The 141,478-nt window shown below is 55.1% G+C and overlaps 2 protein-coding genes across 7 annotated transcripts in view; both read right to left on the bottom strand.

The window, feature by feature from the left end:
- Positions 1–25,294: 25,294 nt before the first annotated feature.
- MGAT5B (alpha-1,6-mannosylglycoprotein 6-beta-N-acetylglucosaminyltransferase B) lies at positions 25,295–89,120 on the bottom strand. Its single transcript, XM_045569535.1, has 18 exons — positions 88,481–89,120; positions 84,619–84,731; positions 75,725–75,872; positions 64,281–64,396; positions 63,618–63,691; positions 62,576–62,746; positions 61,662–61,826; positions 60,903–61,072; positions 44,588–44,719; positions 43,147–43,280; positions 38,844–38,974; positions 38,384–38,389; positions 34,386–34,541; positions 33,199–33,345; positions 32,904–33,020; positions 27,971–28,045; positions 26,396–26,634; positions 25,295–25,872 (listed from the first exon to the last, which is right to left on the bottom strand). The coding sequence occupies exons 1-18, from the start codon at positions 88,546–88,548 to the stop codon at positions 25,674–25,676; spliced, it is 2,361 nt and encodes a 786-aa protein (XP_045425491.1). The 5' UTR covers positions 88,549–89,120; the 3' UTR covers positions 25,295–25,673.
- Positions 89,121–134,510: 45,390 nt separating this feature from the next.
- The window catches only part of MFSD11 (major facilitator superfamily domain containing 11), a 32,073-nt gene continuing 25,105 nt past the window's right edge, over positions 134,511–141,478 (bottom strand). For all 6 annotated transcript variants that reach the window (XM_045525765.1, XM_045525766.1, XM_045525763.1 and 3 more), the window contains 3 exons: positions 138,850–139,024; positions 137,785–137,920; positions 134,511–137,250 (listed from right to left, as the gene is read on the bottom strand). In XM_045525765.1, coding sequence (XP_045381721.1) covers positions 137,086–137,250; positions 137,785–137,920; positions 138,850–139,024 — 476 coding nt within the window. In that variant the 3' untranslated portion in view covers positions 134,511–137,085. The remainder of the gene's footprint in view (positions 137,251–137,784; positions 137,921–138,849; positions 139,025–141,478) is intronic.

Here is a 141,478-nt window from a genome sequence, read left to right as displayed (position 1 = left end):
TTTGCCCAAGTCCCTCTCCAGCCCCAGAGAACAAGCTGGGAGTTTCCCGGTGAAGGAAAGAGCTCCCCAAGGCAAGGGCAGGGAGCGGGTGGGGCTGAGCGGCCTCCAGGGCTCCTGCACACCATGTGCCACCTTCCCGGTCACACAAAGCTTAGTGTTGGTTTGCGTTCTGTCTGAGGACCAGGCGAAGCAAGAAGCTGTGAAGGAAAAGCAGGGGGAGCAGGGCTGGGCTCAGGAAGACGTCTCACCTGGGACTGCCACCAGGAGCTGGGAAGAGGAGCCAGGGAGAGTGGGAGACACCTTCCCACGAGATGCCCAAGGAGAGAAGAGCAAGGGGAGTAGGTATCACTCCCCTCGTCTGCAAAACCTTCCGTGGGAGCCCCCGTTCCTGGTGTGGTATGAAGCCAACAGCTGTCCCTCCCCCAGGAAGCTGAGGCCAACAGAGACCAAGGGAGCACCCGGGCCTTGGAGAGAAGGGAGGGGCAGAGGCAGGGCCACCTCCCTCACCGCAATCCCAGCTTGTCCTCGCTTTCTTCTTTGGCACTCTCCCAGGCAGAACAGACCCATGCACTCGATTAACCCTCCATGCCAGAGAAATTGATTTTCAGCTAGAAAAATATAAATAACAGCGGCCCCGGAGCGAGTGCCCGGGCAGCCTGCACAGCACCAGCGGCACACGGTCTCTCTTAATCTGCAAAACAGTCCCACGGGCTAGGACAGGTGCTACTGTCAACAGAAACACCAAATTCTGACAAAATATTTAAAAAGGTTTATTCTGAGCCAATGTGAGTGGCTGTGACCTGGGAACATAGTTTCAGAAGGTCCTGAGAAAATGTGTCCCAAAGCTGAGTTACAGTTTAGTTTTATACATTTACAGGGACAGGAATTATAGGGATAATCATAAATCAATATGCACGGAAGGTGTACATTGGTTTGGCCCAAAAGGACGAGACATCTCCAAGCCGGGGCTTACAAGTCACAGGTGGGTTTTAGGGATTCTTCACTTGGCAGTTGGTTGAAAGAGTTAAGCTTTGTCCACAGACTTGGAGTCACTAGAAAGGAAAGCTTGCGTTAAGATAACAGAGTCTGTCATGTGATGCTATACCAGATCAGGTTGGAAATAAACCACATTATGCCAGGCTGATAATTTTTAAAAAACCTGTTTAATGAGATTTTATGGTTTGTAAGGCATGATGACTCACTAGGCCTCTTAGAAAAGAATTTGGGCAAGAGGAAAAAAAAGGTCAGAGTTCAGTCCTTACCACTATACCCATTTCACAGGTGGGGGAACTGAGGCTCAGAGAAGTGAATTATCTGCCCATGTTACACAGCCAAGAAGGGGCTGAGCGAGCATTGAGACCCTTGTCTTTGGTTTCAAAGCTGGTGTTTTCCACTCTGTCGTGTTGCGTGGTGCTGGGTCCATTGTGCCTGGACATTTCTTTTTAAACATGGAATCTGGCAAGATGTTTTTGTTACCGAAAACTCGGCCACTTGTCCACGAGGCTGAATCAGAAGAATGAGGACAAGCAGTTTGGGAAGGAAGGAAAGAGAATTTACTTTGCAAAGGAGGAAAAATGGTAGACCTTGTCATCTCAAAATCCCAAATTTCCTGAACATAGGCAGAAATGCAGAGCTTTTAAAGGGAGGGTTCTCAGCTTCGGGCAATCACCGTGGTTAACTATTGTAATCTTCCCGTCTCTGCCAAAGACAAGCCTGTGGACTCTGCCGCCCGCCCAGCACGGGAGCAGCGGCAGTTTCTTCACTTCTGCAACGGAGGCTGTCAGGGTGGCTTTTAGATTTATGTGGCACCTTTGGGTAAATCTGAAAAAGGCTCCCTCTGGGGGAAGTTGCAGCCTTGTGTGTGAGCTCCCAGCTGGCCGAACGGAGCCCAGGCTGGACTTCAGTACCACCCGTCATTTTGCTCTTGTGCAGTGCAAACCTGCACAACTGTACCTGGCAGTCTTGGGAGTTGCAGAGGGTCTTGGACATAGTGGAAAACACAGACTTTGAAATCAAAGATGAGGAACTGCATCCTTGCTTGGTCCTACATGCAAGATGTCTCATGCAGAAAGGTGCTCAATAGTGGTGATGAGAACAAGGAATGACGGCTTGGGCAGAAGCAGCTCTGATGGCCAGAGCTTGGGATCCACACTTCCCAGTCCATGCAGCGCCTGTCCCCGGTCACGGGGGAGAGGGACAAGAACAGGCCCGGCAGAAGGCGGGAGCTTCCCATGATGGGGTCCCTTCCCAGCCAGAGCCGAGCTGCCAGACTGATGCATTGTGGGTGGCCAGCCCCGTGCACCTGCCTCCAGCCTCGCCTGCTCTCTGACCCAGAGACAGGACTGCAACCCCAGATGGCAAAAAGGCCTCTGCCTCCCGCTGCATGGCCGGGTCCCAGGCCTTGGGCTCAGCCTTCCTGTGGGACAGGGATGCCTGGCCGTGCTCCATGCAGAGCCCACAAAACTTGAATCAAATTAGATCCAGATTCAGGAAGGGCCCGGTCACAGGGTGTGGTCGCAGAATAACAGTCCCCACAGATCCCCACGTCTTAGTCCCTGGAGCGTGTGAATAGATTACTTGACACAGCAAAGGGGACTTTATGGATGGGATTAAGTCGAGGACCTTGAGGTGTGGAGAGCACCTGGGCTATTCAGGTGGCCCGACCTAATCACTGGCCCCTAAAATGGGAAAGAAGGAGGCAGAAAACTGGCACTGCTCCGCGTATGGTCAAACATCCTCCATGTGCCTCAAGGTGCTGTGTCCCTGAGGACGATGGAAGGTTTGCATGAGGGACTTGAGTCCAGGCCTCGCCTATGCATCTTTCCCCACAGCTGGTTGATTTGTATCCTTTGTTGTAATAAAACGAAAAACCTAAATTTAGCACTTTCCTGAGAACTGTGAGCCATTCTAGTGAATTATTGGACAACTGAGGGTAGCGGGAGTCTCCGAATTTGTAGCCAGCTGATCTTAAGTGAGGGTGACCTGGGGACTGCTACACTTGCAGCTGGTGTCTGGAGTGAGGGCCATCTTGTGCCCCTACTCTGTGACCTCCTTCCCAACTCCCTGCCCTGGGGGAGGAGTGTCTCCAGAGGAGGACCAGAGTGGGGCCCAGGGCACGGGTCCCTCTTCCCTGGGTCTAAAGTTGTCCTGAGTGTTGAGGGGTGGCTGTATTTGGGAGCAGCCCACTCCGGGACAGTGCAGGGGAGGAATTGGTAGGCACAATGTGGTCCAGGTGGCAGGTGAGAGTCTGAGAAAGGACAGACGGACAGAGGAGACGGACACTAGGGGAGCCCAAGGCTCTGCTAAACTTTCACACGGCGCAACCTGGGGTCACTGGGCAAAGGTTTGTGCACAAAGTAGGCAGCTGTTCCCTTGAGAGAGTTTAGGGATCTCAAAGCTGTTTGCACCCTTTTCCCTGCAGAAGCGCACAGTGGGCCAAGGTCTCTCCAGCTCCCCTGTGGTGCTGCCTGTGGCCCTAGAGCATTCAGCAGGACCCCGGCTTACAGGGGCTTCCTGGTGACCTCCCTCGTGCCTGGCTCACAGACGCTCTTCCCAGCCCTCAGCACAGAGAAAAATTGCAAATCAGATTGCCAAGGAAGGATGGAGAGGACAGGGCTGATTTGCATTATAATGATTTTTTGTTGTTGCTACACCTAAATTTCTCCTTTTACATAGCAAGTGCCCCTGGGGCATTGGAAATAGAATTCAGCTAACACAGCCACCGTCACTCCCAGGTTTTAGGGCCCCCTGTGCTGCGCTGGGCAAAGCCACTCTGGACTCTGACAATCACATTTTGGGGGGCAGAGGAGGAAGACGTTTGTCCCTTACCCATCAGACAGTGACCCAGAGGCAGCGTCTCTGAGAAGACAGTCGTCATTCTTCCCAGGCTTTCTAAAACCCCTGCAATTTCAGCTAGTATGTTATTATAAATATTTTTGCAGGATTTTCTATTTCTGCTCATGAAATTTTATTCTTTTCAATAAAGGAGAGTTGTTCAATGCATAACAGAACGTGACTTAATGTTGCTGGCTGTTTGGTGACGCTCCAGAGCCCAAGTCGCGGGGGTGGGGGGTGTAGTTATTAGGCGGAATCACGTGCCTGCCGAGGAGCCCCAGGCCGGGATGAGCTGAGTGAGGCGGGCCACGTGTGCAGACACGGCTCTTGTCACGCTTTCTATCTAAACGTGTTCTCACGTTGGAGGAGGCGACCCAGGGTTTTGGTTCAGAAAATATAGGGATTTCTTTTTTGTTTGTTTTGTTTCTCTTTTTCCCCCTTCCTTCCCCAAGATGGACTTGTCATCATTTCTCTTCATAGCTGCGATCAAATCGTCCCTCCACCCTCGAGGATTCCAGCTGCTATTGCCCCGCAATGTGCCCTTGAGGGCCTGGACACTGTCCCTCAGCTACCTGGTCACTGCAGGGCCCTGCTGTCCCCCCACCCCTCTGCAAGGAGGGCTGTGGGCCTCTGTCCCTGCCTCCTAGGAAAGTCTTGGCTGTTTGCAACAGCCCACCTGGGGTTTCTTTAACAAGAACTGCTCAAGAAAAACCCTCTGACCCCGTCTGAACCTGGGGCCCCAGACGGAACCTCACAGCCCAGCTCCTGACGCTCAGAGGCAGCTCCTCCCCGTTCCAGAATCCTCTCCGAATGGGGCTCCCGCCTAGCAAAGGACGCTCCAGATAAGACGGTGAAGCAGGGAGGGGTGTTCCACCCCAGCAGGGCTCAGGGAGCTCTCCAGCCTTCTGTCCCATCCCTGCAGGGCGGGAGCGTGTGAGGGATGAACCTCCCCGTGCAGAAAGGGTGACTGTCCACCGGGACGACATCAGATGGAGGGGCACGAAGTCTCAGGGCCCAGAGGAGGGTCACTCGCGCTGCAAGGTTGGAGGGTGTAACCCCTCCCTGGGCTCCCATGTGTGCACATGCGTGTGCTTGTGTGTGTGTGTGTATGTGTGTGTGCTATGGGCCAAATGTTTGTGTCCCTCCACGGTTTCCCATGTCGAAACCCTCCCTGGTCCCCCCTGCAATAGTATCAGGAGATGGGGCTTTGGGAGGTGATTAGGTCACCAGGCACAGCCCTCATGTGGGATTAGTGCCTTTATAAGAAGAGTCAGGAGAAAGAGTGATTCCTCTCTCTCTCTGTCTCTGTCTCTCCCTCTATCTGTCCGGTGAGGGAAGGCAAGAAGGTGGCCATCTGCCAACCAGGAAGAGAGCCCTCCCCAGAACCCGGCAGGATGGACCCTGCCCTCGCGCTTCCCAGCCTCCAGAACTGCGAGAAATGTAGATGTCCGTGGCTTAAGCCGCCCTGTCTCTGCTCCTTTGTTATGGCAGCACCAGCTGACCACGTGTGCGTGATGCTGGGATATAACAAGAAATACATAATTGGTCTTCGACCCCCGTTCCTGGCACAGAGCTTCTAGATCTCCTGGAATCCCCTGGCCCAGGAGAGACTGGGGAGGGCTAAAGCTGTTTCCATGGCAATGGCATCAGGACCCGATGTTGAAGGAGCTGGTTAGGAGGGGGCTGTCCCCTGCCTCCCAGCGAGGGTAGTGTCGGACCTGGGTGGGCGTGGAGTGGGTGTGGGTGGGGGAGGTGGAAAACGTCCAGCCACCCGTGGACCTGGATTTTTACCCCGAAATCATCACCTTCTTCACTTCTCTAAACCTGAATTTCCACATCTCTAAAACAAGGGTAAAAAAGCTGTTTGGGGTGTCACTGGGACGGCAGCTGTAAGGCACCCAGCTGGCCCCTGTGCAGAGCGGGCTCAGTCCATGTGAACCGTCTGGCACCCAGAACCCTGCGGGGCCGCAGGGAGGGGGCACATGAGCAGGCTGGGGCTGCCACCACGCAGGGTCAGGGGAGCTCAGGACAGTTTCCTGCTGCTCTCCCTGAATTCCCGCCCCCAGTCTGCCAGCTGGCAGCACCCGCACCCCCTACTCCAGAGCCTTTCTGCACCCAGTCGCAATCCAGCAGCCAAGCTCCACGGAGGTACTTTGTATTCTTCCTACTCCCTTCTCGAATCTGCCCAGGGCTCCGTTCTCTTAGGGGCCGGCGCTCAGCTGGAGAAAATGCAGATGGGGGTGATCAAGGCACCTGGCTCCCTGCCAGGTGGTCCCTAAACGGCCTCTTGCCTTTCCTGGGGATGCCATGCTTTAACGCACACGTCCCCAGATGGCTCTGAGAAGTGACTCCAAAGGCAGAGATCCAGCTCTGGGACAGCCCCGGAGCAGACCTCGGCGCAGGTGGGGCCGGACCCTGGGGCGAGCCGGCCAGGTAACTGCTACAAATGTAGGATTAGCCTAACGGGGCTGCCCTCTAATCCCTCCCAGGTGGCATAATTACCCACAGAAGTGTCAGTACTGGAGAGGCCGGGAGAACCCGCTGTGTCCTGGGTTCACACATTTGGCTGTGGGGCCACGCAGGCGGTGGGAGTGGTGGGGCACGTCACGGGGCACGAGGGAGCCTGGGGCACACTGGAGAGCAGGTGACCCTGCTTGGGGGCAGCCGTGGCATGGTCTGCTTCGCTCACAATTCCTCTCCCCGCACCCTGGCCACGGCCTCCCGTGAGAGGCGCGAACTTCCCACCCAGAGGCGCCAGCCTGCTCAGCCGCTGGGATGTGAGCAGAGGTGCTAGAGGCTCGCGGTCAGCGCCCTGTACCCGTTTGGTCACGAGGAGACGCACCTGCCCCAGGCAGCACTGCCCCTCCGCCCAGCAGGCCCCTCCCCTTCTGTCCACCTGAATGAGGGGGACAAAGTGTGGCTCAGGGCACCCAGCTGTGCAGTCTGACCCAAGCCCCTCAGTCCTAGCTGGGCCACCTTAGGCAAGTTACTCAACCTCTCTGAGCCCTGCTGTCCTCTGTAAAATGTTATCAGAGTTCGTCATATATTCTGAATACAAATTCCTTAACAGATATGTACTTCAAAAATATTTTTTCCTAGTGTATATCACAACTTTTCACTTTCTAAACAGAAGTTTTCTACACAGAAGGTTTCTTTTTTATTTTTATGAAGTCCAATTTAAAAATCGAAGTTCAATATTTTTTTTTAGGGTTCATGTTTATTATGTCTTATCTAAGAAATCTTTGCCTAACCTAAGGACACAAAGATTTTCTCCTGTGTTTTCTTCTAGAAACATCGTTTTTCTAGTGTTTTCTTCTAGAAAACATATAGTTTTAGGTTTTCCCTATAGGCCTATGATCCATCTTGAGTTAATTTTTGGATATGGCATAAGATATGGGCCTAGGCTTTTTTTTTACTTTGCATATTTATATCAAATTGTCCAAACATTTGTTGATATAAAGACTTTTAATTTCTTTTTCTTTTGCTACTACGCTACTCACAGGGTCTTGCCGATGGTCAGGAGACCATTCAGTCATTAATCCATTCAACACCTGTTTATGGACACAGCATACCAGACTGGGCGCCGACGACGTGACAGTGGGTAAGACCAGGCTCCCAGCTCGGAGGAGGTGACGGTCTAAAGGAGGGGACGAGCCATGGTATGGGGAGGCTCAGCCCAGGGGGCCGTCACTGACCCTGCCCGCTGCTCTGCAAGCTCATTCGTGCCCCCGAGGGAGCAGACTGGGCACAACCAGAGGCCACTCGGACCCACCCTGGCCAGCTCTTCCTCTGCCCTGCGGATTCATTTACACACCGAGTGCGGGAAGCAGACTCGGAGATGGAGACTGGCATGCAAGAGGCTCACAGGGCGCGCTCCTGGGCCAGCAGCTGTGGCAGGGAAAGGAAGGAAGCAGAAAGAGAACCTGAGCTGCAGTGCAGTCTCGACAGAGGCCTCAGTCGTCCCTGTCAGAGTTCTGAAAATCAGCTGCCCCATCGGGATGAGAAGGCCGGGCCTTTGTACCCTGCATCGGTCAGTCAGTCGAGTCTGAGCAGAGCCAATAGTAGCAGCCAAGGGCTAATAAAGTCCCGGATTCTGTGGAATTTTAGGGAAAAGCCCGGGAGAACCACCGGCCTCTTCACAACTGGATTCTCCTCCTTGAGTTGAAGGTCACACAGTTGATAGACTCCAGGCAACTGGCAGGACCTACTCTCATCCTAACAAAGCTGACACCACGAATGTTTTCTCTTTTCTTTGCTTTCTTTCTGTGCCTTTGCTCTAGGTGACACGGCTGGCAAGGCCTGTGGGGGGGACACTGCTTTTCTTAATCTAAATTTAGTAAATGGATAACATCTGTTTCAGGCTGATAAATTATCCTGAAAACTCTCCCTCTCAACAACACCAAAAACTTCTGATAAAATATTTTACTTAATTATTTTTTTGAGATGGGGTCTCACTCTGTCACCCCGGCTAGAGTGCCGTGGCATCATCCTAGCTCACAGCAACCTCAAACTCCTGGGCTCAAGCGATCCTCCTGCCTCAGCCTCCCAAGCAGCTGGGACTACAGGTGTGAGCCACCATGCCCGGCTAATTTTTCTATTTTTAGTAGAAATGGGGTCTTGCTCTTGCTCAGGCTGGTCTCAAACTCCTGGCTTCAAGCAATCCTCCTGTCTCAGCCTCCCAGAGTGCTAGGATTACAGGCATGAGCCACCATGCCTGGCTGAAAAAATGACTTAAACTCTGCGTATACATAAGTGAACACACAAGAAAGTGAGGGAAGCCCTCAGGGGCCCAAATGAAGGAAGAGCACAAGTCCAGAGCAGGCGCTAGCACCTGTGACCTGGCATTGGGTTTCAGTGGCCGTGTGGGAGCCAAGAGATAGGCCCTTGGTCCAAGTAAGTTGAGGAATTGGAATGGAGACCCCTAAATAGAATGGGGACTCCCAAAGGGACAGACTCTGTGTAAGCCTGCAGATGTGTGGATGGATAGAAGGATGGACACGGATGGATGGACCCTAAAAAGGGAGAACTCAGAGTTGCCTTGATTCATAATTCCAGGCAGCTGCTCCCACATTTGCAGCTCAAATTCATGCTCCCCACTTGGTCCAGGGAATCCCCAGATGAGAAAGGAATTTAACAAAGTCCTGGGTTAAACTATACCCAGGGATGCAATTAGAAACAAGTCAGACTGTGGGAAAATCTACTGGGAAAACAAAACAAACACTCCCCCCTACCCCAAACCAAAGTCTGTTTTTTCAACAAATATATTGCAAAGATGAAAAGGAGAATGGAGAGGGAGTATGTGATTAAAAGAGACTTAAAGTACTCACAGGAGTTCCTCCTTATTTGTAGTTTTGTTTTCAGTTACCCACAGTACAATACTATGAAATATTTTAAAGAGACAGAGAGAGACCACATTCACATAACTTTTATTACATTGTTATAGTTGTTTTATTTTTTTATTGTTATTGTTGTTCATCTGTTATTGTGCCTAATTTTTAAATTTACCTTTATCATAGGTATGTGTGTATAGGAGAAACATCTTTCCCATGAACCATTTCTGCTTCCTCCGGGCCAGCGCTCGCTGTCTTCCCGGCTCTCCTTAGTGCTCACGGTCTGGTCCTCCAGTGCCCGGGGTGCGTCACTGCTCGCTCCTGTGCAGGAGAGAAGGACGGGGTGACAGGTGGGTGTTCCCTCTGTCGTACAGTAGATGGGGGGTGGCCCTCCTGGGGAGGCCTGGCCTCCGTGCGGGGCGGGCAGGGCTTTCTCTGGGACATCAGTATCCTCACAGGTTCCGCAGCCACAGCTCAGAGGCCTTAGCGTCCCCCGACAGTTGTCACTAACTCTTCAGCAAGGAGTCTTCTAGGGTGTGGTTGGGCGACATGCAGAGGGGTAGAGGGGGGAGCCACTACATGTGCAGGTGTTTCGTAAACACACTGTCAGTGACTCCCCTGTCCTCAGCAACCCCGTTTTGCTTTACAATGTCTGTCGCCCTGAGCTCCAAGTCTCTGGGGGTTCTGTCTGTGGCTGGCTGCCTGCCCCCCTGCAGCTGCGTCCTGGCCTGTCGAGCGCTTCCCCCCCACCGTCTCCTGGGACTGGGGAGCCCCTCCCTCCCCGGTCTGTCTTGTCTGTCTGCATTTCGGTGGGGCTTGAAAGCTACTCTCAGGCACAGCCTTCGAAAGAGAAACTTTGCCCAAGATTGAAATGACGCTTGGCAGGAAATAGAGCCTCTCGCAGCACAAATAAAAGTGGACATTTATGGATGCCTGTGACCCGCCAGGCCCGCATTTCACGTGCTGCCTTATTCATTTCTTGTTATTATCCCCATTTTACAGTTTAAAACTAAGAGGTATGAAAATTAAGTACCTTGCTCCAAATCCCATAGCTAACAAAAAGTGGAGGCAGATTTCTAACCGCCTTACCTGCGACATGAAGGTGCAGATGCTCCCTCCTTCGCAGCTTCCCTGCGGCCCCACAGAACCCCGGTCCGAGGGGCAGCCGCCCCAGCCCTCGGAAATCAGCCAGGCCCGCGCCACGCAGCAGGGACCACGTTCCCACGGGTCCAGGCCCCCCAGCTGCGCGAATCCCCACCCACGCTTGTTATGCAAAAACTGCAAACACCAGGCTTCCTCCCTGAGCCTTGCTGGGCCCCCAGAGGGGAGGCCCTGGGAGCCATCTGACCCAGCCTGGGGCATCCGCAGGGCCATGTCCTGCCCCTTCATGCTATGAATGGGGCTTATTTAGAGCCTCCCCTGGGACCACCTCCTGCTCTGACCGCTGTAGCAGGAGGGAGATGAGACCTCCTCCAAGGGTAGGTGAGTGCCTGGCTTGGCCCTGGGGTACCTGAGCCTGAGACATCACTGTTCCCCACCAGTCACTCACCTGAGCTGCAGGTGACAACACCTGGTAAGTGTCTGGAGCAACAGCCACTGTGTACGGAAGGCCTACCTGCGACCGTCAAATACATCAGCTCTCGTTCTCCAACAGCCCTCAGCTGGAGCCTGTCATCCCCATCCTTCTGATGAGGAAACTGAGGCTCAGGGGTCAAGGACCTTGTCCAGGACCACCCCGCGGGTCAGTGGCAGAGCCAGCCTTTAGCCTGGGTCTAAAAGTTGCTCTTGGCAGCGTGCCCCACAGACGCGATGGGACACCCAGCTGTGCCACAGCCTGGCATGGCCCCATGGGACAGCTGCCAGGACCTACAGCCTGGGCTCCGGCTCAAGAAGCCCCTGACCTGGGAGCTCCCAAGGCCACCAGGTGACCCTGGGCACCAACCCCTACCCCAATACCCATTGTCTGGGGAAAACTGCCACCGAGTTGTTGGCCAAGATTCTGGATAATCCTCCCTCCGGGCACCTGTCCCCAGGGGCTGTCTGAGCCAGTGCGGCTGCCCCAGCCAAGAAGGCGGCCTCTGCAGCGGCCAGCAGGGCTTCGCTCAGCGTCTAATCACATTTGCAGCTGACTCAGAGCAGCAGGCTGGCAAATGCAGCTGCTGAGAAGGTGGGAAAAAAAAACCCTGGAGTCCACAGAGGGGGAGAGTGTGGATGGGCAGGACTGCAAAGGAACAGGATGTGAGGTCTGCCTTTAAGGGGGAAATGTCACAAAAATTGGAGGTCAGAGAGAAAACTTCTGCAAACGTCTCCTCCCCTTTCCCAGTCAGTGCCAGAGACCAAGGAAGCTGGAGGAGGTCTTGGTTCAGAGTGGGCACCGGAGGGGCCGGAGGGGGCTGGAGGTTTCCAGTGTGGAGCGGGCGGCTCAAAGTGAGAGCTCCCGCTACCCGCCAGGCCCTCATTATGCAGAGCTCTGGCAAGCCCAGGACAGAGGTCTCAGAGCCTCCCCTTTCCACCAGCCTTGCTTCTGGGAATTTCCACCCCCACCGCCGGCCCAAGGGGTGGATCCTGCCCTCAGGGCACCCTCACCAACCAACCCCCCTTCCCAGCCAGAAAGACAGGGCGGGGCAGGTGAGGGGAGGGTCCCTGGGCACAGCTCCTCATGCATAAAACAGGAAGGACCTTTTCCACTGCAGCTAATCAAAACCTCCAGGCTGCAAGATTGCAAATGAAAGGCGCGTCAAGTCATTTCCCTTGCAAATGAGGCTGCCATGTGGGCGCTCTTTCCTCTTTAATAACTCATCAACACAGCAGGCGACCCGGAGCTGCTCGGCGCTCCCGGCCCCGGCAGCTGTTGGGCACATTTCAATTAGGCTGGCGAGTCCCTGGTAAACAGCTGAGGCCGGCTGCGGCCACCCGGGATCCCTGACCACCCCCGTGGGAGACCAGGCTCCCACCCCGCGGCAATTAGTAGGATTTCACGGCCGGTGCCCGAATCCCAAAGCTCAGGAGGCCTGCGGGTCCGCCGCCCCCAGCACCAGCAGCCTCTCAGGAGCCCAGGGACCAAGCGTCAGGGTGTAAGTGGGACTGGGGAGGCCTGGTGGGGTGCGGGTGGTGTTTGGGGAGTCCCACCAGGTCTTGGGGACACTGCCACGGGGCCTCAGTGGCGCCACATCCGCAGCAGAGCTCAGCCCCAGGGAAACCAAGAGGTGAAGAAAAACAAGTTACCCTCTGGGTGCCTCAAAGAGTATCCGTAAAATAGGATAAGAAAGTTGTCTACCGTGTAGGGCCTTAGGAGATGAGCTGGGTATAGCCTTTGCCGCAGTATCTGTCACTTGGGAAGTGCTCCGCGGATGTCCGCCGCGATCTATGTTAATATTCTATCAGCGCTTTCCCCAGCGCTGACGTGATGACCCGTGTCCGGCCGTCCTGGGGTGGAAGTGGCCACTCACTAACAGGAAGCGCTTCCCTGTTCTCCAGCGTAAATACTGGACCTGTTTTGTGGGGTCAGTGTGGGGACTGACTGAGATAACAGAGCCCAAGGACTTGTAGTAGAGGCACCTTAAACTGCAGCCAGATTCCCGCACCCAAATCCTGGCTCCACCCCACCGGGCTGTGTGACCTCGGGCAAACTACTTAACTTCTCTGTGCCTCATGTTCTTCATCTGCAGCACGAGGGACCATAATAGCTCCCCCCATTAGGACTGTGAGACAATGCTAAAGGATCATTTTTTTAAAAGTAAAATAATGACACAATCAGATACAACATGGACACGTGTCAAAGATGTTATTTAATTCATTAATTCAGGAGAGAGCCGCCAAGATGTTACAACCAGTTCCAAGGAGGCAGTCAGGAATGACTAAGTGAATTTACAGATAGATGCGGGACTGGCCACGCGGCAGTAATCAATTGCATTCCATCCGCAGCTTCATCCCTGGTGCTCAGTGCTCTGCTTGGGTGTGGGGTCCCCTTTGCCAGGGCTCCCCAGGCCAGAGCTCTTGGGATCCACACGGCATCGTGGCCATCCCTCTTGAGGGCCTGTCCCCTCATAAGGACCCGTCCCCTCATAAGGAGCCTCCTAAGACAGAACACAAGTTTCCACTCCCTCGGAATCATCTCGGAATCATCAAAGCTCCCAACCTCTTCCTTACTGGGAGGCTTCTCTCCCCATCTCCGCACCCCTGTTTGAGGACTCAAAGCCCTCCACCCCCCTAGCCCTTGGGGGTGGACAAAAGACAAAGAGAGCTCTCTGAATTCTGACTCTGTTACAGTGAGGACTAATCACACATCCCACACCGGCACATTATCCTGCCCCAAATGGCCACCAGGACCTGCGAATGCTTCCTCTGTTCAAAGAGGGGCTTCTAAGTCCACCCAGGAGGGAGAGCCCCCAGGACCCTGCCAGGAGTCAGGTTACCCCCTCAGCCCCAGCCCCAACCCCCAGATGAGTGAGCAAACCCCAAGTCCTGGCTCGTGCAGGGGGTCCCCGCCCTTGGAAAGCTCATGGGCCTGCAGGGTTGGGAGAGGTGGGGGCTTTGGCACCGGCTCACCCCATTCTCCCCTCCCCAGGGCTCCCCCACTGCCACTGTTACAGAGGCTCCTTGGAGATGCCTCTTACATTTTCATTAATTTCTATTGAATAATTAAAACCAGGAAATTAATACTTTCATCCTAAACCCGAATTGCAGTGTGTGTGTTTTTCATAATTATAGTTCCACCGGAGCATTAAACATTTGAGTGAGCCCTCCCTCTCCAGGGGCGTGGGGGCCAAAGCTGCGTTTGGGGGCGTAAACACAGTGCTTGGCTCAGGATGTGCACTTGGTAATTACTTTCTGATGCATGGACGGACGGATGGGTGTGGGTGGATGGATAGATGGATGGATGGACGGATGAGTGGGTGGAAACAAAGACCCTGTTGGGACCCAGTAACTGACACCCCAAAATGTGGTGATTTAACGTGAAGCGGCCTCAGGGTCTCTCAATCCTCCGTCTCCCCAAGCACAGGAGGTCCTCTGAAGTCCCCTTATCTGCCTAGACGGGACCTTCCAGCAGGGAAAGTGGCAGCCCCCCCTGCATTCTCATTAGCTGAACTCGTGTGGCAGGAGGAAAGACTGAAGTCTGTCAACGCTCCCGGACAGACTCGTCACCCTGCTCTGCAGGCCCAGCAGATTTTGTCGCAGCTCATTTCATGTTCTCCAAGCGCATTGAGTTCCCCTAACAGTCATTGCGATCCCTTTGAAAACCACATTTTCCCATCTCCCCTCTCCCTGTGAGGGGGGTACAAGCATCTGCACCCCACTGAGTTATTGGGTATCACTCCTGCCATCCCCCATGCTTCGGACACTAAAATAAACTTTGTTCCCGTAATTATGAAATAAAAAGTAGAAAAAAAATATTTTTTTATTTTTATGTGCCTTTTCTCTCATTAATCTGCCTTTTCTCAGCTGATTTGCAGTGAACCCTCAGAGGGTGAAGGGGAAACTTTCCCTAAAGGCTGAGCCAGCTGTTTGGAAGCTTCTGGAATGAGCGAAGACCTCACTACTTTCTGGGCTATAACCAACTTTATTTCTTTTATCAAAATGAAATAGAACTTGCAGGATGCCAAGAGGTCAAGAACCCGGCCAAAAAGGCTTTGTTTCTCCCCTCCCTCCCACCAGTGCCGGGCTACCGCCCCTGCAGACGACACCTGCCCTGCTGCAGCATTGTCCAAAAAGCAAGATTCTTCAAATGTCAGGTGGGTCCTGGGCCCTGGGCCGGGCTCCCTGGTGGGGAGAAGCAGAGAGGACCGGTCTGCAGCCCTCAGCCCTCACCCCACACCCAGGGACAGCCAGGTGATTGTCCTCACGGGCGTGGGCACCCTTCTAACCCATCACTGCTCCTCTCCCTCCTGGCAGGAATTGGGAGTCTACTGTGTCACGCTAATGCAGCTTTCATTAGCCTTCTTTGGGACACAAAGGGGTGTCACTCTGATTCTAAAGAAAGTTCTAGAACAAGCAAGTGGGATTTCCCAGCAAGGGGCTTGGCACAGGGCACCTGCAGCTGGTCTGCATGCCCGGCGTGATCACAGCCCACCTCTGGGAGGGGCCCTCGCACCCTGCTGTGTCCCCCCCTTTCCCCAGGAGAAGGGGAAGGACCTCAGTGTTACCCAGAGTCGACGGTGACCCACAGCCTCAGTGGAGGTCTCGACAGGAAGAGGGTCGGGCTGACCCAGCCGGGGGGATGACAAAAGGACCTGGTGGGGGGATGGGACACCGAATGGGAGGCAGTTCCCGGTGACGTTGCCCCCAGGCCCGCCGTGGGGGCCCCTGAGAGGTGGGGGATGACAGGAAGGGCTTCTCCAGGCTCCACCTGCCTTGTTCAAGCCAGGGCGCCCAGGCCCCTTAGGGCAGCGTCCCCACCTGGCCAACCATAGGTGTCCCGGCGGGTCAGGGTTCTGTTACCGAATTCCTCACCACCGTCTAAACTCCTCTCCATTGTGGGTTCCTCCCCCTAAACACTGAGCTCTTTGAGGATGAGGATGGATGCATCCACCAGCTCAGGGCTGGAGTCCAGCACTCTCTGCAGAGAGAAGGGAGTGTGATCCCCACTGGCCCCTCCCTGTCTCTGCTCCTCCCACGCTGGCCTCTTTCCTCCACTTTGCACCTGCCTCAGGGCTTTGCACAGGCTGTTCCCTCTGCCTGGTATGCTGTTCCCTTGGGCTCCCTCCCTTACTTCCTCCAGCCTCCTGCCCAAATGTCACTCCTCAAGAGGTCGCCCTGTGAGCCAGGAACCACCTTCCCACCTTCCACACTCCCTGTCACTGCTGTAATTGTCTCTGTAGCATGTATCACGTATTGGTTCATTGTCTGACTTCTGCCAACTTCACTGTAAGCCCCATGAGAGCAGGCACCTTCTGTGCACAGCTGTGTCCCCGCAATAGTGCCTGGTACTTAGTAGTTTCTCAATAAACACTTGAATTGAATGAGAGAATCACCGCCCCTGGTCAGGGGAGAGCACAGGGCATGGGGTCTAAGAGGGGAAACCCGCCCCCTTTGGACTCGGCTGGCACAGGGGCCAAGTGGGCTGAGGCTGGCACCAGCGGCTTCACCCTGCGCCTTGGTGGAGGGCGGTCACCTGCTTCTAGGCACCCGATCCCCTCCCTGCCGGTGGCCACAGCTGCAGCAGCCCTCTCAGACGTGAGGCCACACTGACCGGTGGGACCCACCCTCGGCTCCTTCCCATGCTCTCGGCTGTACCCTCACCCCCAGGACGAGGCCCCAGTCCCACCGCCTCAGGCCCCGTCTGCAAAGTTGGGATCAGAAAGAGACATGAGGGAGCCTGGGCCAGGCAACAGAGCCAGTTTTCCATTTCAAATCAAAGTTTAAAAGATGCCGCTTTTAATTATGTTTGAGTGCAAGCTACCCTGAGGCCTTTGTGGTAAACGGCTCTCCGTAAACACAGTTTATTCATTAATTATTATTAATTATTTTCTTAAGCAGTGGTAAGGGGGAGGCAAGGCCCGGCTCAGCCCGTGAGTTACACGTGGGCTGTCAAACCCTCGACACACCGGGCTGAGGAGCTGCCTGTGCCGGCTCCGGTCATGCTCGCCCGGGCGGGGCTGGGGAGAGGGAACATTCTGGGCAGAGCAGGGGCTTCCAGACTGCGGAGGGGCAGGAGGTAAGGCTGCCCTGGGCAAGGACACCCCCCACCAGGGTGACACTTCACCTTCAGCAAGCTCCTTCACTGGGGAGTGAAGACTTTTGTCTTCGGCAAAGGTGAACCAGGAAGGGAATCAGCGTTTACTGAGCACCCGTGGAGGCAGCTTTCACGTGTGGGGTGTGGTGCACGGGAAACCTGCTCTCCAGACAGCCCATAACCCACCATCGCATCTTTAATGGTTGTATTAATGCAACATTCCAGTGTATGAGCATGCAAGTACCTTCACTTATCAATCCCTTAATACTGGGTATTTGTTTGGGCTGTTTCCCAACGTTCATTATTCTAAACTGCGACAAACAGACTTTTGCATAAATATTTACTCGCATCCTCATTTACTTACCTAGGCTACACTTCTAAAGGGGAAACTACCTGATTATCTGTGTGTGTGCACATGTGTGTGCATGTATGCATGTGTGTGCATGTGTGTGTGTGTGTGTGTTCTATTGGTTCTGCTACCCTGGAGAACCCTAATACAGAGGTAGCTGTGGTGTCAGAATAATGACCCTCCCTCCTCCCCCCCCCAGATATCCGCGTTCTAATGCCTGGAACTTGTGAACACACCTTGTTACACGGTGTGAGTTATTTTTGTGTTAACTTGGCTCGGCTGCGGTGCCAAGATGTGTGGCCAAACATTATTCTGGAAGTCTCTGTTGAGGGTGTTTTGTTTGAGATTAGTATTTAAACAGGTGGACTTTGAGTAGAGCAGCACCCTCCCCAGCATGGACGGACCGTCTCCAATCAGCTGAAGGCCCGGATAGAACAAAAGACTGACGTCCTCTGAGGAAGAGAAAATTCTGCCAGCTGCCGGCCTTGGAACCTGAACTGCAGCCTCAGCTCCTCCTGCGTCTCCAGACTGCGGCCCACTCTGCAGATTTTGGACTTGCAAGTCTCCATAACTGCACGAGCCAATCCCTTAAAATAAGTCTCTTTCTACGTAAATACACATCCTATATATATAAATCTCTGTTTCTCGGGGAAAACCCTGCCTGCCTAGTACACACGGCAAGGGGTAATTAAGGTTGCAGGTGCAATTAAATTTGCCAATCAGTCAACCTTCAAAGAGGGAGATTACCCTGGATTAGGCAGGTGGGCACAAGCATCCTCCAAAGCGGAGGAGGGAGGCAGGGGAGTCAGGGTCAGAGTTATGGACGCGAGGAAGACTCAACTGGCCGTTGCTGGCTTTGAAGAAGGAGGAAGGGCCGAGAGCCACGGGAATATGGGCGGCCTCTAGAAACTACTATAGAAAAGGCAAGAGAACAGAACCTCCCCTAGAGCCCCCGAGGAACACAGCCCAGTGAGACCCACTCCAGACTTCGGACCTCCAGGGCTGTAAGATAATAAATTTGTGTTATTTTATGCCCTTAAGTCTGTAGTCATTTGTCACAGCAGCAACAGGAAACTAATGCAATACAGTAGTGTTGCCCTCGCCTAACTAGATGATGGGTCAAAATCAGAGAAGCGAGCGGCGTGGGCCACAGCTGGAGATGAGTGTCAAGAACAGGGTTTGAACCTGAATCTGATTCCACGCCCGAGATCTCTGCTGCACCTGGGAGAGAAGCCACTCTTTGACTGGAAGCACCTGGGAAGGTTAAGGACTTGGTCCTGCTTCAGGCTAGGAAACTGGAAAGCTTTCCTTTACAAGACACCAGGAAGTAAAAATAAACCACCACAAACAACATTTGGCCTAGGGCAGACTGAGCTTTCAGGAAGAAGGGGAATCGGCAGGGGCCCTCAATCAAGGGGCCTGGACTTTGACACCCCCCATGGGGACAGGAGGTGTGGCCTTGGGATGGAGGCATGAGACCCCTGTAGAAGCCCCTTGGGCCTACGTGCAGCCTCTGAGGAAGGGCGGAGCAGAAACCCCTCCCCCGGAGGTGGAAAGGCCGGGCTTCCTCTGTGGAACAGGTGAAATGGGAGGCGCTATGGGCTGGGAGGTTTCCAGAATCAACGCAAACCAAGCGCCATCCGGTTCCAGACGCCTGGTAAGTCTCCAGCCCGCCCGGGCTCTACACGCTGGTGCCAGGACACAGCCATTAGACGGGGGACTCTGTGGCCTCTGGCCTCGTGCCTTACCAGGCCCTGGGCTGACTTGTTGAATGAATGGGTGATGGGGAGGGGGCCCCAATCCAGCTTGAGGCAAGGCTGAGAAATTCAGTCTCTGCCCACCCTCCACCCACCCTCCGAGGACCCCAGGAGGGAACGGCACAGGTGGGGGTCTGAGGGAACAAGGGGGTCCGGGGCAAGGGGCACAGGGCATCCAAGGGCGTCTCGTGGGGGCCTGGGGAGCCCTGGCACAGCGTGGCCCCAGCCCGGACTGCTCCCAGAGCTCCCGAAACCAGATGCCGGACCCTGCCCAGCTCCACGGGACCCTCTGCTGGAGAAGACCACCCCGCCAAGGGTCTCAGAGGCAGAGGCACTGGCAGGTGGGCAGCCGGGGCCGCCGCAGGAGCTGAGAGTTGAGAGGGGAGGGGAAGATGTTCTGTGTGCTGCTGGCCCAGCATCAGTGTGAGTCGGTTGCACTGTTTTTCCCGAACCCGGTCTCTGGAGCCCAATATTCAAATATATGCAGAAGTCAGGGCTGGACTATTTTGGGCAGACTCAGAGGGAGGTGATTTAAGGCTGCCAACGCCTGGATTCTGCTCCCAGGTGCCCCGAGGCTCTGTGTCGTGGGTGCTGGTTATTTGGGGTGGGGGCCTCATTCTTTTCCTTTGGGGCTTTTAATGAGCAGCTCCTCGCTTTTCTGAGAAAAGATAAACCGGCTGCTTGGGGAGCCCAGGGCCTGGCCGGGGGCCGTTCCAGTCCTGCTCTGAGGCTGCCCGACGAGGCCTCTGTCACTGTCTTTAAGGGGAGCAGGACTCTGACCCTTCTCTGTTGGTCTCCCGGGGCCGCCGTAATACATTAACCACAAACTGCGACTTGGCTTAAAACAACAGAAATTTATTTTCTCACTGTTCTGGAGGCCACGAGTCCAGGGTCAAGGTGTCGGCAAGGGCCGAGCTCTCTCTGGCTCTCGGGGCAGGATCCTTCTCTGTCTCCTCCAGTCCCCGTGGCGTGGCGTGGCGTGTCTCGATTTGTAGCCGCGTCGCTCCAATCTCTGCCTCCGTCTTCACGTGATGTCTTCCCTGCGTGTCTGTGTCCCCTCCTCTTCTAGTAAGGACACCAGTCCTTGGATTTAGGGCCCACCCTACCGGTACGACCTCATCTCGAGTTGATCACGTCTGCAAAGACCCTCCCTCCACGTGGGGCCACATGCACAGGCTCCAGGGGTTAGGACTTCAGTGTATCTTTGCGGGGAGGCACAATTCAACCCCCAGCACCTTCTAGCTTGTTCTGCCCAAGGACAGCCCCCCGCAGCTGTGGCTGGGAGAAGGTCTGGGGTTTCCAGTCTCGGGCAGCGACAGGCTGGGGGCCGTGGGCCCCTCGAGCCTCCCTTTTCTCTCCTGCCAGGAAGTGGCAACAGCTCCTTGTGCCGGGTGGTTGGCTGAGTCTCTCGCATCAACCAGGTCACCCCAGACGTCGCACCCAGAGCCTCCCCTCCCTTACCTCCTGTAATCCCCACCCCCGTGTCCTTGGATTATTTTCCGTGTTTTACAGCGGAGGAAACTGAAGTGCAGAGGGGGGGGGCCCTGCAGTGCAGGTTGGGGTGCAGGGCGCAGCGTGACAGGGCTGTCACTCCCGTCTTCACTTCCCAGCTGAGCTTGTCAGGAGTGGGGGTGGCGGGGGCGGCAGCAGCACAGCCTCTCCCCAGCACAGTCCTGAAAAGAGCCTCCTCCCCTTTAAGGAAATATGTTGATTCCCTTTTAGAGACTTCTAGAGAAGGCAGGACAATACATTGCAGGAACTATGACCCCCAGCAGGTTCTGGCTGCTCGGCCTCAGCCCAGCCCAGCCACTGGCCCTGGCTAACAGGGCAGAGGCTCCCACAGGCTGCAGAGACCTGAGGAGAAGCTCCCTGGCTGCCCTCCAGCTTCCCTGGCTGTAAGGAATGGAGCTTGTTAGTCTCCCATGCATGCTCTCTCTCCTGCCCTTGAACTTGAGATTCTGTTTTGAAGCCAGCTGAAGCCTGTTTGCATTCCTTGCCCCAGACTCAGGCTGAACCTACAGCCTTTTCACCTGCCAGGCTCAGTCCTGAGCCCTGGGCTGCAGGGAGCGGCTGCCTCTGGCCTGGGGGCTGGGTGAGGGCTGAGGCTTTAAATGAGCCCCCTGCTGGGAGGGCCCAGCCAGGAGGGGAGTGGAGGGGAGCTGGCCAGGCACTTGCTAAGTGCAGAGGTTCCCAGCAGATACCATTAGAAACTCTGACACCTGGGTCCTGCCTGGAGATTTCGGTTTGATTGGTCTGGGTGCAGCCCAGGTGTCCCCAGATGATTCCACAGGCGGCTGAGGGGCTTCCTCAGACCTGTCTCCACACCTGTAAGCCTTGTAGCGGCGAGATGGTGATGCTGCCCTGGGCTTGTGATTTCCTCCACTGCTCAGGGGTGGCCGGGGCTGAGGAAGGGGTGGCCAGCTTTGGTTTAGGGAGGAAGGGTTGGCGTCTCTCTGGTCTTGCGTCCGGGCTGCAAGTTCTGTCCAGTCTTCAAATCCTCTCCGCCCGCTGCCAGCCAGCCCCTCCGGCTCCACCTCCGCCCCGTTGGAAGGTTAAGATAGGGTTTAAAAGTGGACTGATATACACAGACCTCTTAAGACTCAACAATAAGAAAACAAACAACCCAACTAAAAAATGGGCAAAAGACCTGAACAGACACCTCACCAAAGAAACTACACAGACAGCAAACATATGAAAAGATGCCCCACATCATATGTCGCCAGGGAAATTCAAATGAGAACACTGAGGGAGACCACTACACACCAATTAGAATGACCAAACTCTGAAACACAGACAACACCCAATGCTGGCCAGGATGTGGAAATGCAGGATCCCTCACTGAGTGACGGCGGGAACGCGAGACGGGACAGCCACTTCAGAAGGCAGCTCGGCAGTCACAAAACTAAACAGTCACACTCTCACCATATGATTCAGCAATCGTGCTCCTTGGTATTTGCCCAAATGAGTTGGAAATGTGTGTCCACACAAAAACTTGTATATGAGTGTTTATAGCAGCTTTATTCATAATCGCCCAAACTTGGAAGCAACCAGGAATTCCTTCAGCAGGGAATGGATTAAAAACAAACTGTGGTACATCCAGACAATGGAGTATTATTCAGTGCTAAAAAGAAATGAGCTATCCAGGCCAGGCGCGGTGGCTCATGCCTGTGATCCTAGCACTCTGGGAGACTGAGGCAGGAGGATCACCTGAGCTCAGGAGTTCGAGACCAGCGTGACCAAGAGCAAGACCCCATCCCTACAAAAAATAGAGAAATTAGCTGGGCATGGTGGCACACACCTGTAGTCCCAGCTACTCGGGAGGCTGAGGCAGGAGGATCACCTGAGCCCAGGAATTGGAGGCTGCAGTGAGCTATGATGATGCCACTGCACTCCAGCCTGGGAGAGAGAGACCCTGTCTCAAAAAAAAAGAAAAAAAGAAATGAGCTGTCCAGCCATGAAAAGATGTAGAAGAAACGTAGATGCATCTTCCTAAGAGAAAGACACCAATCTGAAAAGGCTACGTGCTGTGCACCTCCATCTATGTGACATTCTGGAAAAGGTACAACTACAGAGAGACCGATGAGATCTGAGGTTGTCGGGGATTAGGGTAGGGGGCACAGGAGAGCACAGAGGATTTGTAGGGCTGTGACTCTGTATGGTGCTGTGACGGTGGCTGCGTCATTGAACACCTGTCAACGCACACAGACTGTACAATGCCAAGAACGAACCCTAATGTAAGCCGTGCACGTTGGGTGACAATGGGGTATCAGTGTGGGGTCAGATTGTAAAGAGTCTGACGGTGGGGAGGCTGTGCGCGTGGGCCAGGGGCATATGGAAAATCTCTGTCCTTCCACTCAGTGTTGCTGTGAACCTAAAACTGCTCAAGAGAATAGTTCATTTTCTTAAAGTAGGCTCAGTTCCTAAAAGGCGGCCTTGGCCAGGTTTCTGAGCCTCGCCCCTCCTGCTGGACGTGACCACGGAGAATACTTGGCTGTGTGTTCTTCTCTCAGCTTCCTCAGGCAGGCGGCACAACAGAAGGGGCAGAAGCAGAAAGGGGCTGAGACCTGGGCTCTTCCTGCACCTGCCTGGGTCCTAGGGACAAGACCCCTGGTCTCTCTGGGCCTCCATCCACAAACTGGGGGACAGGAGCCCTTCTGACTGCCCATATTAAAACTATGTGGCACCTGGTTATTTACACGCTTGAGTTTGAAACACCTCCTGGAACCCACGTGGTCTAGACCCGCGGTACACACGGGGCAGGCCCTGGCCAGCAGCAGCGGCAGCTCCTGCAGCTGATTAAAGACTCAAATTCTGAGGCCCCACCCCAGACTTCCTGAACCCAGGGCTGGGCCCAGCAAGCACAGAAGCAGGGGTTCCGAGGTGTGCCAGAATTTGAGAAACACCGGCCCGGCACAGGGCTTGTTAAACTCAGCACTGCTGACACTTTGGGCCGGATCATTCCGCGTGGTTGGGGCTGTCCTGTGCATTGCAGGATGTTGACTGGACTCTGCCCGCCGGATGCCTGTGGCCCTCCACGCCTGCCCCAAGTCCTGACAATCAAAAATGTCCTTGGACGGTGCCAGTTGTTCTCTGGGGAGCAAGACCACCCACAGTCGAGAACCCCTGGGCAGCAGGAAGCCCTGACCATGGAGCGCGTCACACATAGGATCATCCAGAGCCAGAGCCCAGACTGTGCCCAGGTACCAAGCTGGACTGTCACTCCATCAGGGCAATGGCTCCTCACAGAAACGTTGAAATGACCCCCATTTTGGAGCAAATCCCACCTCCCTGCTTACAAGCTGTGTGACCTTGGCAAGTTACTTAAACTCTGTGCCTTCCCTGCTGTGAAATGGAAATATATTAATAATAATGGTACTTCCTTGACAGGAGCATGAATGACAAACTCCGGGCCCAGGGCCAGAGGCACAGTACGGGTTGTGAACATCAGCTCAGCTAGCTTGTCGTCTGCTCAGGCCCTTATCAAAACGCACTTGTGTTCTCCGACCTCACAGCTGCAGCTGCTGGAGGCCAGCGAGGCCGGAGGTGAGCGTAACCCAGCAGGACTCCGCTTGTCAGGGTCCCTGCAGTCAGAGCACGGGGCAGCCGGGAGAGGCCCGCGGTCTTGGCACCAGCAGGGACGCCAGCTCTGCAGCCCCCGCACCACCCTGTGTGCCCTGAGCAACTCAGAACAGGCTCTGGGGGCTCCAGATCCTGCCCCCGAATCTGTGTCCCAGGAAAACACAAGAAGCAGCACAGTTCCTCTTCTGTATCTCACATCCCAATAAAATATTTATTATTTCAAGAAATAAATCTTTAAAAAAAGAGAGAAAAGTGTCTCTATTGCTTTCCCCACAGGTCAGTCCTTGGGAACTACCGAGTTTCTCGCAGTTTCTGGCAGCCTCGGGGCCAGTCTGGCCTGGAGGGGGCTCGTCATGGGGAGTGGCCAGCCTCGAGCCCCTCCCCGGGACCTGGCCACCTCCCCTACTCTCAGTGTCCTGGGGCTGCCTCCCTGGCGGGGCTGGGGTTGGTGGGTGGTGTTGCCCGGGGAGGGAGTGGGATTATAAAACTGGGGGTGGCAGTGTTCGGAAGCCTGACCCAAGAGTCAGGCCCGGCTCTGGGCACGGGGTGGACAGGAAGGGGCGTCCTGGGGCTGGGGCAGGCATGCCACACAGAGAGCGACAGTTGGATCTGGAGGTGGTTTGAGACCAGAGGAGGCTGGTCATGGGTGCTGCACTGATGGGGTGGTGGGGACCTGGGGAATGGTGGCCTGGACAGCCGGGAGTGGGGTTGGGCGTGCCGTGGCTGAAGCTCTGTCCCAAACCCTTACCTGCAAACGATGCTGGGGTGCATGAAGGACCCCCTTGCACAGGGGTCCCAGAGCCTGTTCTCAGAGGCTGGGTGGAAACCTGCCCCTTGGAAACAAATCCAGGGTCTGGAATCGCAGGTCATGCCAGGATGGGTTTGGGGAGAAGCCCAAGTGAATAGAGTTGGAACAAGCAGGAGAGGGAAACAATTCAACCAGGGTTGGGGTGGTCTCCCCACCCTAACTGTGGTCCCCAAGTGCAGAGCGAGGGTGGGGGGAATAGGGAAATCAGGAGGGAGAGGGAACAGGGAGGGTGGGGCTGAGAGGAGACACAGGCAGGGGCCCTAGGCCTTGCCTCCCCCCAGGCCCGGCCCCCTGTCCACACCCCAGCAAGCCAGAGGGACAAGGCCAGCCCTGTGCACGGCTTCCCTCACAGGTCCCCACCCAGAGCAAGTGAGGCCCAGGCCTGCTCCCCAGGGGTGTCTTTCCTTGGACCCTTCATGGAAATGGGGCAGCAGCCCCTCTCCCTCCCTCCCTCCCTCTCTCTCTCTGCAAGCCAGGGGGCCCTGTCCTGGGCCCCTTCTCCATCTGGTCCAGATCTGGCCTTACACAAAGCGGGGGGCCTCTGACCACCTGCTCCTGGGCCAAGGGGACCCTCTGACCAGCCCACCATCTGCTTGGCCATCCTGCTGCCATGAGTCCCCAGGATGGGACCAAGGAGCCTGCCTGGGGGTCCCAGGGCCTCAGCCGTGCTGCCTGCCTGCTGCTCCCGTGCACGGCTCTCCTCTGCCCGCTCCTGGCCAAGGGAGGACGCTCCCACCTGGGGAGTCGCGGGAGGGCAAGTGGCCGAAACACGGCATCTGCTGGTGCTTTCTCCTGTGGCCGGGGAGGCTCAGCGTGGACGCCCGGCAAGGTGGCAGGGACGGCCTCACAGACAGCCCTGGCACAAGGCCACCTGGCCCTTGCGGAAGTCGCGGCAGGGGCAGAGCCGGTGGTACTTGGTGCTAGAGCCGGCGCAGCTGAAGAGCAGAGGCTCCTTCTGCAGGTAGCACTCCTGGCCGGGCTGCGCGAAGGCCGGGTACAGGTGGTTCATCTCCGACTCGGTGCTGTCGCAGGGCACCTGCAGCCTGGCGGGCACCACACGGTGTCGTCGCTTGGGCCAGTGCGCCCAGGCAGGATGCAGTGGGGGCTGCCCCCAGCCTGCTCCCCGCTGCTGGGCCAATCCCTACCCCGGACCAGGGAAGGAGATGGGTTACAGCTCCTAATCCCACCTGCGGTCCAGGGACCCTTGGTGAGGAGGAGAGGGGCCTGGCCTGGAGGGGCTGGGGTCCTAGGCGGCCTCAGCAGGAGGAACCCCTGGGTGGCCTTTGTGGTCAGGGCCTAGAGCTTGCCCGAGCAGCCAGGCGGGGGCTGAGGGAGAGGAGGGGAGGAGAGGGCAGAGGTGGAAGGAGTGTCCCCTGGTGGTTTCGGGCTTTGCCAAGAGTGTGGCAGCCGTGCCCTAACACCAACCTGGAGGGTCCCTCTGGATCCTTCCTGACTCACCGGGAAGCAGTAATCCCCCCAGCGCTGGCAGGGCTGTGGGCCAGGGCCCCGGGAGTGAGGGCTGGAGGCGAGCCGGGCTGGGGGGCGGCGGGCAGGGCTGGCACTCACTTGCGGAAGGCGTCCCGGCCGTTGAGGAAGGGGAAGAAGGCCGGCTCACAGACGAGCCCGTGGGCCAGGCAGGCGTCGGTGCAGGCCCTCCCGGGGGCAGCCAGCCAGGCCCGCAGGGAGTGCGCCGGGGGCCAGGCCCCAGGGGCCACGCTGGCGTTCTGGGCCCACTGGAGGTGGGTGGCGTTGGGGGCCAAGACGAAAGGGCTCTGCGGGGCGGGGCCTGGAGCTGCGCAGAAGTCCTGTCGGGAGAGCAGTGTTAGGGAGGGGACACGGGCGCAGAAGCCCTTGGGCGACACCACGGACAGGGCCCTGAGTCGCAGTGAGAGCCTCCACTGTTGGGCGCCTACTGCATACCAGGTAGCCTTACACGCCTTACCCGTCTAGTGCAGTGTGCACTCGTGTGGCCCTAGGTGCTCTGCAGGGGAGGAGTGGGGGCTGCGGCCAAGGAACCTGCCCAGGACCCGGAGGCCGGGCGGCGGAGGCGGGATTTGGATTCGGGCCGTCTGCAGGCTGTGCCCCTGCGCTGCCTGGCCGCTCGGGTCGGGCTCCAGCTGTCCAGTGGGGCCCACAGCCCCGCCCGTGGTGGGACAGGGCCCCAGGCCCGCAGTGCAGCTCTCCCTGCGGCGTCAGCTCCAGGCACCACGGGGCCCAGCAAACACTTTTCTGCGAGCCTCCTGAAGGAAGTCCCCACAGGCCACAGAGTCCTGGGTACTGGCCCTGGCCTGGGCCCTGGCCCCTCACGCTACGGCCCGACGTGCCCTCCCGCCTGGGAGCCTCAGCATTCCTGTCCGTAAAGCAACAGGGCAGAACCAGCCTCTCTCGGCCCCTAACATCCCTGGGGCCAGGCGCGAGGTACGAAGGGAGGTCACGTACCATCTGTGGAAATATCCAGTAGCTGCAAGACAGCCTGCCCCAGCCCCGCAGCCCAGGGGCGCCCTTGCGGGCCTCCCGCTGCAGACCTGGAGCCTGAGAGGCGCGCTCTGCCTGGGCCGCCCGAGACCCTCCTGGCAGCTCAGACCCGCTGGGCTCGCAGGGGGTCCCGGACTCTTGGGTCAGGATGTCTGGCAGGGCTCCCCCTGCCCACCCACCCACCCACAGCTTCCAGGCACTCTGAGGCCCCCCGCAACCCAGGGGAAAGGAGTGCAACTTCTGGGACACCTGCCTGCCCGGGCACTCACTCGGGGGTCGGGGTGGCCGGGCTTTGGCAGCAGCGGCTGCCCCCTGGTTGCTCAGGACAGAGATCTTAACCCCCCACCCCAGTCTCACCAACCCATCTGGGGGGAGGGGTAAGGGGGCTTCTGCACTTCCCATGTGCCCAATCAAACCACCAAACTTTTAAATAGCTTTTCTATAAGAACAAAAGTCTTTGTGTTTCCCTGTTTGTGCTATCGGCTTGGGGGCTCTGCAGCTGGGCCCGGGGCTGCTTCCCGCTGACACCCAGACCCGGCCCCCACCCCGCGCGCCAGCCCCAGCCCCGAGGCGCTGTAAGGAAGGATCCCGGAAGGCCCATGGAGGGGCAGGGGTGGGGGAGCGGGAAGGTCTGGGTTTGGGGTGCGGTTCCTGAAGGCTGAGTACCTGGTGCTGGATGTAGGCGTGGATTCGCTCCAGCATCCCCTCACAGGTGTACTCGTAGGGGAGGTAGGGGTCTACCTGCGGGAGAGACAGGGAGACACTGAGGAAGCCGGCCGCCCACCCACCCGGCCTTCCACGCAGCCCAGGGGCCCTGTTCCAGTGGCCCCCAGGGACTCTGGCTCAGGACCCCGAGGCCCAGCCTCACCTCCCCTGCCCCTCCTCCCCACCCACTGCACTGAGCACAGGGCTCAGCACCCCAGCCCCTCCCCGGCTCTGACACTGGCTCTTCCTGTGCCCCCGCCCTTAGGCATCTCCCACCCCAGGGAGCGGGGAGCCCCCCCCCAGTCACAGGACCACTTTCCTTGGTGGCTCCTGGCACCCCAGACTTCCCGCCACCCCCACATAAGATTAACACCTGTGTTATCATTTCCCATTTGTTCCTGGTCTCTCTCATGAGCGTATGGACCCCTGGAAGGTGGAGACTACAGCTTGTTCACTACTGAATCCCCGGTGCCGGGCACGGTGCCTGGCATACAGTAGGCACTCAGAAAATAGTCGTGGAATTTCCCCAGCTCTGCCTGTGCCCTGCCCAAGACATGGAATGTTCACGCAAAAGAACACAGGGGCATCTCCCAGTCGGATGGAATGAGACGACATCTGTAAAGTGCCCTGCCCGGGCCGGGCACGCAGGAGCTGGTGAGATACACACGTGCCCTCTGACCGGCCAGCAGTGTGGCAGCGACCTACCCTGGGGTCCGAGAAGCAAGGGGAACACAGAGACAGGTGACCCCTCACCTCCTCCCCTTCCTGTTCCATGAGCCCTCAGGCCCAGTACGAGCCACCGTGGAGGAAACCCCTGACCCACATGGGCAGGGGCTGAGGTCAGGACACAGGAATGCCCCACCCCAGCCGCAGAGAAAGGTCTGTGTTAGCTTTCGACCTGCCCCCCCCAACACCCCTGGTGGCACCTCCCCTGGCCCAGCCCACCTAGTGATGCCATTTTCCTGCCAGCCGCTCCAGAAACGCACGTCTGGCCCAGGTGGTGAACTCGGACAGCCTTGCTCAAGCCTGCAACCACCGCAGTCTTCCTCATCAGGATGGGGAGGGTCAGGACGTCCAGTCGGGCCACACTGGGTCCTGCTGCCTGTGGACCCCACCCCTCGGGAGTCCTGTCCCTGGCCAGCTGAACCGATTCTGGGGATCTGACCTTGTCCCAGGGCTGACTTCACCTGGCTCCATCTGGAGCAGTCCCGGAGTCCCAGAGAGTCCCGGGGCCCTGCGTGCAGCCACCCACCCACATCGCACCCTCTGGCGCAGCCTTCAGAGCCCCCTGCTCCGCACAGGCCGGCCCCAACCTGCTCTCCTCCCGAGCCCACGGCCCGAGAGGGCCCTGGCAGCCAACTGCTGCCCCAGCCGCGTCCCCAGAGACACAGGACAGAGTCCGGGAGCCTCTGAGCCCCCTCACACCTCTGGGGGTCTCGTGGGGACAAGGCATGAGACCAAGGCTATAAATAAAGCCCCCAGAGAAGAGATTTTTCCCCTAAATATCACTGCCCTACTCCATGACAGCAAGTCTCCGAGCGATTCCCCGGCACATTTGAAGCCTTGTCACAAGGCAATTCAAGGCCCCACGCAGGGGACAAGTCCGAGCCAGCTGCTCAGCCTGCCATGCGTCCCCTGCGGGGAGCCAGCCTGCCTGGCTGGGCGTCACCCCATTAGGTCTAATTACAGGTGTGCACTGTAATCAGTCTCGACAGAATGACAGGTGCGGGCGCTGCCAGCCTGCAGGGATGACAGTGGGGAAGGCATGGGGGGGCAGGCGTCGGCATCACCTTGAACGGCCTTGCCGTGGACAGAGAGGTGTCACGGGCAAACCCCAGGGGGCCCAGAGATGGCAGGAAGGGCACCTGCCCCTGATCCTCCCCAGCTGTTGTCAGGTTGGGGGCAGCTGGGCTGGGGGTCCTAAGCCTCTCTCTTCCCACCTCCCGCTCCTGTAAAAGGCCACGTGACTTGCAGAACAAGCCACTGTCCCTGATGGTGGCCCTCATTTGCTCTCAGCCTCCGCTAGCTGTCCCTAAATCTGTCTTTTAAAATACGATTCTTAGAATTACCCAGAGTATTTGTTTAAAATGCAGATTTCCAGGCAAAACCCAGTCCTATTAAATCAGAAGATGGAGGATGGGCCCAGGAATCTGCATTTAAGCACCTCCCAGTGGATTCTTTGGCACACAGATGTTTGAGCTAAAAGGTGAAGGATGTTTGAGCTAAAAGGTGAATGGAGAGGGGTGGGCCCACAGAATGGAGGGGCCTGAAGGCAGAGAGGCTCAGGCTCAGCTTGTGGGATTTGCAACACCTTCCATGATCCTTTTGTTATTGTTATTTTCTCATTAACAAAATCAAACATGTTCATGTAAAAATAAAAAACAAAAGGGAAAACAATGAAAAGGAAGTTTCCTCCCATCCCAGACACTCAGCCCCTTCCGCGGGGCTGCCACGGTTATTAATTTCTTGTGTTTCCAACCAGGAGTAGCCAAGACTGTCTGAGCACCTTCACCTGCCCGGCCTCCCCTATACCCCACCCCCGTGTCAAGGGACACGTTATCCACAGGGTGGGGTCTCGCTCATTTGGCTTCACACTGTGCCAGGGCCCCTGGGGATGGGGACAAGCCTTTGGGTCCCCAGCCCTGCGCCAGCCCCTGAGCATGAGGAGCCCTGGAGGGGTGGCGGCTTTGCAAGGGGAAGGGGAGAAATGAAAGCAGAGGGAGGGGGGTTGAGAAATGGGGAGAAGGAGCCAGAGGAGAGCAGTGGGGGGGGGGGGTCCCAGGGCCCTGTCCCTCTGTCCCTACCCCTGTGCCTTGCTGGGGGCAGCGTGGCTGGGGCTAGTCAGTTTCCAGCAGTGAAACTGACCAGAGTTAACCTCACTGGCTTGTCTTCCCTTTGCGCCCAGGCCCCTCCCAGAGGCCTCTTTCCTGGCACAGGTGTTACACTTCTAGCTCCATTTTAGCCTATAAACTGGTAACAATCAAATGCCTGGCCTATGACCTGGGCCAAGGGGCCAAGTTCCTAGTTACCTTTGCTTCCCAAGGCCCTGCCAGAAACCCCCAGCCCAGGACGGGACCACACTGGGCTGAGGGCCCTTCCCCCCCTCTCCATCCAAGCCCACATCTAGGCCAGTGCTTGGCTTGGGGCCAGCGTTAATTACAAGGTCAAGGTCAAACAGCCCCTCACTGTAGCAGGGATCATCACCTGTGACTCTCCACCTCAGGGCTGCCTCTGGCCCGCTCAGTCCGTACAAGGGGCAGGCCAGCAGTGCTAGGAGCTGGTGTCCCCTGGCACAGGCCTCAGCCACGCTGGGTGGGCAGGGCAGCTCTGGGACAGGACCTACCCTATTCCCAGGGGCCCCGGTGATCTCCACCTGCTTGATGACATGCCCAGCTCCTTCCTGGGGTCACTTCCCAAATAAACTACTTGTGCTAAAACCCTGGTCTTGGGGTCACCTCCTGGAGGAACCCACTCTCAGACAGTCCATGACCTTGAGGAACTTACAGAAAGGAGGTTTGCTCAAGCTCACGCTTGAGGGGACAGTGGAGGTGCCCTCACTGCCAGAGCTGCATCTGGGGTCCCGCCACTGTGCAGACACCCCGCTGTGTCTGTCACAACTAAAGATGAGAGCGGTGACCCAGTGATATTCTTCTTGGCACTTTCACTGGAGAAAAACTCACCCAGACAGAGGAGGGCAGGACGAGGCTGTTTCTATCAGTAAAGGAACGGAGGGAGGGACCTTCTGGGGCCATTTGCCAGAGGGGCAGCCTAGGGCGCGGGGTCGTGATACATGGAACGCAGGCAGGTAGCTTTTAAAACGCAGCCCTGCCTCAGGCTCGGGACAGCCAGGCAGGACTCTGGGCCCAGAGCCAAGCCCTTAAGACCCCGTGGAGGGATCTACCCATGCCAGCCTCTGCCCGAGAGCTCCCCTGGGGCAGCAGCCTGCGTCCTATCTGCCTGGGCCTGGCTCTCGTGCAGAAGGAACCTGGCTCTCATGTCACTCACTGCTGCAACCAAGGGTCTGCCACAGACCCACAAGTTCACCCTAAGCAGCACGCCCTCTCAGGCACACTCTGGACCGTGGTGTTGGGCAGGGAAGGGGAGGGGTATTTTTTGCTCAATGGTGTCTGATCTACAGCAAGAAGTAGGTCTGGGAGGATCATGGTGAGCGGAGTGCGATTCGCCGGGTCTCACCCCTGCCCAGAATGCAGGAACCAGCTTTACACAAGGTGCTATCAAAGCCAGAGGTGCCCACCAGGGACATGAGCTTTTCAGGCACAAGCTCCTCCTCCCTCTCACCCAGCCCACACGTGTGCACCTACACACACCAACACTCACCCTCGCCAAAGACTCGAAATGTTCTACTGCCTTGCCACTCAAGGTGTGGCCCCAGGACCAGCACCGCTGGCACCACCCTGACCTCTAGAAATGCAAGAGCTTAGCCCCACCCAGACTGGCTACATCAGAACGTGCATTTTAAGAAGATCCGACGCGATCTGGATACACACTCTAGTGTGACATGTGCTGTGAAAGGCTGCAGCCCCACACCTGAAACACAGTTCAAAGAACCTCCACATACTCACCCTGAAAATATCTACTTAGTGCCTGGCCCTCAACGGTATTCAATAAATGATTCCCAATCGAGGGCTACCATGTAAGGTTGTACAGGTTGCTCACTGCACAAAGGTATTCCCCACATGTACACACCTGAGCTTATGAGTCGGGGCTCCTGTTCCACTCTTCAATCCACATGCTCTGGCTCAGAGCTGAGTCTTACCAGGGAAGGGGTGGATGCCTTTGCCAACTCAGGCCTGCAAGTCTGAATTCACCCAGAGGGCACCGTTTTCTAATTATAATGAAGACCCACTGAACGGACGGACCCGAATGATCTCACCTGAGTTCTCATGATGGCCTTGATGGCTGCTTCAAACTCCTCTGAGTTGTTGTAGTCAACAGTCCACACGTGGGGCTTGCCAATGAAGTTCTCCGCATAGGGATGCTGGGAGAACACCTGGCCGGGGCACAGAGACAGCTGTTCCCTGTGCCTGAGGCTGGGCTGGGCCGGGCCGAAGGCAGCTGCCCCGCCCACATCCCACCTCTGCCTTTGCCCCGTCCTCAGCCTCCCTCCTCCAGGAGCTGCAGGGGCTCTGTCCTGGACCCTCCCGATCCGGTGGCATTCTCCCACTCACCTCTCTGGAGGTGGGCTTGCCCCGGAAGAACTCGTGGTTGAGGGAACTGTGGGGCGGGCTGAAGCGGGACTGCAGGAAGACGCAGCCATTGGCGATGGCCTCCAGGGGCGCGGGGCCCTCGTAGGGGAAGCCGAACCCTATGAAGAGCTGAAGAAGGGGGCACAGTGGTCAGGGGAGGCGGGGCCGCCACTGCCCAGGAATCCCAGGACACCAGGGACAAGGTTAGGGGCTGGGAATTCACAGGAGGCCGCTGGGCCAGTAAAGACAGCCTAGACCCTTTTGTGCCCTGGGCAAGCGCCTCTCCTCTCTGGGCCTCGGTTTCCACATTTGTGAAATACGGGACCGACTGGATGTTATCCATGGTCCCTTCCTGCTCTGGCAGGCTACGGTTCTGGGGTGGGAAAGGGAAGAGCAATGGTTTCAAGCCTAGAAGGCTACAGACCCACACCTGCAACAACCCCAAAGAACTTCCCTCACTTATCCTAAAAACATTTACGCAGCCCATAACTTGTGCTGGCAGCACTCACAGGGCTGGCCCCGAGAAGGCGGATAATAAATGATTCTCAATCTAGGGCTGCTATGTGAGGTTGTGCATGTTGTTCACTGTACAAAGGCATTCCCCACCCCCAACACAAACACACACACACACATCCAAGAGGTCTGAGGAAAGAAGTTATGAGGAAACCAGGAGCAGGCTTGGAAGCTGGCTGGAGACCCTCCCAGCCTTCGCTGATACTGCAGGACCCAGCAGTGGGTTATGCCCACTGTGCCAGTGGCTGCTCAGAGATACAGCTCAGGGACGCCCAGAAGCAGTCGGTCAGGACTGCCCAACACAACTCCAGCCAGGACCCTGCCCTCAGCCTCAGTGGCTCTGAGAGCTAGGCCTGGCCCCATCAGACTGGACTGCTACTGAAAGGGGCCAGGTGGGCAGCCCACCCCCTGCCCCATCACTGAGCCATGGCTCTGCCAGCCCTGCCAGGTCCCTCTCACTGCAGGGCCTCCTCTGCCTGGTGGGCACCCCCATCTCTGCCCCTGGGTGCTGGCCGGCCCCCGGGAGGACCAACATGGGACTCAGGGCAGCAGAGCATGCTGGGGTATGCCCACGCGTGGAAAGACCCACAAGCGGTGGAAGCAGCCTGGCATCCGTGGGCAGGAGGGGGAGAGCATGGAGCGGGGAAGGGGCTCACTTTGGCCTTGCGCAGCAGCTGCTGGAACTCGGGCTGCGGCAGGAGGCCGTGGTTCTTCACGAAGGCCGGGACCTCGGGGGGCCGCTGACTCTCGTAGTACACGGTGCCGTGGACCTCCATGTACTTGCTCAGGATGCCCAGGAACTTCTCCTTCCCCTGCAAGAAGGGGAGGGAGATGGGAGCCGCACCCGTCATGGAAGACAGAGTCAGCAAAGGACATGCCCTTGGCCCTGAGGTCAGAAGATGTGGGGTGGGTCTCAGGTTGGCCATTAACTAGCTGTGGGACCTGGGGCTAGGCTCTGCTCCTCTCTGACCCTCCATCTCTTCATCTGTGAGTTGTGAGTTGTGGAGATTGGACTAGAACAGAGGCTTCAGGATTACTTTCAGCCACAGAACTGTTTTCTTTCCAAAGAAACCCTACGGGACCAACATTTAAATGGACCCAGGTGGAGCCACTTGGCCTCCCCTGAACCGCTAATGACCTCTGAGTACCTCTGAGGAGTTGTGGAGCTCTCTGGAGCCTAGATCATCCACCCATCCCTCCCCCATCCCTCCATCCACCTCCCTCCCTCATTCCTCCATCCACCCATCCACATATCCCTCTATCCCTCCACACATCTCCCCGTCCACCCATCCACCCATCCATCCATCCCGTCCATCCATCCCTCTTTCCATCCCAAGAAGAGGAACCCTATGGAAACTCATATTTTGGCTGGAACTCAGAGGAATTAAACCCTGGAAAAGAGGGTGGAACAGAACTAGACCAGCTATTGCAGGACTTGAATTCACTTTAAATCATCTCAGCCGCTATATTGATTATGGTAACCCAGGATTGCCAGAGCCCCCAGCTATAAGCTAAGAGTAAATGTAAATGCTTTCATGAAGAAAACAGTGTCATCCTTGACCTCAAATTATTTCTATAATTTTTCATATTCATTTTCCAGAACTCAAAAAGAAAAAAGTAACCAACGAAATCCTAGTCAAAATCCCAGCAGGTTTTTTTTTTTGTTGTTGTTGTTGTTGTAGAAACTGACAAGCTAATTCTAAAGTGCATTTGGAAATGCAAAGGATCTAGAATAGACAAAACAACCGGAAAAAGAACAAAGTTAGCAGATTTATATCACCTGATTTCAAGACTTACTATAACGCTGCAGTAATCAAGACAGCACAGTATTGGCGTCAAGATAGACAAATAGATCAATGGGACAGAACAGAGTCCAGAAATAGACACACACGTGTGGTCAATTGATTCTTGACGGAGGTGCACAAACATTGCAGTGGAGGACCAACAGTCCTTACAACAAATGGTCATGAAAGATTGGATATCCATACGCAAAAAAAGAAAGAACTTCAATCTATACTTCATATTCTATGAAAAGTTAATTCGAAATGGATCATAGACTGAAATGTAAAACCTAAAACCATAAAACTTACACAAGAAAACATAACAGAAAAATCTTTGTGAACTTGGGTTAGACAAAGGTTGCTTAGACACAGCACCAAAAGCACAATCCGTAAAAGAGAACACTGGACTTGATTAAAATTAAGAACTTTTACTCTTTGAAAGACACTGTTAAGAGAAGACAAGCCACAGACTGTGAGAAAATATTTGCCAAGCATGTATTTGATAAAAGGCTTGTATCCAGATTATATAAAGAACTCTAACAACTCACAGTAAGAAAATAACCCAGTTTTTTACATGGACAAAATTTTTTGAAAACACATTTCACCAAAAAAGATATCTGGAAGACAAGCACACAAAAATACCTAAAATACCTTCAACATCCTCCGTGATTAGGATACGAGAATTGGAACTCCAGTGAGATACCATTCCCCGCCTGCTACGGAGGCTAGAATGCAAAAGACTGACCACACCCAGCATGGATGAGTTGGTAAAGGACCGTGAACTCTCACACATTGCTGGTCCAACTGTAAAACGCAGTAATCCCTTTTCTTAAAAAAGTTAAACGCATTTCCACAACATGACCCGGCTGTTCTACTCCTGCGCATTCACCAAGGGAAATGAAAGCACACGCCCGCACAAAACTTTCTACATGAACCTAGAAAAGCTCATCAAGGCTCCCTGAGTCGCGGTTTATCTGTGGGTTGCCACCTGGGGTTGGGAAGCTACGCCTTGGCTCACCCACAAGATGCTCCGAGGGCCTGGAATGTTCCCTCCAGTGGTGAGGACAGGTTTGCCCTGGACCTTAACCAGCTGCCTCTCCCTCCCTGCTGTGTTCCCTCTGTCCCCCACCCCACACCCTGGGACAACACTCTAATAAAACAGCATGGAAGTCCTAGCCTCAGGCCGCACTTCCTGGGGAAGCTGGAATGAGACAGGCCTGCTGAGCACAAAAATGACCGAACACCTCGCCCGGCTCTGCTCCTGCTCCCCATAAAGATGATGAATGACCCCCCCTTCTCCCTCCTCTGCCTCTCTGCCACCTGGTCCCCTGAACTCCGGGTGGCCCTTGTCCCAGGATGCTGCTCTTGTTTTTGTCTCCGTCCGGCCACCTCTGACTGCCTTCAGTTACAAACACCAGAGCAAAGTTGTCTTTTTCTGGAAGCAGCTTCTTTGAGGTCTGTTGCTGAACAGAGTTGCTCCGGGCTACCACAGAAGTTCCCAGGCCAGAGATAAAACCTTTCTCTTCCCAGACTTCCTACCCTCTCATTCTCTCGGGGCCGTTTCTTAACAGGGTTTTCTGGTAAAAGCAGACACCCTGTTCCATTATCCTCCAACCCTATCCCCTTCCCCACGCCCGGGGCACAGGGCTTCCTGGGCCTCCCGGGCAGCTGTGGCGATGGGCATCGGTGAGCACCACCTCCCAGCACCCCTGCACCCTGCGGTGAGCTCCGATATCTCAGTAGAGGTCTTGGACCTTTGTTCCTGCCACCAAGGCTGCTCTCTGCCACTCTCCAAGGCGCGTGACCCTGGGGAGCTACGCAGAGTCGGGCCTGGGCGTCCGGCTCTGGACCTGCACGGACGGAGGCTGGAATGCCAGCTCTGACTCACTCGCTGTGGGCTTGCCCACGCACCCAGCCTTGGCGTCCTCGTTTGTGGGTGTGATCGCGTGTGGTGTGACGATTACAAGGGGAAAGGCGTGTGTGCACTTAGCACAGTGCCTGGCACATAGCAGCGCGGACTGTGAGGTGTCCCCCAGTCTCCTCTCCTCTTCTCAGTCACAGGACCCAGAAGCGAGCTGGGCACAGCTGAGCTGCGCTGCCTGGAATAGCCACGTCCCAGCGCCCTCATATGACTGAGACAGAGCCGGCAACAGCCTGGGAGAGAAAATGGCCCCAGATGCTGTGCCCAGCTCTGTCCCCCTTCTCCTTGCTGGCTGGAATGCAGATGTAATGACTTAAATGACGGTGGCCGTCTGGAACACTGTGGCCAGACGCGGGTAGGAACTAACGTGGCAGGTCAGCAGGGCAGGACAACCCTGCGAGCTCCGCACCAGCCCCGGAGGGGCCACCTCCGGAATTTGCAAGCAGGAAGAAAAACACACTTCCACCTTGTTGGAGTCACGATTATTTTGAGTTTGCCTACGACAGCTGGACCTAATGCTAGCCAGGACAGCTGTAAGATTCATGAGATTCGATGACCACGCGCCAGGCTTGCCACAGGGTACAGACACCACCCAGTACACGCTTCCCACCACCAGCATGTTTACTAGGACCTTGACCTCGTGCCACCTGCCTCATGCCAACGACCCGTCCTGCTCTGGTCCCGCTCAGCCCTGGGAGCTGCCCTGTGGCCAAGTGGGACCTCAACCAACAGGGTCCTGCCTGCCCCTCACAGAGGAACCCAGGGAAGACTGTGCCTTGGACCCAGCTGTCCCCACCACCCTCCTCCTCCCCACCTTGGTTCATTCACAGGAGCCACAAACCCCAGAGAGCCCGAAGTAGGGGGAACATGGCCAGGGGAGCCCCCCGGGTGGTTGCTGGGGAGGGGCGGGGAGGGGGAGGTCCAGGGAGCCCATGGCAAACACGTTCCATACCTGGAGCTGCCTCGTGGCCAAGGAGAGCGCAGGGAACAGAGGAGAGAGAGCAGGTTAGTGACCGGTTAGCAGGCAACACCCCACGCAGGCAGCTCTCAGGGCCCCCAGCCCCGAAGATGGGCTTCTAATCGCTAAGCCCTGCCTGCCCCCCTCTGTCCCTCACCCCCCAGAAGCCCCAGTCCTGGCTAAGCCCCTCTTGCTAGGCTGGCATTGTTTACTGATTGATCCTTGCCAGGGTGGAGGGTTTATTCAGAGTCCTCCCTTAAGTCATCACTTGAGTTGACTGCAGATCTGGGGCGAGAGGGGACAAGCCATCAGCCCCCAGGCTGGGTGTCTCCAAATGGCAGTTAGGGAACTTTTTCCGGAACCATTAGTGGGAGACATTTCCCACCACCCATTGCTGGGGGCTGCCGAGGGAGCCGCACCCCGGAAGGGCCAGGGCGTGGGCGGCCACACTCACCTTCCAGATACTGGCCTCCTTGCCGTACACCACGGCCATGTTGCTGGCCTTGCCGCCTTTGATGAGCTGCTTCTCCGTCTCGTTGAGCTCCTCGGACACGAAGCCCATGAAGGAGTTGTCCGGCGTGTGAGCTGCAGCCCGACATGCGGAAGGGGAGGGGGTTACCGAACAGCTAGGGACACACCCCGGGTCCCCCTGAACTGGCCCATCCAAGGGGCCCCCGTGTGGGGGTGGGAGATAGGGGTCTGGTGGGGAGAAAGTGTCCTTTCCCAGAGACCATCACAAAGCTCGGAGCAGAAGGAAACCCAAGAGGGCATCTCGTCCCCCAGCTTGTTTTCAGATAAGGAGGCTGAGGCCCAGGGCCCCGGTGGCCCAGTCAGGACTCTGCCCCCTCATGGCCCCTGGGCCCCAAGCTTCGGCTGTACCTGCCGCTCTGCTCTTCTCCCCCTCCATATGCACCTGTCACAGAGCCCGTCATCGGGGGAGGGATGTTTTCCATCTTCCCCACCCTGCACCCTGGCCTGGGCCACCGTCCCCTCTCGCCTGGAGACGGCTGCCCCTGTCCCCGTGGCTCTCTTGGGCTAGTCCTGTCTCCCGAGCGCTCCTTCCAAATCTAGGTCCTGTCAGGTCCCTCCCCTGCACAAAACCCGCAGGCTGAGTCCCTACCACCATCTCCAGGCCCTGCCCAACTTTCCGCCCACCGACCTCTGCCCACGGCCCACCCAGACCCCTGCTTCCACGCAGGTCTCTCCCGACCCGGTCACTTGCTGTCCCCTTGCCTGCTTTATGTTTCGTCGCAGCACTCACTGACCAGATGTTAAATTATATATTTATTTGTTCATTTACAATTGTCAGGACACAAGCCCCCTGAGGGCAGCAGCTCTCTTCACTTCTGTGTCCCCTGCACCTGACACAGAGCCTGGGCCGGTCAAACGAGACATCTTCCCTTCCGCACCTCTGAGCTTTCGCCCCTGCTGTTCCCTCCGCACCTCTGAGCTTTCGCCCCTGCCGTTCCCTCCGCCTGGGCTGCCCTCCTGCCTTTTCTTGGTGAGAAAATCCTATTCAGCCTTCCCGGCCCCACTCACACATCACCTCCTCCGAGAAGCCCTCCCTAGGCCCACGTGCCTCCCTCTGTGGCCCCATCTGCAGTGGTTGGGTCTCTGTCAGAGCACAGACCACACTGGACTCCTCACCCCCAGAGCCCCACACGCCAGGGCGGGGAATGCGTTTAATCCCGTGCTCCAATTCGGGGGGCCATGCTGGGAGCACCGTGACCGATTAGCTCTGTGTGCCAGGGAGGGTGGCAGGTAGCGTAAGAGCCGTCCTTCTGCAGAGCACACGATCCCCCCCTTCTGTGCGCTGGGATCTTGAATAAAACGTTTATTGAATCCAATTATATTTAATCTGCCTTCCCGGTGGAAGAGGCTACGGTGAGAGAGGAGATTGGTGGCAGCCGCATTATCCTTGATTTCCTGGAACAGTCTGATTCCAAATACCCTGTTTCTTCATTTCAGATGCACATTTTCTACATTTTTAACATTTCCAAAATTGGGATGTGTGTTTTAATCAAATGTATAGTTGTTTTGGTTTTTTTTGGTTTTTTTTTTTGAGACAGAGTCTCTCTCGTTGCCCCAGGTAGAGTGCCATGGTGTCATCATAGCTCACAGCAACCTCAAACTCCTGGGCTCAAGCGATCCTTCTGCCTCAGCCTCCCAAGTAACTGGGACTACAGGTGCAAACCACCATGCCCGGCTAATTTTTCTATTTTTAGTAGAGACGGGGTTTCGCTTTTGCTCAGGCTGGTCTCGAACTCCTGAGCTCAAGCGACCTCCCAGAGTGCTAGGTTTACAGGCATGAGCCACCCCACCAAGACAAATATACAGATTTAACGTGGTATTTCTACCCACCTCTCATGGCCCACAAAACGTTATGATCCGTATCTGGTGCATCTTAGGAGAGATGATGGTTTCCTGTCCAAGTGGCCCTGAAAGCTCACGGATTCTTGTGTCTGAAAATCTGACCACCGTATGAATGGGCCTTTACAGGTTGCGGAAAAAAACGATCTCTCCCCTAGAGCTTTGGGGGCCTAACGAGGGGCCAGGAAGGCCTGGAGTTCTTCCTGCAGTGGTCGGGGTCAGGACAGCGCTCCTGTCTCAGGAGGCTCTGTCCAAGCTGGCCCTGTTTGCCGACAGCACCCGTCCCCTCTCCCCGACTCTGGCTCCTGCTGGGGCTGTCACCTGGCCTCTCCCCCTGCCTGCCTGTCCCAGTCTCTGAAGCTAAAGAATCCTTCACTCAACTGCCCTTCATTCTACTCCTCTCCCCTGCCCCCCACCAGAAGGGACAGATTTAGAATACAATTAGCTAAGCCAGTGGGAGGGAGACAGGGAAGTAATGCAACCAATTAAAATAACAGAGGCCATTAAGCAAAGAGCTCCTGGGGGCAGAGCCAGGGTAAGGCCAAGAGCAGCCAGCCCCCCGTTAGCTCACTGGGGAATCGGCCAGATGGGAAACACTCCCTCCTGGGCTCTGTGCATCACAGAACTGCCAGGCGCCCTCCTCCTTTCTGTCCACCCTGTCTGCGATTTCTCCAATCGATTAACATTTTCTGAGGCCCTAGGTTGGCTCCAGAAGGAGTAAGATAAATCAGTTAGCGGCCCCTTTTTGAGTAGTTCATAATCTATCAGGGGAAAGGAATGTATAAGCAAATAACTCTTCAATATATGCTTTTACAGAGTCAGGCATAAATTATAAAAGTAAAAGCAAAGAGGCCAGACCTTCTGCCTAGAATAGGAGATGAGGAAATCAGTGAAAGTGATGGTAAAAAGAGGAGACATTTGACTTGGGGGTTTTGGAGGATGAGTAGGAGTTTGCCAGGTCCAGTGGGCTCCACTCCGGGATAAGTCCCCATTTTCTCAGTGCAGACTATGGCAGAAGCCTCTTCGGCTACCCTCCTGCACTGGCACCCCCGGCCATCCTCGCTCTGCCAGGACAATGCACCTCAATAAGGATTCATCTCCGTGACGTTCAAGAATGTCAAGAACCGACAGTAGGTCTCAAATGTGAACTCAGGCATCTGAGTTCCCCTCCAGAAATCTGCTCCCTGTGTCACTCTAATTGCTCTTCACCTGAGAGGACAATGAGAAATCTCATATCACCTTGAAAGGGCCCTTGCGGAAGGAGCCTGGGCCCCACAGAGCTGTGTGACCTCAGGTGGGCCGCTCTACCTCTCTGGGCCTCCGTTTTCTCATCTGGACCACGTGGGCTCCAGGCACTTTCCCACCTTCCTAACCTTCTGGAATTTAATCAAGCCATTAGTTATTTATTCAAAAATCACATTTGCTCCTAATACAGCCCAGACTCTAGAGAATAAAGAAAAAAGGAAGCTCTGAGCACCCAGAAGGGCTGCTGCGAGTTTGATGGGCTAAATAAAGATCACACACTTCACTTATCCTAAGTCCCTCGGGACTTTGCTCAGAACCCATTTTGCTCTTAAGTTAGACACAGCCCTAACAAGGGTGCTTCTCCGGCTTTCTGGCCCAGAGCCCTCAGAGAGCGCCTGTGAGGTGCTGCGGGAGGCACATGTACTGACAGTAATTAAAAGTGACAGCCGAGAGCCGCCCCACAAGGAGGAAAAGAAGGGGGCCCGGCTCCGCACACCTCTGCTGTCTCGCAGGGGCGCGGGATCGAGACCCCACCCTGAGTTGTCCAGGATAGGCTAAATTATTTCCAGTGTGCTGCATTCAGGAGGGTTGGTCGGTGTGTGTATGGGTTTTAGAGTCTCATTCTAAAAAACTAAAGCTCAGCTCTGGTCACGTCCCCTGCCCCAAGCCCTCCGCCCGCGGATCCCCACTGAGGGCTCGGTGCACTTGCACCTCGCTGCCCGCTGTCCCCAGTGGTGGAGCCTGACGCGGCTCTAGTGTTTCCAGAGTCTCCGGCTCTGTCCAGCCGTCTTCCCTACACCTGTTCCCTCCACGGGAAAGGCCTGCCCACCTGCCCCCCGCCACCCACGGACGTGCTCCAGCCCCTCGGGGAGGCCCCTGAATCCCTTCGTTCCACAGCCGCGCGCTCAGCTGCGTTCCTGGAAGGTGAAGGCCACGTCTTCTGGCATTGGGTAGGTCACCCCGCCCAGGACACCCCTCTGTGCTTCCTGCTCCCCAAAGCCCACACACTTGCTGAAAGGAGAAGGCGACTGAGTGGGTCCCAGTCCGCCCACCGGCACAGGAAGGAAGGAGAGGGAGGGACGTGACCCTGCCTCCTCTGAGCACCCCAAGGCTCCCTTCCCCCCGCCCTGCCGGGCACTCACGGAACATGGTCATGAACTGCTTGGGGTTGAGGTTCCAGTAGCCCCAGTTGGTCCGGTAGCCGTGCAGCGTGGCGTACTCCTCGTGGTTGTACGCGGGTTCTGTCCCGAAGGTGTCGATGACCCGGATTCGGCACCTGTCCCCCAGGACCAGGAACCAGGGTCAGCAACCTCCCTGTGTGTCCCTGGGTGGAGGCTGTAACCGTGCAGTGGCCGGGGCGGACGCTGCTTCCTGACCACAGGCAAGGGCCTTCTCTGCCTCAGCTTCCCCCCTGCCCAGTGGGAATGACAACAGCCCGCTTGTTTCAGGGCTACAGGGGGCTCTTGGCCCGTGGTCCATGGCCAGTGCTCAGGGACCGTGGGCCATTACCACCACCTGGAGGAGCCTAGGGAGGGGGGCGCTGCTTGGAGTGGGGGGTCCCTCCCCGCTGTCCCCAGGGTCACCTATACTCCTGGGTGGGGAGTCCACAGCTCCTCTGCTCAGGAGCTGACACCCCTGACGTGCCTGGCCTGTCGGGACGGGTGCAGGAAGGCCACTGCCTGCAGGGCTGTCTCTGGGGAGGCCGTGGCTCCTCTGCAAGGCAGGGGCAGACTTCCCAGCTGGGCAGGGGCCTCGCGGTCAAAGCCTAGAGGGGCCTTGTCCCTCTAGGATCAGCCAACCACGGGCCGGGGCAGCTCTGAGGCCACTCTGAATGGGCCGCAGCCCCGGAACCTGCCCCTCCGCCCAGCCCACCCGCAGGAAGGGGCAGGAAAGTGCTAAGACTCAGGCTCCTCCACAAGAGCTCCCTCACCCTGGCATCCCTCCTGGTGACCCAGAACTGTCTGCAGAGTGCTGAAGTCAGCACTGTTCCCCCCACCCCGCCCCCCACAAGGTGCTGGGGGAGGGAGGAGAGAGCGCCCAGTGCATAGAGAACGCGCATTAATAATAAAAGCAATAACACTGCCTGTCACTTTTTTCCCTAATAAAATCACACGGGATAGTCAATGGGACCAGAGCTCGCGTAATAAATAGCAGGGCGCTCGGTGCTAAATTAAACCCTGCGCCCGCTGGCTGCAGAGAGACAGGGAGCGATGGCCATGGCCTTCCTCCAGACCAAGGGGGGGTGGGTGGGGGAGGGAGGGGAATGCAGAGCCAGGCCCCCAGGTCCCCACGGCAGAGGTCACACCCTGCTCCTGCAATTCTTCTGCCCCCTCCACCTAGGCTACCTCTGACCCCTGCCCCCAGCCTCAGTGCAGCACAAGGGCAATGGAGCGACTCTTGGCGGTTTATTAATTATCATCAGAGCTGGCCGAGATGGAAGTGGCGGGGGGAGAGGAAGGGCAGAAGGCAGAACACAGGACAGTGCGTCCTCCCGCCCTGGGCCCAGCTGGCAGCCAGGACATGGGGCTGGGCGTGTGGCTGGGGGGCAGGGGCCACGTCACCACCCTCCTGCCGCGCTCTCACCGGTACTTCTTGAAGGAGAGCCCCATGTGCTGCTTCATCTGCTGCAGGCCATGGTAGTCCGTGTAGATGAGGTCAAAGGGCAGGGGCATGGTGAGCGGGCAGCTCCCCCGGCCTGGCGGCACCCCTAAGTTACTGAGAGAAGAGCCCTTCAGAGTCTGAGCCCAGAGAAACCACCATCCCAGCCAGCTACCCCAGTTCCCAGGATGAATGGGTCGGGGGGATGGGGCATCTGTGAAAGTGCAGTGAGCTCAGCACAGACTCTCGGGAAGGACCTGAGCAGGATGGTCCTGTACAGTCGTGCAGGTTTTTCACTGCACAAGAGAGTCCAGCAAGGGCCAAGAGGGACTAGAGCGGCCCGGGCTAGCTTGCCAAGCCCTGCACCTGGCCTGGGCTGCCTGTCAGGAGGAAGGGGCACCTTTTGTAACGGCCACAAATGTGCTTGCTGCAGAGCTGTGTCTGACCAGAGAGGGAGGCTTTATCTAACCTTCACAAATGCCATAAATGCGGGTGGCGGTCCTGTCTGTTTGTTTGTTTGGAGCTGAAGGGTCCCAAACCTCCTGGCCCAGAAGAGTATAATCCCACTCTGCCGAAAGGGGTCCTGCTACCCAGGGCTGACCCAGGCAGCGAGCTCCTGTAGACTCTGGTGACCTGCTCTGGCCACCGCACAGGCTTGGGAGTCCCTGGGACGGGGGAGGGGGGGATGGGCAGTGCCCTGCCACTGGCTGCGGGTCATTTCCACGCAGGTTTTCATCCAGGACAGGGTGGCCTCTGGTGACCTGGAAGACGCAGCTCGGCCAGAGTGGGGGTGCTGCCCCTCTGCTTCTTGCCGGAGCCTTTGGGGCATCTCGTCTCACTGGGGCCTGACAGGTATGGCCACAGCCTCGTAGCTTCCTCTAGAATCACATCTGCTCAGTGGCCTCTGGAGAAGGGCTCAAAGCCCCAGGTCCCAGCAACCACAGCTGCCTTTGCCCCGCGTCCCCTACGTCTGCAGGAACCAGCACCTCCTGCCAGCACCCTGCTTGGCCCGACAGCACAGCCTCTGTCCCTCCCTGCAGAGGGCGGAGGCACTGGGTCACTCATTCAGTAAGTCTGTACTGAGCCCCTGGCAGGTGGGGAGGGGGCACCTGCCCCAGGGCTGGCTCCTCCCACCTTCCTGTCCCCACCACTGCATCAGAGGAGGAAACGGGGGACTCAAAACTGACGCAGATCGGGGTCCGGCGCCTACTCCCCAAACACACCCCCCACCTACCCCCATCCTCACGTTCATTCTGTTTAACAAATGTTTCTTGAGCACCTGCTGGATGCCTGGCCCTGTGCCCTGCACTGGGGACACGGAGACACACTCACCGCCAGCAAGTCTCCCTTCCAGGGGCTGGCGGCGGGCAGGATGCATCCTGAGGGGTGTGACCCGCTGAGCGGGGGCACAGAGGGGCGAGGAGCAGGGCGCCCAGCAGAGAAAGCAGCAAGCCCAGCTTCATCTTCCTCTCTCAACAGCCCTCGGTGGGCAGAATGTGTCACCTATGGGGCTGCCATGCCCACCTGTGCTGCTGACCCAGAGGGGGAGGCACCGCGCCATCGGGCCCCCACCTCCCCGGGGTTTGTGGTTCAGATGCCAGGGCCAGAAGGGGTCCAAGAGACCTCCCAGCGAGCCCCTCCAGGGACCCACATGAGGAGCAAACTCAGCCCACAGAGGTGACAACTTTGACGAGGGCACCAGCTCATTAATGGCAGAGGGCCACGATTGATCTGTTCTCTGGGTTACGTCTCAGGCTCCTTGAAACCCCTCAAGCCAGGGGAAAAGGTCCCACCTTGAGGGCTCCAGCTCGCTTGGCCCACTCAGAAGCTGAGGAGGGGCCTGTGCACACTGTCCCCTCAGCGCACCGTCCAAAGTGACGCCTTTCCCACCATGCTTATGGTCACCTGCCGACAGGGCTGCGATGCCAAGAGGGCGGGGAGCCTCAGGACAGGGACGGAGCTGTCAGGGGCCGCCTGTGCCCTGCAGAGAAGGGTAGCGAGAGCAGGGGGGCTTTCTCCGTGCCAGCCCCCGGCGGCCAGTGTCCCCAGCCTCACTGACCTGTCCCCGCTATGCCAGAGCCTGTGTTGCTGAGCGTGGAGAGGGGAATGCTAAAATCCAATAACCGTTTCCTCCTCATTTCTTGTTTGTAAACTTAAAAATGGCCACGGGCTCCCCCCGCCCTCCACCCTTCCCACACGCCAAGCAGACAGGGCGCAGGGAGCTCCCGGCCAGGGCTTCCGCGGCGCCTCCGGCTCTTCTGCCGGACACTCGGAAAGCAACGGGCAGCGAGCACAGACCCCGGTCTGCAGCCGCGGCGCAAGGCGGCTCCGCCAGCCTGGAGCTACTTCATGAAATATTTGGTGGTATTTTTAAGAGTCGAGCACATTCTGCATTGTACTCCGCAGACACCGCGTGTGGTTCTCTCAGAAGCCCGGGCTCTCGCACCGCCAGTGCCCCCCGCCCCCCAGTGAAGCTGATGCCCCAGGAAGAAGCTCACTGTTGCCCTGGGGCTCCAGACAGCCCCTCTTCCTCACGTCCCCCCACTCGAGTGAGAGCCACAAACAAAAGGACAAAAAGCGGATTCCTCTATCCCTCCTTGCAGAGACAAGGGAGGGGGAGGCTGCTCCTCCCACATGGAATCGGGATCTGGTGAAATTAAGACAATTCTGAAAATCTAACTATAGGTGGGTCTCGGAGCTGCTCCCTGCACCGGTAACATGATTGCCTTTCCTGCATGTCCCTGGTCGGTTTCCAGGCAATGTGTCATCCGCGGTCCCAGGCGCTTCCTTCTGTTGCCCCATCACTGACCACACCCCTGACCCTGGCTGCAGATGCCAGGGCCACCAAGAGGGCAGACGGGTCAGAGCAAGCTGCCTTTCATCTTGGCCACTACCCTACCAGGTCAGACCCATTCTCGTCCTGTTCCCATCTTTACAGATTAGGAAACAGAGAAGCTTAGTAACTTACCCAGGATCACACAGCCAAGAAGGAGCAGAGCTGGGATCAGAATCTTTCTACAATGTCAACTTAGTCGCATCTTCCCGGGTTCTGTTCCTACTGGACCAGGACGTCAAGGACGCATCCTGGCCTAACTGCTGCTGGGGCACCAGCTGCTGCCCCCTGCACCACAGCCTGTGCCCCCGGGGTCTACAGCAGCCTCTCCTGGCCCCCTGGGTGCGTGGAGTGAAAAGGGAGGGGCCGAGGACTCTGCACTGACGGCTGAGCCCACCCTGTGCGGGGCCCACCCGGGCAGCCGGGCCCCGCTGCGATGAAACAACCCTAAACCTGAGCTTGGGGGGCGCCTTGCTGAGCAGTGGCTTCCCACACGCACACCCTGCTTGGCATGAAGTCAAAGTCTTGACGAAACCAGAAGAAAAGGGAAGAACATTAACGGAGGGGGAATAACGAAGCCACAGCATGATGGCAGCTGTCACCAGCATCCGGCTACAGTGAGACTTGACACCGCCTGTGCCCACCACACGGAGGCCAAGTGCAACAGAAGTCATCCTCACCAAACCCTCCTCGGTCCCACCACGCTTTCCACGAGATGGCGCCCTGCTGTGACGGGACCTGTTCCCGGGCCCAGAAGACTCCCTCACCCCCAGATCCCTGAGCAAACATCGCATCCTCCAGGAAGCCTTACCTGAGACGCCCCTGCGCTCCCTCCACACCTGGGACACACCTGGTGACTGTCCCGAGTCACCTCCTCCCAACCGGGGCCCCTTGAGGCCAATGTCAGGTCATCTTTAAAATTTCAGGGCCGGGGACAGAATCTGGCCCAATAAACGTCCGTCGTGTTCATGAAGGAATAAACACACCAACAGATCAGGCGAACCCCTTGCAAAGGATTGGTTTAAATGTTTAACGTTTGGTCAAGAAAAGTGTATCTGGAGAGAGAACGTGGGTGGGTGCAAGGAGCCCAGGGGTGAGGGTGTCATCGTGGTCCCTCAGGCTCCTGGTGCTTAGGTCACTGGCCTGCCCATCTGGGCTTGGGCGCAAGTGGCCCTCACATGACTGGAAAGGACACTGCAGTGGGAAGGAGGCAAGGGAGACAAACAGGCTCGAGACAGCAACATCCGCTTTCCAAGAGGAGTTAACGAGAAGCCCAGGGTCTCCCACCCCAGAAAACAAGGACTTTCAATTTGAGGGCAGGACTTCACCGGAGACAAGCGTCTGCAGCCGCCCGCTGCTCTTGTCCGAAGGAATCTGAGCTTCTCCCCGGGGAGAGCAGAGGGGGTCAGCCACAGCGAGACTGGGCTGCAGTTTTATCACTTGTAATTCAAGTTTACTTTATGGGCAATTTTACACCGAGTGGTTGGTTGGAGCAGTGACATGAATTGGAAACGCCGTCTCCCAGCGACCTTCAGCCAAAGGTGGCCAGGGAGGCTCGGCTGTACAATTCCACCTTTCCTGCTGACTCCTCAAAAGGCTCCTGCCCAGACGTTCTGTACTTCCAATGCCAAGTTCTCATTTCTCCCGGATCCTTGGCTCAGGACTGCTCAGCATCCCCCACGGATGGGGGAAGGGCAGGGCGGCTGGATCTCAGCAGCAGGAGGTCTCTGAAATGCCTCCACCGAGCCCCCCCTCCACCCACTGCCCCGTGCACAGTGCCCGGGAAGGGAATCGCCAAACTGGGTGGCCAGAATACATTTCTGCGTGTCCTCAGGCCGTGGGAGCCCAAACACCAGGATGAGACGAGTCGGGGCGGGTGATCCAGGGAAATGAGGCATTTCCACAGGTCCCCTGGCTATAGTCTGCCCAAATTCACCCACCCAGAAAAGCCACCCTCTAGGGGAGGGAGGGAGCAGAAGGGAGTTACTGTTCAAAGGGGACAGGTTTTCGATTTGCAAGAAGAGTTCTGGAGGTGGATGCTGGTGGTGGTGACACAACAATGTGAACGCACTTTGCCACCGAACTGTACTCTTCAAAATGGCTAAGATGGCAAATTTTATGTGCATCTAACTACAATTTAAAACAATAGCCAACCCATCCACAGTCCTGGCTCCCCTGCCCAGCACTCTGCCCCCCGAAAGGCGATGAGGTCTGTCTTCTCCAGCCGCGCCCCCCACACTCGCCTGGCACTTCCACAAACCACCTCGGGGCTCAGCAAATATCTGGGAGAGGATTGACTCAGTCACTCTGTGCTAAAAGATCAAAGAGTAGGATGGGTACATGGGATGAGGGAGGAGGAGAAAAAAAAATCCTACGCTCAACAGAAAAAACCTGCAGCAAGGAGTCAAAATGCTGAATTCTGGTGCGAGGAAAACATCCCCGGCAGGAGCTCCGCACGGGTTTGCTGGGTAGCCTTGCACAAGGCAGGGACACGTTCTGGTGTCACCTCTGCACGTGTGACATGTGCTCAGACCAGTCCACACAGTCTCTTCTCAGCTAAAAATTCTCCGGTGTTATTTCTCTGTGTGCCTTTGGCCTGTGGCTAGAAATAATCCCTCCAGGTAGTGCTCAAAGTCTGGGACAAACTATTCTCTCTCCTTCTCTGTGTGGGAAGGACCTAATTAGAAAGAATCCTTACAAAGTGCTCACAGATCTTTGGCGGCAGGTGCCGAGTGCACACGGGGTCTCCAGCTTCACTGGACACCACCTGTAAGGGGACACGTGGCAGGGGCAGCCTGGGTCTGTCTCCCCAGGGGCCTCAGGGCCCTCTGAACCCACCCAGCACCCACCCCCTGAGCGTCTCGGGCAGTGACCCGCTCTCTCCGGTGGCCCATGACCGGAGCAGACCCCTGTCTCCTCCCTGGAACACCGGGGGGCAGAAAGAAGAGACCCCGAGATTTAACTGGGCACCTAACGAGCCACTTTGGGAAGCAGAGGTCAGGATCGCTAATGAGGGAGGAATTACACTCCCGCAGCGTCTCCTCCTTGCCCGGGATGGGCCGACCTTCCTGTGCCCGACTGAAGCAGCCTCGCGATGCCCTCGTGACGGGCCCACCCTCTGCTTCCACCTCCTCAACAGGCAGGTGTCCTCGAATGTCCCAGCACATACCCTGGTGCCCTGGGAGGTCTAGGACCACAGCCGAGGAGGCCACCAGGTCCCCTCGGAGCCAGCGGCTCAGAGGAAAGGGGAGTCTAAAGGCAGATGGGAGCTCACGCCAGCAGCTCCTTAGCCAAAGCCACCGTGAAGCATGGGGTGGGGTCCAAAGGGGAAACTGAGGGAGCAGCACATCCCCCATACGAGGCGGCCCACACTGGGACTGTCATCCAAAGCCGACACTGTCTTCCCCAGTGATCTTTCCTAGGAAGAGTAGGGCCGCGGCTCCCAGGGGCCGGTGGAAACCGCAGACTCAGTCCGGCTGCAGCTGCAGGAAGAGGTGCAGGGATGGGAACTGGGCCCCGCTGCTCCCAGGCTGCTCCCCGGCTGCTCTCTTGCGATGGTCTCGGTTTATGTAACGAACGCCTGGAAATGCTGGGCCCCGATCGAGGCTTTTGATGGACAAGGTGGTTCCATGACTCCTGGTGGCCAGGCCAGCCGAGCGCCCACCCATGTGCCCCGCATGGGGCAGGCCTGGGCATCGCGGTTTTCTTTGTTCCTCAGGTGATTCTCTGCACCACAGTCTCTTGCCATCCTACCCAGTTCCACAAACCTTTGTTGAGATCCCACCTGTGCAGGGGGCTTGGGGTAAGACTCTGCTTTCAAGCCCATTAAAATAAGCCCTGGGGCGGGGGCGGTTTGGGCTGGAAGCAAAGACACAGCCTGCACCCTGGAGAGAGGGAAGAGGGGCCGGCTCCCAGGAGAGGCATCTCTCCCCCAAGGCCAGAGTCGCTCTGTGATTCCAGGGACAGCTAGAAGCAGTGCAGCGGGTATTTGTACCATCCTATGCTCCTGCCGGCTCCACCGGGAATAAAAATGCCCAGACCAGCTCTGCAGCCTGTCCCGAGAGCCACAGCATCGGGGTTTGACCCTCCCTGGGGGGTCACTTTCCAGAGTTCCTGATTGTTCCAAAAGCTCGTCCACTGCCCACCTCCCTCCTCGCCAGCCGACATTTTACAAGGGCGTCTCTTGGTCTGTACTTGGTGGAGGGAGAGCCCATGGCCCTGGGATTCGCAGAGGCCCTGATGCCTCCTCCCCGGGGACAAACCCACCTCCCTCGGGAGCATCCGGAAGCCAGCCCTTCTCCTCGGTTCCTGTCCGACTCTCCCCAAGTCCTCCCCACCCCACTTGGGTTGCGCGTGCAGCAGGCCAGAGCTGGGAAAGGCGACGTGGCCGCCGTTTAAGTCATGAGTACTGGCCAACGTTAAGACTTGGTCAGGGGCCTTGATCTGCAAGAACAGACACACGGTGGCTCCAGAGCGGCGTGGAGTGGGAGGTGGGGGCGGCCTTTGCAAGGGCTCGTGTCTCCTGGACCCCGAGGAAGGGAAGGGCAGGGACTGAGGCAGCCCCAGACCCCAGCAGCCGAGGTCTAAGAATTCCCACAGTGTTTGGCTACGATGATTGTGACCCTGCCACGCTCCCCACACCTGCTCCTTCTCTGTCTTCTTCCACCGCCCAACTCCAAATTCCTGGGGAAAGGTTCTGGTGGTCAGCCAGCTTGGGTCAGGTGTCTCAGCTAGGAGGGGTGGCTCATGTGTTCACTCCCTGCTCAGCCAGGGTCCCCAAGCAGGGAGAGCGTGCAGGGCCGGCCAAGGGGCACATTCCCCGCAGCACTATGGCCTCAGGGGCCTCTAACCAGAGGTGCACGTTGGGCAGGAGATTAGCTGTCTCCTCGGCACTGAAGGAAGGGGAAGGAACTAGGAGAGGGCAGCGGGGTGGGAGATTTGCAGTACAAATCAGTCATCTGCCTCTCGGAGTGGTCGGGGAGAAGAGCCAATACTGACCGAAGCCCGCCAAGTGCCAAGATGCTGTTCTTCCTTCCCTTTTCCTAATCTGTGTGCTTATTATTATGAAATATTTCAAGCAGCCAGAAAATTATAGAAAATAATATAATGATCTAATGGATACTACACTTCTACTTCCCAGCCTTGTCAAGTCTTAACATTTTACCATATTTGGTTCAAATCAATTTTGTTTTAAGGGACACACATTGCCAATCAGAGTGAAGCCCGAGGGGCGTGTTCCAGTCTTATCCACGCTCCTCATCCCCCCCCCACCGCCACTGCCTCCACCTTACTTCCTGCGTCCCCAACACACCCTGCTCTCTTCCCCGTCTCTCCTGTGAAGGGCAGAGGGGCTGTCCCTCCCCCTGGGGCCATCTCCTCGGGCCACTGTCCACGATGCTCTCTCCCTCATGCATCCTCAGCATTGTCTGGCCCCTTAGCACCAGCATTCAAACATGCTTGAAACCTTCCCATCGTAACAAACGAACAAGCACACCTTGCACTGTGGGCTGAACTGCGTCTCCCCAAAAGATGCTGCAGGCCCAACCACAGCACCTGTGAGCACGCGCTTATTTGGAAGCAGGGTCTTTGCACATATCATCAAGTCACGATGAGGTCATTAGGGTGGGCCCTAACCCAGACCACTGGCGTCCTCATGCAAAGAGGGGATTTGGAAACAGACACGCACAGAGGGAAGAGGATGTGAAGACAGAGAGAGAACATTGTGTACAAGGCCAGGGACGGCTGCGGCTACCGGAAGAGAGCGGGGAGCCCTGGAACAGGCTCTCCCTCGCAGCCTCGGAAGGAGGAGGATACATGTGTGTTGTTTAAGCCGCCCAGTTTATGGTCCTGTGAGAGACTCACACACCTGCTTGCGAGTCCACCACGCCCGGTCCCGCCCTTTTCCCGCTGCCCAACTCCTTGAAGCAGCACCAACACGCACAGCCACGGTTTCTCACAGCCCACAAATCCCCCGGAGTGGCTCTTTCCAGTGTCAACAGTGACTTCTATGTGGCCCAATTCTTGAGTCATTTCTCAGTTCCTTTCTTACTTAACTTTGTAATGGGCATTTGACATCACTGCACACACCATCCTTCTAGAAGCATCTTCCCACCTGCACCCATGACTCCATACCTTCCGGTTTTCCTCTCGGACACACGTTCGCCAGCACCTCTTCCTCCCCGGGGCCTGTGCGTGTTGGCGTTTCCCAGGCCTTTGCTGTCAGAGCCGTCTTCCCACCACTTGGCGATTTCCCCCACAATTGCTCCTGCTGCCGAGATGCGGCCTCCACCTCACACCTCTCCTGCACCCCCCCACCAGGTGCCTCTCACTCAGCGTGTGTGAACCCAAGTGCAAGGTCTCCCCTGCGTGCCCCCAAACCCTGTGCCCTTCTCTTCTTCCCCCTCTGAGAACGGCTGCGTCCTCCACCCAGCAGCCCTTTGAGCTGCCTAGTTCACCCTCATTCTGATTGGTCCCACCTGGTTTCAAGCAGCTGGGCCCAGTTTGCATTGGTTCAGATCAGTTTGAGCCAGTCATAGCCAGATCTGAACAGGTTGAAACCCTGAGACCTGCCTCAGCTGGCCTGGCTGGGCTGGAGGAACTGAGGGCATTCAAGTGCGCCCACAACTCTCCCGGCCTGGAAAACCCGTGAGCACACCTTCCACTAGGCACTGCACTGTGTCCCCCCAAAAGATGTTGCCGTCCTACCCCCAGTACCTGTGCGTGCGACCTTATATTTAGAAATAGGGTCTTTGCAGGTGACATCAAGTTAAGATGAGGTCATGAAGGTGGCTCCTAACCCAGTGTGACTTCATCATTCTCAGGGGACCCTCCCTAGTCTTTCCCTTGAACACACGTCCCCGGTGGGGACCGATTCCAGGCTGGCCGCCTGCTTGACAGCTGAGAGTTCCCCCCGCTCCTCATTTAAACATGCTCCTCTCAGGCTTTCATCATTTGCCAGTTAAGACAACTAATTTTCCACTAAACCCAATTTCACTCATGGATGGAGGAAGAGCTCGGCCATTTTTCCTCATGCCATGTACTATTAATGGTGCTTGAAATTATGCAGATAAAATTGATGAGCACGGTGATTCTGGGCCGGCAGGAGGGAGAGGCCTCACTTCAAGACGCCCACCGTGGAGCCGGACACGCAGGGATGTCCCGGGGTGCATCGGACGGACGGGGGCTCCCGTGTGGCATCTCCTCCCTCCGCACACAGGGGCCGTGGGTGGGGACTGTCCGATCCGCCTCGCCGCAGTCTTATCACAGAGCACATTGTCCCCGCACGCCACCCCCCGCACCCTGGAACATCTTGTAGCAGCAAAGCCAGATGTGGAGCCTGTGCACTGCCCCAAACATCACTCCAGCGAGCCGGTTAATTAAAACACCCAAACACGAGGTGCCGAGAAAAGCCGGCTCATCCGTCCAGCCTTGTTGCTTAGTCAGTGGCCGAGACATCTGCCGGGAACATCTGTGAAAGAACTGCAACAAATGCACACGCCGCGCCTGTGTCCCCGCCGCCTCCCACGCAGGCCATTTCGCCAGCCCAGGGAGACATTTCTGTCGCAGCAGCCACGCCGAGACTCTCAGAATTCAGATTACCCTCACATCCTGTTGACCTGTTTTCAAATTAACCTGGTGCTGCTCCCAGGGAACGAACGGCCACCCAGGCTGAGAGCCGAGGTCCTGGAAGCTCCTGCCTCTTCCTGCAGGCGACACCCACCCCCGATGTGTATTCAATGGTGTCTCTGCCCAGGACCCCTTTCCAGGCTGAAATGGGTACCATCTTGTTATGGGTTTACATTGTGTCACCCCCAAAATTCATATGTTGAAGTCCTAACCCCCAATTCCTCAGAATACCACCTTATTTTGGGACGGGGTCTTTACAGAGGTAATCAAGTTAAGGCGAGGTCACTAAGGTGGGCCCTAATCCAGTGTGACTGGCATCCTTGCAAGAAGGGGAAATTTGCACACGGAAACACACACAGGGAGCAGGCCACGCAAAGATGACGGCAGAGATGATGGCGGGGGTGCGTCTACAAGACGAGGAATGCCGAAGATCGCCAGCAAACCAGGAGAGAGGCCTAGAATAGCCTCCCTCACAGCCTCAGGAGGAACCAATCCTGCCAACACCCTCATCTCAGACATCCGGCCTCCAGAACGGTGGGACAGCGAATCCCTGCTGTTTGAGCCGCAGAGCGTGGTCCGTCGTTAGAGCAGCGCTAGGACCAGGACACGCACGCGCATCTCAGGCTGCAAAGCCGCATTTATGCAGCACCAGGGCGGCCCCGGCAGGGAACGTGCTGAGGAGCTCACAGCTCTGCCTCCACCTGGGCCTCACTTCCGCCACCCCCCAACTATGCTGACCAGTGTCCCCACTCTATAAAGGAAGGAGGAAGAAAAGTACATCCAAGAAAGGGTGTGGCACAAAGTGTGATCCAGGCCAGCGGGCTCCCACCTGATGCCCGGGCAGGACGCCAGAGGACCCGTCATCTGGGCCACCTCCAGCGGGTGCCTCCTGGGCCCGACCCCTCCGCGCGGCCCCACTCGTGTAACCAAGGCTGGCTGGGTGCTCTCAGGAGCGCAAACCTTGCAGGGCCCTGAGCCCCCACCCCCAGCCCTAATGCCACCCTCAGGACTGCCCTGGGGACACTGAGAACAGGTATTTTGAAGAAGCCACAAAGATGGGTTCACACATTCCGCAAAGCTCCAGCCCCACACCACCCAGACTGTGTATTAGGGGGGCTTGGAAAGCCACAGCCTCAAGCATGTCCCCTTCTCAGCCTTGATGCTCACTAGAACCACTTGGGGAGCTTCAAGCACTTGTTCCGTGGGCCCCCACCCCAGACCGGTTAAATCAGCACTGCCAAGAGCAGGGCCCAAGTGCTGGTGCATTTCCAAGGTTCTTCAGGTATTCCTGGGCACCAGGGTTAGTACCTCCACCCTGCACCTGTCCCACCCACCGCCGGTGCTGTTAATTTTATAGATGTAACTGGGGAATTCTAGGGAAGGTGGTTTTGTTTTTATTTTTACTTTTAGTTGTTTTTACATTGTATCTGGTAAGGATATGCCCTGAGGCAGCTGAGCTGTTCACACCATTCTGCCCCATCTGAGCAAGATTGTTCATTCACACATACACCCCTCAGGGGACCAAGGGCCAGAGCATCTGACCACAGCCCTGGGCCTGCCCATTTAACAAGCTGCAAATCAGAGACACAGGGACATCCCTGGAACACCTGATTCTGGAAATTTCAGATCTGCAGGAGCCTGGCAGGAAGCGAAGCCTTGGTAGAAAGACATTGATTCTCTGTAGGGTGTGTGGGGCACATGTGTATGCAAGAGGGTGTGCCTGAGGGCATGCATGTGTGTGTATGTATAGGTGCACTGTGTCTACATGTGCAGCAGCACGCATTTGCACCTGCCCATGGGGTGCATGTGCATATTCATGCATGCATGTGAATGGGTGTGCACTGTGTGCATGTGTGCATGCGTGTGGGTCTGTGCATGTGTGTGTGTGTATATGCATGTACACATATGAGTGCATGTGAATAGTGAAGGAGATGGCAGCAAAGGAGCATTTTCCAATCTTGGCACTTTTCACCAGGGTCTCACCTTTAGGGCCTCCCAAGTGCAGCGACCCCATCATCACTGCCCTGCGAGGGGCAATGGCAGCTGTGCTGCCCACAGGCCCAGGGGAGTGGCCAGAGGAGAAGGCTGTGCTCTGGCCCAGTAAGAACTCAGGATGAGGTTGAGAGGAGAAACCTAGCCTGGGCTGAGAGCAAAAAAATTGAGTTAAATGCCCACCTCCCAAGGAGCCTTGTCAAATCTCTGCTCCCTTCTGAGGAAGGACGATTCTCTTAAGTGCTGTGCTGGGCTGTCATGAATGCATGGGAGAAGCCTGCCCATTCCTTGAGGGTGCATAGGAGAAGGACGTCCCCACCTCCCTGGCCCCAGATCTTGCACCATCAGAAGGGAGGAACCAAGCTGAGTGCTGTTGGATAAACGTGACTTCACCTAACCTTGCAGTGGAGCGAGGCATCCGTGATCCTGACAGAAGTTCCATACTCACAAGGGACGTCGTATGTGGAGGAGCCCAGGATTAGGGGAAGAAAGCTCCCTCCCCCAGAATCCTTCCCACTGCATCTTGGGGTCTCTGAGGACCCACGAGTCAAGAGCCACCAGACCCTCGCTTGGCGCTCTGTCTGAGACAGATCTGGCCCATGGTTAGCCACAGCCATGGCTGTGCCACCCACAGCTCAGGACCTCTTCAGCTTCCTCGGCCAGATCCCTTTTTCCCTCCTTCCCCCTCATCTCTGCCCCATCTGACTTTCCTGTAGGAAGCTTCCAGGCCAGGGAAATATTGCCTCTTTTCATTATCTGCAAATGTTAGCTGTCTCTGCAGCGTTCTGCTCCACAGACAATATGGATGCATCTTCTGAGCTCTCTGTTCAGACAGCAAGGTGCGCAGCAGTGGGCGCTGGTGGGTGGCAGGTGGGCACACTTCACCCCTGAAGTGGCCTACACAATGCAAACAGCTGGATCTGACAGCCAAATGTCACCAGGGCGAGAACCAGAGTGAGGGGCGTGCCGTTTCCCTCTCCCAGCTTTGGGAGTGTGTCGTGGGTTCAGCACCAGCTCTTGGGGACAGCTCCCAGCCGGGCGGGAGCCCCGCTACTTCAAGGTGGGCACCTCCTCCGCTAGAAGACGCTCCCCACATGGACTGGACTTCCCAAAGTTGCCACAAGCATGCAGCCTCTTCATCAGCCCCTGTCACCAACCTGCCCCTGTTCTATATCCTCACATGTGCTGTTCCCCTCTAGAGACACGTTTTTATCTACACGGGAGACAAGTGCATTAACCTAAAAGAATGATTCCCGCAGTGTGAATTTCAGGTCTTGAGGACGAAAACTCTGAAATCACTAGGTAGTTTAGTGGCCTCCTAAGCCACACAACCCAGACACGGCCTCCTCCTTCCCTATTCAGTACAACTGGTCTGGGTCCCTCCCTCTGACCAGGTCACAGAGCAGACTCCGAGTTGCAGGAAAGAACTGCAGAGGCGGAGCAGCTGCCCGGCCCCAGGGACCTGGGACTGTCGATGGCCCGGTCCCCATCAGCATCCTCCTCTCTCTGACACTCCCGTGTTACAGAGCGCCAGCGCTGGTGGCCAGGAGGAAAATTCCGATCAGAAATAGAGACTAGAACAAACCGACCGGCAAGGTAGCGGGCGGGCTATGGGGGGGACTCACATATCCGCTTGAAAATCACCTGGGAGTTAAGTTCATGGGCTGACGAAGAAAAGTTTATGCACAAGCAAGCAACTCGGAGGCCTTTCTCAGTTATGCCCCGAGGAACAATCTCATCAAAGGTGGGCGCGGGGAGAGAGGTTGGGGAATCGGTGCAAACATCCCCTTAGACAGAAGGAGTAAGGTCCTCCTAACGTTCCGTGGCAGAGTAGGACGACTGCAGCTAACAACAGTGTATTGTACATTTCAACACAGCTGGAAGAGAGGACTCGAAATGTTCCCAACACATAGATACGATAAATACTCGAAGTGATGGATGCCCCAAACACCCTGACTTGATCACTACCTATTCTATGCAAGCCGTGAAACATCACATGTACCCAATATATATGTACAAATATTATGTATCAATAAAAACTTTTTAAAAAGCCAATGAAAAGGACGAATAGAAATTCCACCAAGCACAAAATTGCTATTAATAATCACAAAGAAAAAGACTGATAACGTTGATTACATTAAAATTAAGAACTCTGTTTCTCAAAAAAAAAAAACATAAAGACATTTAAAAGACAAGTCACAAATTAGGAATTAGGAGATTTTTTAAAATTCATGTAACTCACACAGGATTTATACCCATAATACATAAAGAACCCTTGCAACTCAGCGTGGAGATGACTCAGCAGAAAGATGGCAAAGGACATGAATGGACGTCTCACCAAGACGACAGAACAGCACGACACCCCAGGATGCTCAGCCTGGTTAGTTGTCAGGAAATGCGAGTTAAAACCATAACAAGATATCCTAACGCCATGTCACACCCTCAGTCAGGACTTCTGATAACCGGCAGTGCAGGTGAGAATGTGGCCCCAGGGGACCCCACACAGTAGCGGGACTGTGAACAGGTGCAGTCATTCTGGAAAGCAATTTGGCATTATCTTGTAAAGCTGAATTTTCACACACCCTATGACCCAACAACGGTGCACCTAATTCTACACCCAGAGAAACGTAGGCAGGTAACCAGGTGACACGTACAAGAATGGCCACCATAGCATTGTTCAAGATCCTTTTTAAAAACAGGAAAAAATATCCACAGACGGGAAAACTGATAAAGAATTATGGCATTCACACACTGGAATATTATATAGCGATGAAAGTGAACAAGCTATAGCCATGTGAACAACATAGATGAGTCTTTGAAACACAGTGAGTTTGAAAAACGCAAGTCCGGAGACTACGAAATGGTACATACCATTCCTCCAACGCTCAAAACTAAAACTAAACCAAACCATATATTGTTTATGGATAAACAATTAACTTTTTAAAAAGGCAAAGGACTTGTATACACAAAATTCAAGTTACAAGTTTCCTCTGGGGGGGGCAGGCTGGGTTGGGGGGTGCACAGCCTGGGCGGCCCCAGGTCCCTGATGACGTTCTGGATGGTAAGTGGGAGGTCGCAAGCACAGGGGAGCGCTTTATTCTTGTGCTTCAGAGCACAGTTTACACATATTTTTATGAATCAAATATCACATAATAAATATTAATGCGTAAAGGAAGAAAAGTCTTATGTATTTCTACATTCCACAGATAGAGGTTAAAAATAAACCAAATCATACACTCACACACACAGACACACACACGCACACGCACACACACACTCCTACCCCCTCGACATCAGCCTTAGCCCCACCTCCCCCCACGCACCCAGGGGAGCCTCTAACCGCCACTCTTCCACCTCCAGCAGCATCAGGGGGACCCCAGAAGCCCAGCACTGGGGAAGGGGAGGGCATCACCGACTCTCCCACCACCCTCCAGGTCTTCAGACCCCAGAATAGACCCAGGAAGGAGCCAGTTCCAGAGAAGAAGCCAAGTCCCCCAGGACAGCAGGCAGAGGAATCCCACGTGGCTCAATTCCACAAGCCAAAATGGGTCGGCCCCGGAGCAAAGACACAAGGGTTACATCAGCCCAGAGATGGCGACGGGCCCCTGTCTGAACAGCTCTGTGCAAACGCGCTTCCCTGGTGCATCCCAGGCCTGAACAGGCATCAGCGCAGAGGCAGGAGGCAGACTGGGCAGGTGGAGGGGGAATGAGGGATGGCAACATCCCACAGAACACCAGGAAGCCTCCCAGGGTGGGACCTGCAGGTGGAGCAGGAGCTCAGGGGGACGGGTTCCCCTTCACCCCTTCCCTGCCTCCAGCCTGGGGCGAGTGGCTTTCCCCAGCACTCACCTCTGCAGCTCCTTCAGGGAGACGGTGACCCGCAGACTGTGGCCCAGGACGTAGAGCACGGCCAGGATGTCCGCCCACTGCACCATCTCCCCCAGGGGCCCGCCCTTCAGCACCCGCGGGCTGAACACGTCCCCAGACTCCTCTGTCAGGAAGCCGATGTGGACCAGGATCTGGGGCGGCAGGACACAGAGGGTCAGCGTGGAGGGGCAGCCGCTCAGTCCCACCCCGGGCACCAGCCAGGGGACAGCCAGCACACACACTGTCTCCAGGCTGGGCCTGGGCAGGTGCTTTCTGGCACCAGAGTGGCCATGCCGAGCACCGGGGACACAGATGAGAAAGACAGTGGCGTGCCTGCCCTCTCGGAGCCATGTTCAGATGGGAGAGGGAGGCAACACTACACAGACAGACATATTTTCGTGAAATGACAGGGGCTCTGAAAGAAATAAAAGGACAACGTGAGAGAGTCGTGTAAACATGTATCGGGCGGAGGGATGAAGGGAGGGCTGAGCCAACAAACCTCCCAGCCAGGCTTCATTGTTCCCAACCCGCCAGGCAAACGCCGTGGCTTTTCTGCCTGACAAGCACCGGGTGTCCACGGAAGGCACGAGCCCTCAGGGGCTTGTCACTCTCCCCAGCCTTGAGAAGGGCCGGGGCCACCCCAGCACCTATCTAGACTCTGCCACCCCGACCCCTCTCTCCCCGAGCACGTCACCCAAGGCCCCTGAGCTCAGCTCCCTGAGTGAGCACAGGACCACGTACCTGCTTCTGGTCCCGCCGGATGTCCCCCAGCTTCCGCGCCAGGCGCTGGGCAGCCAGTGCCCACTGGGCTGTGAGCCGCTTGGTCCGCTTCTTCATGAAGATCAGGGACTCCTTCCCGCTGCCCATCAGCTCCAGGAGGTGGGACAGGTTGCTCCGGAAGACTGCCTGGAGGGGTCGGGACCTCAGCTCTCCCAGCCCCAAGACCCGCGCCCATGCCACCACCGCCCCCGCTGGCCTGGGTTCAGGGGCTGGCACCCTCCCGTGAGGCCAGGCCTGCTCCAGCTCCTCCCACATGCCAGCCCCCAAAGTCCAGGAGCCCCACTGTCACCCTGCAACACCCCCCATGCAACAGCCAGCTCCAACCCCGTGCCCGAGCCCTTCCAGGGAGGTGGCCAGCTGTGGCAGTCCCCAGGGAGCCCAGCCACTACAGGGAGGCAGCGAGGGCAGTGGGCAGAGCCCGGGCTCCAAAGGCCGGGGTGGGGCCGAGCCGGCGTCACAGCAACTGTTTGACTCGAACCCGCCAACTCAGCCCTCTGACCTCAGCTTCCTCCTCTGGGAAGGACGGTCTCAGGTGCATGGGGGGGGGGGGTAGATTTAAGTACAAATCAAGTGTCTGGTGCACAGAAAGCCCTCGGTAGTGACAGCAATTGTTACTGTTATTCTAGTCCATTAAGGGGCCCCGCAAGGAGGCCTGGCTTGGCAGCATCCACAGAGGGCAGGAGGGCACTACCAGGCAGGCTTCCTGTCTGTCCAACAGGACGGGCTGGGACCTGCCCGGCCACCTGGCAGAGCTGGTGGGTCTCATTCCACCCAGGGCAGAGGCTTCCTGCCCTGTCCCTGAGGACATCCAGCCTGGGAGCCCAGCTGGGGGCGCCCACCAGCCCCTCACTGGCTCCCCCACCTCCCAAGCCTACCTGGACTCTGGGGAGGGGCTTGGGGGCTGCCCGGGCAGCCGTCTGGTTCCTCCAGGGCAGCGGGGGGCAGAACCACTCGACCTCACTGAGGTAGATGAGGAAGGAGCACTCGGTGCCGTCCACCCCAAAGAAGGCGTAGCAGGGGTCGGAGGTCCAGCGGGCACGCATCCACTGCGGAGAGGCCAGGCCTGGGCGGGGAGCCAGCGCCAGCCCCGCCCACACCCCGGCAGGCTCCCTCTGCACACATGTCCCCAGGGCCCTGGGGTCCCCCAGGACGCGGCCCATGTGGCACCCTAATGATGCAGCAGCAAAGGCCAGAGCAGAGCAGAGCAGCTGAGCCAGGACCCAGCCCCTGCCCTGGCCCCCAAGGACCCCAGAGAAGGAGAGGCCAGACCACCGTCCCAGGCCCGGAAGGAGGAGGACCCCGGAGACAGGGCCAGGTCGAGTTTCTGGGGCACAGAGCCGGGAGGTGCAGCAGTGTGGGCCTGTCTACCTCTTCCTTCCCCGTTTCCTCCTCCCTAAGCAGGGTTCGGCTAGAGGTCAAGGTCAGGGGGCAAAGGCGGGGGCCAGGGCAGGACCCACCCAGGAGGGGTCTGCAGTGCCAATGTCCCCACCTTAGGGAGCTCAGGACCAGTGACTAGGAGCTAGCGCTTTGGCTGCGACTGGCTCCCGCAGGACAGACTTCATGCAGCCAGAAGGGCCCTGAGGTGGCCGAGGAGGGCTCTGTCCAGCTGCTGGCTGGGCTGGGAGGAGTGAGGACAGAGGGCTGGTGGTGGCATGGTATATTTAATAGTTTGTCTGCTGTAAAAAGGCACTGCAGGCCCCGAGAGAGGCTCACCCCGCCCGGGAGTCTGGGCTAATGGGCCGGGTGGACAGGCTGACCAGAGAAGCCATTTCCCTGGGGCTGGCCTCTGCCGCTGGCGCCTGGGACAGGGTCAGTGCTGGGCAGAGAGGCCCCCATAGCGATGTTCCAGCTGGGAGCAGAGTCCTAGAGCGCAGGGGAGCCGCCCACTCCTGCCCAGCCCTCTGCCCCAGGCCTCACCTCCACCTTCCCGGAGCAGTCAGGGAACTTGGGGTCGCTGGGTGCCTCGCACTGGTCCCGCCGGCTTTCTGACACTGTAGGGGGAGGTCAACTTGCCGACCGGCCAGGGAGGGGCCGGGGAGAGACACATGAGGAGTGCACAGTGGCCCACATGGCCCTGTGCCTGCGTTTTCTCACCTGAAAGCCCACTAGCTGCACAGCCCACCTGCAAGGCTGTCCCCAGGCCTGGGTTACCCTCTTCCACGCACCCAGCCTTCTTAGGGGGTTGAGAACTGGTGAGGAGCTGGTACAAACAGACCTCATGCACCCACCCAAGTACCCCCAGCTTTTTCCAGGAAGGACAGAGATGAGGCTTGCAGCCCCACAGCACGGGGAATGCAGGGGCTGCCCAGGGCCCTTCCCCAGAGAGCCTCATCCTTGGAGCTGTTGACCCCAGCAGCTGAAACTCCAGGGGCCTCCTCTGTCCTCAGCATCCTCATGCCAGGTCGGGGTGGGGTGAACCCCAAGTCCCCCTGCCAAAAGCGGGGCTCCAGAGAGCCAGGAGAGCTGCTGTCAGGTGGGGCTGGGGCCCCACCCCAGGTGTACCGCCTCCCCAAGGCCCACGCAGTACCCAGTACATCAGCTTCCCAGGGGCAGAGGGTGCCTGGGGCTCGGGGCACCCACCCTTGCTGTGCAGGAGCAGGCTGTGCCGCAGGATCTGGTCCACCTTCACGGCGATGTCAGACACGTTCTGGGCAATGGCCTGGATCCGCTCCATGAGGCCAGCCCCAGGGGCCAACCTGGGCGGGGAGAAGCCGGAGGTGAGCCCCGGACCCTGCCCAGGTGACCTTCCCAGGAGCGCCCACCAGTAAGGTCAGAGGGCAAAGGCAGCAGGACCTGCAGTGTTCTAGGCACCTGGACCCCACCCCGAGTGGACAGAAGCCAGGGAGATGGAGCTGGCTGCCTGCCCCATCCAGGGCACACGCATTTGCACACATATGTGAAAGCCACATCTGCAGGTGTAGGGCATGTCTGCACGTGTGCCCACATCTGCACACGTGTCCATGTCTGCACGTATGCCTATCTCTGTACATGTTGGGCGTGTCTGTGTGTGTCACACGTGTGTCAAAGGCTGAAACAGGCAGAGGAATTCCATTCAGGAGCTCAGACAGGATCTGTCCAGGGACAACCCCCACCAGGTGACAGAGGCTGTTTTCCCAGGCACGGCAGCTGCCTTGAGTCTGTTTCTCTGTCTCCTCCCAAGGGGCTGTCCTGTGCCAGGATAAATTCCACCCACGGAAGCCTGCGGGGATTTGCCAAATACTAAAACTCTAGTGAATTATCATTGGCTGCTCGAGAACGAATCCTTCCCAGGATCTTAACTGAGTTGACTGCCACCACCGTCACAGCCCTCCACCTCACAACGACACCGGCCTGTTTTTACTTTTGGAGAATTTATGTCCTTGTGTTGATTACTACTCAACTCTTGGGGAAGTTTATCAGACATCATAGACAGTATTTATCTCATTGCAAAAACTTCTACTGAGATAGATTCCACTGTGCTGGGAGTTTCTCGTGCCAGGACTGCCCTGGGGGCCTCCCTCCGGGCTTGCCTTTTGTAACACACCAATCCCGGTCCCTTTGATCCCTACCTCTCCCCTGGCTGTGAGGCCCAGTTTAAGCTCCATTTATCCCCATACGAGGTGCTGGGTCTTTATTGCCACGTATAATGGGGATTAAATGGAGGATTTTTTCCAACCTGGGCTCCGCTTGGATCTGCAAACCCCACCTCCCCTCCTCTCTGGGCTGGTGAGCTGCCCGCCAGGGAAGGCGCAATGGGGACCCTCAGAGCCTACCTGTCCTCCCAGCCACCCTCCTCCCCGCCCCCACTTTCCATAAGGAGAGGAGGGGCAGTGGCCCCACCCACGAGGGGCAAAGCAGATGCGGAGGTGGGGGGGGCAAAAGGCAGATGACAGGGGAGGGGAACGAGCCCCCACGTATACACGTGCACATGCGCACATGTGTGCACACACATCTGTGTACACACACATGTGTACACACACGTGCACACACAATCCAGTCCATCCTCTTGCCCTTTAGCTCACGCCCCAGTGCCAACTTTGAGAAAGACAAACCAGGGACTCTGAAAACGCAACCGGCACAGCTTTCGTGTTGGTTTCCTGGGGCTGCCGCCACAAACTGCCACGAACTTGGTGGCTCAAAGTCACGCGCGTTCATCCTCCCGCCGTCCTGGGGCTGAAGTCAGCAGGCAGGGTGCCGGCAGGGCTGCTTCCTCCCGAGGCTCTGGGGAGACGCCTTCCCCGCCTCTCCCAGCTCCGCGGCAAGTGGTGATGGTGACGCTCCCCGGTCGGCAGCCGCGTGATCCCAGCCTCCGCCCCGTCTTCTCACGGCCTTCTCCCCTGTGCGTCTGTGTCCAAGTTCCTGTTTCGTGACACAGGCCGTGGAACCAGGGCCCAACCTATGCCAGCATGGCCTCATCTTAATCTGATGTCGTCTGCAAAGACCCTGTATCCACATGTCACTGTCACAGGCCCTGCGGGTTAGGACGTGGACACACCTTTTTAGAGGACACAGCTCACCCTGCACAGCCTCCTGTGAGATCACAAATAAGAATCAGAAGAGACTTAAAAGCCAGGTGCTTCTTTTGCTCACAAAGTCCTCAGGCAGAAGGCAGCGGGGATATTTCTCTTTGGTCTTCAGATCACCGAGCTTCAACTCACAGCAATAAGTGAGATGAGGTGAAGCTCAGCCCTTGTGAGCTGTGTGACCCTGGGCAGGTCGCTTAGCCTCTCTGTGCTCAGTGTTCTCGCCTTTCACGACAGAGACGTGAACGGCAGCTACCTGGTGGAGTCGTGAGTGCTGAATGAGGAAAGGTGTCAAGTGCGCAGTGCGGAGCTGTCTGAGTAAACAGCACTGTCACTGCTGTGGCTGAAACTGCGCAAAATGGGTTTGGGTTAGACCAGGGGTCTCAACCTCTTTTCGTCATTGTCCACCCCAGCAGGTTTTCTGGACATTCTCTCCCCTCCTCGCCCTCCCTCCGCGAAACATCAGCACCACACGCACCGTGTGTCTGTTCACGCCCCGCAGCCCTGCGAATGGCCACACACCACCGTGACACCAAGATCGCTGTGCCCTCCAGGAGCAACTGCCACTCGCGGAGGATACCTGCGTTAGCCGGAGAAGGGGCAGCTGATTGATGTCCTGTTGGCCCCAACATCAGTTCCCAATGACGACTGGGGCCTGCCTTCCACACCAACCTCCAGGGACAGAACGGCTACTCCTCTGATGGGAATGCAAGTTCAGGTGACCAAAGGCGATGGCCGCAGTGTGGAGGCCACTGGGAAGCCTCCAATGCCACTGGGTCAGCCCAGACGGGGCTCTGGTCTCCTGTCATGACGGGGGCGCTCGGGGCGGGAAAGGCTGGGTGGCTTGTCCCAGCTTCTAACCAGAGACCCCAGGACACACACAACCCATGTCAAGGACCAGCCTGGGGGTCCTTCCGGGTCACTGGAGACTGTGGGACCCCAACCCATTCCAACCCTTCCTGCAGGCAGCTCTCCCTCGAGGCGCCGGATCACTTCTCTGAGCCCCCCACGCTGTGGGGTGTGGTTGTGAGTGGCTGCCCTGAAACCCCAAATGGAGCCTCAGGGACAGGGACGTGCTGCACACCTGGCACTGCCCAGCAAGGGCCACGAGCTCAGGGGCTCCACCACTGCAGAATGACTAGTGTCCCCCAAAATCCACATCCACCTGCCACCTCAGAATGTGGCCTTGTATGGAAATGAGGTCTTTGCAGAGGTAATTAGTTAGACGAGGCCTTACTGCAGTAGGCTGGTCCTAAATCCCATCACTGGGGCCCTTATAGGAAGGCCACGTGACGATGGAGACAGACTGCAGTGACGGGTCTGCAAGCCAAAGAACGCCAGGCATTGCTGCGACCACCGGGAGCCGGGAGAGGCAGGGAAGATTCTCCCCTGGAGCCCACGGAGGGCACACGGCCCTGCTGACACCGGAATTTCAGACTTCCAGCCTCCAGAACTGTGGGAAAACACACTTCTGTTGTTTAGGCCACCCAATATGTGGTGATTTTTTAACTACAACCCTAGGAAACTAACACAGTCACCGTCTGCAGCAGCGAGGGAAAACGGTCCTTAACACATCACAGAGAGTCTGGGTTCTCCCGGCCACCCCTGCTGTCAGGAAGTTCCCCTCTCCACCCGTCCTCCTCTCTCTGAAGGCCAAGCTTTAATCCTGCTGCTCTCACGGGAGAGGGAGAAATCGAGGGATGCCCCTGATTTTCAAGCCCCGGCGCAGTGACTGTCCACATCATTCAGAGGTTTATTGGAAAGAGTGAGAGCCTTGAAGTCAGAGGTCCTGGATTCAAATCCCGACTCTACTTCACAGCTGGGTGACCTTGGACAAGTTACCTAACCTCTCTGAACTCAGGTTTGTACTCCTACAAAATCTGAATAACAGAGTTTTGTGGGGATGAGAGAGGAGGCTGAAGGTAAAGCACTCGGCATACAGCAGGTGCTCAATACATGCTTGATGTGCTTCTGCTCCCTACTTACAGCAGCCATCCCATTCCCCAGAGGAAGTTCATAAGCCCAGCTACAGAGCAAAGCACTTTACTTTTTGGGGATTCAGCACTTTTCCTACGATACGTGTTTCTGCATAAAACACACCACTAGCACAGGCTTTAAATAGTGCAGAGGCATCTGTCTGATTTAACAAGTTCTACTTGTTCAAAACAGAATTACTTGGTGTCACTATTATTATACTGGACTTAGCATTTGCACAGCACTTTCTATTTCCAAATAATATATGATTAGGCTTCTCTCCCTGTGAAGCTTTTCTAAAAATGACAGTAAAAGTAGAGGTCGTGAGGCCTCAAACCACAGCAGATCTGTGACCTGGGGAACACATGGGTGGGAAAGAGAACAGGGCGGGGCACAGGGGGGTGGCGGACGGTGGCCTCCCGCCGATGGGGCCCGAGGAGCACAGCGCCCAGTGTCGGCAACACGGAGTGGGTGGCACCAGGGCTGCCGTCCACCCAGGCCAGGAGGGGCAAGCCGGGGCTCACAACGCTTTTAGGGACCCGTGAAAATGTTTGGCTTTCTTTAAAAATTGGGGTGAGGGGAAGAAACCTTGTAGAAAATGTTTTAATATGTGATGTTAATATATTCATCTTTATGCCATTGCAGTCATAAAATACAACTTTTTCTATGGGTTGACTGTCCTCCCTGCCCATTTATATGCTGTAGTCCTAACCCCCAGCAGCTCAGAATCTGGCTTTGTTTGAAAATAGGGTCACCGCAGATGTAATCAGTGAAGTTAACATGAGCTCACACTGGAGCAGAGCGGGCTCTAATCCAATAGGACGGGTGGCCTTATAAAAAGGGGAAATTTGGCCCCAAACACGCTCACAGGGAGGAAACCACATGAAGACGGCAGTGACGCTGCCACCAGCCAAGAAACTACCAGAAGCCGGGACAGAGCCTGGGGCACGTCCCTCCCCAGCACCATCAGATGAAGCTCGGCTGCCGGCACCTGAAGCCCAGACGTCCAGCCCCCAGACCTCGTGACAATCCATCGCTGCTGTTGCACCCACTGTGTTTGCGGGACTCTGTCACGGCAGCCCTAGGAACATGATGCAATTTAAATCTTTTTTCTGGAGGGATGCCCCTTAAGCCGTAAGACAGCCGGGAGGCAGGGCTTTCCTAGACTGTTAGGAGAACGTGAGAGGAAACCGTTGCGCAAACGATAATGATAATAAAATAGCTCACAGCCACCAGCATGCTCTTGCCAAGCTCATTATTACGTTATCTCATTCAACACTCATGACAACGTCACGATTCCTTTTAACTCCCCCATTGTACAGATGAGGAAACCAAGGCACAGCAAGGTTGCCTTGCTCAGGGTCACCAAGCTGCTATAAAGTGGGAAAATGAGGATCCAACCAGGCAACCTGGTTGCAAAGCCTGCTCAGCCCGGCCCAGCCCAGCCCGGCCCAGCCCAGGTGCTGCTGAACGGGCCACCGTGGCTGGGGAGGGGCAGGTGCAGAGGCTGCCCCTGGGGGGGCTGGGGCAGCAGGCACAGGGGAGGACAGGGGGCTGGGCCTCCCTGACGCAGGTCTAGACGTGCATTTGGTGTTTTTACGAGCCTACAGGGGCGTTGGCCTCAGGAAGCAGCCTGGAGCCAGGGGTGGAACCCTGGATTCAATGAATCAGAGAGGCCACTCTGAGACAAAGCTGGTTTGCGTGAAGAAAACCCATTTCCCGTCCCTTACACACGCCAGGCAGATGGTACCACAAAGTGGGCTTTGAGACAGCAGAATGCACCATTTCTCCTGGAAGGGGTCCAGGTGGGCTCAGGGCGGGCAGGGGCAGGACGTCAGGCCAAGGCATGACTGGGCTCCAGCCCCGGTCTAGGGAGCGGCATCCTTGGGGCTGGGCCCCTCAGGGCTGTTTCTACCCGATAAGCCCGGCAGGAGGCAAAGGCTGAAACTGCTCTGGCAGGAGGAGTTTCCCAGGCAACACCCCTCCAACCCTGCAGGACCCACGACCAGGGTACAAACCGTCATTCTGTCAGCCTGGGCAGGGAGGACACCGGGACAACACTCAGCCCTACTCCCACCATCGAACGCACCCGTCTCCGTCCAACTGGCACAAACGACCGAGAGCCCTTTAGTCCCACTTGTATTATATTTTTGTTTTTTTCCTTTTATATCTCGGTCTATGCATTTTTAATGAGGAAGGTTGTTAACCCAGATGAGCCTCTGCTTCCGGCAGAGCAGCGCGGACCCAGCCCATGCAGGGGAGAGCTGGGGCAGGGGAGGCTAGAGCTCAGAAGAGGGGTCCCAGGAGGTCCCACCGTCTCCGTGCCTCCCACACATGTCTACTGCCCAGTGCCAGGCTCTGGGCTCGGAGGATACACAGGTGCCCCAGAGGCAGGCCCAGCCTCAGGGACACCCCGAGAGGGCGTAGTAGAGGGAAGGGGCGGGGGTGGCCTGAGCCAGCCTCTGAGATGTGAGGGATTTGCAAACTGCTCTGGGGGTGGGGGGACAGTGACTTCCCAGGCTGACAGACGTCCTCCCTGAGAGGCCTTCCCTTCCTGCCTGGAGGAGCCCAAACCCATCACAGTGACCCCTCGTGGACACTGTGACCTCAGTGTCCGGCCAGCCCCCTAAAGAGGCCCCTCCTTGCAGCCCCACGAGGTAATCACCGACTCCAGCCCAGTACCCACCCCCCGCCCCGAGAACAAGCTCTCCAGGCAGCCTCGGGAGGGAAGCTTAATTCCACGTTCCGCCCTGTTTTATGCGGGTTGCATTCGATTAGCAGGGGTATTGATTGCCCCGCAGCTGGCAGGGTGCTTGCTGGGAGTTGTTATTTTATTATGAAACTGATCGTTTGCCTCTTAAAACACAGAGACACGCACACAGGTGCCCGCAGACACGCGTACCGGGAGATACACACGCACACAGCCAGAAACAGGAGCCGAGGAGATGTGCTCCCTCTGTGTCTCTCACACACACCACCTGGGACGTAGGGACCCCTGCCAGGGTCCAGCCTCACCTGAATGTCACTGCTCTGCTTCAGCCCCCCCAGACCCACCTAGAGCCTCCACTGAAGCTGGGGAGGCCTCTGAACAGCGGACTAAGGGTCCGGGCCCCTCCCCAGGTGAGAACAGACAGGACCCCTCTCTCCAGAACCGCAAGTGAATACATCAGTATGCACACGTACACACATGCACACACATACACACACACACACACACACACACACACACGCATGCATCATCCCACTGTAACAGGGCAGAGCTGGGGTGGCTGTGTGTGGCGTCACTACTCCCCACCAGCGGAGCAATGCTGGGGTGTTGAAGCCAGGCTGGGGGAGCAAAGGCCCTGTGGCCAGCAGGGATGAGTGTGCTCCAGGAACAGCAAGGAGGCTGGGAACAAGTAAGGCCAGGCATGCCGGGGCCACTGGAAGAACTTCAGCTCTCCCCTGAGTGAGCTGGGGAGCCACGGAGGAGAGACTTGATCTAATTGACATTTTTAAAAGATCCCACTGGCTACTGAGTCGGGAATAGCTGGGAGGGTGGGTGAGAAGAGGTGGGATTCTAGGCATATTCAGAAGGTGGAGAGAATTGCTGACAGACTGGACACAGCTGTGAGGAAGAAAATGGTCAAGGCTAATTGCAAGGTCAGGGTCTGAGCCATGGAAATGTAGGAGCTAACATGGCCTGAGCGGGGGTCTTGGGTGCATTCAGGAGGCACCAAGCTTGAGTCCCTCCAGGACATCCAGGTTGGCAGGCAGGTGGGTATTTGAGAGTGGAGTCCAGGGCTATGGCCCCCACTTAAGACATAAACTAGGGAGTCTGGAGTCCACGAGTGGTTTTTTGTTCGGGGTTCATGCCCTCCACTGCCCCTCGGTCACCAGGTCCTCCAGCTGCAGAGTGCGAACCGGCAGCACCTCTCCCTAGGCCCCTCCCTCGGCCTGAGCCACCGCTGGGTCTGCAGGTGGACCTGCTCACTCCCTCCGTCCAGATCGCTGGCTGTCCCCCTTGTCGAAATGCCCCTCCTTCAATGCTCATCCCACACCCCCCCTCAGGCGTGGGGAAGGGAGACAGACTGTCCTTCTGAGCACCGGGCACAGGGCCCCGTCCTCCCTTCCCTAGGTGCCATCCCTAACACACAGGTGAGCCTCAGAGACGTTAAATGCTTGCAGCCACCCGGCAGTGAGCAGCCGGATTCACGCTCAGGGGCCAGGGGCCCGGCTGGGGCAGATGTGGCCGGGGCAGATGTGGCCGCAGTCCTCTTCAGGCTGCACAGGGAGGGGCGTGCATTCCCTCTCCCCAGGTGGTCGTAAACTCTCCAAGGACAGAGCTCCAATTCCACCTCCTTTGCATACCCCCCCCAGCTACTCTGAGAACTCCCACCCAGACTGCACACAGTAGGCAGCTGACAAATACAGATTGACTTGAGAACAGCCTCAACTCTCCGTGGTTTTATGGCCTTATGGAAAATTCAAAGATCATTACTATTTGGCTTTAGGATACATAACATGATGCCATTTGCAGCGAATCTGCCTCCCTAATTATGTTTTCCAAGGCTAAAAAAGCAAATTTGCTTTCCCTGAGGACACACCAGCCATGAGTAGAAGGCAGCAGCCCAGAAGCTTCCAAAAGGGCAGATGGAGGATGGTAGAGGTTTTGTTTTAAGCCGCAGACAATTGCAAAGTGGGAAACCCAAGTGCAGGTGCATGACAGTGTGCCGGAGACACACCGGCACCTGCTGCTGCGGGGTCCTCACCAGCCTGGCTTCAGGTTGGTTACGCTGGAGTCAGGTTAAGGGTGGGCAGGGGCGGCAGTGTTTGTGCACGGGGGATGTGAGCGTGCCGCTTTCCCATGCCCTGGACACACCCCCTGCTTCTCCCCCGAGACCAGAAGCAACAGTGTCCCTGAGATTTACGGCTCTGTCTGTGGGTCTGACGGCTCCGCTGGTCATGATGGATCGTTGCTATTTCCTAGGACGGAGCCGGGAGGTGGCGCATGCTCCCCCCCTGTAGCTCCCTCCTTCCCCTGGAGGAGAGGAAGGGCAAGGGGGGCGGAGGGAGGGACAGGCCAGGACTGGAGGAAACCAGAGAGACACTGACTGTGCTGGCAGTAGCACCCCAGCCCAGGAAGGCAGGCCCGGCCCCTCAACGCTGTTGCCCATGGCAGGGTCCTCGGTAGGGGGACAGCTGGGTCTAGACTTGTGGACAGTGGCTGGACCGGCAGCACGGCTGGGGCAGACAGGAACGTGGGCAGAATGAGAGGGACACGAGGGATGGATCCGAGGGGACACAGTGGCATCGGAGGAGAGTGAGCTATGCATAAGGAGAGGGAATTCCAAGGGAGCCGCACCACCTCTGCCTCCATCTCCCCATCTCTACCACTGGCCTCTCTGCTTCCCCTCTTGCCATTCCACTCATGCAGTTTTATAGAGAGGTCAGAGCAATCTTTTTAAAAGATAAATCCACAGGCTTCCCATGGCTCTCAGAATAGGTCCCATGGCCAGCAAAGCCCCGTGTGATCTGGCACAGTTGACCCTCCCCCGCCCCTCCCCAAGCTCTGCAATACTGGCCTTCACAGTGGTTCCTTCCCTCTAACAGACCCCAGGGCCTTTGCACCTGCTGCTCTCTCTGCCTCAGATTCTCTCAATACAGCTCCCATGTGGCCAGACCCATCCATCATTCAGAGTCAGGCTCAAACATCACAGACTCAGAAGGGCTTTCCCAGACCACCCTGTCTGCATGGCCCCTTTCCTAGTCTCTCATCTTTAGAGCACGTATCAGTGTCTGGGATGATCTTGTTTATTTCTTCTTCCTGGTTATTTCCTGCTTCCCCCCTCCAGGAAGAGGACATGGCTTTCTCGTGCTCATCACTGTGTCCCCAGCACCTGTAGCCTGGTGCTTAGCAGGCCCCCAGTACATAATTCATAATATTCTATTAGATGCTAAGTCCTGGTGGGCGAAACGGCTCTAACTGGGGACCCAGCACAAGACCGTGTGGCCTGCCGAGGCGGCCCGACCTCCTGGGTGACGAGCGCCCACCACCAACCAGGCCCCATGGCAGACACTGCACCTCAGCGTCACACGCAATCCCGGTTCCAGGACTGTAATTTTCCAGGACTGCCCACGTTTTCCAAACCGAAAACATCAGAGCACGAAGCCTCACAGGATTTTTTTTTTTTTGATCTGTGAATTAATTGATGTGAAAAGTCTTACAAACTGAACCACACATCGCCGCATAGTTAATGAATGGCCAAAAAGAGCACGGTGGGTGGGAATGTGGGCTGCGGAGCCAGTCGGCCAGACCCAACGCCAGGCCCAGCCCCGTACAGCTGTGCAACTTTGGGTGAGTTTCTGAACCTCTCTGAACCTCGGTTTCCTCCTCTGGAGATTCAAGCCCCCCATGGGATGGTTGTGGGATGGACGAGCTCGTGGAGGTAACACAGTAAGAACGACACCAGGCGCTTAGTACACTTTCTGTAAATGTCACCTTGTATGAGGACAATGACGCCGACACTAGGCTGGCCCTGCCTGGCAAGGTCAGTCAGAGGTTGGCCCCTGGACAGCAGCCCGGCACAGGCAGAGCATGCGGCAAAGGATCCCATACCGGCCTGCAGGGGCACGTTGCATTTCAGGCCTGACCCGGGAGGGGGTCCTCCAGCACCCCCTCCTCCCTCAGGATGGCCAGGACTCAGCGCCATCATTTCCTTCGATTTCACCCAGCTCTGGCAAAGCCTGGAGCTTCAGCTGTTACATCACACACTGGCTGAGACAGAGCTTTTCTGCAAATTGTCTAAAAGTGTGGGTTTCAAACTTATTTTTTAGCAACTAGAACACATGTAGCAAATCAATCTCATAAAGTACCCCAGTACATAAAAGAGGGGGAGCGAGCCAGGCATGGCGGCTCACACCTGTAGTCCCAGCTACTTGGGAGGTGGAGGTGGGAGGATCACCTGAGCCCCAGGAGTTCAAATCCCGCCAGGCCAACAAGCAAGATCTCATCTCAAAAAAGAAAAAAAAGAGGGAAAGTGGAGCTCATCTCCCCAGAATGGGGGGAGCGTCAGAGCCCCCTCCTTCCATACCCACATCTGGGGCTAAGACTCCCCAGTCAGGATGGCCCAACTTCACACACGCCTGTTCTCCGAGGTACCAGAGATTTCCTATAGACCTGAGACACACGACTCGGATTTTGCACCGCCGGGGTTCTGGCAGGGACGCGGGACCACGGACTGTCAGACATGCTGGCCTGAGCAGGGGAATAGACAGAATATATAAGCCAGGAAATTCTACTTGGCACAAGTGGCCCGGGTCCATTAGTGGCCACACATGGCCCTTAACATGGACACAGCTCAAAAAACAACAGCAACAAAAGCCAGGCTGCAGAATATGTGCTGTGAGATGCCACTTATGTGAAATTTGTAAAAATCACACAGTATGCATGTATGTGTGTATGTACGGGGATGAGAGACAGCACCCGGGTCCGGCCCTGCAGCGCATCTGGAGGCTGTCCCCCCAGCCACAGCCCCCCAGGGGACCACCCCTGCCCTGCCCCCTCACCTGTCTGCCGCAAAGTGCGCGTGGCTGGCGGCCCGGCGTGGCTCGCTGCTGTTCTCCAGCCTGGCCAGCATGTCCATGCGCTTCACCATCAGCTCCAGCAGGTCGCTCATCTTGCGGAGGACACCGCGGGACTCGGGGCCACCCATCACTGCGGGCACAGTGTGGGCACAGTCAGGTGACACCCAAGCAACTAGGCTCCTTCCAAACCCCATGGGAGGCCACGGGAGGCCGCCTGGTGGGACCCCAGCCCCCTCCCATTTCCCAGGCATTCCTTGGCCCTGCAAGGGAGGGGTCTGGAGAGGGAGCCCCACCACCATCACCCCTGCAGGCAGGACAGCCCTGCTGCCCTTGTCACCTTGTGGTGCAGGGAACAGCATCAGGGTAGAGCAGAGAGCATTGGGCCAACCCTGCTCCCTACCACTGGGCAAGGCTGGAATAGTTTTTTTAACCTCTCTGGGCTTCAATTTTGTCAACTGTAAAATGCAGCTTTAGACACAGCCGGGCCCCAGCCACACTCAGGCCCGTGGGATGGCATGGAAAGCCCCCACGCTCCACACAGAGCTGCCAGGCCAGGGCTTCCGACAGCGTAGTCTGTCGTCCACTGGCACCTCAATCTCCTGGCCAGGCGGTTAAAATTCAGATTTCTGGGCCCTGGTCTAGATTTGCCAGCTCACCTCTCTGGAGCCTGGGGCCCAGGAATCCGCACTCTGCTCGCTCCCCACGTGATCCTGACGCACGCAGGAGGCTGGCGGCCGTGTTCTAGGGTTCGGCCCCTGTTGCTCCCCAACCCCCTTCTCCAGCCCAGGCTCTGGGCACTGACCCCCTTCCCTATCCCACTCCCCGGACCCCGCTGTGGACAACCAGAATGTATTTGTCCTGAATCTCAAGTTGGGCTTTGGGGTCCCAAAGGTCAAAGGTCAACTGGCAGGACAGGCCCCCTCTAGGGCCAAGGCAGCAGCCCTGTCCTCTGTCCCCAGCCTGGGCAGGGAGATCTTGTGAAGAGCAGAATTGACTGAAAGCAAAATGCATCAACTGGGACCCCATTAACCGGCCTGGGACCCTCAGGGCTTCCTTTCTAATCACCCCTGACCATCAGTGCCCGAGCCAGCGTGAGCGAGCTCCTGCCCTCCTTCTTAATCAAATCTCCTGGAGGTTTTACACAGCCCTCCACGCAGTCCGCACGCTGCTCAGCTCCAGGCACCAAAACCCGCAACTTGGCTCCTTCGAACCCCACAGGTCAGGCTCTAAGTCACTCGTAACAAATGAGCCAAGTCACATGGAGACACAAACCCTCCTGTGCTTCGGGCTGCCGGGCCAGAGGTAGGGTAGGAGACGCCGTGGGTGGGGTTCCCCAGAAGCAGAGCCTGGGACAGGCTTGAGGAGGGGAAGGAAGACTGCAGGGGGGCGAGGGGAGACAGGGCAGGGGAGGCCCCCATGCCAGGTGCACCCGGAGCTCAGCCGTGCCGGGAGCCAGAGTAGAGCTCGCCTCACGGCTGCCCCACCTGGGGAGGGGGCGAGGGAGCTGGGGCATTTACACACCATCTCCCCCGAGTCACTGGGAGAGGGCTGCTCCCAGGGATGGTCATGTTCTGGCACATTCTGCCTGCTGTGGGGTGGCCAAAGGAAGCTCTCAGCAAAGCCACACGGGTGCCGGCAGCTGGAAGTCTGGTCCGTGTGCATCGGAATTGAAATCATAAGGGCCGAGGGCTGTGAGCAACAGCATCTGCTTCTCAGGACCCGGCCACCCTAGCAGGCTCAGAGGGACAGACAGGGCTGCGACACACACCGACCCCGTGTGACCGTGGGGAGGCATCCGACTGCTCTCGGCCTCAGCAGCCCCAGCTCCAGGCAAGAATAGCAGGCCTCCTGCAGCCCAGTGTCACAGCACTGCAGAGGTGGCAGCAGAGGCCACTGAGAACAGGGGGCAGAGGAGGGAGAGAAGGGAGGGGTGGCCGACAACTGAGCTGAGAGAGGCCCTGGTCATCAGGGCTGCTGACACCTCTGCTGGGCTCGTCCCCCTCCTCCCCTGGCTCTGGCCGGCCCAGCAGCGGCCGCTTTCCCACATGATGTTCGACCCTGCCGGGCTCCCCTGCCAGCTGGGCCTGCTGAGGCCAGGGGAGGCCCCTGGGAGCTGGGGAGGGACCACTCGTGTGCCTTGGAAACGCCAGCCGGACACCGGCCCCAGAGCAGGGAGGAGCTGCGGCTTCCTCAGGGAGCTGGGGGGGACAAGGCCCCCGGCCCAAACGGCATGAACAGGGGAGGGAGGAGGGGCCCGGAGAGCAGGGAGCAGAGGAGGAGGAGGACGAGGGAGAGGCAGAGCCGAAGGAGCAGGCCTGGGTGGGGTCGGGTGTCAGAGAAAACAGGCACAGAAAGGAGGAAGTGAAAACGCTGTCTCTGTCCCCTCCTCAGCCCAAGAGCGGAAACAGCAAATGACCTGCCCACATTTCCCTCTCAGAAAACTGAGCGGATTTTTGAAAAATCAGTTAAATGAAACAAACTCAGGCCTGTCTGGCCACCCGGCCCCTCCCTACGCTCTCACCCACTCAATCGGTTCATCCATCAAACAAGGCAGAAACAGCTCCGTCTCTTTCAACTTCACAGAGCTGTGGGCAACGCTGCACCCTCAGACGGCTCTCATCTCTGAGACCCCTGCCCGAGCCCAACATCCGGATGCAGCGCCCAGCCGCCACCAGCGCCTGGGACGCAGAGGAAACAAGAGGCAGTTTCCCATCATTTCAGCTAGAAAAACGGGAGGACATCAGATGACCTGGCCTGGCTGCTACTTTGCACAGCCCCCGGGGGCACCACCCGTCTTGTGGACGCCGAATGGGCATCATGGGGCTATGCAGTGCGCAGCCTGCCTGGCCTCCCTGGGCCGCCCTGGTGAACCACTGCCCATAATTTGAGCTGGGGTGGTCCCTTCCCCAAAGGAGTGGAATGAACAAAGGAAGGCGAGACCATGGCTCGGATGCCCTAGAAACAGGGCCGGCCATCTGAGTCCCCCAGCCACGCCCTGGCCAGAGCACTCAGGCCTGACTGACCACAGGGCCTGGTCAGCGGCTTGTTCCTGCAGGTGCAGCACCCCAGCAGTGCTGAGCCCACACCGCGGCTTCTGGGGTGACACTGTGTTCCGGGAACCTGGCACCCTGCCCGTGACTCTGCTGGCCGGCTCTCCGAGCCCATCCCAAGCTCCCTTTGCCCCTTGTCACTGCCTGCGCCCCTGCCTGTGGCCTCAGCATCACAGGATGCCCCACCATGCTCCAGCCCCATGCCCCGGGCTGCTAAATAGCCGATGGGCCAAAAACTCCGAGCTCTGGCCTAGGGCTACAGGGCCCCGAGAGCTGACAGCAGAGGCTGCGGCAGCTGCTGGGTGGCCCGGGCCAGGCTAGAGGGGAGGCAGGTCACTTTCCTTCTCTCGGCCTCAGTTTCCCCTCGTGTAAAATGAGGGGGTTGGACTCACTGACCTCTGAGGTTCTACAGCCCGACTCCTGTTTCTGCACCCCCCCAGTTGCTCCTGGGGAGCAGGGTATCGGGAAAGGAAAGAAGCTATAAACCCTCTCAGGAGAGGGTTCGGTTTTGTTCTGCGGCACTCCTGGATGGGCAGAGCAGCATCCAGCCACCCAGGGCAGACCGAGCGAGACCTCGGTGACTCTCACAGTCCCACAGGACACCTGAGAGAGAAGGAGAGAGGGAGGCCGGTGCGGTGGCTCACACCTGTGATCCCAGCACTCTGGGAGGCCGAGGAGGGAGGATCGCTTGAGGTCAGGAGTTCGAGACCAGCCTGAGCAAGAGCGAGACTCCGTCTCTACAAAAAATAGAAAAATCAGCCCAGGAGTTTGAAGTTGCAGTGACCTGGGATGATGCCACTGCACTCTACCCACGGTGACAGAGTGAGACTCTGTCTCAAAAAAAAAAAAAAAAAAGGAGAGAGAAGGAGGGACAGGATGGCAGGAGTGGGCAGAGGGGCTAAGCAGGACAGGGAAGCCCCTGCCGCAGGGGCGACCCAGGGGCTCTTGGTGGCACGTGTGCAAGTGGAAATCTGAATCCGTTAGCTGCGCTGGGCGGTGGTCTGAAACCCCCCCCTCTGCGCAGGTGGCTACACCGACGGCCTGGTGTTAGTGGGCTTTGGGGTGGGGGCTTTAGGGGGAACAGGGTGCCCTCCCACTAGGTCAGAGTGCGAAAGACTGAGGAAGCAGGAGAGACGCCGGTGTGGGGTAATTCGGCAGAGGCAAGAAATCAGAACAAGAGGTGACCATAGAACATAAGCCCCTCCTCCCCAAGAATCTTGGAGATTTGAGGGGTTCTGGATTGCCCTTTCTAGGAAGGATTAAGCCAATGCTTAAAAGATGTCAACAGACAGCATCACCCCAAAAGACGGGAGGACTTCCGGAGGTGTGGGTGGCCGCAGCCCAGAGCTCACTGTGGCTGTGCCTAAGGAGACAGAGCCCCTTGGATGGTCCTTTAAACCCCCACCCATCAGACCAGACCAAGACCGGGCGACACCCCCACCCAACCCCGGGCTCAGGAGCTGCCCCACCCTGTGTGTGGGGAGGAACTCCAGAAGGCCTGAGACCCGGGAGACAGCCCCCACTTCTTCCCAAGGGTCCCCCCAGCACCAAGCACATTTTCTGCCCAGGAGATGCCCAAAGACAAGGCCAGGGATGGCACCCAGGAGGGAGGCAGGTCACTCACCCCCTTGGATGCTGCCACCAGCCCCGGGAGTGTCAGCAGAGCATGCTGACACCGCTTCCCCATACTTGGTGTCAGCTAAATTGAAATGTATTTAATGGGAGGCCCCAGCAATACATCTCAGAACTAACATGTGTTCCCTCCATATTTCCATATAAATAAGGAAAGCCAGGACACAGAGAGATACAAATGCATCCTCATATTTATAGACGGGTGTTTTTATTACCCACCGAGGCCCCGTCCCCTCCCTAGACGCTCTCTCTGTTTCTCTCTGCCCCTCCCAGCCTTCCCTGTTCCCCCTTCCTGGTCCCCACCCCTACTCTTTACTGCTGGAAATTGAACAAGCCTCCACCTCGCTGGATAACAAAGACCTCCCTGGCACCGTTTGCACAGCTGGAGAAATGAGAACATTTGTCTCTCTGTACTCGGCCACCGCAGAACCAGCTGAGGCCGTGGGAGCTCCGGGCTCCGGGCAGCGGAGGAGACGAGGGCAGGTCCCGGGAGGCCAGATGCAGCTCTCCCTCAGCCCTCTGGCTCTGGCCCCCCATCCACCCCAGTCTCTGAGAGAAGAGCCCCAGAGCCCCCTCGCACCAGGGTCCAAGGCCAGAACCAACCACAGAGCCAGGAAGCGTTCCCAGGTTCAACTCCAGCCAGGGCGTGGGGGGTCCTGGCAGACACAGGCAGCTGCACCAAGGACCTCCAGCCTGCAGACCCCAGAGACAGCCCCCTACGGCCACTTCTTTAAGACAAGACAGAGAGCAGGGAGGCAGTGAAGCTACAGCCACGCTGAGAAGGAGGCTACAGACGCTACTTCCTCGGGAGGGAAGCAGATCCCTCCCCAGGGGAAGGGAAGGGCCTGGGGTGGGAAGGGGTGCAGAGCTGCCTGGGAGGGGCAGGCCCAAAACCCTCCCCCAGGCCCAGGCCCAGGCCCGGCCCTGCAGCAGGAGGGAATGAAGTCAGACCTCTGAGTTATAATTCCCCACCCAGCCTCCTCTCCTGAATCTTCAAGACGAGTGTGCAGAATAGGGAATGAGATGTCTGTCATATTTTTAGCCCCAAACTAGCGGACTTTATCATGAAGTATAAACTGGCACAGTGGAGAGCTCCGAGCTTCCAAGAGGACCCAGGGTCCACAGGAGGCTGCGCTGTCCTCTCATACTCAACCTTCAGAGAAAACCCATCTCCTCCCCACCCCTCCCCAGCCACCGTCCTCGTGGGCCTCACTCCCGTCGCTGGTCCCGTTGCTGGTTTGACAGGCGAGGAGATTGTTTTTCCCATTTGTGCTCAGATTGTTTTGTTGACCAATGCAAGGATTTTTTTTTTTCTAAATGGCAGGGCCTTAGTGGGTTTCCTTCTCCTGATTCTGCTGTCAGCTTGCTTAGACCCCACAGAATTCTGTGGGATAATAGAATGTGTCATCTAACAACTCAACCCTGGCCCATGACTCGCGGTTCCTGATCCAGCCAAGCAACCTGCCAAGCACCCCCTGAAGCCTCAGTCCTGCCCTCGGGCACCCCGGGTTTCCTGCGGGGCTGCCCAGGCGCAGTGTGGGGATGTGGTGCAAGGAGCTTCTCTGGCAGGACCAGAATTTTAAACCCACAGTGCAAAGGGATCCCAGGCCTGAGCTCCTGCCATGGGTCTGTGCAAGTGAATTAGCTTGATCCAAGGGCGTGAGAGAAGTCACGGGGTACAATGAGAACTGGGATATAAGCCCACGTCAGGGTCAGTTCTCCTGGTTCTCAGGGGCCTCTTTTCTTTTTCCATCTCCTCCTTCTCCTGGACTTTAGTTCCATATTCCAGGCACTCAGCTTCCAGCCCAGGGGCCTGGGAGAGGTGAAAGTCTCTGACTTGGATAAACTTGGTCTGAGAACTAATGACACAGCACATACAAAATGCACTCCTGGGTGCACCCAACAGAGATGCCCACGTGTTCACCAAAAGGCACACACCAGGATATTCACAGCAGCACTGTTCACAAAAGCCCAAAACTGGAACAACCAAATGCCCACCAACGGCAGGAGGGATAAAAATATGGTGGTGCATCCACACAGGCAAGGCGCACAGCAGTGGGGACAAGTGCCCGCCAGCACACACGACAGGATGGGCGAGGCTCACGAATGTATTATTCAGAGAGAGCAGCCACACATGAAAGAAGCCCCCTGCGTGACTCTATCCTCAAACATCCAAAAAACAGGCAAAACTCTTCTGCACTACTGGAAGTCAGGATCGTGACTGTCCTTGGGAGGTGGCATGGGGACACTTCGGGCACTGACCATGTTCTGTTTCTTCATCTGGGTTGCTGGTAGCGTGGACTGTTCACTTTTGTGTATTACACCTCAATGAAAAGTTGAAGCATATGCACACACACGCACACGCGCGCGCGCGCGCGCACCCCCAGTCTAAGCGCAGGGCCTTGGGCCAGTCCCTCCCCTCTGTGGATCCACCCTCCTCTAAGACACAGACCTGAGGCCGGAGCTCGACCCCTACCCCTGCTCCCAGGCAAAGCCTCACAGTGCAGAGCAAGCAGCCCTCCCACAGCCCCTTGTACCCTGGGCCCCTGTGCCCAACCCAGCTGGGATGGGGCAGGAGCCGTGGGGTAGCAGAGTTGCCTTGACAAACCCCCTCGGACAGACAGGCAGAAAAGCCAGAGCCAGCCACACAGCCCTCCTCCCCCGCCCCTAACGCCCATCTCTTAGACCCCCACCCTTTCTGGAAGTCCAGCTTCCTCACGCCCTTCGTAGCAGCCCACCCAGACAGGCACAGCCTCTTTCCAGAGGTGGCACCCAGGTAGCGCAGGCATCTCCCTACACACCCTCTCCCCACACACCACTTCCCCTCCATCCCACCCCCGAGTACCCTCCAGGGCACCTTCACAACTGCCCCACCCGCTCTGCCAACCTTGAGCCTCAGCGTCTCCGGTGCAGAAATTCTGGCACCTCCCCTGGTCCTCTTCCGCAAACATCCCTCCTGCAGTGGCCCCGTTTCAGACTCCACACGTCCGTCACACACGTACAGAGCTCTCACTGTTCTCCAGATGCCGCCCAGGACCCTCCCTGTGTTTTATCCTAGCACATCCCTTGGCGAGCCTGGGGAAGCAGGTACCATTACCCCCGTTTACCAGAGGAAAAATAAGAGCCTAAGAGATTGAGGCATCTCTGCGAGTCAGAGACGGGATAAATTAACTTACACTCGGGCTTGAATGACTAATAAGTGTGAGATTTCTTCTGAGAGCTTTTGCAAGTTTAAAGAAGTGCATATTAAACCAAACGAATGACTCTAATGATGAGATGCCAGATGGCGTAATAAGAGCCCCTTGGAGCACCCATCCCAGATGACAACCTAATCCACTTGGGATGTCTACGATAGCCGTCGCAGGGGAGCCAGATGGCTGAGCCCTGTGAGTCCCAGAAGGTGCACTTCAAAGAGAGACTTCCCCAGGGGCAGCCCCCAAACAGCTCCTCCTTGCTCCCCCTTCCCACCAGTGACACACGGGGCAGGACCCTGTTCTGCTCCCCGCCCTCCGTGGGTGAGATGAGGGCAAGGCCCGGCTCTAGGAGAAGGGCTCCCAGTTTGTCACAGTCATGCCCCGTGGCACCAACTGTGCCAGGTAATCTCCATGTGACAGCCCATTCAACCCAACCTCTGAAGGTCATTACTTTCCTTCTTGGTAGGTGGGTTAGGGGACCTGGCCAACAGCACAGAGCAGGTAGGTGATGAACCAGGATGCAAACCCAGACCCACGTGGTCCTCAAAGCCTGTGCTTGGAACCTCCATCCCATCGCCTTGCAAGTGTCCTGTGGGCAACGGGGGCAAAGAGGGACTGGACAGATCTATGTCCCCAGAGCTCAGAGATAAGACATGTGACCTGATGGCCGGGGCTGTCCCCCACTGTGGCACAGCCTAGGCCAAAGGTGAGGATATGTGTGTCTCAAAGAGACAGGTGTCGTATCTAGAGACCCTCCACCCCCGACACCAAACTAGAAGCAACACAGGCAGCCTCTTCCGATGCCCGGGAGACCCTGGCTCAAAGGCCCTTGCCTGGCCTGAGCATCTCGGCCAGAGGAAGCCCGATGACCACAGCCAGGACCAGAGTCAAGGCAGCAGCAGGGTCACAGAATCCCCTGTAGTGCTCGGCTCACAGGCGCCTCCTCCTTGACCCATAAACACTGAAGTCATTTCCGACTCCCTTTGCCCCACCAAGATACCTTCTGTGCGGATGGTGAAGGGTGAGTCCCCCAGGCGTCGGGCAGAGAACTGGCCTCCCAGAGATGTCATCAGGAAGCAGAGAGTGAAGAAGCCGATTCCCAGCACAAAAAGCCTGCAGAGAGGAATAAGGTGGGTCAGTAGGGCAGACCAGCACCTTGGTGCCCTGGCACTCCACCTAGTAAGGGCTGCACAAGTGCTTTAAGAATGAATGAATGGGCAAAGGAAGCAAGGGACGGATGGGAGAATGAAAGGACAGGGGGCTGAGCTCCTGGCCAGGAGGGCTCCCACCACTGAGGATGAAGAGAGCCCGGCCAGAGAGAGGCCAGCCACAAGCCCCATGGAAAACCATGAAGGAGGACGATGCACGTTGATTGGCATAAGGCTGGGCAAGTTCTGGCCTCAGGATGGAGCTGGTTCGTTAACAGTAGTGTCCCCACAGTGTGGTCCCCAGGCCAGCAGCATCTGCATCACCTGAGAATAGTTGGAAATGCAAATTCTGGGGCTGATCCCAGATTTACCGAGGCAGACACTCTGGGGTGGGGCAAACAATCTGTTTTAGCAAGCTCTCCCTGTGGCTCTGATCCGTGCTAAAGTTTGAGAACCACTGGTGGACACAGCAGGGCCTGATGCCAGCCAGCGGGCAAGTAATTGGTCCAGATGGGACCCACCCAGGTCCCATCAATCACCCGGGCCACCCTCAGCACTTTTGTACACAGGTCTCACTGCGGCAGTCAGTCATGAGCTCACCCAGGCACCTCCTCCTCCGTGCTCATGGGGAGGGGTCCCCTGTCACTAGACGGTACGATTTCAAGGGCAGAACCCCTCGGCCCCCCTGGGTACCCGGACTCCCTAGGCAGGCACACACGGGACTGTCAGTCTGCACCACTGACTGGCCAGGGTGTACTCACACCTGTGCGTGGGGCTGTGTGCTGTCACACTGGGCGGGAGGGCTGGCCAAAGCAGGACTCTTGTTCATTCCTTCAAGACATAGTTATTGATTATCCACCAGGTGCCAGCCAGGGGGGCAGCCCCAGGGGACAGCAGGGAACAAGGCACAGAACTCCAACTTCAAATTCAGCCCCAGGATCCTGCTGCTTCAATCTTTGGTTCTGGGCCCCAAACAGGAGAACTGACCTCACCGGCACAGCCTTGGGGGTGGCCAGAGGTGGTGGCTCTTCTGGGACCTTGAGTCTATCAGAGAACTAGATGAACTGGCAGAGCTGAAAGGGGAGCCCTCCCACCAGGTCAGGGTGAGGATCCCCATCTGGTGTGGAGCCAGGCTCTCCGGGGAGAGCCCCACAAGTCACCTCCACCTCCCATCCCCTTGTTTGTGTCTTTATGCAAGACTTGCTTTGTGCATTTTAATCTTCATTATTTGAAACTGGCAGAGCAGTATTTAATTAAAATTTGGTCCATTAAAGAAAACACATAATTGCAGAAGAAAATAAAAAGCACAACCAAATTCCCAGCCCATATTTAAAGGAAGCTGTTAGAGATTAAGTCAGAGAGGGGCAGAACCCACAGCAGAGCGGGCGTCAGGAGCTTCCCCCAGGAGACCACGCCGCTGACAGGGAGGACAGGAGATGGGATTCGGTGGGTGGGATGGCACTAGGGACACTTCTCTCCCACCTCAGAGGGACCCCTCATAGAACTCCAGCAAGCCTCGGGGTGAGGCTCAGATCCTGGGATTCCCCCAGACGAAGTCAGGCTGGTCTCAGGACAGCAGCCAGAGCGACAGCACAGGAGAGGTGCGGTCACACACCCAGAGATCCCAGGGGAAATTAGCTACCTGTCCTCCCAGGCTGAGGACAAGGACAGTCTTCTCCCAGCTCATCCCACCTCCCCCACCCTCTCTCTGAGCCATGGAGTTGTGTCTAGAGCTGGGGCCCCGGGCTGCCTGCCAGGTCCACAGACCTGCTATGAGAAAGGTGTGTTTATCCCGGAACCTGAAGCCCACAACGCACCTCACCCGCGTCTCCCTCTGCTGGGGTCCAGTGTCCCCCAGAGCATCCGGGGCCATTCACAGTGGATTCAGGTGAAAATGATTTCGCCCATCCACATGCTCATCAAGCAACACTCCGGGAGCACCTATAAGAACACAGCCCCTGCCAGAAGCTCTGGGAAAATCAGAGGGACAGTATTCACGGCCTGCCCTTGAGGACTAACAAGTTGGGTGACATGATGGGAGGCCTGGCCCCATCTGAAAAGGGCATGAAGACCGCACTGGTGACGGTGGGTCTCCAGGCTGCCCAGGGAGACCCTGAGGTGAAGTTAAGCAATCTGGAGGGGGAACTTATGCAGCCCCACCCCTGAATCGTGCCTTCAGATAAAGGCCTAAAAACAAAACAAAACAAAAAAGGGACAAGGCCTTAGAGGGAAGGCGCACTGGGGCGCGAGCGCTGTCCGTGGTGCTGGGGTCCCCCGGACGCCTCCAATTGCGCCAGAAAAATGCGGGGCCGAAGCTGGGCTCGCAGCGACCTGGAGAGCGGGGCCGGCTGGGGTGGGGAGAGACCCGGCAAGGACGCTCTCAGCGGTCCCTGGCGGGCCAGGGAGTCGCGGATTTCCCTGGAGGAGCAAGGCCCTCCAGGAGGACACCCGCTTCCCGCCTGCTTCCCATGGGCGCCGTAGGGGGTGCTCCCAACACCCGCCGTCCCGTCCCGCTCAACACCCTACCTCAGCTCTCCCGTCCTCCTGCATCCTCTGGACCACGGGGGTCCAGCGTGACCCCTGCCGGCCCCAAGGCCGCCTCCACAGCCCCGCACACCACGCCGGGCGGGTGGGAGGCGGGAGCCAGGTGTCCCCACCCCCACCCCGTCTGGAGCTGGGATGGAGACGAGAAGGGGCCTGGGAGGGGCTGGGGGCTCAGGCCAGGCGCCTGGAGGGCAGGGGCTCAAGCCCGGCCCCTCCTGCAACCCAGGCCTTGGGCGCCTCCGCCTGCCAGCTGCTGCCCTCGCCCGCCCCGTCCTGCGCCCGGACCCCACCTGTGGCCGGTCCCGAGTCCCGCCGCGCCCGGCCCGCCACTCCCTCAGCGCCCTCCTCAGCCCAGCTACTGCGCGGGTGACACTCCGGACACCCATCGGGCAGCGCCCCCTCCCCATCCCCTGCTCCGCGGCGCCCGAGAGGACAGGGAGCTGCCCCGGCACCACCGCTGGGCTCTGGGGCCCCTGGTGTGAGTCCCGCGCGGCCCAGCCCTGTCTGCACCCGGCCACCCTAGGAATAGGGCGGGTGAGGGTCGTCTTCGCCTCTGTCCGCCCTCCCCGCCCCTGCCCCAGCCCCGGCTCCCGCAGCCCCGCAGCCCCGCAGCGCCGGCCCTGCCCCGCCTCTCCGAGGCCCTTGGTTGGGAGACGAATCCCCGGCTGAGGGGTCCTGGTCCCCAATCTCGGAAACCTTCCCGTCGGAGACAAAGAGGCTCCCGGCCGGCAGGAGGACAGTGCCACCCGGGCGAGCGGTGGGGGTGGACCGGCAGAGGGGTGGGCGAAGGCACAGGAGGGGCGCCCCGGGACGGCGCGATAACTTTGCCGCCCGGTTAGGACCGTGCTGGAGGTGGGGAAGGACCCTGAGGGACAGGGAAGGGGCGCGCTGGCTAGGGCGACGTCCGAGGCCCAGGACCACGACCTGGGTGCTTTCTGCCCCCATGCCCACCTCTGCGCTCGCGTTCTCCCCAACCAGACCAAGTCGGGACAGGTCCCAGAATTACACCCCCCTCCCCGCACCCTGACCCCAACCTGTCCACTTCCCCAGCCCCGCTGGTCATCACCAAGGGTAGCAGCGCGACCCGCCCCCTCTGCCACCACGACTTGCAGCCTCGCAGGGGCCGACCAAACCCCCCTCCATCCCGCGCCAACCCGGAGAGAACTTTACCGAAAGGGTCTCAGGGTGACCAGGCATCTTCTGACCATTATCTTCCCATCGGGGTTGACTGTGATCATTGTTCAAACTTGTCCGGGCGAGCAGCCGCGGGGAGGCCGGACGCACCGTCCTGGGCCCGGCTCCCGCCGCGTCCGGGCCGCGAACGCTCTGCGGGCCGGGCCGGGTGGAGCGAGGCGGGGCGCGGGGCGCGGGGCTCGCTGGCGGCGGGTGGCGCGGCCTCGGCGCGCGGGGAAGGGGGCGGCGCGGCTGCCGGAGGGCGGCGAGGGCGCCCGGCCGGGCCGTCTCTGCGTCTCCGCCCTCCCCGCTTCACATTTTGGGGGTCGGGAGGCGGCGCGCCCCCAGACCGCCGGCCGCGCGTCTGCCTGCTCGGGCTCGCTCGCTGGGCGGGACGGCGCCGCGGCGCGCAGACGGGCTCCCCGCGGCGGGCGCCCTCATCCCCGGCCCCGCGCCCTCGGTGCCGGCTAGAGGCGGCCCCGGGCCCGCGCCCCGGCCCCCCCGCGCCTCTGGGCCGCGCCGAGCCCCGGACGCCCGCCGCGCCGCGCCCATGGCTGTCCACGAGGGCGCCCCGCTCCGCCCGCTCGCCCGCTCGCTCGCTCGCGCCCGGTGTCCGGTGTCCGGCGTCCGGCCCGGCGCGCGCTACGCCCGGAGGCGCCGCATTGTTTCCTCGGAGGCGGCGGCCGCGCGGCGGCTGGGGCGGCCCGGGAGCGGCCGCGGCGGTTCCTCGGCGCGCTGGCGCCACCTCGCGGCCGCGGCCCAGCGGTGCGCCTCCCCCGGCCGTGCGGGGCCGGCGCGGAGGACCCGCGTCCCCGCGGGACTGGCGGGCGGGGGACCCCGCTGCTCCCCGTGGGCCATGCCACTCCCTAGGGCGCCACCACCGCGAGGGCCGAAGACTGCTTCGGTTCCTGCAGAGCACCACGGACGTGCGCGCCTGGAGGAGACCCCCTCCCTCCGCCGGGTGCCCGGCAGTACCCTGGGCCTCCTCTCCGCTGCCTCCACCGGATCCTGCACCAGCTGCTTCACACCCGCTCGACTTCGCTTGGCTACACTCGCCCGACTTCTGTCCCTCCCTGGTCGGATACTCCAGGGACCCCTTTTTGACCTGAGTGTAAACGGCCTGTGGCGCTCAGGCCCTTCCACAGAGCCAGAAGCGGGGCGCATTGTATGGGCCTGAGCTCTAGCCTCAGACCCCCCGTTAACCAGTGGGTGATGGCCTGTCCAAGTCACGGGAGTCTCCACTATAAAATGAGAGTGACCAGACGCTGGATAAGCCTCCTTGCAACCCTGAAACATGTAGGCTCTCACGTGGCCTTTTAGCATCTCCTGCTCTCTCCAACCCCTCCGCGACTTTCTGGCTTTGGAGATGTACCTGCCGTTGCAAAGGTGGGTGGGAGGCTCCAGGGCCAGCCTGAAGAAAGCTCTCAGGTGCCAACAGCACTTCCCCCAGGCTGGACCTTGGCCAGCAGCAGACATGACCACCGCACACTGGGAAGTCCCCAAAGCTCCAGTTGTGTGTAAAATGACTCTGAGGGTCTTTCCCAGCTCAGGCTGGGACTCTGCAGCCTGGCTTGTGTGGAGAGAAAGGCTCCACTCTCCGCCACCTGGCCCGCTCACATCCAACCAGCTTCGTGCCCAGGCCCTCTGCTGCCTGCCCAGCCACCTCCCCGCCCTCCGGGCCATTCCTCACTAGCAGCGCCTCGCCCTCCCTGCTTTCCTGCTCCTTCTTCATCAAAATCCACCTGTCCTGTGCGCCATTATCTCATTGCTTTGCTCCCGCTAATGTGGAAATGGGTGATAAATCGTTGTTAGTGGATTAATGTCTCAGTCCAGCTAGGTAACAAATTTGCATTGCGTTGAACAAGGACATGCTGACCGTGCCTGTGTGCAGGAGAGTGACGGATGGTGGGGGAAACTTGGCCGTCACAGCAGCCTGGCTAAGGAGACGATTGAGGGCAGGGGTCTCTGCCGGGCCTCTAAATCACAGCTTATACCTCGGTGCCTACATCTGCCATGAAGTCGGGCGATAATTTAATCCCCAGATGTCAGGGCCAAAGCCACAGCCACACTAAGGAACAAAGTGGCCCTTCTGATCACATCTCTCTCACATGAGCTCAGCAGTTGCATTTGCACCTGCTTGGCATTTTAGGCCAACGAGGATGCCTCCCCCTGAGTGTAGGAGATGAAGTCCCCTCAAAAGGCATGGTCATATCTGGTGTAGGTCACCGGGGCAGGTGACCTACCCTTGGCCAGAAGCCAAAAGGTGGGGGAAGGTCCTCCCTCTCGCCCTGGGCTTTGCTGTCTCTGCTCTGGACTTTGAGGTGGGAGGGGAGAGCCCTCTCTGCCACTGAGGGCAGGCTCGGGGCCAGGCAGGGAGGGGTAGCCAAGGACGGTGAATGATACTTTGTGAGCCAGACTGTCCAGCTGCCTGTCCCTCTTGGAGTCCATTTCCCTTTTGTCAGCCCCTGGTCTGCAGTAAACTTCAGCACAGATGGTCTGTTTACCCTCCCTTGTGCTGTACACATTAGGAGAAAAATCGTGAATCCCCATGTCATGCAACCTTGGGTACAAATCTCTTTGTGCCTCAGTTTCCTCAACTGTAAATCAGGCTTATTTATAGCCTGCTCATAGGGCTGTCAGGAGAGTCGAGCCTTTTAATGCAGGTCAGTGGCCCACGGCCTGGCCCCTGACAAGCTCTCGACACGGTGGTATGACTCCTGTTGTTACTGTCCACCTGCAGGGACGCTGCAGGTGCCCGCCACGTTCCCTCTGCGTTCACCTCCACGTGTGACAAGGCAGATGACTAAGAACCCCTTCAACTCTCTGACTGGGGGCCTTTTTTTATGGCTGTGGGAATATGCTAGAACACAAAGGGCAAGACAGACGTGCCCTGGACAGAGGATCAATGCCCTGGAAGCAGTCCTGGAGCAGTGGACAAACACCCGCACCCCTTCTCCCTCGGCACGCTCCCCACGGGCTCCTGAGTTCCCAGCAGGACTGAGGTCCGGTTGCCGGGGGTGGCAGCTGGCTCTGTAATGCACCCGTGTTGGCTTCTTTCTCTCCCCTGCCTCAGCCCCACCCCTGTCTGCATTCCCAGGATCACGTCCCAAATTAACCACTTGCACTAGGATCCTTGTCTCAGAATCTACTTCTGGGGAGCCCAGACCAAGACCCTACTCTATAGACAGGCGGTTCTCAGCCCCGGCTGAAGCAGAATCACCTGTAGAACTTAGCAAAACGGAGTCCTTATTTTGATTTGGTACCTGAGGTGGGGCCTGGGCACACTGGTTTTTTAATGCCACAGGTTGTGCCAACATAGCAGGCCAGAGCGGGGAACCACTAGACAAACATCCACTGCCTTCAGAGCAGGGCGGAGAGTCTCCGTAGCAAGCAGGGGGAGGATCAGGGAGTGGGACCTGGAGGCACCTGCCAAGGACTGACACGAGGTGTAGGAAATCCCAAACCCTCCCTCTCCTCTCTTGTCTTTGGAGGCTGTCAACAGCCAGGTGGGGGCTGGGGGCGCAGACGCAGCATGGGCCCCAGCGCTCTCAACACAGGTCCTGCTGGCCTGGCTGGAGGAGCCAGAGGAGCCCAGAGCAGCAGGAGGCTCTGGCCAGGCAGTGGCGGCAGAGAGGGGCTCCTGGGAAGGGGTTGGGGTGTGGTGGGGAATGCTACTAATCCAGGGTCTCAGACTCAAAATACCTAGAGGGTGAGCTGGGGAAAATAAGGGGAGGGGATGCAGTAGTTAACAGATCGCCACAAACTGAGCTGCTTAAAGCAACAGGAGTTTATTCTCTCACTTTTCAAAGGCCGGAGTCTGAAACCAAGGTGTTGATGGGGGGAGGGGGTGCGGGGGGTCCTTCTGGAGGCCCCAAGAGAAGAGCATCCCAGGCCTCTCCTCTGGCTCCCGGTAGCCCCGGGCAACTGGTGGCATCCCTTGGTTTGTAGTCTCTTCTCTCCTATCCCTACCTCCATTTTCATGTGGCCTTCTCCGTGTATGTCACCGTGTACCAAATGCTCCTCTTCTTATAAGGACACTAGTCATTGCATTTAGGGCGCACAATGAACCAGGATGACCTCACCTTAACTCATTACATCTGCAAAGATGCTATTTCCAAATAAGGTCACAGTCTGAGGTCTGGGAGGACATGGATTTGCGGGGGACATTGTTCAACCCATGACAGTGGCCTAGTGGAAGGGGCTGGAGTGGTTAGAAACTGCTGAGAGCCATAGCCCCGAAAGGGGACATGCCACCATGGCATTGTGTGACTATGAACCCAGTTAATTCAAGAGAAGCCAGAAATCTAGGCTTCTCATGTGAAGTCGCATAATTTTAAAATGTGGGCTCAGTATTTTTAGCGTATTGTGCAAGACCAATAAAATCCATTTGAAGTCCTACCATCTGGGCACCCTGTGAGGTCAGCAGCCCCGAAGCCAAACCCCCATTACCCTTGACTCTCAGGCCAAGCTGCATAGACGCCTCCCTGCCCTGGGAGGAAGGTAAACACTCCAGGTGTGCTGGGGGGCAGCGGGAAGGGCAGGCTGCCTCCTGGGGACCTCCTGGTCCCCTCACTCGTCCCCCTGGAGCCTCCCTGGACATCAGAGCCCTGACTGCCACTCCCACCTTCTCAAGGCTTCACAGAGCCTCTGGATCTGACAGAAGGGCCCAGGCCGGGAAGACGAAAGAAAGGAAGAAGCAGTTTACCATGTTTGAAATCCTCGTTTAATGTGCTCCGACTGCAGCAGCAGACAGCACATTACGAGGCAATAGGCCATTGTCCTTTGCCGGAGTGCAAAGCATTAATAATGTCATAACAGCGTTTACTGGCACTGCGCACAAATCATCAGCAGCCGAGCCGCGCGGGAACCGCCGCACACGGACGCCGGCCGTCTCGAGCCGCGGAGGCCGCAAGTGGGGAGGGCTGCTCCTCCGAGGCGTGTTTCATGCTTCTGTTTCACAACATTTAGGCTAATCCTCAGATTGAAAAGCAGCATCTGGGGTTTATTTTTATTTATGCCAGAAGGCCATTCTGCCGCACAGCTTGTGGGAGCTGGGAGCAGAGCTATTGTACCCTCCCTGTCCTGCAGGGAGGACAGTGTTGTGGGTTCGTGTGTGTCGGGGGCCAGGGGAGCAGAGGACAGGCCGGACAGGCCACGTGGACCCCACCTGAGTGCCGGGAACACAGGTGAATGCTCTACGGTGGTCATAGGATTCCATCTAATGTGCACCCACCACATGCGTTGCCAGGTTCACATCACTGTTTTATTCACATCTGCTGTCGCAGGGCAACTTGTTAAAAAAATGACCCCCTTTCTTTCAGTTTCCTCAGTTGCATCACAGATGCAGATCGCTGCAGGAATATTGCAGTGGCCATCGGGGGTCAGCAGACTCATGCCCCCCAAAGACGTCCACGTCCTAATCCCTAGGAGCATGTTACTTTACGTGGCAAGAGCAGATTAAGATTGCAAATGGAATTTAGGTTGCCAATTAGCTGAGTTTAAAATGCAGAGATGATCCTGGATTATCTAGGTGGGCTAATGTAATCCCAACTGTTGGGGCTCAGGAAATGATACCCCAAAGTATGGCACTTTGACATGCTAAGCGCAGCAGGCTCTCAGCACATAGGAGGGATTAGCTCAGCACCCTACAGACACCAAACTCCAAGTATGCTCAGTTCCCTTATATGATATTTGCATATTACCTGTACATACACATCCCCCCACGTACTTTTAATCATCTCCAGATAACTTATAATATCTAACATAGTATAAATGTTATGTAAATAGTTGTTACGCTATATTTTACAATTTGTGTTATTGTTATCTTTTATTTCTTTTTTTCAAATATGTTTGATCCGTGGTTGGTTGAATCCATGGCTGCAGACCTGCAAGTATGGAGAGCCACGCTGAACTAAAGGTGCAGCCTGAGAACTAAGTTCTCTCCAGCCTGGGCAATAGCAAAAAAATTAAAGACTTAGCTGGGCGTGGTGGTGCACACCTGTAGTCCCAGCTACTCGGGAGGCTGAGGCAGGAGGATCACTTGAGTCCAGGAGTTGGAGGTTGCTGTGAGCTATGATGACACCACTGCACTCCAGCCTGGGCAACAGAGTGAGACTCTGTCCCAAAAAGAAAAAAGAAAAAAAAGAAAGAAAAGAAAAGAACTAAGCAACTAAGTTCTCTCTGACCTTCTCCTGCCTCCTGTCTCTCCATCTTCTTTGTCTCCTGAAGCACAGGGAGGGGCTTTCTCCAAAGTTTCCCTTATCTAAGGGAAGTTCCTCCAGAAGGAATGCAATTGTCTTGTCCTGGGATCCACTTTAACCAGAAAAGATTAACTCGTATTGCAAAGGAAGACTGAAGGTCTCCATGCCCAGGACACGGGTACCCAGACAGACCTTCCGCTGTCCTTCCCAGAGCCACCGCTCGAGGGACTTCACCTGCGCGGTGAGACGCCTTCGCTCGGCTGCATCCTTCCCCTCGCCCCCCCTCCCAGAGCTGGTCACCAGCGCCCTCCCGGAGCCTTTCGGCCCCTATTTCTTTCTGTACCTAAAGATGCTTTCTAAGCTTCAACCATCTGGCCTTCCTTGGAGCCTCGTGCTTTGTGCAACCCCCTGCGTGTGCACGGAATAAATTCGCATGCCTTTTCTCCTGTCAATCTGCCTACTGTCAAGTGTGTTTCTCAGACTCAAATATGGAGCCTCCAGAAGGGAGAGAGAGAGAAGGTTCTGTCACCCCTACCCAAGGGTCCCTAACTGTAGAAGAGGGAGGCAGGAGAAGAGCATATGCCAGAGTGACACGGCATGAGAAAGACCCCACATACCCTTGCGGGTTTGGAGATGCAGGAAGGGGCTACAAGCCGAGGGAATCAGGCGGCCTCTGAAAGCTGAAAATGGCGAGGAAACAGCATCGCCCTGGAGCCTCCAGGAGGAATCCAGCCCCGTCTTCACCTTAATTTTAGCCCCGTGAGCACACTTTGGACTTCTGAGCTCCAGCACTGTAAGATGATAAATCCGTGTTGTTTTAAGCCACGAAGTGTGCGGCTATTTGTTACAGCAGCCATGGGAACCTGACACGCCACCTTTGCAGAGCTACTGTTCCCAGGCACCGTGAAGCTCGATGCCCCCACGGATGAGCTCATGCCCCCCTTAACAGATGAGGAAATAGGCTCAGAGAGGTGAGGGGTCCTGAATGAGGGCTCTCTGCTGACTCAGACTCCAGACTCAGGCCACATGCTTGCCCTGTCGTTCACTGGACTCAAAACCCTGGTCCAGGGGTCCCTGCAGGCACAAGCAGGCGTGCCCCAGAAGTCCAGACCTCAGGAAGAGGACTCCGCCCCTCCCAGAGCTGCCAGTGCCACCTAAGGAGGTGTTGACATGGCAGGACACCAAGCACAGAGACACTTCTCTACCTGGCTGCCTCAGTTCCTCCTTCTGCTCCCTGACTGCCCTTAGAACATCTCAGAAGAGCAGCTGTGTGAAGACACCTCCGTGCACTGGTTGCCACCCAGGCGGGGGTGACACAGGATTGCGGGCCGTGGTGGGTGTCTCCCCAGATCACCTGGTAATCTGTCCCTCGTTAGCAAGATGTCATGGTGTCCAGTCCCACGTTGGACCTTCCCATCCCTGAGAGAGCCATGACCTTCCCATCCCAGACTGAAAGGAAGGAGTAGGGTAGGGAGGTCCCGTCTGTGGCCCCTCCCCGCTTCATTGGTCCATCTCTGCCCTGGCCCCCCCACTGGCTCTGCAGAGCATGTGGTGGGAGGGCCATGACCCCTTCTAGGTCCTCCGGAAGGTAGGAGGAGAGGACAGATGAGGGACACACACATGCCCCTCAAACTAGGAGGAGGAGTTTTCTCTCTTTTGTATCCCAAGGGTCCTGAATAGCATCTGACAATATTCAGTAGAGATATTTTCAATGAAAGAATGAATGAGAGGAATGACAACCAAAATGAAGGTAGGGAACGCCAGTCCCTAAGCCCAGCCTGACACAGTAGTCAGCTGGGGCTGTTTCCCATGTTGCCCTGGGCACCCGAGTGGACGCCACAGGACCCTCCTCTCATGCAGCATCCACCCCACACCTTTGCCGCACACCCCAAACCACCTCCTACTCTCTGCGGCCCCTCAACCCCACCCCTCCGTGCAAATCCCCCCACTCTGGGCATCACCCTTGGGTCAGCTTCCCTACACTACTCCTGGCTTGTCTGAGACCCTGTCTTGGCATCCGCCGTGTCTATCCACACAACCCCGGCACCCTCCCTGTGCAGGAACAGGCAGGATGCTCCTCCGAGCGTCCCCGGAGGGAGAGTGGGCCCTACAGGACAGGGAGGGTCTTCACAGCCCCTGATCAAAACTTCTTTGCTCATTTGTGACCCTAGAGTCGGTCAGGCCTGTGCTCAGGTGGGTCCACCCTCCCCCTCCCGACTGAGACCTGTGAGCCTCAGTTTCCTCATCTCTCACATGAACAGCACACCTGCTACTTCTCACTGGGCCTGATACACAGCAAGTGCTGGCTGTGCTTTGTGGCTTATTTTCCTGCCAAATTACAAGCCCCTGAAGACAAGACTCAGGTACAGAGAATCACAAAGTCATTTTTATCATCAGCTTCCATTTCTTCGGCACCCACCCCCATCACCAGTTTACACAAACACCCTAGGGGCACAACTCCTCTCTCACAACCAAACACCAGGGCTCAAAGGATGAAGTCACTTCGCTCCTAAGTATGTGCCCCAGAGAAATGAAAACACACATTCACACAAACGCTTACACACAAACGTTCATAGCAGCATAATTCGTAACAGCCAAGGAGCGGAAACAACCCACGTTGTTCATCAGTGGATGAATGAATAAACAAATGCAATTGATCCACATGAGGGAATATTATTCAGCCTTAAAAAGGAGTCATTCTGAAAACTAAAAATAGAATTACCATATCACTCGGCAATTCATCCCACGACTGGATATACACCCAAAAGAGTTGCAAGTAGGGTCTCAAAGAGAGATCTGTTCACAGCATTATTCACAACCCAAAGGTGGAAACAACTCAAGTGTCCATCGATGGATGAACGGATGAACAAACGTGGTCTGTCCACACAATGGCGGATTATTCAGCCTTAAAAAGAAAGGAGTTTCCCACGAGTGCTATAGCGTGGATGAACCTTGAGGACATTATGCTGTGTGAAATAAGCCAGGCACAAAAGGGCACATACTGCATGGCTTCACTTGTATAAGGTCCCCAGAGTAGTCAGACTCATGGAAACAGAAAGTAGAATGGGGGTTACCAGGGATGTGGGGGAGGGGAGAATGGGGAGTTTGTGGGGTACAGGGATTCAGTTCTGCAGGATGAGAAGAGTTAAGGAGATGGACAGTGGTGACGGTTGCACAGTCATATAAATATAATTAACATTAATATCACTAAATTGTACACGTAAAAGGGTTTAAGATGGCAAATTTTATGCTGTGTATTTTGCCACAATTCCGGATTTTAAAAAGAAAGGCAAAGCTGCTACGTGCTGCAGTGTGGATGAACCTTGAACGCATTACGGCTAAGTGAGAGAAGCTGGACACAAAAACCCAAATAGTGCATCTGTGTGAAATGTCCAGAACAGGCAAATTCATAGAGAAGGAAGGTAGGTTGGTGGTTCTGGGGGCGGGTGGGGGAGGAGAATGGGGTCCTCCCCGTTCTGCTAACGGTGTGGGTTGCTTCAGAGGGTGGCGGAAGTGCTCCAAAACTAGAGATGTTTGCACAATACATTTGAAAATGTCTAAAAACCACTAAACTGTACACTCTAAAGGGGTGAATTTTATGTGAATTTTGCCTGAATTTTCTCAAATGAAGTAACTTGCCCCTGGTTACACAATAAGAAGACCCAGGGTTTGAACCCAGATTGTGTCTCCTCGCCGGGCTCTCTGGCCGCCCAGAGCTCCCACACAGACACAGCGGAGGGCGTCCTGAGGACCAGGCACCCAGGAATGTTGCTTCTCTCCTGAGAGCTTCAGAAAGAGGAACTTAAGGAACAAAGACTCCGAATTCCCCAGAATTCCCTGACGACAGCCCTTACCCCACCAGCAGCCACCAAGCCCTGTTGAGGGCCTGTGGCATGTTATTTCGGACACTTGAGACTTTCCTCCTAGAATGTGGGTCCTAAGTCCTTGCTCTCTCCATCTTCCCTCCTCTGGCTGATGACACAGAATCGTAATTAAGTCCCCCCCGGCTGCTGCTTTAATTTGATAAGCATAAAGTTGGAGCCCGCTAATGAAGCCATCCATCATCCCACATCTCAGCAATTCTTTGAGCTGAAGTCTCTAGTTTTTTTTCCTAAATCAATTTTTAGAACGATAATGAATTTGATCTTGTTCAGGAATATCAGAGAAAGCAGGGATTGGTGAGATGACACTGGGAGAGGGGCTGCTAGTGGCCCAGGAAAAAGAGACACCTCCAGGATGTGTCACCTCTGCATGCCTTCCCTGAACTCTCTTACTGACCCCAGAGCACCCACCCCAGCCTCCTCCTCCCCAAACCCCACCCCATCAACCCATGCAGCCCATCCCCCTCCTCCACAACCAACCCCAGCCCTGCTGCCCTCCTGCTGGGCCCAGACCCTGACCAGGCAGCCTCCCCCAGCTCCTAGGGCCTCTCCCCGTCCCACTCCCCCACTTCCTGGAGCAGCAGGTGTTTTGCATGACATACAAGTCTCAGAGAATCCAGCCTACCTGGCACCTGGCCCACAGGTATGGCTGGTCCACCCTTCCTGACCCTCAGTGGAGCTCGATGGCCTTGGATGGTAAGATTTTCTGCCTTTGTCCTCGGTGGTTCTTGACTTTAAGGAAGAGTCAAGTCAACACTGGAAAGGACTGCCCAGACATGTAGGGGCTGTCCCCAAACTCCCCCTCCTGAATTGTCCCAACTTCTCTCTGCCTCGAGGCTGCTGGCCAGCCAGGGACATCCTGGATGGCTCAGAACCGGTCTCTTGCAAAAGGCCCTTCCCTGATTTCTTGACGATCCAGCATGTGATGTTTGAAACACACAGAAATACCACTTGCACGTGGTTAGAGAAAGGTCATTGCCTCATGCCGAGTGTGCATCATCAGCTCTAGCCGCTGTAGCAGATCACCACAGACTGAGGGGCTCGAGCAACAGACATTTATTTCTCGCAGTTCTGGAGGCCGGGAGCCTGCAATCAAGGTGCTGGCAGGTCTGAAGTCTGAGCAGCGTCCTGGTTTGCAGGGAGCCTCTTATTGTTTCCTCAAAGACACTAATCCCATCCACGAGGTCTCCACCCTCATGACCTAATTACCTACCGAAGGCCCCACCTCTGACTACCATCACATTGGAGATTAGGGTTTCAATACGTAAATATGGCAGAGGGTGGGGGTAGGGAGGGGACACACTCAGTCAATCCACAGCACTGAGCTAACCCTGAAACTCCCCAGTGTGGTATCTTGTGTGAAAGCGTAGACTTTGGGTCGAACAGCCCTGGGTTCAAATCCCAGCACTGCTGCTTGCAGGCTGCATGGACTAGAGCACATCTCCTGCCAGCCTGAGCTTTGATCTCCTCCACCATGAAAATGGGGTCCTAAGAGCACCTCCCTCCTCAGGCCCAAGGGAGGGGCAATGAGATCTCGCCTGTCCTGTCGGGGCTCAGCACGGGGCCTGCACGTATATGCTCAGGCCGAGCCTTAGCATCTGGCAGGGAGCCCCAAGCTTCCAGTGCTTTCTGTGTTCCCCAGCAGGTAGAACCAAAACCCCAACAGCCAGCAAGATTTTTCACACAGGGGCCAATGCTCCCCTTTCTCCTTTTAATTCAGTTGCTTTAACAACCAGGTCCAGGGTGGTCCTCGGGCCTGGTGGGTGGAGATAAAACTACTTTCTCCCTCTTAGAGAAAGCAGCCCCTGGGTTAGGGGACCTGAAGATGGGCTTGCATTTGGCCCCTGGGGAGACACTGACACGTCCCTCAGCACAATCCCTCCGCAAGCCACACACCCAGAGATGTGCAGCCCTGGGGTTAAGGGCAGACTTTGTCATTTCCTGTGCATTCTGCAAATACAGTCATTTGTAAGACATGGTTGTAAGTTTACCCTAAGTGCTGTTTTGGTTGAATGCAGGTTAGGTGTAGATGCGGCACATCACTACCTTTGATTTGCATGGTACTGTGTACTACTGCAGTACCCCCACCAACCTCTGGAACCTGGAAAGGCCGGGTGCCCAACGGGGCAGTGAGTGCAGACACAGGGCCCCAGCACACCCGTGGCCAGGGCACCACTGTCCCTCTGGAACCCGCAGTACCTCTGGACAGAGCACTTCCCGCTGGGCTGGACCTTCCAGGCATGTATTCTGTTGTTTTTTTGTTTTTTTTTTTTAATTAAGGTGAAATTCACATGAAATAAAAATTAACTATTTTAAAATATGCAATTCAGTGACATTTAGTACATTCACTTTGTTGTGTAACCACCACCTCTATTTCCAAAACATTTTCATAACCCCAGAAGAAAACCCCTTAGCCTCTGGGTGGAACCATTAATCTGCGTTCTGTCTCTGTGGATTTGCCTATTCTGGATATTTTATACACATGAAATCATGTAATACGTGACCTTTGGCATCTGGCGTCTTTCACTTGGCATGATGTGTTCAAGGTTCCTCCACGCTGCAGCACGTATCGGAACTCCGTCCCTTTCATGGCTGCGTGATATGCCATTGTGCACTGCACCACGTTCTGTTCCTCCACCGGGTGACAGACACGTGGGCTCTTTCCACCTTTTGGCTCTCGGGAACAGAGCTGCCCTGGCACCACCTCTCCTCCTGCTTTTCTCTCTCCTCCTTCTTAAGATTATTCTTATTCTTATTTCTCCCCTCCTCCTCATCTTCTTCCTCATTTCAGTTAAAATTTAGTTTGAAAAAGTAATATCTGCACATAGTACAGACTTAAAGGGTCTCTCAAAGGGTACTCAGTGAGTTGTCTAGCACCCCTGCTGCCACGCCACCCGGTCCCCTCCATGGAGTGACCCACAGCACCGTTTCTTGTTCTCCTCCCATTCGTGGCACCGTTTGCAATGTGCAGCCGTAGACAACAAACACAGGCACTGCTGCTGTGTCCACAGAACGTCTGCGGAAGGCATCTGGAGGGGTGTCCAGTTAGAAAGAGTTCCTCCTCTCACAGGCTAGAATCCCCCTCAAGAAAGACCCCATTGGCCGGGCGCGGTGGCTCACGCCTGTAATCCCAGCACTGTGGGAAGCTGAGGTGGGCAGATGGTTTGAGCTCAGGAGTTTGAGACCAGCCTGAGCAAGAATGAGACCCCCGTCTCTACTAAAACAAATAGAAATAAATTAGCTGGACCACTAAAAATATATAGAAAAAATTAGCCGGGCATGGTGGCGCATGCCTGTAGTCCCAGCTACTCAGGAGGCTGAGGCAGTAGGATTGCTTGAGCCCAGGAGTTTGAGGTTGCTGTGAGCTAGGCTGACGCCAGGGCACTCACTCTAGCCCGGGCAACAGAGCGAGACTCTGTCTCAAAAAAAAAAAAAAAAGGTGCTCAGCAGGACTGCCTAGGTGAGCAGCCCCAGCAAAAACCTTGAGTGCCGAGTCCCTGGATGGGTGCCCCTGAGCAGATATACTGCACATGTTGCTGCATTTTTCACCGTCTGTCCCTTCCCGAGAGGGAGGAAGCCTCCGAAACCTTTGCACAGACTTTCCCAGACCCTCTGAGTCCTCCCAGTCCCACACGTCCCTCCAGCAAATCACCGTAGAGACCATCTCAGGGACCCCACAACCCAGGGGAGCCAAAAAGAAAGATGGGGACGGAGCAGCAATCCAACAGAAACTGTCTCGGGAATCAGGCATCGGTTTGTGCTATATTTATGGGTTGCCTTGGTTACAAATAGTCCAAAAATTTGGAACCCCTACGGGCTCAGCAGAACAGTCACAAAAGACTGGAAGGTGCTGGCCCGGGTGAGGGCTGCGACAGGAGGACGCAGATGAGACCCAGGAGGGGCGTTATAGAGAGTCGAGCCCTCACAGAACCGCCCAGCACCCCGGGTCAGGAGTCAGGCAGGTGTGCTGTCTGCTGGTGGTGGCCCCCAGCCGTTCTCCACGGTTAGGATAGGAGCACCCCAGGCAGAAGTCCTGCCCACACAGGGAGCTGGACCACACACCCCCATCCAGGCCTTCCCTGCCAGCCATAACCCTTTTCCAGGGCTGCAGATTCCAGCCTGTCCTGCGAGAGGTCTTCCTGGTGACTTGTCTCCACATCCATCCTCCCCTTCCCTCCTCCAGTCGCCAGTGATTCCTCCCGAGGGTGACTGTCCCGAGCCGTGCGCTGTCAAGGGGAAGCCCCACCTGCCTCTTGTCTTGGCCCACAATGCATTTAGGGCATCAGGATTTGCAGTGACCTTCGGAAGGTCTCCACCATGAGAGTGCCCAGCCGCACGGCCGTGACCGTGGAGGTCGTGGTAACAGTATGACTCAGAGTCCCAGAGAGCACCCGGCCTGCTGGGTTCCGGGAGTCATCTGTCAGCTCTGCACTGGCTCTGCTCCTGTTTCTCTCATCACGGAGCCGACTGCGGGACAGTCACACTCAGGGAAACACAACCCCAACTCAGCTGCACGTGCCCTGACGGGACACCAATCGATTTTCCAACGTCCTTGTGGAAATGACACTGTGCGTGCTCCGTGGGGTGAGGGAGGGGGTTCCAGCTTCAACCCTAAGCCTAGTCAGTCTGTCTGAACACACGGGAACCCACAGGCACGCTCTCCTGTGCACATCTCGCACCTGCAGTGTGGACCAGCCATGATGCATACGAGGAGCCCCTTCCCCAGAACACCACCAGCTGTCCCCACCCCTCAGGGTCAGGCCAGCAGAGACGCCGGGCTCCACCGGAGCCCCCTGGTCCTGGAGCCTGGCCTCCCGGGGGGCCTCCCTAGCGGGCGTGAGCGCTGCCCGGCTTCCCACGCAGCGGCCGCACGGCCTCCCTGCCTGCCACGGGTGCCATGCCAGTCAGCTAGGGTTGACAAAGTACCACAAACCATGCGCCTCATACAACGGAAATTTATTTTCTCACAATTCTGAAGGCTAAACGTCCAAGATCAAGGTGTTGGCAGGACTGGTTTTTTCTGAGGCCCGCCACGTTGGCTTGCAAGACTTTCATCATACGGTCATTCCCCCGAGTCTGTGCCCCAATCTCCTCTTCTTATAAGGACACACAACACATTGGGTTAGGGCCCACCCTGATGACCTCATTTTAACTTAATTACCTCTTTAAGGACCCTGTCTCCAAATAGTCACATTCTGAGGGATTTAGGAGCTTTAACGTACGAATTTGGCGAGGGGGACGTAACAGGTACCTACTCACAAAACTGCCGCCCTGGCAGCAAAAGGGTTAAAGGCAGCAGCCAGGAGTGGGGGGCGGGTGGGGGGAGTGAGTCTGCATTCAGCAGATTAAGGGGGAGGTGCTGCTTTGAGCCTCAGCTATAATTAGAGAAATTAAAGTCAGGGCTGAACAGAGCAGGAGGTGCCCTGCCTTATAATTAGGGTGGGATTGTGGGGTACTCCAGGGAAGTTTGCCTTTGCCGCTGCTGGATCTGTAATGGGGGGGGGGCTGGCGGAAGGGGGCTGACTGCAGCCAAGGTGCTCAGCAATTTGCTCAGAGCAGACCTGAGTCTAGGTGGGACCTCCTGAGGCCTCTGGGTCCCCCCAGTTGCAGCCTAGCCCACGTCTTCTCCCCACCAGCTCCAACGGGCTAGGGCAGTCGGCCCCTTTCCCTGGTAGCAGCTACATTTGCTCCCTGAGCTGCAAGAGGAGGTGTGTGTTTGAAGCCTAACGGACCCATGCAGGCGCCCTGGACCCCCTGGGTCTAAATGGAAATTATTTCCATGGATGCTTCCGGTGGGGGGGTGAGGTGGGGCCAGGTAAGGAACAGAGTGGGACCTCCCTGCTTGGGCACATCAGAGCCCCGAGGCCACTGCATGAGCAGCCAGCACCATGTCAGCTTGGGGACAAGGATGACTTCTCTTGCTTAGGAGTTCCAGCCCTAGTCACCCAAAAGGTGAGAGCGGGGGAGGGGATGGGAGTGTCCTGGGGCAAGGAGGGCAGACCTGAGGATGCAGGCAACACTCAGCCCTACTCAGACACGCAGGCGGAGAGAGACAGCGACAGAGGGAGACAGAGACAGAGAGAGAGGAGGAGAGGGGAAGACAGGGAGGCAGGGAGGCAGGGAAGGGAAGAAGGGGAAGGGGCGAGGAGGGTAGGGAGAGGCAGAGATAGGGACAAAAAGACCAGAGAGGGATGGGGAGGGGAGAGAGAGGAGGAGAAGAGCAGGGAGGGAGGGAGAGCACGTGCCTGACTCGGGGCTGAACAAGAATGTTTCCCGGGAACAGCCATGAGCAAGACAGAGCTCTGCCTGGGGGGCAGACCTTCCACGTGGGGAGTCACTTCATCTGGGGACCGCATGCTCTCTGTAAAGAAAACGTGCTGTGCCCACGGCTGCAGGGCCAGGGCCTCCCTGAGGAGGCAACGCTGCATTTAGACCAGAGCAGAGGAGATGCCAGGCAGAGAGGGGTTGGATTCCTGCCGCAAGCAAAGGAGCCTGGGCAGGGGCGGAGGAGCAGAGGCAGCAGCTGGAGCCCAGAGAACTGGGAGGGGAGGGAGAGGGCGGGGAGGGGGGCGGGCCAGGCCCCGCAGCAGCTGGGACTTCTGGTTGCAGTTGGACTTGCAGGGAGTGGGGACTTCTGGCTGCCGGGTGAGAGCAGACGAAGGAAGGGGTAGGGGGTGGCCAGCAGTGGTCCAGGGCGTGCGTTGAGGCAGTGGAGGTGCAGGGAAGCGTCAGGGTGGGGATGTGCCCAGGTACAGGGAAGAGCACAGGTGACCGGCTCAGGGCAGGGGAAAGAAGGAATCAAATCTAACTCCTGGGTTTGGAGGCTGAGCAAAGGTGGGGTGCCTTCCCCCTGCGACGGGGAGGGCCTGAGATGGAGGACTGGGGGGAAGTGGGATAAAGAGACGGAAGAGCTCCATGTGCCTGTCAGGCCCCTGCAAGGCAGCTTGGGAGTCTCAGGGGAGCTCAGAGCAGGGAACAGAGATGCCACTCAAAGGCAGGGACTGTGTTAAAGACCCCCCAGGCCGCACTGTCCAATACAGTAGCCCGCAGCTCCTTGGCTGTTTACATGGCAATTAATCACGCTGGCCACCCTGCTGTGGCTCTGGCAGCTGTACTGCAAGGCACGCAGGGAGCATCCGGAGAAGGCAGGGCCGGACTGAGCCGGGCAGGCAGCACTGAGCGGCCAGTGAGCCGCCCAGCAGGATTCAGGACAGTGCTGCCAGGTGGGTCACCCATCAGAGACCTTGCCAAGGGCCAGCTCAGGGAAGCCTGAGGCGCGGAGTGGGTGGAGGAGAGGATGGAAGGAGGAAGCGCAGACACGGAGGAAAGAGACAGGTATCAGCTCAAGCGTGGTCACCCGGGAGGTGACATCACGCAGGAGGAAGGACCAGAGCCTTTAGGCCTGGGTGCCACCAACTACCCAGGGCAGCCACTTGCTGGAGCCACCTGGCTGGGCCCTGCCCCCCCCCGGGTGTCCTCGGAGAGGCTGGAGCCCGGGTTGAGAGGCAGCAAGGGGAGGGGGCGCCCTGCCTGCAACATGAGTTAACAGTGGTACGTTGCTGTCTTTCTGCTCGTTCTAGACCCAGGTCTTACTGGCGCTAGCTCACCTCCAAGGCCCGGCCAGAGCTCTTCATGGGAATGCAAGCCGTCTCGGGGAGCCCGGGCCAGCAGAGCCTTCTCAGCTCGGGCAGCCCCACTCCAGGGCCCGGTGCCTGGAAGGCCCGGAGTGGCCTCCCTCACCTGTGCTCAGAGCCCGGGGTGCCAGGCCCTGGGCGGATATTCTAAGGCTGGGTCTCCGCTGCTTCCTGTGGGGTCTTCCCACACCCTGCAGCACCCCTCCGGGACGCCGCCCCTCATCCTCATCCTCAGGCCCTGCCCACTCTCGCTGCTGGTCCCGTGGGTGGATAACACAGGGTGCGCCTCTTCGATAGAGCAGAAATAACAAAACGCCACAGACTCTCGGCAGCTGCGATAACAGGAACTTACTGTCTCACCGCCCTGGGACTGGAGGGTTTCTTCTGAGGCCTCTCTCCTTGGCTTGCAGACAGCCTCCTCCAGGCTGTGTCCTCACCTGACTTCCTCTGCACACTGTCCCTGTGTGCCTTATGCATCCAAACTTCCTCTCCTTATGAGGACACCTGTCAGACTGGATTAGGGCCCGCCTAGCCTCATTTTGACTTAACACCTCTTGAACGGCCTTGTCTCCAAATACAATCACATTCTCAAGTACAGAGGGTTTGGGCTTCATCATACATTTTTTTTTTTTTTTTTTTTGAGACAGAGTCTCATTCTGTTGCCCGGGTTGGAGTGAGTGCTGTGGCGTCAGCCTAGCTCACAGCCTCAAACTCCTGGGCTCGAGCGATCCTCCTGCCTCAGCCTCCAGAGTAGCTGGGACTACAGGCATGTACCACCATGCCCGGCTAATTTTTTCTATATATATGTGTTTTTAGCTGTCCGTATAATTTCTTTTCTATTTTTAGTAGAGATGGGGTCTCGCTCTTGCTCAGGCTGGTCTTGAACTCCTGAGTTCAAACGATCCTCCCGCCTCGGCCTCCCAGAGTGCTAGGATTACAGGCATGAGCCACCACACCTGGCCCATTCATTTTTTTTTTAAGAGACAGGGTCTCACTCTGTTGCCCAGGCTGGCCTCAAACCCCTAGGCTCAAGTGGTCCTCCCACTTCAGCCTCCAAGAGTAGCTGGGACTGCAGGTGCATGCCACTGTGCCCAGCTTTTATCATGAATTTTTGATGGGGACCCAGGGGACACACAAATCAGCCCATAACATGCAATCTACAGGTCCTGTTCCTGGACACGCTCAGAACGGGGGGAGATAAAGGCAGAAGCCCCTCCCACACAGGGAGCTGCCCTCCGCAGCCTCGGAGGGACGCGAGCTCGGCATGTCTACACCCTAGTTCTGGGATAAACTCCTGCCCCAGAATATAAAACCACACAGACGGTATGATCCAAATTATGTGAATTAAATAGGAGGACACAGCAATTATTCCAACATATTGAATGGCAGACTTACAGATGGGTTAAATTTTTTTCATTTCCCAATTTTTAAAGTATTTTTTCAAATCCCAATTCAGCCACTTAGTGTCAGACCACAGGCAAATAACCTCTCAAGGACTTAACTTTGCGATCTGTGAAATGGGAATAATGCCGCCGCCCCCCCAGAAAAGAAGCAGGAGAACTAGTGACATCACGTCCCTCTGTGGCTGCCTAACTTTTGGGTCCCAGAACCCCTTTACTCTCTTAAAAATTATTAAAGCCTCCAAAGTACTTTTGTTTGTATGTATTTATCAACGTGTATTGCATTAAAAATTAAAACTGAGAAATTTGAAATTTTACTGAATCATTAAAAATGGCAACAATAAACTACTCCATGTTAACATAAACCACATGTTTTTGTGAAAAAAAACTCTATTTTCTAAAACCATACGACGTTAGTGAGACGAAAGGCCTTGTTTTACATTAGTGCAAATGTCTTTCCTGTCTGATTCTGCACGCGGTGTGTGGCCACGTGTTGTGTTGCTTTGACTGAGTGTATAAAGAAAAACTCCTCGAACCTCAGAGGACCACACCTTGAGAACTGCTCACTTCACGATGCCCCCCAGCACAGGGCAAGGCAGGGTGTCCCTGGCCTGGGTGCTCAAGGGACAGGCAGGACTGTGCGGTCCTGATGCTAATCCGGCAGCACCGGGCTGGCCTCATAGCAGGCCCCAGGAATAACGGCAAGTGACAAGATCAGAGGCAGCAGGTTGGGAGGTGGCAATGAGAGAGGCGAGAGTCGACCCAGAAAAGCAAACTTTGATTTGCTAAAAATAGCCCTAAGTTAGGAAAGTCTCTCCCCGACGGCCCCTCCCGATTCAAATCCATGAAAAGCCAGATGCAGGCACCAAGCCAGGACTGAAACGCGCAATTAGACGCTTCAGACAAGCTCTCGGAGCGCTCCGATGGTCAGACGTTTCAACCACACAAAGAAAATGCGCACTTTGTGGATACAATGACAGCAAATCATTTCCCTTTTTTTGTCCCTCTTCCCGTCCCTGCTCAGAGACAGGCGGAGGAGGGAAATAAGCACAGTGCCCCACAGACAAGACAAAAATAAGTTAACAGCAAAGGGCACATCTAGGGGGCTGCAAAGCAACACAGCCTACGGGAGGGAGCAGCGTCCCCGGGGCACAGCCTGCTAGGGGCTGCCTGGCCCCCGAGTCCACGGAGCCCCCGGATGATGGCAGCTGGGGGTGGGAGGCATCTGGGGTGCACAGGGGGACCCGGAGGCAGCCAGCTGGAATCCTTGCCAAAGCGGATGTTTCAGTGACAGAGACAGTCTTCCCAGACTGGGGAGGCCGCGAAGAGCCTCTCCTGGTCTCTGCAGGAATAGACTTTGCCACCGGCCGTTGGAAGAACATGATGTAATCGCTGCTCGAAGACACACGCTCAGGCTTGCCCAGCTCGGCCTTCACCCGTGTGCCTTTCCCTCAGGGATGACAGGCCACCAGATGCCAGGGGCTCCCACCCACTCTACAACTCTCCCACTGCCACCCCCTCCTCTGCTGAATGACAAGCAACCTGTTCCTAAGAAGGGAGTCATCTCTCCCATCCTGTGGCTCTGGGTCCCAGCCTTGGACAGAAAGAGACGTCTTGTAACAACACCGGACAGCGCTGCCACCGGCGAGGCAGAAATCTCAGGAGGGTTGACTGGGAAGCGTCTCTGTCTTAGCTCTGGCTGCCGTAACAAAATACTGCAGACTTGGTGGCCTAAATAACAGAGATTTATTTCTCACAGTGCTGGAGGCTGGGAAGCCCAAGATCAAGGGCATGGTAGATTCGGTTCTTAGTGACACCTGCCTTCCTGGCTTACAGATGGCCACCTCCTTGCTGTGTCCTCGCATGGCAGAGAGAGTGTAAGTGAGCTCTCTGCTGTCTTTGCTTATAAGGGCACTAATCCCATCACGAGGGCCCCACCCTCATGACCTCATCTAACTCTAATATCTCCCAAAGGCCCATCTCCAAATTCCATGATATTGGGGGTCAGGACTTCAACATATGAATCTGGGTGACACAAACTGCCAGTCTCTCGCTAAGGCTCCTCTGATACCCCCCAAACAGGACAACGCTGCGTCCTTTCAATCGTGACTGAGCCACGCCCTGGCTCCTGCAGACACAGACCCCTATTCCACTTTCCTCACATCCCGAATGCGCTTTCCCTTCAGGACCCACATGAAAAGTCAGCGTTCAGTACTGGAAGAAAAGTTTTGGGTTTTTTTTTTTTTTTGGAGTGGGGAAGAGAGCACCGATATGTGACCATGATGTGTCTGTAATTCTGCCAGGCCCTTTGTCTATGTACATTATTTAATCTTCACACAATCTCACAAGGCAGGTGGCATTATCCCCATTTTACAGAGGGGAACACTGAGGCCACAGCCGGGAAGTCAGGAGGCCGGGATCCTAAAGGCTCTGTCCAGTCCCAAAGCCATGTGCTTTCTGCTACGTTACACTCCCAGAAAAACCAGACAATCCCTCCAGGTTGAGTGGGGCTCCCCAAAAGGGCAGAAGATTATGGGGGAAGAGAAGAGTCAAGAAGGAGAAACAATGTCTGGCCGATGGCCCAGACCCAAAGTGGTCTTTCCTGGGATGCCCCCTTAGTTAAAGGGAATGGGATGATATGACCCAAAGCATGCCCTGCAAATTCCCAGGACTCTGAGTTGCTTTAAAATATGTTCTTGTTCGGGAAAGGGAAGGGAGTGGCTGGATCCCTCCTTGACCTCCCAAAGGCACAGCCCAGTGGCTAAGGAGCTGGCCCGGCCTGCCTGGCGGGGCTGTCTCCAGTCAGATGAAGCTTGCCAAGTCATTCTCACAGCACAGGAAACGGAGGAGCTCCTGTCTAGGGACCTCCATGTCTCCGGGGCAAGCGCAAGCTGTGGACTCATCAGTGTAGATCTGGCCCAGCTGCCCTGGAGGATAAAGTCTCCCCGACCTTTCAGGCAGAGCCCCCATCTTCGAGCTGACAACCATAAGCAAAATCATCTTTTCCTGCTCACATTTTATACCTGGCGTTTTCACATATATGCTGCCGCCTGCTGTTCCACGGATCTGTAGTCTGCGGATTGCAGGGGATGCTCTATTGTAGGCAGAAGCAAGTTGTTTGCAAAATATACAAGTCAAATAAACTAATGGACCATTAAGCAGGGCTCTCCCTCCCAGCTAGCCAGAAAGAGCATGCTCCTGATCTATAAATCTTTGGGTGCTAGCAGCTCTTGCAAAACCAAGATTGCATACCCCGCCCAACACGTGGACACTGCCCTGGGAAGAGAAGCCAGGTAGGCAGCCTCCCAGATGGTCCTCACCTCCTGGTATCCACACCCTTGGGCATCTCCTTCCTTCTAGTGTGGGCTGGACCTGCTTCTAACAAATACAATACACAAAAGTGATGAGATGTCACTTCCGAGGTCAGGTTACCCAAAAACCCGTGGCTTCTGTCCTGCTCGCCCCTCTCGCCCTCTGGCTGGCTCTGAGGCAAGCTAGCTACCGAGTTGTAAGCCTCTGTACAAACAGGCTCCCATGGCAGGAAATGGAGGGCAGCCCCTGACCAACAGCCAGCAAAGAACTGAATTCTGCCAGCAGCCATCTGTGAGAACGTAGAATTAGGTCATTCCTGAGTGGAGCCATCTGATGAGAACGCAGCCCCAGCCAGCTCCCTGGCTGCAGACTCCACGAAAAGCCTTGAGGCAGAGCGTCCAACTGAGCTGTGGCCAAATTCCTGACCCACAGAATCCGCAAGATGATACGTGCTTGTTGCTCTAGGCGTCTAAGTCTTGGGTCATTTGTTACACAGCAGTAGCTAACTAACACACAGATGCATGCACACGACGTGGATAAATACCGAGTCTCACACCTATTCTCACGAGCCAGATGGACACGCACAAAAACATGAGCACAGATTTCTACATCCAGCCTTCAGGGTTGGTTGTTGTCTTATTGTTGTTTTCATAGTCAAACCTTACGAAGTCTTCCAAAATCAGAGGAATCCGCCCAGCCTGAGGCAGGAGGAAGGGGGCAGGGGACAGATCACTTTTGCTTTCAGGTTTCTGAGCTGAGAAACGCGGCTTGTCTGATTTACCTGGGATGACTCGACTCGCTCTCCTGCTTCCACGTGAAAAACAGCCCGTCTGGGAGAACTTTAAGTGCTAGCCTAAGAGGCATCTACCCTGCTTACTATGGGACATTACTTCTATTTCTAATTCAAGCTATTAAGAATAATTTTAATTTGAATATCTTAAATGCGTGAGAAGAATCTGTCCACAAAACAGACTCCTCCATAAGCTCAGATCCGAGCCCAATCGCCCTGCGCGCTGCCGGCCGCCGCTTGCCAGGGGGCTGCAGGTGTCTGCACGAGAGGGGGCCGTGGGCTCATTGGCTCTGCCCAGACCCCGCGTGATGCCCCTGCGCCAGGCCCTGCAGGCTTTAAGGGTCAGCTGCCCTCCCCTGGTGCGTCCTACTGGCCTGTCCTCTCTCTGCAGGATACAAATAAGTGTCCTTCATCCTGAAAGTCATTTTTTTTTTTTAAAGAAAAGTCTGTCTTAAAAAGAACTCTCCACCCCGGAAAGGTCTGCTGGCGTGCTCAGACGTATGCACCTGGACTCACCGTGGCTGAGCTCGAATCTCAGGGGCAGCTTTGCCCTGGCCCGAGGGTAGGACAGTGAGGAAGATGATGTTGGGCCTGGGTCAGGGTGGCCCTGAGGCCTTGAGGGAGAGACAGGATGGCACGGCAGCAGTGGTGGCCCAAGAGAAAACTGTCTGAGGGGGCTGATCACAAGCTCCCTTTGTGGGGAGGGGACTGAGGGGTCATCGTGAAGACTCGGACCAGCACCCTTGGCCCTTCCCACCACCACGAGTGACCAAAACTAGACGGGATCATTGCGGGAGGCGTGTTCTGCCCCGTCACGGAGGCTCCCTCGTGCGCCATGCGGACAGGCACCCACACACCCACACAGAGGACAGGCAGACACCGAACGCTCCCACACCCCACAGCCAGACACACGGAACAGCTCACGACACCCCTGAGACACCAGGGCCCCTGGATGCACCCCAGCCCTGCCGTGGGGCACGGCCAGGCTGCTGCCCGGAGCAGGGCTGGGACGGGCTGAGTCTCCCGGGCCTCCTGCAGAATGGGGGCCCTCGGCAGGGCAGACAGGAAAGGACGACCAGGCTCCCACTTCTCTGTGGGAGAACTTTCTAAAGCCTTCTCCTGCTGAGTTCCCTGAGAAGAGCATTTCCCTGTTCAAAGCCCTGGAACTGATCGGCTTCTCCCCCCCAGCCCCAGCCCTCGGAGCGCCTTCCCGGCCCCCACCAAGGAGAGGCCAGGCGCACCTGTAACAAGACGCTGCAATGATTGCTTGGCCTCCCGGAAGCTGGTAAATAATTGAGGAGAAACGCTTTCCCGCTGTAACCCATGCACGCAGAATGTCAGCGGCAGACACGCTCCATCCCGCCAGCCGGCAAGCAGCAGGCACAGCGCCTCGTTACCGGCTCTGGCGGCCTGGCCCTGTCGCGGCTGCTCAGAGAGACTCCACAGGAGGAAACCTCAACCCACACGGAAACCATGAGGCCTGCGCCCAGCAAGGAGTCCCGGGGCTCGGAAAGTGTTCAGCCCTCGTCGCCAGCCCCACCCCAGCTCACCCTGGAAGCAGAGTGGGGGAGGGAAGGGCAGCCCACCCTTGCCATGGAAGAGTCACACCCACGCTCACCGCCCCGAGTCCTGGGTGGGGCGAAAGAGAAAGGGCCCCGCTGCCCCCGCGCTCCCCTGCAGCTCACAGCCACCTGCCGCTGCTCCGTCCTGTCCAACCCTCCTCGGTTCTGTGACACCCTGCACGGCGTGGTGCAGCTAAGCACACCAGGACCCAGACAGGCGCCTCGGGCAAAGCCTTCGCATGGCTAGTGGGGGGCGAACTGAGCCCGCAGGGCTGCCCATGGGCCCACGGGTTCTCCGTGAGGAGCTGTCACCAGGCAGAGGAGGGGAGGCTCCACTTCACACCACACGGAGGGTGCCGGGAACGCAGACAGGCTCCCCCACAACTGGGTGGCCGAGGGTGCCCTTAGGAAAGCCACAGAAGGCTCGGAGCACGGAAGGGCCCGTGGCGGTGACAAGGGCTGTGGGCTGCTTTTCTGGCCAGTCTGGGGGCTAAGGAATATCGGATGAACGAAGTTCAAGCAACATGGTCTCAAGAAAAACGGTCTTTAGTTTGCGTTGTGTTCCAGATGGGGAGGGGTTCGTGTAACGAGACGAGGGAAGGGCGTTGGAGGAGGAGGACGCGGACTTGGGTGGGGCGGACAGTCCCCCACCTGCCAGAGCCCGGGGAGGGCAGCCAGGAACACGGCCGTAGATGCCCCCAGGGCTCACTGGCCGCCTCGGCAGTGGACTGAATGGTGGCCCCAAAAAGCCAAGTCCACATTCCAGAATCTGTGAATGAGACTTTATTTGGAAAAAGATTCTTCCCGGATGTAATTAAATTAAGGATCTAGAGATGGTATCGGCCTGGATTATCCTGCTGAGCGTAAATCCAATGGCAAGCGTCCTACGAGAGAAAGGCAGAGGGAGAGGGCAGGGAGGAGGGGGAGGCTGCGGAAGGTGGAGGCAGAGACCAGGCCACAACCCCAGGGCGCCTGGAGCCACCAGAAGCCGGAAGAGACAGGGACGGATCGGAGGGAAGGCAGCTCTCTAACGCCTTCATTTGGACGTCTGCCTTCCAGAACTGGGGGAAAACACATATCTGCTGTTTTAGGCCACCCAAGGGCGTAGAGTATTTGACCCTGAAATTTACTCTGACCAGCAGCCCCGGGAGCTCCCACAGAGAAGCCACCTCCGGGGTATAGGCAGCACAGGGCTATGGGTGCAAATGGCACTCAGAGTTCATCAGACCAACTAGGTAGAGATATAAATGTCCCAGGAAGCCCTTAAGGCACACCACGGAGGGTGGGAATTCCAGGTTTCTGGAAGCTTCCCGACACTTCCCAAATACCCGCCTCCTCTGCCTTCCACCTTGTCCTAATATGCACAGGGGAGCAAGGCCGGCCCACTGGCCCCACGCTCTCCGCCCCGAGCTGGCCTCCTTCAGGGACCCCAGGCCCGGCTGGGCAGCCCTTGCAGTGACCTCAGCCCAGCACCCGTGTTTCCGGCTGCAGAGAAGAGGAGGCTGAACTGGATGACTGTGCAGGTCCTGTGTGGCTCCAACAGAATGTTGCGTGGTGGCACACTGATGCAGTCCCTTAAGACGGTGTGTCGAATGTCACTGTGAAGTGATGCTGAGCGGGGGAGGCCAGCTATCCCCAGGACCAGAAAATAGGCCCCGCGCCAGGAGGGGAGCAGAGCCTCCCACACCTTAAGCTGCTGGATCCGGAGCTTTGGGGCATCACTGCTGCAGCCAGGGCCGAACCCCACGACCTTCCCCATCCTGCCCCAGCCCTCCGCGACCCCACCTGGGGATGCAGTGGCGAGATCCACTGTTGCGTAGGAAAAGGTCACAGCATTTCCCCCGTGGTGGGCACTGGTCAATGTGCTCCTCCCGGGAGGGGCAGATGCGTGTAATATTTCCAATTCACTGAGTTCGTCGAGGTTCTCCTCTATGCAAAGTGGTGTTACGTCTTATTTAAGCCTCATTGAAGGACAATTTAAGAACCTCCCAAATGACAGACATAAAAACCCCACGAAGTAGCCATTTCTGCAGTGTTGCAGATGAAACTGAGGCCTGGAAAATTAAACTTTTTGTCCAGGAAGACATCGAAGAAGTGGAAGGATGTAATGTGAACCTGGGTTTTGCTGTCTCCAAGTCCGCTCTCCCACCACGGTGGCACAGGGGGAGGATTATCATCTCGGCCGCACCTGGAGGAGCAGCCGTCACCTGCTGGCTCCGGGCAGCAGCAGATGCCCCAGGAATGGCGACCTCCTCGGCCGGGCGCCGGAGGTGAAGGGCAGAGTGGTTTCTGGGGGAGAGGCAGCCCCGGGCAGGTGCCACGTGGACCCGAGTTGCTGACTGCTCGCCTGCTCCCCTGTGTGGGTTTCCTTCCCTTTGTGCTCCCACTGCCGCTGCGGGACAAGGACCTGCCCTCCCTCTGCCTTAATAGGATCAAATTCCAGTCCGACTCAGCTAGAAACAGAGAGACCCTATCCAAGGGGAGAGTTAATCTTAGATTCTGGGTAAGGAAAGTTGAGAAGGCAAAGCCGGTTCCCTTATGCACTGCCCGCCCCCTTTGCCAACCTTGGACAGAAACTCGATCTTGTTAAGGGATTAAGTGGTTCCAGTAATCACCTCTCAAGCCGCTAAGAGGGAGAAAGTAACTTCCCCGCCCGCCAGGAATCTATCCATCCCGACAGTGCAGGGAGCCCCAGGCTGCCAAGGCTTCCTGATCCCTAGCAACACAACACCCCCTGCCAGGCCGGCCAGCGCCTGCCTTAGACCATCTCCTGCAGGCCTTTCGTTTCCTGCTCAGAGGAGGCAGCTCAGAGCAGAAGGGACTCCCGTGCACTCAGAGCTCAGTCCCAGGTTAGAGCAGAGGGGATCAAAGTCTCTCCTTTCAGCATGGGGCCCTCCCTACAGACCCTGCCCCGAGAGGACTCGCAGCAGTGTGGGGCTCCTGGCCTCTGCCTATCCCACAGTACTGGATGCAAGCTGAGAAGTTACTAACGTAAAGTCTATTTTCAGGAAATCAACAGCAAACTAACCACAGGCAGGAGAAAACAACAGTAGCCTTCTGGGCCACCTTTCAGCTCCTGACGCACGGGATTGGTCCGCACGGGATTGGACCTCAGGACGTAGCAGCCCACCCCAGGGATGGCGAGAGGAGAGCGGGCCTTCTGCCCCAGGCGGTCACGGGGCAAAGCCTGCGGGAGGTGTGGGCCAGGAGGAGGAGCATTTGTACCGCAGCAAGTCTGCCACGGCCTAGGGAGAGCCGCGCAGAAGGGATGCATGTAACCACTGAAGTCCTAGAATGTAAATTATTCAAAAACGTAGGATTGTTTCATTGAAAGTCAAAAAATAGCCAGTGCACACCCTTGCCAAAATTTTAAGAATTTGAAGAGAAGGTGCGTTAATTTCCTAGGATTACTCTGATGAATTAGCACAAACTGGGCGGCTTCAAACAACAGAAACTTACTGTCTCACAGTATCTGGGCTGGCTCCTTCTGAGGCTGGGGGCAGAATCTGGGCCGGGTCTCTCTCCCAGCCGTCCTTGGCGCTCCTGGGCTGGTAGCTGCATCTGTCCAGTGTCTGCCTTCACCCTCATATTGCTAGGTGGATAGCGAGGGATTCCGGGTCTCCTAGGGACAAAAGTGGGTGCGGCTGAGATTCACCCCCAACATGGGCTTTCAGAGAGGCTCATGGGAGATCCGCATGTGCAATAAGACTCAGGTCATGCAGCTCCCAAATGTCCAAAGTGGTTTCGTGGTGACGTCTGAGCCACCAGGAAGGTCCCAATCTAGCCACTGTAAAACAAGACACAGGCCATAACCAGGACCCTTTCTGTGCCCTTGTTTTGCTCTCCCTTTGCTGAGACAGTGGGTCCAGCCGTCAGCTGTGGCGTATGGACCGTGCTCTGTAAACCTGTCTTGCTCTTGCCCTATAATCCTATCTTCTCTCCTCAATAAACCATTTTCGTGCTTCCTTACTTTGGTGTGTCTGGTCATCCTTTGGCCGTGAGCGCACTGAGAACTGACATTTTTAGACTGAAACCTGACAATATCACCTTTCCCTCTGTGTCTCCATGTCTCCAATCTCTCTCTTTTCTCAGGACACCAGTCGTTGGATTCAGCAGGTACTGTCGATCAAGGATGGTCTCATCTCCAGATGTTCAACTTTTTTTTTTTTGGGAGACAGTATCTTGCTCTGTCATCCAGGCTAACGTGCAGTGGGGTCATCATAGCAAACTGTAATCTCGAACTCCTGGGCTCAAGTGATCCTCCTGCCTCAGACCCCCCCCCAGTAGCTGGAACTATGGGCGTGCAACACCATGCCTGGCTAATTTTTAAAATTTTTTTTGTAGAGACGAGGTCTTGCTATGTTGCCCAGGCTGGTCTCAATTTCCTGGCCTCAAGGGATCCTCCTGCCTTGCCCTCCCAAAGTGCTGAAATTACAGACATGAGATTACATCTGCAAAGACCCTATTTCTAAATAAGGCCACTTTCACTTTCACAGGTACTGATGGTTATGGCTTGGATATATCTTTCCGGGGGATACTATTCAACCCACTGCAGAAGGGTGATTGATGCATCCTGAAACGAGAACAGGGAAATTCATCTAAATTCCCGCACGGGCAGCCTATGGTGGATGGTGGCTGCCTCTTTCTGATGCAAGTGTTGAGGATCGGAGGACACTTTCTCGGATGCAGGCAAGGGATGCATGACTGCTGGGCCAGCCTGGCCTGAGGATCCCCCTGCAATGTTCATGTAGAAAAGTAAAGGGGGCCGGGCGCAGTGGCTCACACCTGTAATCCTAGCACTCTGGGAGGCCAAGGCAGGAGGATCGCTTGAGCTCAGGAGTTTGAGACCAGCCTGAGCAAAAGGAAGACCCTGTCTCTACAAAAAATAGAAAAATTAGCCAGGTGTGGTGGCACATGCCTGTAGTCCCAGCTACTCGGGAGGCTGAGGCAGGAGGATCACTTGAGCCCAGGAGTTTGAGTTTGCTGTGAGCTAGGCTGACGCCAGGGCACTCAAGCTAGGGTGACAGAGCGAGACTCTGTCTCAGAAAAAAAAAAGAAAGCAAAGGGGACCCCAGAGGTCACCAAGGGCCAAGGGAAGACGTCACTGAATCACTGCTAGAACTAAGGCTCCTCCATAATGAGGACGCTGCAAAAGCAATGGTGACAATGGATTAAGGCCCCTCCCATGCACCCAACTTCCAACTCTCCAGGCTCTTAGCAACCTGCCACAGCAGTCAATGGTTCTGAGGGGAAATACACGTACACCTATGATGCTGTAGGGATTCTAGTGCCTGGAGACTCTTGGTTCAAAATGAATTCATGTATTGGTTTCACCTGTGACTTTCCGGCTTCCTGTGTTGTGCTTTGTCCTCCCGTCAAGGGCAAGCAAGATGCAAAAGAGCCTCACTCTTCCCAGAGCTCACTTGTCGTTACGTTGTAGGCAAAACCACTTTCAAAAGAGTAATATCTGGAAAGGTTTTCAATTTTCCACAAATCAAGCTCTCAGTGCCTTTTAAAGAGGAAACCAGCGATGAGGACAATTTCGGAACTCCAGGGTTTCAGTGGGAACATCAGACTCGTCCACACCGCCCCAGAGAAGAACTGAGAGAGTGGGGGTCAGGACAGAGCGGCGCGGCTTCATCTGAAAGGCTGGGTTGAAGTTTAAATTGCATTTTAATTGACTGTGCCGGTCCAGTTCCCGTTCCACCCCAGGCCGGGTAGCCGCACGGGAAAGAGGCGCACTTCACAGCGGCGGCCGCCTGACGCGGACACAGTGACTGCGAGAGCGGGTCGCCCTCTGCAGGGCGCGGAGGGACATGAGCCCGGTCGCTGTGCCCCAAGGTTTCTTTCATGCAGGACTCCAAAACCAGCACGGTAATTCCTACACACCCCATGGCTGGAAAGAGACCAGGTCTGCCTGGAACTTGTTAATTTTGCAAGCAACGCAGGGGGCCAGAGAGCCATGGCTAAAATTTTTGCCCAGGCATTTGGAATTCTGCTGAAGCTACCAGCTAAGGGTCATGGTGTTTGGTTGACCAAGGACATAGAAACAAACAGTGGTGGGCACGGGTCCTGCAGGGTCTCCACCTGGGTAAGAGTCGGAGAATTTCCCGATTAATAGAAATCCTAGAAGCCATTGTGTCTGAACCCTCGTTTTCAGATGAGATTCAGTCCTAGAGAGTCCATGCCCTCCCTGCCTACAGGTGCCCAGCTGAGACCAGAATCCGGGTTTCTCTGTTGTCATCATTCCTCATCCTCCCGTAAGGGCACGCAACACCAGGAGGACGGAAGAAACCTCAGGAGAGAAAACTTACCTGGGGTCTGACGTCTTGGAGCTCGGCCTGGCCTTGTTTGATGTAGGACTTTGCTGGGACCTGCAAGCCCAGCTCTATTCTGCTGCTATCGGGCGAATCCTGGCTCACTCCGGGTGTACACAACAGCGTCTGTACTCAACGTTTGCTAACGCCCTCTGCGACGCTGTGTCCGGCTGTGCGTTGGGAGGGCCCAGCTCTCTGGCCTTCGCCGCCTGTTGCATCCCTCCCCCAGCATACGGCAGGGGCTTGGGACTGGCAGAATTTACGCCCGTAAGCAAGCACACCTGAAACAGTTTTCATACAGCTGGGGTGATTTCACCCTGGCCCCTCTCGCCTGCTCCTCCCTGTAACAACACTTAGGAGGTAACCGGCCGAAGCCATCGGTGCTGGGTGAAGCCACGCGGGAATTACATGGGATGCCTCCCGCGTGAGCTGACCCTGCCGTGCAAAGCGTCGCTTGTGCACAGTCTGCAATCAAAGCGAGACTTCAGCGAAACGGTTGTGTGATGCTATGGTGGTAGACACACGTCACCTACATTAGTCAAAACCCTAGAATGTACAACACCAAGAGTAACCCTAACATGAACCATGGACTTTGGGTCGTCGATTCTCACGCCCTCTGACGGGACGTTGCTAGTAAGGGGAGGCTGGGATGGGGGAGGAGGGACTGGGGGCACGAGGCCATCTACATTTTCTGCTCAGTTTTTCTGTGAACCTAAAACTGCTCTAAAGGATAGAGTCTCTTAATTTTTTTTTAAAGTGAAACTTGAATTTAAGAACAGTAAGTTTTTGTACAACCCAATTCCCATGGTAAACGGGGAAAGGACCCCCAAATTTACACTGTAGGAGATGCACTTGACAGACCCCCTACAGTGTCAACTCTCGAAAAGACACTGGCTCAGGGATGTGCCAGGCTCAGGAACCACGGAGGAAGGAGGACAGTGCAACCGGAGACCCACGGGCACAGGCGGGAGGGCTGCGTCACTCAGCAGCGCGACGTCAGCACCATGCACAGACCTGGCGGGTCAGCGGCTGCCTCAGCGTCCAGGCCCATCGGCTGTAGCTGGGCCTCTCCGGAAAAGGGGAGGCCTCACCTTCTTCTTCACGTTTGTGGACAACACTGCCTACAGCAGGACAGCGCTGCCCTTGCCAGAGAAAAGCACTAGGGAATGAGAAAAGGGGGGCTGTTTGTCCCCACTCTCAGAAGCCCTGGGTCCAGCTGGAGAGAGACAGTGAGCACCCACTGTGTGCGCTTCCTGTGGCTCTGGGGGGGCGAAGGCAAAACCACCCCTTCGCCCTCAGATTTGCTAAAAACCAACTCACAATAAAGCAGATTAATAAAAGTTATCAAATTTATTTAAAGTATATGCACAGGAACCCCCAGAAAATGAGGATTCAGCTCCCCATTAGGGTGAAGTTATGATGAGGAGTTCATGGCTCTGGTGAAGAAAGAATTCTCAACACAGAGATAGGATATGGAGACGTAAAAGGTTTATTATACTTTCTCTGAGAGAGAGAGAGAGAGAGAGAGAGAGTGGGCAGGGTAGGGGGCACGACACACGAAAGGAAGAAAGGAAAGTGCCAGGCCACAAGCAGAAGTGGCTCATGGTTTTTATGGGGTCAAAGAGAAAGGGAGAAAAGACAGTTACGGCTGTCAGCTGATCTCGGTGGCTGTGAGATGTCAGGGTGTCCATCTCTCTGTCTCTCCCATTTTTTCCTGCTCCTGGAGACTCATCTCTGGAATGCGGTCGGGCTGGTCTGGAGAGATTTACACTTTCTTTCTGTTTGCTCAGCTCTTTTCAGATGCTATGAAAACATTCTCAGCAGACGATTAGTTAGTTAATCTTAAAGACAGGTGATTAATCTAAAGAACAGTGAGTTTAAGGTTAATGTCCCTGAAGTCAATTTTTGGAGACAGGAATTAAGGTACCTGCTGTTACTTAGAGACTGCGGGTTAGATAATTTATTTTTCCCTGTTAGCTAATTAGCAAGGCCATCCTTCCACTCCCCCATGAGGTTTAGAAGCTTATATGCCTTTCGTATAAGATGGGTTCTGGGAGGAAGAGGAATTCTGCTGGGGCAGTGCAGGGTTGCTAGGGAGGATGAGTGGATGGGGAGCAGAGACTGACTGGTAGATAGTTCCCTCTGGAATCTGTGGAATGGGTCTGAGAGACAGGACATTATCTTCTTAACTAGTGTGCTCAGGGGCAGTCCTGGTCTTACAGGGAGGGGAAGAAAAGAACGATTGTTCTCCTGGGTGGCTCTGGATCTGGCGCAATTTTAGGAGAATGGATGGTGGTCAGGGGATGGGGGGGTAGTCCAGAGAGAACCTGAGTTTTCTTCAGTCAGCCCAGAATGTCAAAATGCCATATTTGGGGGTGAAATATTTCTAATATCCTTCAACTGCTGTAACAAATTACCACAAACTTAGTGGCTTAAAACAATATAAATTTATTATCTTACTGCTCTGGAGGTCCGAAGTCCACAGTGGGTCTCACTGAGCTAAAATCAAGATGTCAGCAGAGCTTTGCTCCTTCTGTGGGCTGAGGGGAGACTCCGCTCCCCTGGCTTTCCAGCTTCTAAAGGCCACTTGCACTTGGCTCGAGATTCCTTCCTGCATCTGCAAAGCCAGCAGCACCCGCCTCCTCCCCTCCCCCTTCCCCTCCCTTCTCCCTCCCCTCCCCCCCTCCCCTCCCCCTCCCCTCCCCCTCTCTTCTCCCTCCCCTCCCCCTCCCCTCCCCCTCTCTTCTCCCTCCCCTCCCCCTCTTCTCCCTCCCCTTCCCCTTCCCCTCCCTCTCTCTTCTCCCTCCCCTCCCCCTCCCTCCCCCTCTCTTCTCCCTTCCCTCCCCCTTCCCCTCCCCCTCTCACCTCTGCTTCTGACACCACGTCTCCCTCTCTGATTCTGACCCTCCTGCCTCCCTCTTATCAGGACCCTGTGATTACATTGTGCCCACCCTAACCCCAAATCCAAGGTAGTTGCCCCTTCTCACAATTCTTAATTTAATCGCAGCTGCAAAATCCCTTTGCCATATAAGGTGATATACTCACAGGTTCTGGGTATTAGGGCACAGACATCTTTGGGCACCCATTCATTACTCTGTCTACAATATCCACCAAAACATTAAGTGTTAAATTACATGGAGACGATTATACTGAAAGAGATAAATTTGGCCCATTCTAAACTATTACAGTCCCTTTTCAATTCCAAACCGTTGTCTTCATGTTGGCTCAGAAACCAGTACCCCAAATATGGCATTTTGACCTGTGGGACTGACTGAAGAAGCCTCGAGGTCTCCCTGACCTTCCCCCACCTCACCCTCCCACTATCAACTCTCCCAAAACAGTAGAAGTTTCTTCATCTTCCTAAGATCCAGACCCACCAAGGAGACAACTGTTCTTTCCTTCCCCTCCCTATAAGACCAGGAATGTGACCACACCCGAACAGACTGTTTAAGAAGGTGATGTCCTTTCTCTCACTCATTCCCGCTCCAAAGAGAACTATTTACTATTTACCAGTTAACCTCCGCTGCCAACCACTCATCCTCCCCAGACATTCCTCTCTCCCCACTCCCATAACCCATTTTACAACAGGCATATGCGCCTCTAAGCCCTGCCGGGGAGTTGGGTCTCCATTCCGAAGGCTCCCGTGTATACACCTTAAATAAATTTGTATCTGTTATCCCATTAATCAATCTGCTTCAAGTCAGTGACTTTTCAGGGAACCTCAGTGGGCAAGAGCCGTGTTCCCTATGTTCACAACGAAGTCTCCAAACTCAGCTAATCCTCGTAGCCTCCTAGAACAATGGTTCTCAGCAAAAGGGGAGACAATTTTGCTCCCCAGGAGACATTTCGCAGTATCTGGAGACGTTTCTGATTGTCATAACTGCGGCAGGGGGTGCCTTTGTCTGTCACCTAGTGGGTGGCGGCCAGGGTGCTGCTCAGTGAGCTCGACACCCCCGGCCAGCGTGGGGGCGAGGGGGAGCCGCGGTGCACTGAGATAACAGGGAGGGGAAGGGAAGTCAACCACTCTTTCTATCCAGTCTTTGGTTTGTGCAGATAGAGGGAAAGCCCCTGCCAAGGCCTGATGCTCTCTTGGGGCCTTTAATTCAAAACACTCTTTATACCAAGGAGTCCTATTTGGGGGGAAATTTCCTGAGCTCCTTCACCAACCACGAAGAATGATGGACCCCCAAGTGTCAAAGGGGCCGGGCTGAGCAACGCTGGAGTCTAGAGAGGGATGCGTGAAAGGGAAGCCCCCCTGCACTCGTGGAATAAAAAGGATGTGCCTTCAGATCACCCAGCAGGCTGAAAACCACAGGGACAGGGACAGCAGCTCCCAGGGTAACACTCTGACCCAAGAGACACAGCGAATCCCTCCGCGGCTCCCACATCCGCTTCTCAGGCAGCTACGGATGGCGGGCACCAGGGTCCCCACGGGGGCTTCACACACACCCTGCTCCCTCGATCGCTCCCCTGCGACACCTGTGACTGCTGGTTTATTTGCGCAGCGCAGGCACTTGAAGGTGCTTTATTGCCTTGAAATATTTTTAATCTCGTTTTTCTTTGCATGAGATGAAATGCACTCCACAGCGCCCCTAAGGTCATTTCTCACCTCTTCACTCCCAGCGACACGGCAAAGAGAGCACTGAGACCGTCCTTCCGCAGGCTCCGTCATTTTTCCCATTTCCAAGCACAAGTGTTAATGCTCGCAGGCTCAGCTGAGTTTAAATTGGCTTTTCCGGCGGATACCTTGCCGTTCTCAATAACCCAGAGAGACAAGTGGTAAAAAATCTGCACAGAAGAGCATAATTTTGGACACAGAGACGGAGCAGCCCGAGTCAGCAAATGCCAGGCCCCGCTGGCACACTCCACCCCCTCGCCCTCAGCCTCTCGCGTTCATGTCTGGTGCACCTGGGAAATTTAAACAATTCACTTCCTCCTCGATGCTTCCCAAATCATCCTGACCCACTCTTTGCATTGGTTAATATGGATCTAAACTCTATAGGCCCTTCAACAAACCATGCCTCAAAACGGGGACACACTTTCCTGAGACGGCAACATTTCAGCAAGCCCCTGCATGTGCTTCCGTGGCAAAATTCTCTTGGACGGGATCAAAGGAAAAAAGAAGCCATATGTTGAATTCAACTTCTAAAATTCTAGTTAATCCGAATATTTAGGGAGCACCCAGGCAAAAAGGCTGTCTCGAGAGGCAGCTGGAGCGAGCATGGTGCAAGGAAGCCGTTCTGGGGCTGGCAGGCCGGCCGCCTGCCCTCCTGGGCAAGTCCCCGGTCTCTGAGCTCCATTCCTGAGCCACGGGGGGAGGGTACCGACCTGCGTGCCACCCTCTCTGCTCAGTGCTTGGAGGGTCAAGTAAGGACACACCTGAAAGGGCTCTGAAAAGTCAGGTTGTGTAAGTGTCAAGTCTTATTCTACTGATAAAGGCTGCAGGGATTGTTTTCGCTCCAAGGCACAGTCAAGACAAATGGCCTTAGGGTCTGACCAGCAGAATTCCAGGGAGAGACAGGATGCGGCCCAAACTTGACCCAGCTGGTTTGAGAGCTCACTGCAGTTTTGCTGACTCACTCTCTGTATCTCTCCTTCACCCGATAAAGGAATAGATTTGCTCCTTGCCTCGGGGGCAAGGTGTTTGAGCAAGCGTGAAGCACCACGCATCTTACCTAGTCAGAACCCAGGGCCTGCTTCCCCTGCCCTGAGTGCCTGACGGGAACATTGGGAACGTCGTCGCTGCCTTGGGATCACTTCATTACCAAGATCAGCACAATGAGAAGTCAGAGATGAAGCTCAGATTTTCCCTGGGTTTGGCCGGGAGCTGATGCGTGTTTACAGGCCTGGGTTTAAAATGACCTAAGAAAGGAAAACAAGCCTGGAAATACAAGCAAAGGCAGGAGAGGCCCAATGTCTTGAAAACAACTCACACTTGCACTCACAGATAAATATTTAATGGCCCGTGAGTTCCATCAATACGGAGCAGTGTGCGTTTGCCCCCCGCTGTGTTCTGTGGAATAGATCTCTCAGCTGCACTCAATTCCGTTTCCCGTAATCACTGTAACAGAAAGGACAGATGTGTAGAACAATCTATCAGAGGCTGTCATAAAGTATCTAAAGTATCTAACAACTCCTCCATTTAAAAAAATTGATGAACCAGCTGGGTGGTGGCTCACGCCCATAATCCCAGCACTTTGGCAGGCTGAGGTGGGAGGATCATTTGAGCTCAGGAGTTGGAGACCAGCCTGAGCAATATAGGGAGACTCCTCTACCAAAAAAAAAAAAAAAAATTAGCCAAGTCTGGTGGCATACACCTATAGTCCCAGCCATTTGGGAGGCTGAGGCAGGAGGATAGCTTGAGCCAGGAGTTGGAGGCTACAGTGAGCTATGATGATGCCACGGCACTCTAGCCTGGGCAACAGAGCGAGACCCTGTCTTAAAAGAAAGAAAAGAAATTGATACGCCGTTCACTCTCTGTGCATGTACAATTCAGTTACTCCTTAGTAGACTCACAGCTGTGCAGCCATCTCCACAATCCATTTTGAAGACATTTGCATCACCCCACAAGTTCCCTTGTACCCTTTTCAGTTAGTCCCTGCTCCCCCTCCCAGGCAACTATTAATCTACTTTCTGTCTCTATAAATTTGCCTTCTCTGGATATTTTATATAAATGGGATCATCAAATCTGTAGTCTTTTGTTTCTGGCTTCCTTTACATTTTGAGGTTGCAGCATGTATCAGCTTATTCCTTTCTAGTCCCGACTAGCATTCCACTGTGTGGATGGATACACCACGTTTTGTTTATCCATCTGCATGTTGATGGCATGTCAACTGTTTCTAGGTTTTGGCTGTTATAAATAATGCTCCTTGGCTGGGTGCAGTGGTTCACCCTTGCAATCCCAGCACTTTGGGAGGCAGAGGTGGGAGGATCACTTGAGGCTAGGAGTTAGAGACCAGCCTGGGCATCATAGCAAGACCCCCATCTCTACAAAAAAATAGAAAAATTAGCCAGGCATGGGAGCAAGCGCTTATAGTTCCAGCTACTGAGGCTGAGGCAGGAGGATCACTTGAGCCCAGGGGTTGGAGGCTGCAGTGAGCCAGGCCTGGCCAGCAGAATTGTTTTGCCTATTTCAGTTCCTCGGTATTTCCCTATGACTTTTAAGGTCGCCTTGTCAATTTCTCCAAAAAATAACCCTGCTGGGATTTTGATAGAGATTGCCTTGAATTTATGCATCAATGTGGTGAGAACTGCCATTTTGACAATACTGAATCTTCCAATCCATGGATAGGGAACTTTTATTTAGATCTTTAATTTCTCTCAGCAATGTTCTGCAATTTTTAGCATACAAGAATTGCACTCTTTGTTACATTCATTACTAAATATTTTCTTCTTTTTGGTGCTATTTGTATTCATTTCATTTTCAGATTGATCGTGTGTTAAAGAGGTGACTCTTGGTGAGCCCTTCGATAGCTTCCAGGTGCGGGCTAAGTTGCCCAGCGGAACCAACGACATGTTTGCAGCGTTGAACTTCAACCTCACCTCCTCCTCTTCCAGGATGGGAGAGAGGCAGGAGATTGAGTCCAATCACCTATATCCAGTAATTTAGTTAATCACGCCTACATAATAAAATGTTGATAAAAGCTCTCGAACAATGAGGTTCAGGGAGCGTCCGGACTGGTGGACACATCTGCGCCCAGGGAGGGCACGGAAGCTCCAGCCCTCCCACCCTGACCTTGCCCTACCACGCATCTCTTCCATGTGGCTGTTCCTGAACTGCATCCTTTATAACTGTAATGGTGGAACCGGCCCCCCACTGAACAAATTGCAAGGACCCCTACATAATCCTCTCCCTTAACTACCTGACCTTTTGAGTTGTTTTCCAGAAATGGTGGATTTTCTGCAAGACAAAGGAGCTGAGATTCTGAGGGCCCCTGGGCAGAGTTCCTGAGGACTCACCTTCCCCACAACCTGCCCCCAATGCCTGTCCCCTGACAAGACACACCAGGACCTGCCCCGAGGCTCCAGGTCCCTCCTTTGAAGGCCCAGTGATCTCCGTTAGTCAGAGAGAGAGTTGAGGCAGCTTTTCCTGTTCTCCCAGCAAGATGCCCGTTGTGTTAAAAAAATTCCTTTCTTCCTTGGCAATCCTCGTTGTCTCAATAATTGGCTTTTTGTGCCACGAGCAACTGTATCCAGACCAAAACCCCCTTGCTGTTTCGACAATAGTAAGGACAGCACTTTCTGTCGGTCTGTGAGTTGTTCTAACAAATTATCAAATTTGCCAGGCTTATGACTGGCATCTGAAGTGGGGGCAATCTCGTCTGACTGAGCCTTTAACTCGTGGGGTCTGTGCCAACGCTGGCTAGTTACTGTCAGAATTGAACTGGAGGACACCCCGTTGGCGTTGGAGAATTATTGGTACTGGAAAATGATGCAACTACATCCGTTTGTGGACAGTTAACCAATCTGCATTCCTGGGATAAGGTCCATTAGGTGGTGTATGGTGTATAATCCTTTTATATGATCGTTTTATCTGGGTTACGTTTGCTGATACCTTGGCCTCTATGTTCAAGAGGGATGTCTGTCTGTAGTTTTCTTTCCTTGTGATGTCTTTGGCTTTGGTGTTGGGGTCACACTGGTCTCATGTGATATGCTGGAAAGTGCTCCCTTCCTGCTCTGTTTTCTGAAACAGTATGAGAAAGATAAGTATTATTCCTTCCTTAAGTATTTGGTAACCTTCGCCAGTGAAGCCATCTGGGCCTGGAGTTTTCTTGGTGGAATATTTTCAGTTACTATTTAAATTTCTTGTTATAGGTCTAGTTAAAGTTCCTATTTCTTCTCGAGTCAGTTTCAATGCCTTTCTAGGAATTTGTCCATTCACCTAAGTTGTCTAATTAATTCTCCTTCTCCTTTTGAGGTTAACTTTCATTAATATTGAAAGTATATAATGCTGAGACTTGCAAAATTTACTTATTGCTTCTTGCTCGTCACAACATTTAAATCCACAACGCTTGTTGGTCTCTGCAGAGTCATTACTGTGCCCACCACCTACCGGACATTTAAGAAGGGTCTGGTATTGATAGAGACAAATATAGGAAATTCCAAGTACACCTTCTACACTGAAACATGGAAACACATCGTGGGTTACTTCGCCGTAGTCAGCCAGTTCTGCAGCAGCAAGAAAAGCACGTGGACAGCTACACACAGCACTTACTGCTCTGCAGCCAGAAAACAAATAATGATGGGCCACTAAGGGGCTTCGTCAAACAGGTTATTATGTGTGTCATTTTCTTTCATGAAAAGAGAGTAATAGCAGCAACAATGCATTTCCAGTTGGCCATTTCCCACAGATGAACGGCCCAGCCCACAGACACCACTGCACAAAAGAGAAGGCTGTCTTCCTGCTCCATGCCAGAATTAAGTGATTTCTTACTGGAAACTTAGGCCAGCTTTTCGACTTTTTACCGCCTTTAAGGATCCCACTTCGATACTTTAGCTCCAAGAAAACTTTTAGTCAGATATTTAATAAAAAGAGAAAATAAGAACACTGGAGGGTACAGGAGTGGCTGGAACAGCAAGAAGGAACAGCAGGAGGAACCACAGGGAGTGGGGTGTGAGATGATGCATCTGACTAGATAATAATGAACCCCGCTTTTCGTTCCCCAACAGAGGATTTCGTGACTTTTAAGCTTTGGGTAGGGTTGGGGGTGGGGAGACGGTGGGAGAAGGGAAACGCCTGGCACCAAGGTTTGGGTGTGGCTCTGGGCAGTGGTTAGGAACTATGAAAACTTTAACATTCTGAAACAGTGGCCTAAATTTTAAATGTTCTCCACGTCTGCACCTTATGACCCTGAGGCTGCCAATCTGAATCTATTATGTTCCCATGTTTCCTTTCCTTTTTTTTTTTTTTTTGATAGAGTCTTGCTCTGTTGTTCCAGGTAGATGCAGTGGTGTCATCACAGCTCACTGCAACCTCGAACTCCTGGGCTCAGGAGATCCTCCTGCCTCGGCCTCCCAGAGCACTATGATTATAGGCGTGAACCACCGCGCCCAGCCTATGTTCACGTATTTGCAAAATCATCTCAGAACAACAGCTTATCAGTTGCCAACCCCATCCTAGTTGTGATATACTAAGAAATGTCTTCGGTCTTTGTCCCAGGTGGCACAGAGCTCCTATAACCCTTGGCATTTCCTGAAATAGGAGTGTCTTTTATTACTATGAGCTCCTTCAATCACACCAGAGTTTATGCTAATGCAGTAACACAGGGTGGGGCCCCTAGACAGCCTCGGGGTGAGGCAGGTCACAGAAACACCTTGTGATTAGAGGGTTGGCACTTTCAGCCACCCTTCCCCTGCTCCTGGAGGGGAAGGAAGAAGGCTGGACACTAAGCTGTATAAAAACTCTTAAACAAGCGGCTCTAATGAGCTTTCTGAGTGGTGGACACGTGGAGGTGCTGGGGAGGGTGGTGCACCCAGAGGTGGCAGGGAGGCTCCATGTCCCCACCCCAGCCTTGTCCTGCATCTCTCCTCCATTTGGCACTCAGTTGTAGCTTTTGTAATAAACTGGTCGTAGTAAGTAAATTGTTTTTCTGAGTTCTGTGAGCCGTTTTAATAAATTACCAAATGTGAGGTGGGAGGTAGGAACCCCCCAACTGTATAGCCAGTTGGTCAGAAGTTCGGAAGGTCGGGATTTATGAATGGCCTGAGGTAGGGGCAGTCTCGTGGGACTAAGCTTTCACTTAACCTGTGAGGTCTCTGCTGACTGGGCAGTCAGTGTTCGAATCGAACTGAACTGTGGCACAGCCAGCTGGTGTTGGGGACTGGTTGGTACAGGGGGAAAACCCCTCACGTGGGGCGTCAGAGGCACTGACGGCAAAAAGGTCACCGGGCCAGTCAACGTGGAAGAAAAATGCACGGGAGAAAGGAAGCACCAAGACAAGACGTGACACAGCTGCAGGAACTTCATCCCCACCGGGGCCTGCTGGGGCCGGGAGGGGCTTCGCGGGGAAGGGAGGACCCAGTTTTAGGAGTTGCTCAATGACTGGCTAAGAAGCGTGGGCTTGATCTGGTAGGAAGTTAGGAACAACCAGTATTTTCTGAACGGAGAAATTTAATAAAAATTACATCTTTTTTTTTTTTTTTTTTTTTGAGACAGAGTGTCACTTTGTTGCCCTGGCTAGAGTGAGTGCCGTGGCGTCAGCCTAGCTCACAGCAACCTCAAACTCCTGGGCTCAAGCGATCCTACTGCCTCAGCCTCCTGAGTAGCTGGGACTACAGGCATGCGCCACCATGCCCGGCTAATTTTTTCTATGTATATTTTAGTTGGCCAGATAATTTCTTTCTATTTTTAGTAGAGACGGGGGTCTCACTCTTGCTCAGGCTGGTCTCGAACTCCTGACCTCCTGACCTCGAGCGATCCACCCGCCTCGGCCTCCCAGAGTGCTAGGATTACAGGCGTGAGCCACCGCGCCCGGCCAAAATTACATCTTTCATCTTCCCTTTATTGTCAACCATTCTGAAGGATGTACAGTCAGACCTTGGTATCCGTGGCGGCTGGTTCTAGGATCAAAACCCAAGGATGCTCAAGTCACTGGTATAAAATGGCACAGTATTTGCATATAACCTATGCACATTCTCCTGCATACTTGAAATCATCTCTAAGTTGTTTATAATACCTAATACAATGTAAATGCTGTCAATAGTTGTTAAACTCTTGTTGAGGGACTAATGACAAAGAAAAAAAGTCTGTACACGTTTAGTACAGATGCAATTTTTTTTCAAATATTTTTGCTCTGTGGCTGTTTGAATCCACGGTGGCCGAGCCCACAGGTATGGCGGGCCAGCTGTAGTTGAGAGGACACCTTCATCAGATGGGATATTTAAAAACTCATCTTTCCCTGTGTTACTTTCCTATTGCCCCTGTAGCAAATTATCATATTCAGTGACTTAAAACAACACAAATTTATTATACTTGTGGAGGTCAGAAGTCCAAAATGGGTCTCAAGGGGGCAAAATTAAGGTGTGGGCAGGGCTGTGTGCCTTCGGGAGGCTGCAGGGGACAATCTTGTTCCTTTGCCGTTTGCACCTCCCGGTGGCCACCCAGAGTCCATGGCTGGGGCCCTTCCTCCACCTTCAGAGTGAGCCACAGCAGATGGAGTCTTTCTCCCACTGGCTCACTTTGCCTCTGACCCTCACACTCCTGCCACCACCTTTCACTTGTAAGAACCCTGGGATTATATTGGGCCTGTTCAGATAATCCAGGATAATCTCCCCATCTCAGTCAGCTAATTAGCAGCCTTAATTACCCCTGCAAACTTAACTCCCCCTTGCCATGTAACTAACATAATTCACAGGTTCCAATGATTAGACTGTGGACACATTTAGGGGTCCTTATTCTGCCCACCACACTCCCCCTCATAACTGGAAAACAAGTTGGCTTCATATCGCCCTGGCTGCGACAATCCTGGCATCCTGAGGTGACAGGCACCTGTGGTACACAGCTGCAGTTCAGCTTTGTCTCAGTCCTGAGATACCATCTGGAGTTCAGTTCAGCCCCATCACTTACCAGCTTTGTCATCTTGAGCATGTTACTTATCTCGTTGGGCCTTGGTCTTCTCATCTATAAAATGGGTATAATAATGGTATCTAGTTTATAATTACTTGTAAACTGCTTAAAATAGTGCCCTGGTATATGGTCAAGCACGCATATATTAGTGAGGTCTGCAGACAAAGAAAATGAGCCTTAGAAAGTCAGGCCTTGGAGGGCATGATGGCGCCATGTGCAATGTGCTCAGCCTGACTAGTATGTTAAGGGTTTAACATGCGTAGATGTGAATAATAATCATGCCGTGCTTTGGGCTATTCACCTTTCACTAGTTTCAGGGATTATGCTGATCCAGAAAAGAATAAACTGAAAGAGCTGATCTTTCAGGAAAAAGCCAAACTGTATACCAAATACAAGACACTTCATCCTGCAAAATAATGGGACGGCCAGAAGGGTTCCTAAATCAAAGGGTTTGCCAGTGCCAAGGCAACGTCCTTCAGTCTAAAGCAAGCTCTGGCTGCAAAACAAATCATTCCCCACAGAATGGAGCTCATAGTGTAGCTCTGGGTACAGCCACCTGCAGCAGGAGAGCCAGCCCAGACACCCCGAGTGGCTCCCTGCGCCAGACCATCTACTCAGCAGACGACTCACCCAACCTGCCACCACAAACACTTACGTGCTCCTCTTGCACTTGAATGGTTGGAACCACAAACAAAGAAGCAGGGAGAAAAACATCTGTCTTTCCCTCAACACGGTCTCTCGTTCTCTCACAGTGTCTACATATGAGTCATCAAGACTTTGCTTTCAGTTCGGTGACAATTATTCCAAAAGATTCCTTTTAAAGTGTAAAACTGGGAGAACTAAACCAATTAAAAAAAATCAAACAGGCTTAGAACGTAAACAATCAAGTTTGAAGAACTGGAAATTTCTGACATTTTAAGGAAGGAAAAAAAGAGGGCCTATGAATTGAAATGAAATAAAAAAGAAATGCTCAAATGAACCTCCTCTGGATTAGAACTGCAATCAGCTTTTTCTTTAGATTAGCTGTCTCAGTTAACGCAAAATGAGGGCAGAACTGCTCTTGATAAGAACATCAAACCTTCCAGATTTAATAGCAGCTCAGAAAACCAACAATCACAACCAGATACCTCAGGGAGTTGCTCATGGCATATTCAGACTATCTGTATACAAAGCTGAAAAGAATGTCAGGTTTGAGAGGCACTGAAACATTATAGTTTCTTGGTCTACTGGATTAACACAAATATACATCCTAGTATTAAAATTTAGTATATTACAGATCAAAAAAAAAAATCAAACAAAATGTCAAGAGTGGGAGTATTACTATAGAATATGTTTCCATATTTCTTAAGAAATATGAGTTGTAAAGAAAAGAGTTGTCTATTTTACATGCTGGAAACCTGACCAAAAGAACCCAAACAAGCCAAAGTAGTTTTGTCACATTTTAATGAGACGTTAACTTTTCTAACTTAATTATCTCTTAATCAATATACATAACCCACACTCATAATCATTTCACTGTAGATTATATAACAAAGGCCTACGGTACTATTTACTCCAATATTTACCCCAATATTTGGTCAGAATTTGATACAATTTGAGCAAGTCTTCTATATTCTTCGAGGACCAAAAGTAGCAGAACTGGACATTAGGCCATATTGCAAAGAATATTTTCTTTCTTTTTTCTTTTTTTCTTTTGAGACAGAGTTTCCCTCTGTCGCTCCGGGTAGAGTGCAATGGCGTCATCATAGCTCACCACCACAGCCTCAAAGTCCTGGGCTTAAGCAATCTTCCTGCCTCAGCCTCCTGAGCAGCTGAGACTACCGGCATGCACCACCATGCCTGGCTAATTTCCCTATTTTTAGTAGAGATGGGGTCTCCCTCTTGCTCAGGCTGGTCTTGAACTCCTGAGTTCAAGTGATCCTCCCTCCTCGGCTTCCCAGGGTGCTAGGATTACAGGCATGAGCCACCACATTCAGCTTTTTTAAACTGTTAATGTTAACTTATTTGTATTTTGAGAACTTAAAAACTTCTGAGGTACTTACTGTATTTTAGTCAACAAACACCCTGTGTATGAACAGCCCAAGCCCAGGTTGAAAGTTTTTTAAGTCTTTGGGGAAGGAAAACTCAAAACGGGAAGGCAGAGCACCTTCATACTCACGGAGAAAAACATCTGCGGTTCCATAAAGCTTGCTCCAGGTCTAAGCCACATTTCCATGTATACAATATGAAACCTGCAATAAAAGAGCAGCACACACATCACTCACACACACACACACACACACACACACTCGTGAGACCAAGCTAAGGCGTTTACTTAGCGAAAGGTATAAAGATAAAATGTTTTGATAGAGTATATAAGACAAGCGTAAAAATTAAACTCTTTATTTCATTGTCACATTTCATTTTTTTCTGCCTCTATGCTCCCCTCCCCCACCAGTCCACATTTCATTTTTAACTCAATTGATGCTGAGAATGTAAAAGATGACCTTAATGTTATCCAGTCATCTAAAGAGCCCACCAAGGTGAACACTATTTACAGACATAAAAAGTGAATAAAAACCAAGTAAAATCCAAAATTTAAAAAAATGCAACTAAAGAACTTAAAACGAATAACAGCATGTAGCAAGCGGGAGGCAGCCCAGAGGCTGGGTTTCTGATGTACTCAATAGAGCACGTCACTCCATTTCATTTCCCTTTCGATGATAATCACCAGGAATCCTACAGGTGATGAGACGCCACGGCTTCCTTGGGTTAACACTCGGTGTCATTATCAAAGGTTACTTAACCTCCTCCTGCCAGCCTCACCGTGCAGATCCATCGTGAGCCAACAGAGCAAGAGCTCAGGGGAACGTGGGGACTGGGAATGCAGGACGCAGCTCTCACCTTCCATGTAAGCCTGCGTGTGACAGTGCCCTTGTAAAACGGTCCCCAGTGACCCCTCCTGGTGCTCCCACCCTGGGTGATCCCTTCCCCAAGGCAGGCTGTCACTTTCATCTAGCAATGCAGGAGAGGTGATGCGATGTCCCTTTTGAGATGAAGTTATGACAGACTGTGACTTCTGTCTTGCTCTCACTCTCTCTTCTGCTTTTCTTGCCTCCTTTGATGAGAGCAGCTGCCGTGTGGTAAGCTGCCCTGAGGACAGCTCCATGTGACAACACAGGGTGGTCTCTGGCTGACAGCCGTAAGAAACTACGACCCTCAGCACAACGGCCTGTGAGGAACTGACTCCTGCCAGTGACCTCACGCGAGTGCTGAGAAGCAGGTCCTCCCCCAGCAGAGCCCAGAAAACGCCTGGACCACAGCTGTATGAGACCCTGAGCCCAGGACCCAGCTCAGCCACACCCGGATTCCTGACCCACAGAAACTGGGACATAATAGATGTGTGCTATTTTAACCAGCTAAGTTTTGGGGTAATTTTTTATGCCACATTAGAAAATTAATACATCTCAGTAAATAATCACATGCTTAAAGAGATAATAAATCATTTGTCTTAAGTCTGAAGCAGCATTTACAAATTATTCATACAGGGTCAACTAAGTCAACTGAGGTGATCTCAACTCCAAGAAAGCAAGCCAGAACTTCACCACCCGGAACAGGAGGGTTTAGCGCTCCACACCGATGAGATTGCTCTAAGGATTCTAGCTAACTACAGGGTTCTCTGATTCCCTGCACTTGTCATCAAATATCTGAAAACCACGTTCTATTGTATTTCTTCAGATTTGCAAGCCAACTATAAAATTTCTAAATTTCTAGCAAGTTTTAAAACAAATAATGGACAACAAGGTATATATGTTTGTCCTCTTGGCTGAATTTACTTTGCCAAAGAACTCATTTGTACAGTTAAATATCACACTTAAAAGTGAGCTCTCTTATTTACATGAAATGTCCAGAATAGGCAAATCTATAGAGACATAAAGTAGAGTCGTAGTTGCCAGGCCAGAGAAGGGGGAATGGCTGCCAACAGGCAGGGGGTTGCTTTTGGAGCGATAAAAGTGTTTTGGAATTAAATAGTGATGGTTATACTATCTTGTAAGTGTATACTTTCAAATGGTGAATTTCACGGTTTCTGAATTTTATTTCAATTAAAAATTTAAGTGAGCTCTTATGGAGGAAAGCTAACTCGTCCATTTAAACATCTCCCCAACTAGTGACATTCCATTCCCAGGCATATGACATACACAAATAACAACATGACAATGGCCTGCCACCACAGCTCAGATCTCACTACAGGTTTGTTTGTGGAGGTTTTGTATTGTACCTTCCAGGAAAATTACTAGCAAAAGTCCTCCCTCAGTAAAGGTGTTTGTCTTTTTAAATGTGTTTTTGTTTGTTTGCAAAAACAGGAATGTTAGATTCCTGTTTTTAAAACAATCTGTACCTCATTTCATAATACTTAATTGGCCACTCCTTGCTATGAACTACACGGTAAGAAAATGTAACAACAAAACATTTAAGGGGAAGAAATCTTTTCAAAGGCAAGATCTCATTTCCACATCCCGCTATTTATTCCAATGCCACCCCCAACGCACGTGGAGAGTGGCACACGCCTCCGACAGTTACACACACATACTCCATACCCAGAAAAAAACCCTGACATGACTTATGGCCCAGAATTTTGAATCAAGGCAGGATTTTTCAACAAGAGCAGGAGGGAGAAGAAAATATCTGCGTACTATCATGATTATAAGGGACTTGAGTAAATGCATTAAAAAACAGTATCTTTGAACAACTGTAGTGACAACAGCTTTCCCTTATTCCACTTGTTTTAAATAGCTCCTATCTGTAAACTTGAATGCCAACTCTCGCTGACTTAACAGTCTTACTCTTTCATTTTCCATACTGAACGCGATCCATACACGGTGAAAACGAAAGGCGGCTTCCTCCACTGAGCCCCGCGTCCAGCCGCGTCCCCAGGAGGCGCCTCCCCTCGCTGCCACCTGCTCAGATGCTTCGGTAGTCAGAGCCCCGGGCGACGATGGCGGCGGCTTCCCACTCCACAGCGAAGAATGAAATAGTTCCAAAAAACCCAAATATCACCATGACCAGGAGTTGCCAGTGAAGGAGAAGGTAGTTGCTGTAGAAAAATGCCACGGCTGCACAAATAGACTAAGAACAAATAAAACAAATCACAACGTGCATGCAGGGGTGCCACACGACACTGCAATCAGCCCCGTTACTGTCCAGCCCAAAGCACTGCTGGGACCGGCGGTGCTTTCCAGCCCCCCTGCGTCTAGACAGGCCCTCACTGGTCACTAACGCGCAGACACGCACGGTGAATTCCCACTGACAGCAGGTAATGAGCAAGCTACAAGCTCTGCTATTTAAAATAGCATTTTGTGGAAAACTGGAGTAATAAAATTATGTACAGAGTGAGAAATACACTTGTCTGTATTACAAATGAATGGAATTCTGGTATCTAAGGAAGGAAATCTCCTCTCTGAGCCTTGGAGACCAGAATGTAAAATCTCTTACACAAACGAGGGGGAAAAATCATCCTGCCCACTGCTTCCTAATTCTACTCACAAGTCCTTTTACAGGATACCCCCAACTTTCATTTAAAAACCACAATACTAGTAACCAAAAACAAAGTAATACACAAAGGAAAAAGACCCTACTTTAAACGCAATCTGAAGAGGTTACCTGAACAAACTTGAAGACGGCAAAAGCTGGCGCGCTGTCTTCGGAATAGAGAAAGCCTAAAATACTAAGCAGTTGGGTGTTGAAGCAGCTGTCCCCAAGACCCAACAGAAAACTGCAGAGAATGGCAATTTCTTTGCTAAAGGAAACAAAAATTAACTTAGTATGAATATTGCCAATATTTGCTAGAGCCATTTAAAATGTAAATGCAACCCACCCAACAAAAGCATTTTACCTTCAAGCTTTAAGTGTTTATTATACTATGAAACAAGAGTAAATATTAGAATTTACAAAGTAAGAATTTATACTCTTTATATTGTAACAAACTCTGGTCTATTAACTAACTGGGAAGCAAAATGCAGGTTGAATATCCCTTATCCAAAATACTTGGGACCAGAAGTGTTCCAAATTTCATATTTTTTCAGATTTTGGAATATCTGCATTATACTTACTGGTTAAGCATCCCTAATCCAAAAATCCAAAATCTAAATGCTCCAATGAGCATCTCGTTTGAGCATCATTTGGCACTCAAAAAGTTTCAGATTTTGGAGCATTTCCGATTTCAGACTTTCAGATTAGGGATGCTCAGCCTATACTGATTTTTGGGCTGGGCTCCCCTTGGATTTGTGGATCTAGACAGAAATGTCTACATTATAATGAATTTCAGAGTGGAGTGCAACAAACCAATATCCTCAAAACTCATACAAGCCTCTCTGAAAGGACTGAAGGGCTCCCTGGCTGCCAGAGCTCCCCTTGCTCCTCTCCGTTCTGCTCCTCCCTAACTCACTGCTTGAAACGCAGAGACAGAAAATTCAAATCAGGTACTTATGTGCTCCTTCAAGGATGAAGAAAAAGATTTAGCGGGGCAAAAGGTTAAAACCAACTATTACAAAAAGAACTTGGGATTCTCTATGGATTCCTATTTAAACTCATTCTGACTCTATTGACACTTGACAGACGACCTTGTGAAGACAACAGACTCTGAAAAGGATTAACCACTCCACTTAATATAACATCTCTCCATCTGACACCCCCACCCTCCAATTATAGGAATGGCAGTCACTGTACCTGGGTTTGATGTAAGCAGCGTTGTTAGTTCCCTCAACAGGAGCAATGGGAGCATCTCCAGGCATGTTGAGAAATATTAAATAAAAAGCTATAAAGTGCACCAGAATGCCCAACAGCACAACCGGGTTTCTACCAAAGCGATTATTCTTGCTCAGCAGGCCAAAGAGGCTTCCACCTATAAATCAAGAAGATAGAAACATCACCAGGACTGCCACAACATTACACAGCTAGTCTTGAGTTATAATCAAGGAGGCAAGTTGTAACTGAACGTTATCAAACACTCAATATCTTCAAAAAATCCAATACCTCGGCACTTACAATGCTAATGATGACCAAGCATCAACTATTATACCAAAAAATTAGACATCAAAGTTATTTACATTTATATCCAGAAACATTCTTGCATTTCTTCTCTATGAATTATTATACCCACAAAACTATCCCCCTTTGATCTATCGCTTAAATCAGAATTAATAAAAAGGATACAACTTATCTCTACTACCAAGTTTTGTTGTAACCATAGCCGAATGAGCCCAGGTGACACACTGAAAGGCAAGCACTGTGCAATTTCAGAATTACGTGTGGGCTCCAAAGAGGGGACAGAAAGGGTTATGGAGGCTCAGCAGTGAGAAGAGCTTAGAACATCTCCACGGCGAGGGGAGAATCCTTAATAACAAGAAGAGAAGACCTTTCTAACCTAATGGTAGGAGACAATGCGGCATTGCCTTTATGGTTCTTAAGTGAGTTCTACCCTAGAAATCTATCCCAGCAAACCCATAAATCAAAAGTGAAGGTTAACACTTAAAAAAAAAAAAAGCCTATCTAGAAAATGGGCAAAAGATACAGACATGTTTCACCAAAGAGAATATACATGGGTAAACACAAAAAAGATGCTCAACATTGTTACCCATTAAAGAAATGGAAATTAAAATCACAATGAAATATCACTACACATCTATCAGAATGGCTAAAATAAAAAAATGAGAACACTGAATGCTGGCAAGGACTCAGAAAAACAGAATCACTCATACATTGCTGGTACAGCCTCTCTGGGAAACAGCCTGGCAGCTCCTCTCAAAAGCAGGCTACAGGCCCAATGCAACAGCTCACGCCTGTAATCCCAGCACTTCGGGAGGCCAGGCGGGGAGCATCACTTGAGGCCAGGAGTTTGAGACCAGCCTGAGCAAGAGCAAGATCCCACCTCTAGAAAAAATAAAAAAATTAGCCAGGTGTGGTGGTGGATGCCTGTAGTCCCAGCTGCTAGGGAAGCTGAGGCAGGAGGATTGCTCGAGCCCAGGCATCTGAGGCTGCATTGAGCTATTATCACACCACTGCACTCTAGCCTGGGTAATAGTGAGACCAGACCCTGTCTCAAAAAATATAAATCAATAAATAAAGTAGGCTGCAGCACAGGGAAAGGGAGCCCCACAGTCCTCCTGAATGGAAGAGACAGGGCTGTGAGTCTAGGGATATCAGCGTGGCCAGAGTTCACAGACAAGCGTATCAGAAAGGACAGTTGCACAGAGAAACAATTCCAGAGGTCTTCAGAGGGTCCCCCTGAGCCTTCAGCCGAGGGCTGATCAGCACATTATGTAAGGAAGTGAGCAGAGGCCTAGGAAAGAACCAGCCAACAGGATTGGCCGTATTAGTGCCCTGGGCTGGGATCAGTGTCTGGTCCCATCAGCCAGACTGGAAAACTTACAATTCACAGGGCACTGGGTGGAGACACAGAGGGGTCCTTCCCCAGGAGAAGGGAATAATTAGCCCTAGACTGAGTGAGTGCTGCTCCAGCCCCACCCAATGAATCTTAAAAGCAAGACTTGAAAGAATCATGCTGTTTATAATTAAATGAATTACATCTAAGAACAAAGCTCAATGATATTTACAGGAATAAAAGAAATCTAGTACCCAACAAAGTAAAAGTCACAATGTCTGGTATGCACAATAAAATATCACCAGGCATGCAAAGAAGCAGGAAAGTAGGACCTACAATGAGGAGAAACAGCAATCAAGTGTAGAATTACCACATAACCGAGCAATTCCACTCCTGGGGATGTGCCCAAGAGAAACGAAAACATATGTCTGCACAAAAACTCGTACACGAATGTTCACAGCAGCGTTACTCATAAGAGCCAAAAAGTGGAAACAATCCAAATGTCCATTAAGTGATGACTGGATAAATAAAATGTTGTATATGTATATAGTTAAATGTTATTTGGCAATAAAGAGGAACGAAGTACTGCTACACTGACCCCTACATTTTAACTGGGTGAATTTGGGGGCCTGTGAGCTTTATCTCAATAAAACTGTTAGGAAAAGAAAGAAAAGAAAGAAACAAAACTACCTCAGGACTGTTGCAGATGTTAGGAATGAGCAAGACATTAAAATAATTAATACTGGCCGGGCACGGTGGCTCACGCCTGTAATCCTAGCACTCTGGGAAGCCAAGGCGGGTGGATGGCTCGAGGTCAGGAGTTTGAGACCAGCCTGAGCAACAGCGAGACCCCGTCTCTACTAAAAATAGAAAGAAAATTAGCTGGACAACTAAAAAATATATAGAAAAAATTAGCCACGCATGGTGGCATATGCTTGTAGTCCCAGCTACTCGGGAGGCTGAGGCAGAAAGATC

The sequence above is a fragment of the Lemur catta genome, chromosome 15 (genome assembly GCF_020740605.2).
Source record: "Lemur catta isolate mLemCat1 chromosome 15, mLemCat1.pri, whole genome shotgun sequence".
Taxonomy (NCBI): domain Eukaryota; kingdom Metazoa; phylum Chordata; class Mammalia; order Primates; family Lemuridae; genus Lemur; species Lemur catta.
Note: the sequence above shows the minus strand (reverse complement) of the source record. Positions and strands in the feature narration are given on the sequence as shown.

Bases quoted from the DNA above. Each gene is read 5' to 3' on its own strand.
- MGAT5B (XM_045569535.1), bottom strand. From the start codon at position 88,548: ATGATCACAGTCAACCCCGATGGGAAGATAATGGTCAGAAGATGCCTG. The intron at 61,073-61,661 runs GTACGTGGTCCT...CTGCCGCCCCAG, and splicing joins TCCGGCGGGACCAGAAGCAG to ATCCTGGTCCACATCGGCTT. The intron at 33,346-34,385 runs GTGAGCCCCTTC...CCCCTTCTTCAG, and splicing joins AGCTGCTGCGCAAGGCCAAA to CTCTTCATAGGGTTCGGCTT.